Here is a 111759-nt window from a genome sequence, read left to right as displayed (position 1 = left end):
CTCCTCCACACCTGTCGCCGCCAGCGGCAACCTCAATGGTCTGCGTGGGCGTGCGACTCGGCTTCTGCCAGTGAGGGGAGAGGGCGGCAGTATAGTAGATGCGAGGGTGCCACTACAGCGGATCTCGGTGCAACGCTCTTTTTCCGGAGCCCAGGGACTGGTGACAAATAGAGACTGTGGGAGTCTGTGGGCCAGCGTTCCCCCTGGGTGTGTGCATGAAAGCAGCAAACGCTGTTGCATCAGGAGATCTTTCAGGAAACCTGCCACTGCTTTCTCCTTGGCTGCTTATTGAAGCAAGAATCCTGTGCTCCAAGATTCAGATCGCCCTCAGGTATAATACTTTAAATTCCATGAACACTGTAATGGAGCCTTTATCTACCAGTCTTCCTAGAAACAAATCCTTCCCTGTTCCCACCAACATTCGCAAGGCCAGGGCCATCTGTTTGGTTTTAGCTTCTCCAAAGTGAAGGAATAATAGAACTCTAAAAATTCATACACAGCGTTTTCTGGGCAGCGTATTGCACGCCCAAAATGAATGGAAAATTATCATCATGCAAATAATTTTTATATGTGTAACAAAAGAAAGCATTGGAAGACATTAATGCTGTTGCATGATTGACAAGAGTTCCAATCTATGCATTTGTTATTCCATCGAATGTCAGAAAGTATTTCCTGTGTGCTAAAGACTGTTGTGACCTGTGGGGGTACACCCTCCAAGACAAACTGGCAAACACCCCAAACATTGTGGGATTCACATTCCAGTAGGAAGCAATCCCGATTAACATGTACACAGAGCCCTACATATTACTAAAATAAATGCCCTCTTGTGAAATCTTAGTTTTGATTGGACATGCTGTACTTAGTGGGCTGAGAGATTGAGATGTAAGCTAGATATATTGCTTTGAACATTCAAAAAAGAGGCAGAGATAAGTACTGCTGTGTTCCCTGTTATTGGTCTCTACATGAGTGTAATTACTGTTGTGTGTCACACATTGAAGAATCTGTGCCCCAAGGAGAGTCAAAAGCCCTCCCAAGGCAGCAAGCTGACAACAGGCCTAATACTTGTAGGAAACCTGAACTCAGTTCTCCTACTTTGAACTTTACATTATTTGTCTTTTTGTTACCTCAACCTACTTGTGACAGGTGGATTATTACACAGACATTCTCAAAGATCAAAACTAACACCTAGCCCAGTGTGTTGGCACACAGCCTTATTCCTAGGACTTGGGATACAAAGACAGGCAGGTGTCTTGTGAGTTCAAGGGCAGCATGGTCTACACAGTCAGTTCTGGGACAGCTAGAACTACATAGAAAGAGTCTGTCTCAAAAACAAGCAAAATCCTCGTGCTTTTCTGATATGAGGTTTAGAAAATTAAGAAGCTGGGAATGCTCAGATTCTGGGGGAATCTGGATGCTATGTAACCATCCCCCAAGCCCAAATGAATTGGATTTAAAGTGGATTATATTAGGAAAAATCCTAAGAGGGGCAGCTCCGCCGGCCCAAAGAAATCCAATTAGGTCAGATCACCAAATTAAAATGCCCATCGTATTATACTCTCAGGTGGCCAAGCACATGGCGGCGGGACATGAAAGTGGGGAGCACATGCAAACCCAGAACCACGTCTTTCTCCTCTGGAAGCCCACTTAAATACCCTGTGGAAGTGGTCCTGATCCCTCCTTAGGGGAGGGTCAGGACCTGGTATGCTGGGATATAGAGTCCAGACTAATGCAACTCCCAGGCCAGGGGGCTGGGGTGGATTCCAGGGGCTGGGGCTATACTGCAGACTTAACAGATATCAGTATACATAGAGATCATACATATTTTCTGTGGTTTGGGAAGTAATTTACCTACCCAGAAAAGTTGGATTTGATGAGATTTGGTTGCCTACAGCAATGACTAGGTTCTAAGTTCCAATGAACAAATTCAAAGTATCATACTCCAATCAGAGCAGTAGTGCACATTTAGAGTTAAACTAAGGGATCTCTATTCTCACAGTGCTAGCAGTGGATGTTTGTTCAAAGATTAGCAAGAGCATTGTTTCTTCATCTTGAATACACATTGATGTTTCTAAAAGTATTACCAACATCATCTTCCTGTTACATTATATTCTTGTGTGGCAATGGTAGAAGGAAGGAGACTGAAATGGAGCTACAAAGATAAAAATGCTTTCTTTTATAAGTTGTTTTGATCATGGCATGTCCTCATAGTAAAAGAACAGTGACTAAGGCAATATATGAGTGTTTGCCTGTATGTATGTATGTATATATGTGTAATACATGTACTCCTAATACCCCACAGATGGTGTGAGAGTTACTGGAACTGCAGCTAAGGACAGTTATGAGCTAATATGTGAATATTGAGAACCAAACCCAGGTTCTCTGCAAGAGCAGCAAGTGGTCTTACTGTAGAATCCTGTTTGTGTGTCCCCATGTCTATGTGTCTAGCATCAAGAACTTAACTCAAGATTTTGTTAATTCTAGTCTAGCATCTTAAAATTTTTATATCATACAGCATCTCTCTACATTTTCCAGGTTGACTTTGAATTTGGGATCATTCTGCCTTGGTCTTCAGAATTTCTGGGGTTAAGGAGTCCTGTGTTACTCTTCTAGTCCCATGGAATCTTACACTAACTAAATAAAACCAAAGAAACAACATAAGTGCTCACAGTATTCTTCATTTATCTCTTCCATTTAAATTTCCCATACAATGTATAACTGTAAACAAAGAATTGGAAAAAAAGATTTGTGTTTATCTACATTATTTTAATACTGTAATTGTACAGAGATATGTTTATATTAAAAGAATTACAATTAGAATTTTTAAAATGCTTTCTTGTTTTCAGGGCTAAACATCTAGTGTTTTCTTCTCTGTGTTAGATTATTTCTCTGCTCTCAGCATTCCTTAGTTGCCTATAGTTCTTTGTGTAGACTTGAGACCTTGTGGGTGTTCCCCATTCACTTTGGCATGTCTATTGTTGTCCTGGTTCAGCTCATGTTTAGACAATATTTGTTGGCAAGACTTTATTATAGGCCTAGCTTGTGACATTACTAGCAGACACAGTTTTGTAGAAGCTAATTCGATTCAGAAAATAACCAGGCTAGCTAAAAGATAAACAATTATATTTTTATTTATTAGAAGGGAAAAACTCATGAAACCGGAACGAGAAGTCCAAGCTCAGCTGTGCAGTGAGAGAACCACAGAGAGAGAGAGAGAGAGAGAGAGAGAGAGAGAGAGAGAGAGAGAGAGAGAGAGAGAGAGAGAAAGCCAGGGCCATGCGTCCATTTTCTTTTCTGGTTCCCAGAAAAACACTCTCTGACTTGGTCTCACCTCTGAAAGATAATTGGTTAACAAGGCTTCACAATCATCTCCCCCTTTTGTCTAAACAAGAGCGATCCAAACCCAATACCAAACTATATACAATAGGAACAAATATCAGGTATAAAATTACAAACAACATAAACTATATTAAGCAAGGAACACATGACAAATGTTTTAATAAACATTGTATTCCAAAGAGTCTAAGTCTTGCATTGGAAATAAGATTGGCAACATCATAAGAGGAAGGTAACTATGACTATCTAATCTTTAACCCCATCAAAGCCCTGAGAAGGGAGATAATATTACCTGAGTAGGCAGGATGTGCAATCAAGCAGTGTCCAACGTGAGCAGAAATGACAAAAATAATTAGCTACCTGAGCAGTCACCCAAAGTCTCATTTGCAACCTTGAAGCAAACAACTTTGGCTAAGGCCTAGCATAACTGACAGACCATTTTTTTTTATTAATTAATTAATTTAATTATTAAAGATTTCTGCCTCTTCCCCGCCACCACCTCCCATTCCCTCCCCCTCCCCCAATCAAGTCTTCCTTCCTCCTCAGCCCAAAGAGCAAGCAGGTTTCTCTGCCCTGTGGGAGGTCCAAGGACCACCCACCTCCATCCAGGTCTATTAAGGTGAGCATCCAAACTACCTGGGCTCCCACAAAGCCATTACATGCAATAGGATCAAGAACCCATTGCCATTGTTCTTCAGTTCTCAGTAGTCCTCATTGTCCATTATGTTCAGCGAGACCGGTTTTGTCCCATGCTTTTTCAGTCCCCGGCCAGCTGGCCTTGGTGAGTTCCCGATAGCTCATCCCCATTGCCTCAGTGTGTGGGTGCACCCCTCGCCGTCCTGAGTTCCTTGCTCGTGCTCACTCTCCTTCTGCTCCTCCTTTGGATCGTGAGACTTCAGTCCAGTGCTCCAATGTTGGTCTCTGTCTCTGTCTTCTTTCATCGCCTGATGAAGGTTAATATTCAGGGGGATGCTTATATGTTTTTCTTTGGGTTCACCTTCTTATTTAGCTTCTCTAGAGTCACGAATTATAGTCTCAATGTCCTTTATTTATGGCTAGAACCCCGCAACTGACAAAGGTCTGATATCCAAAATATACAAAGAATTCAAGAAATTAGACCGTAAAAGGTTAATCAATCCAATTATAAAATGGGGCACTGAGCTGAACAGAGACTTTTCAACAGAAGAAGTTCAAATGGCCAAAAGACACTTAAGATCATGCTCAACTTCCTTAGCAATCAGGGAAATGCAAATCAAGACAACATTAAGATACCATCTTACACCGGTCAGAATGGCTAAAATCAAAAACACCAATGATAGCCTCTGCTGGAGAGGTTGTGGAGAAAGGGGCACTCTCATCCATTGCTGGTGGGAATGCAAACTTGTGCAACCACTTTGGAAAGCAGTGTGGCGGTTTCTCAGGAAAGTCGGGTTCAACCTACCTCTTGACCCAGCAATACCACTATTGGGAATATACCCAAGAGATGCCCAAACATACAACAAAAGTATATGCTCAACTATGTTCATAGCAGCATTGTTTGTAATTGCCAGAACCTGGAAACAACCTAGATGTCCTTCAATGGAAGAATGGATGAAGAAAGTATGGAATATATACATATTAGAGTACTACTCAGCAGTAAAAAACAATGACTTCTTGAATTTTGCATACAAATGGACGGAAATTGAAAACACTATCCTGAGTGAGGTAAGCCAGACCCAAAAAGAGGAACATGGGATGTACTCACTCATATTTGGTTTCTAGCCATAAATAAAGGACACTGACAGACCATTTTTAAAGGCAGGAAATTTTTCAGAACCGTCTTACTCTGTCTTGGCAAGGTTTGGCAGTCATTTTCCTTGTGCCCTGCTTATCCAATCCAGATACTATGTACTTTGTCAGTGGTTGAGGCATGGGCACTTCCTTGCCCAAAGGTCAATTGTGCCAAGAAGAAAACAAATTCCAAGTAAAGTGTCTTCAGTGCTCAACATTCTCTAGGAAATAGATTGGTGCTGTCAGGAGCAATCATGTCTCATGTCAACAGAACCCTTAATTATTTAAATGTCATGTTCTACAGACACTTGAAGTGGTTAAAGATTGCCTATCTAGGTAGAATACAATTTCTATGTATCTAAAGAACCTAATTAATATGACTATTTGTATAACAAAAATAAACAGCTATTTACCTATAATAGTTAATAACTGTATAACTTAAAGACTAAGACTTTATGTCAGAATATTAAACAATCTGTGAACAAATGTATTGCTGGTTTTGCTTTAAAAAGCAGTGATACCCATGCACATTCTCTCTCTCTCTTGCTTTGGGCTTTGTTTCCAGCTACTAGATTCCTTTCCTGGTTGCAAAGAGGGCTGTTGTCTAGGATGGTGATATGTAAGTTTTCCCTTTAAATAAATAACCCTTTTATTAATCATAATTTCAAACTGGTATGGGATTGTTTTTTGACTTACACCTTCATACTGCAAATGAGGACAATAACTTCAAAATTTAAACAATGTATAAGTATCTTGATCAGAGGTAAGAATAATATATCCAATACAAAAATATATCCTAAAAGTTGTATCAATATACAAGATTTCTTAAACAGAGGTAGAAAAATGCATGTATACAATCTGACAGAATGTCTTTGCATAGGTATACAAATATTGTAAACAGAAATAACAAATATAATTTTAACTTGTATCAATATACAAAAACTATACCAATGTAAATTATCCATAAATAATAGCTCACAAGTATTCACTCTATTACCCACTATTAATTTTCCCTGTTTTTTAACAATTATATTTCTATTTATTATAAGGGGAAAACACATGAAACTGGAATGAAAAGTCCAAGCTCACCTGTGTAGTAAGGAAACCACAGAGAAAAAGAGAGAGAGAGAGAGAGAGAGAGAGAGAGAGAGAGAGAGAGAGGAGAGAGAGAGAGTACTGGGACTGTGCATCCATTTTTGTCCGGGTCCTAGAGAGACACACCCTAACTTGGTCCCACTTCTTAAAGATTAATAAGGCTTCCCCATCACAGTTTCACTGCAAACTCCCCGATCCTGTGATTCTTACAACCTGTTCAACTCCTTTCCTATAATGTTCTCTGAGCTTTAGATTCAGGGCTTGTTTTGTAGATTTAATACTGTAATTGGAGAGAGATATATTTATATTAAGGAGAAATATAACTTAATTTTTAAAATGTTTTCTTGTTGATATGTGTGTGTGTGTATGTATGTGTATGTGTATGTAAACAAGTGAAGAAAAAGAGGTCATGATTTGAAGGGCAGCAAAAAGGGTCAGGTCACATTAGAAAGTTTGGAGGGATGAAAGGGAAAGAGAAAATAATATAAATATATTATAATCTCCAAAATAAATAATTAAAATATTTTCTTTAGTTTTGAAATTTTTATATACATCAGAATGGAATATGATTATTGTGGGAGGCTGCTTTTTGTTCCTGGCTGCTCAGCCCCAAAATAACTACAGAGAACTGTATTAATTAAATCACTGCTTGTCCCATTAGCTTTAGCTTCTTATTGTCTAATTCTTTTTTTTTTTTTTTTTTTGGCTAATTCTTACATTCTAATTTTACCCATTTCTATTAATCTATGTATTGCCACGGGGCTTTGGCTTACTGGCAAGGTTCTGGCATGTCTGTTCCTGGTGGTAGCTACATGGTATCTCACTGATTCTGCCTTCTTTCTCCCAGCATTCAACTTAGTTTTTCCTTCCTAGCTCTATTCTGCTATGCCACTGACCAAAACATCTTCATTCATTAACCAATAAAAGAAACACCTATTAAGTTATATTTCAGGCCGTGTTGGTCCATCAAACCTCATTAATCTGGAATTAATCCACAGGTTTTAATCTTCTGTGGAAACAAAAGAAGAACCTCTTTTCCAAAGGAACAAGTCATTAGACCCAAATTTTAAATTCAATATACCTTTAAAATATATAGATTGGTTTAGCTTATCAGACCATGCAATGAAATGTCTCTCTGTGCTTAGCTTCTTCACAAACAAATAATTTAAAGAAAATACAATAATAGACATAATCCAGACTCTCTATGAATAATCCATCTTTACATGGCTTATTTTTCTTACTCTATTACTTTTTCTACAAGTTTAATATTTATTTTATTATCTTTACTCCTTTAATCTATGACGGTATGTACTCTTTTATATTACACTTGCTGTCTCTTTACACTTTTTTTCTCTCTTCCAAGCCTACATACTTTTTTTAAAAACACACTGCAACCTATTTAGAGGTGTTTTTCATCTGAATTTGTCTTTATTGTGCATCTGTAATTCTCTTTTGACCAGGACCATTTCTGAAAACGTTAACTGGCTTGGTTACTACTAAAGCTGCTTTGCCTTTTTGGCTCTGCCCAGTCCAATGTGGTGGAATGGAGGTCTGTTTAGTGTGAGCCATGCTCACAGCCCCATTTAAGACACACAGTGGGTCTATGTTACATTAAGCAAGTTGTAGCTCTCTACTCAAAAACCCCATTTAAATGCTCTGTAGCTGCACCTCCCAAAAGAGTCAGAGATGTTTGTGCTGGTGAACCAGGAAGCTGTTGTTTTATAAAAAAAAGCCTCACAGTTTTTATTGCACCTCTCTTAAAGCAGCCTCAGTACTCCTTCTTGTTGTGAGCCCATCTAGAAAAAAATTGTGGCTACGAAAAGCCATGTTTAACTTTGTTCTTTTGTGTCTAGAATTACTTTTTAAGCTTTCTCAGATTTTACATGGATATAGTCGACCATGTTGGTAGGCCAGTTTGTTGGGGGAAGCTGCTTGTTTATTCCTAGGTGCTCAGCCTTAAAATAACCACACAGAAACTGTATTAATTAAATCACTGCTTGGCCCATTAGCTCTAGCTTCTTATTAGCTAATTTTTACATCTGTATTTAACCCATTTCTATTAATTTGTGTATTATCACATGGTTTTGGCTTACCGGCAAGGTTCTGGCATGTCTGTTTCCAGCGCAGCTATATGGTGTCTCACTGATTCTGCCTTCTTTCTCTCAGCATTAGCTTAGTTTTCCCTGCCTACCTCTATTCTGCTATGCCACTGACCAAAACGGCTTCTTTACTCATTAACCAATAAAAGCAACACATATACAGAAGGACTTCCCATATCATATGATTATATTTATTCCATCTTCCTTATCTAACTTGACATGCACCCTCCAATACTAACCCTGTCCCAAGTCTGTCTTTTACTTTTTCTTCTACCCATCATGGGACAACTACCTGTGACTACATACTCAAAAAAGAATGATCTCTCACTCCCAGCAGTCATCAACTGCCAATTGCTACTCAGAAATTACACTGGGATCTTGGCTGGCTTAATCTTGTGGAGCTCTTGTAGGTCAGCTTGTGTTAGTTCATGAGGGTGATAAGCACATCCTACCCAAAGAACATTTCACAACACTCCTCCCCATTCTTTCTGCCTCTTGGTCTGTGATATTTCTTGATCCATAATGCAGGGTTGCATGGAGTAATTAACATTGTTGTCCCGTAGAGGGTTAAACATTTAGTGTCTTGTTCTTAGTACTTTGATCAATTACATATCTCTCCATTGACTGCTGCCCACTATGGAAGTTCTGACCAAGGTTGAGAACATAGGAGATCTGTGGGTATGTATGAACATAATTATTTAAGAGGTCATTTGGCAGCAGGTCTGTTTAACAGTGCAACAGACTTTTAGAATATCAGTCTCTATCCCAGGGGTCTATGAACTCCCAGTCATGGGCTTCTGACTAGGGTTATACTAAGGTTCATCTCTACTCTATACTATTTAAAACAATTAAAAATATTAAAAATGACTCCATTGACTAAAGAGAGAGTGACAATGTAACTAAACTAAAACAAAAAAAAATGCTACAAATCATTACATGAATCTGGCTGAACAAACTAATCCATTTTATACTAAAAGAAATATAATGGCAACATTATATGGTACTATTAAGTCATCAGAGTGGATGTTTTTGTTTTTAAAAAAATCTTTTATTCAATGTAGAAGCCTCAATGTCCATTTTTCTATATTTCTATACATCATAGTTTTAGTGTATATTTTATTTAAATTTCTATATTTTTAAAACTATTAAATATATTTCTATATATCAAACACAAATAGTCTATGCTTTAGATAAATTGTACATAGTCAAAGACTGAGTTTGGAGAGGCAATGGTTCTGTGACTAGCAGTTTAAGAAAAAAGAAATTTGGAGTTTGTTTAGTGTCTGAGGGACTGAGACAAATAAACACACAAAGAGAGAGACAAGATACAGAAATAAGATAGACAATAGACAAGTGATGGCATGTAGGTAGGTAGGTAGAGATAGACAGATGATAGATAGATAGATAGATAGATAGATAGATAGATAGATAGATAGATAGATGATAGATAGATAGATAGATAGATAGATAGATAGATAGATAGATGTGTGGATAGATAGGTACATGGATGAATGGATAGATAAATGAAATGGATGAATAAAGATTATAGATAAAATGCAGATGCCACAAACTTTAACAACAGATTTAAAATGTTGCCTGCTTATATTGTGGAAATAGGTTTAATCATAAAGGAGAAATGGAATGGGATGCATCATAGGAAGGATGGGAGAAAAGTATCAGAGAATTGTAAAATACAAATGTTAATAAAATGATCTTGCGGAAAGACAGAGATTAAAGGACTTGTTTTTCAGAGTCCCAATCCAAACCCAGACAGTTTGGTGATAAGAGTTAAGTGATTTATGGTTCAAGAGTTTTCTGTAATATACATACACAGTCTCTGTTGGTCTTTTCTGAGACAGCACAACAGAAATCAGAACGACAACAGAAATGAAGGAGGTAGGCCTTTGTCTCCAAGAGCTAAGATTTCACAGGAATAGACAGAATATGTCCAGGACTTTCTGCTTTGAATAGAAAGATGCAAGTGAGAAAGAGCACACTGAGATTCAATCTTCTATGAGTCTTGTAGTAGAAGATGTGGGCTCAATGTGAAAGAAAATTTCAACAACATCCCAATGTTTTTAAATTTATTGTCTGGGTATTGAAAGAGAAATATACCTAGTAATAGGTTTTATGATACCGCCCCCATGATAGGTTTCTCTGCCGTTACAGTAAGCTGGATCCAGCCCAGTTGAAAAAGTATAACAGGTTTATTTGAACAAAGCAACTTTGGGTAGGTTCTGTAGTCTCAGAGATGGAGGCTGGAGAAATTGGGCCCACAAACAAAGGCAGGTTGACTTTATAGGTTGTAGATGAGGAGTGATGACATGTCTGCCACAAGCTGGGTTTGTGCCCAAGTTTAGTCAAAAGCTGAGACTTTAGAAAAGGACTTAGGCAGTTGGCAACTTCAGGGGAGGAAGCTGCAGTAGTGGCCAAGAATGTGGAACTGGACTTTCTGATGTCTTTTCTTTCTTCTGAGATTCTCTGAGTGGGTGGGGTTTGGCAAGAGAGACAAGAATGGGGTTTTCCAGATCATTTAGTGGTGAGTTGGAAGTTCCGACTGAGCACTTCTTTGTTACAATTCTTATTCCTTTCACTGTAGATTTAGAAACATATTTTTTAGTCCATAAAAATAAGATCAGAATATCCTTTTAGATACTTTTGAAGAGAAAATATTGAACAATATAAAACTTGTGTTTTTCTATTACTTGATCCTCTTAAACATGTAATGAGTTTCAAATATATATTTTCATAAACATAAAACATAAATACAAGCTCAGCAAACAAGGTGTCCAGCGACTCCTCAGGTTCATCTTCAGAGGACTGACAGGCAGTTTAAGTTTAAGTAGGGGCATAATTAGATAATCTTGGCCAAGGTGTGGTTCCACCCAACAACATTGTCTGGGATCCAGAAGCTCCAGGATCTGGAAAGGCAGGTAGTAAAGATGGTTCACAATCTCCTCCCCTAGGCTTTGACTCTCTTGGCTGATAATACTTTTCTGTTTTCTAGCATGAGATTAACATGGAAATTTCACTTACTCTGAGATCATTGCTTCAACAGCCTGATAGCTAAAGGAAGAAACACAGTATTCATTCCTGTATAATTGCAGTCTTTCAGAAAAAAATTAGATATAAGAACAAACAAAAAGTAAACTTTCTGTGTAAAATCAAAATCATCCTTACTTTTTTCCAAATCTGAATGAAGTTAGGGAACAGGTAAGCATAATTATCATGCATTTCAAAAGTTTTAAAGTAATGGATACCACAGCTAAGATTATTTGTTCGCCACATTTTGTCATCTTGGCCACGCTAAATTCTATTTCTTTTCATTTCTCTTTTGTACAATGGAACCAATAACAGCTATGTCATATATGCCATTAAACTATGATGCTAGAGTTAAATCATTTAATTCACTAATTGACCTAACAGAATGTCAGACAGATCCAAGTTATTGTTATTCAAACGTTCACAAAATACAGACTAAGCATCCTCTATAAGACGATTTTACCAATGGTTTATACAACAGAAAATGGATAAGTCATTGAACTTCAAGAGTTGGCATTTCAGTTAGCAAAAGTAATTGAAGATTATTTATATATATATATGATAATATATGTAGATTATATGTATAGGAGATAATTTGATAGATGATTAAACTAGATAAGCCTGATAGTTGTTTGAGTCAGCGATGATAAAAGACAGCCTCCTGGTAGAATAATATTTAAATAGAAATGGAATGAAGAAAACTCAAAAGAGCCAGAGATGCTCAATCTTGAAAAAGTTTGTAAACTAAGCCAAATTGAAAGTTTTTATACAGATAAGAAACTTTATATCTGGCTCTAAATAATAACTTAAAAAAGATAAACACTGGATCTAGGAAAGCAATAGTAGGTCCTCTTACGAGATTCCAATAAGTTTAGTTACAGAAACAGAAATAAAAGGTAATAATAGCTGAAGCAAGTTGTCTTACTTAGGGTTTCTATTGCTGTGAAGAAACACTATGACCATGACAACTTTTATCAAGGAAAACATTTAATTGGGTGCCTTACAATTTCAGAGCTTTAGTTTATTATCATCATGGTGGGACACAACGGCACGCAGTCAGACATGGTGCTGGAGAAAAAGCTACACCTTGATCAGCAGACATGTTAGTTAGTCATGTAAACAAATGCCTAAAGAACCAAGAAGGTATTGTTAGAACTCACTCGGGTTTTATTTTTTCTCAAATGATATCTTTTCTCATTAACTGTTAAAAGGAAAAGAGCTTCTGCCCTCTTGAGTGGCACTCACCTCAGTATTCAGTCTCACCATCTCTTCTCTCTCACAGGTGATAGTTGATTTCGTGAGTCAATTTGACTGCACTGTAGGGATAGCTCTATTTGGGTGAGATTCTGCTGTGTCTGGGTTTCTGCACAGTGTTCACATTTAAATCAGTGGACTGAGTGAAGTAGATTGTTCTTTCCGACGTAGGTGCCCATTAATCAGTCTGTAGGAGGCTTGAATGAAACTAAAACATGACCTCCTCTGAGCTAGAAGATTCTAATGGAGATTGCCTTTGGAGTTAAACGGAACTGCAGTTTTCCTGGCTCTCTGCCTGCCACACAATGATAGTTTGGGACTTGACAACCTCTCTAGTGAGGGAGGTCATTGTTAGAGGATATTCGACATACATAGTCTGCCTCGTCACACCCATTTTGTTCCCTCTTTCGGTAAACTAACACACATATTAATTCATCAACAAGTGTGTTTTATTCTGGTTCCAAAACATATCCAACATCCGTCTATTTTGTTCTGTTTCCAGGGCAGAGCAAAAAGTCACAAATCTCTTTCTTAATGACTATAATGATTTCTGGTTCGGCTTAGGAATAAGACGTTTGACAAAGGTATAGTTGTTAAAGATTTTGTCCTCTCCATTTCCTCCTACGGAGTTGCCTCTCCCAGCCTTCATATGATGGGGTGTGCCTGGTCATATTGTATCTTGTTACGTGTGTTTGGTGGATATTCCTGGGAGGCCTGATCTTTTCTGAATGGAAATTGAGGAGGAGTGGATTTGACCAAAAGAGGAGATTGGATGTGGGAAAGTGGGAGGAGTGTGCCCCGTCTCAGCACAAGTTCAAAAGCAATGAGACCATCCAACCACAGACCTAAATCTCTGAAACTAGGAAACAAATATTTCTTACAGTTAACTAATTATTTCTGTTCTGTCTTAGTGGCAGACAATGACTAACACAGCTGTCTATGATGTTTTATGCTTCCACTAAATATCTACAATTTAATTTTTGGCACAGAAATCAAACATTGCTTCTTAAAAATTTATTTTGTTGCAGTTAGAATGTGTGTGTATGTGCATGTACATATGTGTTTGTTTGTGTGTATGTGTGTGTGTGCAATATGCCACAGTGTGCATATAAAATCAAGGACAATATTGAGGAGTCAACTTTCGCCTTCCACCATAAATGCCAATAATGAACTGAAATCATAGGGGTTGTTTGGCAGGCACGTTTACCCACTAAGCCATCTTGCTGTTCCAAAATTATTTTTTTAAAGCACAAAACGGTTTAAGCAACAATATAAACATTATGACTTATAATTTATTTAATGAAACAAGACCCCTTAATTTATACACACCTAAACAAACAATAGAAGCAAGGAAAGGCAAAGGTCTTATGGTAAAATGACAGTCAATAAGACAGAAATAATTAAGGTACTGAAGTTAATGGGTAAATGTTAATGAGGAAAAGTATGTTACACACTTGGATACTATTTACTGGCAAAACGTATTCACTACAAAATAAAAATAATCGGAGTAGTGGAGAAACAGTAGAAATCATCTACGTTTCTCTGATGATCTGATACTGATGATCTGATACACTGAGAAGGGTTCAGTGTAAGGTATATGGGATTCTGGTCCTACCTACATAGTCTAACTCACCTTACGGAATTATTAAATACATCTATGTTGTGACAGTTTCATTTTGATATTTTAAAGAGTGTAAGTGACAGAAATAGCTTGAAGGAGTTAAGATTTACTTTGCCCCAGGATTTTAGCCCATGAGAGCTAGAAAGACAGGACAGGGCAGTTCTTCAGTGTCAGAAGGTGCATCTACTGCTATGACACTGATCTGGAAGCAGAATACACAGTTTGGAACCAGGTTGGACATGAACTCTGAAGATCAGCCTTTTGGCCATCTTCCTCTATACAGTCTTCTCCTTCCCCTAATGATTCCAAAGCCTTCAAAGTAATACTACAGTGTTGTACAGAATTATTTCTGCTTTAAAAGAAAATAAGAGTTATCTAAATAACTAAAGAAAAGAAAACAGGAAAAATTACTTTAACATGTTAAAAAATTTGTCCAATGTTATATGATTAAATGAAACAGCTGAAATTTAAATCCTGGTGGTAGAGGCAAAGTCTTGGTCATTACATGATAGTGTGTTTTCAGTGGGCATTTTATGTCTGCTAATGGAACTGTTTGAGCCATTACAATGTTTTACAAAACATTGAAACGAACTGACAAGGAAAACATAATTTTTAAATCTAACCCAATAAAAATAAATACATTTTAATTTGTTTTATTTGGGGGGGGGTATAGCTGCATAATCATAAGTTCACATGCACTGGGGTGGCGGCAAAGACCAGAAGAATAGACTGGATCAGCTTTTGAAGCTGTAGGCCCAGGTGACTCTAAGTTGATCAGTGTGGATGCTGTGAACTGATCTCTGCTCCTCTGCAAGAACAACAAACTCTCTTAATACCGAGTCATCTCTCCAGCTCCTAAAATGATGTTTAGTAGGTAGAGCATGAGACTCTTAATCTCAGGGTCATGGGTTCAAGCCCCACGTTGGGCACCAGATGAAGGCGTAAATCACAAACAATCCCACACCAGTTTGGAATTATGATTAATAGAATGGTTATTTATTTAAAGGGGAAAAAACTTACAGATCACCGTCCCAGACAACAGCCCTCTGGGAGTCAGGAAGGGAGTCTAGTCGCCGCTGGAAGTGGTGCAGGAAGCAAGAGAGAGAGGAGAGGGAAGTGGCCCTTTTTAAAGGGAGAGAGAACACACCCTAATGGGCTGGTATCTCAGCGGCTATTGGCTGAAGGAGCGGAAGGAGCTCTCGCAACATTGAGGGGAATACTTTTTACTTGAGTAGTGATGGGTAATGAAGTCATTTCATTTAACTAGAATGTTTTTTACATGGGGTACTTTTATGAATGGATATTAAGCTAAACTAGTAACACAGAAAATTCTGTAGTAAGTTTGAGATCCATGAAAAAGATAAAAGATGCAGAGCAGGTTTTGTTTGGACAACATCTTAACAAGTTTGTTGTAGTAGAAATCTTTTATACATGGCATTATCAAGTTCTACATCTTAATGCCATGAGTAGGGCAGAAAGGCGTCACCCAAGAAAAGAGGAAGGCACCACATACACAGTGGAAAGGGTTATAGAAGGATGTTACATATGATTTGATGTCCCTCAGAAGCACAGCCAGAAGTCTAAATGAGATAGCTACAAAGGTAGCAGCAGTTTAGGGGTCCTTATCACTGTAGCATCCACTTCATCTATGGCTAGCATCTACTGGATATGGTTTTCCCTGGTAGGCAAATTACAGAGACTGTAAATGGCCAAAATTATGCTTATTGAAGCAATGTTGCAAACAACTGAGTACATAACCTTTTATACCAATACCAGCAAGCTCCTGAGCTCACAAGTTCCAAACTCTTGGAGAGAAATGTCTTAAGGCTTGGGATACAGACAAAATGGTAATGATTGCTTGTCTAATTTGCCAAAAGCCTGAGATCTGGTGCCTAATACCACATGAAATCTGGCATGGTGACTCCCTACTGGAGAGATTCTTAACTTTCTTAATGTTGCAACCTTTTAATACAGTTCCTCATGTTGTGGTGATCCCCCAACCATAAAATTATTTTTGTTATTACTTCATAACTGTAATCTTGCTATTGTTATTATTACAATGTAAATATCTGATGTGTGGGATTCTGATATGTGACTTCTGTGAAAGTTAGAGAACCATTGTTGTATGATAATGACAGCTTGGGCTATATGACACACTGTCTCAGGAAAACAAAACAAATGACCAAAGAAAGGAAAGACGGAGAAATAGAGGGAAAGAAAATATAGGAGAAGAGGACAAAAACTAACTTGGGGTGGGATCATCTTTGGTTCATTTATATAACAAGCCACATGATAGTATTACAGTTCAGTGGCTAGGGGCCAGCAGGATATCTTAACAGGAAGTCATTGTTAGACAAGTCTGACCACATGACGTCAATCTCTGGAACCTACACAAAGATAAAAGAGGAGAACCCACTCCTCAAAGTTATCCTCTGACTTAACATATGCCTCCTCAGACCCTACACATTAATGATAAATGAAAACTAGAAAAAGAATTCACTGGTCAAAGAGCAACAATTTGCCTCTAAGAACCTCTAGACCCTGATAAAATCACAACTGTATGTTCTTTGGCAGGTAAATACAAAATGTCAAAGAAGTATTTGTTTAAGCTGATGAGAATATCAAAACTCTTTGAGATGACTGACCAACTGCCAAGGATTGGAGTGTTTGCTACCCTGGGACTTCCAGGAAGAAGTGAGGTTATCTCTTGGTTAAAAATAACCCAGTCTTTTTATTGGTGTATTTGCATTATTAATCTAGTGATGACTAAAAATGACTGGTCTGGTGAAAAACATGAGTCCAAAATGAAAATACAGTTCCATTTTATGTGTCAATTAGGAAACCCAAGTTAGAGTTGTGAATCTGTATTCCAAAGGTGTTCGAAGGAGAACATCAACAAGGAAGGCTTGTAACAAGTTTACTGGAACTTTGGACTTGCAATAAATATCTATGCTAAGCTATGTTTTGGCATCTTTAGATGTCACACAGCAATAACTTTCTCTTTCTAAACTCTGACATGCTAATATAATTTAGAGGGGCTGGAGAGATGGCTCAGAATTGTCACTTCAGGCTGAGTTAGAAGTAAAAGTCAGTGACTGGCTGTTTTGATTTTCTGACCTTCAGGTTGAACCTCAATTTCTGTCTCTCAGATTTTATTAATCGTACCACACTAACCAATATTCCAAATTACTGTATGTTTGGCTATGATGCTCACCACTGCTATGGGCAGTGCCTCTGAGCATAGTTTTTACCCTTACTGAAGAAGAGACAATAGCTCTCATGGTATTCTCAGTCTGCCTAGCCAGAGCGCTGCACAGTATCTGGGAGGCAGCTGAGGATCAAGCCTTGGAAAGATTCCCATGATTTCCACCATCCTTGTAATGATTCAGATTTTCTTTCATGTATTCAGTTTGTGTGCCTTTGGTCAGTTCCTCATTATAAATGGCCATTGTGAATGCTCTTAATGATATATCTCAGTTACCCATTTCATAAATCTCACAGTTTTGATATTTATGCATATCAAAATTATTTATTCCCATAATTACTAAAACTTGTGATTTAATATTACTACTTATCATCTTCAGATTATTTTTATATTAATATACTCTTCAATTATACACATTATGAGGAAATGTATTTGTATGTCATAAGTTATCATAAAGTATTTTGGGAAAGAAATTGAAAATAATTCAAATAAAACATAAAATGATGCATTGATCTGGACATTGATAACATAGGTTATAAAATAATCTAATATTTTATACTTATAAACATCCATTTTCTGATTCTTTTAATTATTTTACTTGATAAATATCATGTATATAGGATAGAATGCTAATTTTTTAAAATATTTATTTATTACGTATACAATATTCTGTTTACGTGTATGCCTGCAGGCCAGAAGAGGGCACCAGACCTCATTATAGATGGTTGTGAGCCTCCATGCAGTTTCTGGGAATTGAACTCAGGACCTTTGGAAGAGCAGGTAATGCTCTTAACCACTGAGCCATCTCTCCAGCCTTACAATGCTAATTTTTATATAAGTATAAACTTCTGAATGTTTTATTGGTAGTTGCTATTATTTTTACATCATTAAATGACTCATCACAATGCATAAAACTCTTAGCATTGAAGTCTGAAAAATATTGTTGTCATCAATCTAGTTAGGTCTGTGGGATGAGCTTATTTTTATATTATCATGTTAAAGGAACCATCAGAAATGAATTAGTTTAGTTTAATTTAATTAGTTTAATAAAAGAAAACCCAACAGAAGATATTGTTTTAAGATTTACAGATAAATTCCAGCAAGGAGCAACAACAAATTGTAAGAAAAGTTGTGTGCTCCAGAATAATGTTGAAAAATTTCTACTTCTCACAGCATGACAATTAGAAGAATTAGGGGAAAAAAGAGAAAGGAACTAACATTCATCTCACCAACATTTGACTGAGGTATTTCCTATTTATCACATTGATGTTGCCAAATATTTAAAAAGAAGCAACTTGAGGGAGGAAAGTTTTTTTGGACTTGTAGTTCACATGATGTGGTTAATATAAGCTAGGGGAGCGCTGTGGCCTAGTGGCTGGAGCTGGTCACATTGTACCCACAGTTAGTAGGCAGAACAAACAAGAAGGAACAGAATTTAAAGCCTACAGCATCCCCTACCCCTGGACCATTTTCTCAAGAAAGGATACTTCACCAAGATTTCACACCCTTCCAGAACATCAAAACCAGGTGGGAGTCAAGTTTTTAAGGACAGGAGCCTGTAGAGAGCTGTTCACAGTGAGAAGACAGTGGTGGGTCCGTTGCCACTGTTTTCTAAGTGGATCTGAAATCAATTTACTTTAAAAATTTCCTTAAGACAAACAGATAATTCTTCATCTTGATTTTAAGTAAGTTTTCTAAAATGATATGTGCCTGACTGTATCAAATCCATTTTTTTTTTGCACAGGGTTTCTCTGTATAACAGTCCTGGCTGTCTTAGAACTTGCTCTGTAGACCAGTCTGGCCTCAAACTCACTGAGACCCACCTGCCTCTGTCTCTCAAGTGCTAGAATTAAAGATGTGAGCCATCCCACCCTAACTTTTCTTGATAAGGTTTATTTATTTATTATGCATACAGTGTTCTGCCTGCATGCATTTTTGCAGGGCAGAAGAGGGCACCAGATCTCACTATAGATGGTAGTGAGCTACCATGTAGTTGTTGGGAATTGAACTCAGGACCTCTGAAAGAGCAGCCAGTGTCCTTAACTTCTGAGCCATCTCTCCAGTCCTATCAAATTAAGTAAATAGCTGATCTCGGGGTAGAGAGATGGGTCAGTGTATAAACTGTACCAAACAGGCATGAGAACCTGAGTATGGGTTCTCAGTTGCCATGTAAGAAGCCAGACACAACTACACACCCCTACAAAGTCAACACTAGCAGTGGGTAGGAAGATGGAGGGACTGAGACATGGAGCTCCAAAATTTGCTGTCTATCTTGTGTTGCCAAGTCAGTGGGATCCAAAAAATAATGTGGAAAGCAATAGAAGAAGACACTTGACATTAATATCTGTCCTGTGCACCTGCACACACAGACAGCTTCACCAACCCATCCCCCCACATTCATACACATATATACAGCATATACACAAATAATGATTAGCAAGTAAACATTAAAATTTAAAGATAAAGGATTGATACATGTATATGATTCCAATGCTTATTAAGTATGAAAACAACACTGTAGCATAGATGCATTCATTTCTCAAGGAGATCATTTCGGAAGTAACAACTGATGTGGGATTCTCCTCTGTATACTGTGAATATCATTGGTGAATTAAGAAACTGCCTTGGCCTATTGATAGGGCAGAACTTAGATAATTGGGGAAAACTAAACTGAATGCTGGAAGAAAGGAGGCAGAGTCAGAGAGAACCCATGGTGCCTCTGCTGGAGACAGACAGACATGTTGAAACTTTTCTAGAAGGCCATGACTTCGTAGTGATGCATAGATTAATGGAAATGGATTAAATTAAGATGTAAGAGTTAGCAAATAAGAAGCTAGAGCTAATGGGCCAAGTAGTGATTTAAATAATAACATTTCTGTGTTATTATTTCAGGAGTCTGGGCAGCTGGGAAACAAACAAGCTTACTATAAATCCTACTGCAAACTGCAGAGAAACAAAGATGCTCAAAAGGTAGCTAAAGAAGAATTTCAAAGCAAAGGGTCAAACTAGAGGATCTGGAGCAAGGAGGGGAGAAGTTCTGTAGTCATATATTCAAAAGCTCATCTTGAGAATACTTTTTAGAAGCAAACTATGACAGTGTTTGTAATTGTAAGCTGTGTCAAATAAATATTGCTTGTGAAGAATAACAATACGTCTATGATTGAAGTTATAACTATCTTCAGGGATTAAAGAACTCAATGGAGGATTGTATACCTTCTTCCTTCTAGTCATATTTATTTGGTCAAGTGATTTGTAGTCTTCAGACTATAATCAAGTGATTTTCAATAATCATATTGAGATTTTTGTATTACAAAATACCATCAAGTAGACTGGAATGACTCTATTTTAAGATTAATTTTCTGGTAACACTAAATTCACCCAGTGCCCTTCTGAAAAGTTTGAGTTATGAGGTATCCAACAGTAAAAAAGGTACAAAACAGCGCTATAGATTTCTAATGCAATGATATAGAGAGCACCTCAATAGCTCATCTATGGTCCAGGAAGAGATGAGGAAGAGGAAGAAGAGTGTTGTTGAGCTGCAGCAATGAACAACCACAGAAGAGATGATCCACATTGTAGGGTTTTGAATGAGAAATGTGACACATAGGGTCATGTATTTTAGACATTTTCCCCCAGTCGATGGTACTATTGCAGAAGCTATAGAACCTTTAGAAGGTGAGGACTTGCTGGAGAAAGTATGTCACTTTAAGGATTTATAGCTTTACTCTATTTTCCTTTATCTTTCTACTTCCTTTGTGTTGAGGAAATGTGATTGGTCAGCTTTTAGCTCTTGTTAGCATAACACGCAATTGTTCTCACCCTTATGGACTTTGGTCCCTGGAACTTTAAGCCAAATTAGGTCTTTGATAAGTTGCTCTTAGTCATATTTACCACAACAGCACAAAGGTAACTAATATACATGTAATAACATATTCTGACAGCAGTACAAAGTCAGAATGTACCCCCAAATCCCATGTCAAAAAAACAGAAGGATGGCAATGACTGGGTTCCTATACTACAATTAAGAGTTGTCATGACTCCCTGGATAGTCTGAGTGTATAGTGGCTAACACTACATTAATTTTTTGTTTTACAAAAGAACGGAGAGAAGGAAATATTTAGACTAGGAAATATACAATTGTAAGTTACTAAGAAAGAGTGGCTCACTTGTAACAATGATGTCAAGCTTTAAAGTTCTCATTTTTGTTTGTTTGTTTGTACTTTTCTTATCTGGTTGACTTTTCTTTTTTGAAACAGGGTCCTGGAGCTGTACTGGAGAAGTTCATTATGGAGGAGAGGCTAGCCTGATACTCAATATGTAGAAGAGACTGGCTTCAAGCTCACAAGAGATCTGCTTGTCTCAGTTTCCTAAATGTTGGAATTAAAGGCATGTACCCACAAACCTGCAATAAAAATTCAGATTTTAAAATAAGGATGGATTATAAATTTCTGGTGTTATAGTTCGATGGAGGAAATAATTTCTATACACAGGTGGCTTTCTAATTATCAGGTTTCTGAAAGCTCAGGGAAAATAATGGTGCCGCTTCAGACCTCTCCTAATGAGGGAGGAACAGGAGATGTCTTAATTATGTTTGAGGATAACCACACACGTTTAAGACTTGTATCAACAAATATGACAGAAAGAGATCAGATGGAATACTACACATATTGCTATAGTCATGTTACCTGTGTGTTTAGAAATTTCTTCCATTTTCAAGTTATTTCTGCCAGAAAATACAACTAATCTGCTTAATAATCAGTAGTACAGGTTTGAATCACCAGCTGTTGGTAAGGTCTTACTATTTCAAAGTCGTTAACTACCTTTACGGTAGGTCACACTACTGAGGTAGGACAAATTACCATTCTGAGGAAAAGCAAGCATAGCTAGTCATCTCACGACCTCTCAACAGAGAAGGCTTGCTCTACATGTCTCCTGATATATTTCTTTCATTAATAGATACAAAACTACTTGAAGACATTTTAAAAATATCACCCAGCTTGTCTATGAGTTTAAATATTAAACACATTTTATTTTTGCAGTAAGCTAAACACTGGCTTCTGAGTTTGTAGGCCTGGAGAAAAAAATAACCCTCTTAAAACTCTTCTAGAAAATGCATTTGGCAGCATATCGGGCATCCAAGTTAAAGAACAGGGAGCTGAGTTTGTTACTTTGGGTGATCTCTTCAAATTTTAATGCTTATTTGTTTCCTTCTGCATGACTCCAGTCTCCATTTCTGAACAGATAGGCAGAGATACAAGCTTCCTGGTGGCTACTTTCTTGTTTCTCAAGCCAGGTTTGAGTAGATGCACATATATGAAAACTTCCCAAACATCCTGATAGTCAATCTCAACATATATAGCTCATATTTTCCACTATTTTTAGAAAGGAAGTCTTCTAGAGCTGGATGTCATCCTTGTTTCTGAGCCATCTTCTGACAGGTCTCTGTAAAACAGATATTGATGTAGGAAGGCACTTAAGGTGATACACTAAGCATCAGAATTGAGATATTAAATACTAAACTAAAACTTTCCAGAGTTCCAGCATCATCTGACACCTGTGTACTGCCCTTGCATTTAATCAACTGATCCCAGTTCATTTTTTAGTGTTTTTTCCAATACTCCCAACCATGCTTGTTTTCAGAAGCCACACATGAGGATCACAAATAACTTCTGAAGGAGGGTTGTGCAACCCAAAGGACCTTGGGAAGTCCTATCCCCGATGTTTTCTCCCAATGAACTCAGAGCCAAAGAATTCCATACTCTAAACACAGTAGCTCTCTATACTCTGTACTTGTGAAAACTAAGCATCTTTTATTCTGGAGAATACCACCCTTCCAAGAACAGATAAGGAACATATCATGATGTTCCCATTGCTTGCTTTACGCCTGGCCAAACCCATCCCAGTGCTCTATCCTTCTCTGCCTCTTCTAGAAAACTTGTCTTCTACAGTTCTATAGTCATTATCATAGACTTAAAAGGTTTAGTGTCTGGTTTCTGGAATAACATTACTTACCATATTTCTAGGAGCATAATCTTGGCCAAATTATCTGTGTTTCTTGTTAGTAGTGAGCGTTAAAAAAAAATGGTCCATAGATGAGTTTCCAGATTAATTTGAAAACTGAAATAGCATGCAACCTACTATGAGTTATCTAATCCATGAACATGATTATATTCTTCTCTATGTTAGTTAGAAAAATGGCATCTTAAAATGTCTACTTTGTACCTGTTGTACAGCAATAAGAGTTCCTTAAACTGAGAATAGAGCAGAATAGAGCAAATATGTTTTCTCACAACTATTTTCTAACATTGTAGAAGTTCAAGCCAATGCTAATTATAAAATTAAAATTATTTTAAAGCATTAAGCTAAAATACATAAAACCCACCATTGCCTATTTACAGATGACACAATTATATATAGTATATATATAAATATATGTGAATTAAACATCAATTTTTAATAATAAACACAAACTTCTAAAACTAGTGTATGACTAAAAAATATAAAGTCAGCATGAAGAAAAATGCAAGTTCATTGTAATGAATTGTCTAATGAAATCAGGGATACTTAATTTAAAATCATGAAAGCATTTCATGGTCTCCTGATGTGGAAGAAAAACTTGGGTGTCAATCTGATTGCCACCACAGTATCTGAGCCCTGAAGGTCAATTGTTGACACGTCACAATGTTGACTCCTTGAAGGATGTGCTTTTGACTAGTTGATTTCTCTTAACACCTCATCTCGGAAATGGACCCATTTCTTTCAGGAACTCGTTTATTCAGACCATGAATCAGATATCTAATTGCTTTGTAATTATGTAATTGTTGATTCATCCCTTTTCTCCCCACCATTGTAAAATCCCTCTAGAGTTTAATTTCAACATTATCGTTTGCTCCATATTAGTCTCTGTTTCACTGTTGTGCTTTCTGATTGGGCCATGTGCCACCCGGGAACACACCAGTGCAGAGCACAGGTGTCTAAGCATAGACAACACACATCCTAGACTGGAGCATGGCAAGCTTACTTAAGATTTATTTACAGGGGAAGAAGGGTGTGTCCTAGGTCTAGTCACATACAATACATTGATCCCCTGTTGCCACCATGTGCATTTCTAGCTGTGGCAAGTATTGTAGCAGCATGTGCACCAGTCTGAGCTATAGTCAAGTGAACCTGAGCAGTGGAGTCAGCCAGGTGCTCTAGCCTGGTTCACATGTACAATGGGGAAACCCACACGCATGAGCAGCTTTTCCAAACTGTTTTCTTTTCTGGTTTCTTGTATTTTCTATACTTCTGAATTCCTCAATTTTCTAGCATTTAGTCTTCAAAATTCCCCCATTTTCTCTGTCCCCACTCATTGCTCTCATGTTTAATCTTTTGGCTTTGTTATTGTTTAGAAACTCATGACTCTCTTGGAAGACTTCCCTGACTTAGAAAAAGAACTCATGTAACAACTGACTATTTACAAACGTTCCTTTGATGTCTAGCAAATTTTTCAAAGGTAAACCTAACGAAAATTACACTTTTTTGGGGAGGTAGTCCCACTCTGCAGACCAAGCTGTATTCTGGTACTAACTATATAAAGCAGGCTAGCCTTGAACTTGTAGCAATGGTCTAGGTTCTCCTTGCCCCAGCAACAAGTGGGGATTACAGACATGTGGCAAAGCCCCCGCACAGCAACATTTTTTATTTTTCTCAGCACTCTATTCATCCCAGAGACATTTCTATTAGTCAGTTTCCAAGGCTAAGATTTATTTTTTTTATTATTTATTTATTTATTTATTTATAGATGTGTGTGTGTGTGTGTTTCCAGACGAGGTTGGTCTGTGTAGCCCTGACTGTCCTGGAACTAGCTTTGTAGAACTAGCCCTGTAACTGTGGGCTTGAACTCAGAGATCTGCATGCCTCGAACTCCAAGTTCTGTGATTAAAGACAGGTATGTACCACCACACCTGGCTCAAGGCTAAAATTCTAGGCTTTTTTATATTGTTTATTTCTGTCATTTCATTTTGCCCATCCTTGATCTTGACATCTCTGCTACCAGAGTCAATTAGCTCAGGATCTGACCAACGTTGTCACTCTACAGCTACCCTTCGGATTCATCTTTTCTGGCACAGCCTGATTTCTAAAACCTGATGTTCAACTCAGCATCCTTACTTTGTTTTGTTCTGTCACAGAGAAGGAGCTAAAAGACGAATCTGAGCAGCAATGGTTGCACACACCAGTACTGAATAGGCTGGGGCAGGACGATCATGACTTCCTCCCATGTTTTTAGTTATTTGAAAGTTTCACGCATTTATTTAATTAAATTTAGCTATTCTCACTTTGTGGGGGCCCACAGGTGTAAGTTCTGTTCCACCTTTCCTCAAGGTCAGAGAGTTTCAGCTTATTTTTGCTCTTTCAAAGTTGTTGGCCACAGGTGTGGCTACAAACAGGATATCCCGATCGAGGGTGTGGGTACTTGGGATTTCGGACATAAAAATGTTCCATAAAGGTGAATCTGCTCCACCTTGACCAAAAGGTAGAGAGCTTAAGCCTATTCCTGTTCCTTTGTTTTAAAAAAGGAGGTTTGACCCAGGGAGTGGCTGCCTACAGGATACTTGGTCTAAGGAGTATTTGCTGCATATCCTTTCCAAAATGTAAGGATGCTTAACTCAGGAAATAGTGGCTTGATGTCTCAAGTACTGAAGCAAGTAATTGTTCTGGATATCCTTTGTGTCACGTTAAAGCATTCTTTAGCCTTCTCCCCCACCCCTTAGAATGGGATATAGAAGCATATGGAAAATATGGGCAGATTCAGTGTTCAGTATCCGCTGAGTTGCCTTTCTGGTACTATCCTATGTCTCTGTATTCCTTTTGTATCTCTACCTATTATTCCTAACATTTCTAATCCACACACCCCTTCCTCAGAGCCTACAAACTCATTGAGGCTGGACCTCGACATCTACCTTCTATTCGCTCTCTCATCCCCAGCCATCCCCCACTGGAGCCTTTCTCCTCAATATGAGGGGGAAGTAAGAGAGTCTTACTTTCATGTCTTTTTGTGTGTGGCCCACTGAGTTTAATTAGAATAACTTGCTTGAGCTTGGGTGGCAAGTTACTTAAGTGGGGGCAAATTACCAGTGGCTATGTCACTGCAGAAAGTGCCACTCCTCCTCCCAACAGCATTAATTGCCAATATACCCTGTGGGAAGGCTCGGGCGTCAGGGGTCCTTCCTATGTGAATGATTGAATGCTAATAGGCCCAATTTCATGCAAGTCTTGTGCAAATGAGCATGGCTGCAGTGTGTTTACTAGTGCAGCTATGTTTCACATCTCCTCACTCTCACGTCCTCCTCCATGCTGTGCCTCGAGCATGGAGGGGGTGTGAGTACTGTCTCAGTTCAGGCTGCACACTCCATTATCACTTTTCCTTGGCACTTGGACCAGTGATTTTGAAACCAACCCAGATTGTATAATTGTATAATGAACTGCAGGCCTGCATTGGTTATTTAGTTAATTACCAGCCAGCCTAAATTCCATAATCAGGCCCGATCTCAAGATTAATGAACTGCTCAATTGTAAAAACTGAAAAATAAAACTCCCACAGCATCATGGTTTATATGTTTAATCCCAGCACTTGAAAGATAGAGGTAGGCAGACCTGCATGACCTTGAGGTCAGTCTGGTCTACAGAACAAGCTCTGCGCAAGTCAAGGTTGCACAGTGAGCCCATCTTGAAATCAAAACAATCAAATCACAGCAGAAAAGAAAAAAACACAGACACAAGTGTAATCATGACCTTTCAATTTTTGAATTTTATTAGGGTGAAAGAGCAAAACCCTGGAAAGCACTTACCATGCTTAAGGGATTTTGTTTCTCACCATCTCTTTGGTTCTCTCATCACACGGCTGAGTTCAAAGGTTAGAGAAGCTGGACTGCTGATGCTCAGGGGCCATGTTGTTCCTCGGGGCTCTCCTGACACTGGGGGCTTACACTTGCTCCTCTTCCTGAACACTGCACTACACTTCCTTAGGAGCCGAGACCCTTCTAGCTACTGCAATAGCACTGATTTCGGCATCGCCTTCTATTGTTTTACTTCAATGTGCCAATAATTATTTGACATGTTAGCTTTATGGGCTTTTAGACATGTGTTGTGAATGACAGAATTATAAATAAGCAAAAGACAAGGTGAACATATATAAACGACTTGGAAGCTAGGAAGTTTGTCTATTTTCATCACTAATGTTTCCGCAATACCTAGAACAGTGCCGTACCTAAAAGACAAGCCTGTTATTAATCACTCACAAACATCTGGGTTAGTGAAAAAATCATAATAAGTGATGAGCAAGCTCTGTTTTTCCTATACTCAAATCAATACTCAAATGGCTAAAATTATTAAGATGTTTTTGTTCTTTTCAAACTCAAATGAAATCATAATTTATTTTTCAGTTTTAGAAATATCTCCTTATTATAATTTGCCTAGAATCTTTTTATGTTCTGCTTGTGTAACTTAGAGCTTTTTAATATATCACTGAGGTATCTTAGTGTTATTATTGTCTACAGCAGAAGTGAGCATTGTCAATGATCTAAAGTTTAACTCTCTTGGCAATGTTTTCATGTTCTACTAAGTGGAATTCACACTGTCTAAATTGCTTTTCAGGTACTGTGTTCCTTTTTTTTTTTTTTCTATGCTATGGAGATCTACGCTTTCTGGTTCTTCAGAACCAGAGATGGCAATGTCATGAGACATCTAAATCTCTAATTTTATGAGAAATTTTCTTAATCTATTTCATGCTGTTAATCTAGTCTAACTGGTTTCAATAGAAATCTAAATATACTTGAGAACTCACCTTATTTCTATGTATTGAAGTATTTCAGCAGACAAGATAATCCTAAATGAAAAAATTCTATTATTTATAATAAACCAAGATACAAAAGTATACTTATATTTTAAAGTGTAATATATCAAGCAGTATATTTCTTTTTAGAGTTTTTTACACTTATTTTTTTTAAATATTTATTTATTTGTTATGCATACAATATTCTGTCTGTGTGTATTCCTGAAGGCCAGAAGAGGGCACCAGACCTCATTATAGATGGTTGTGAGCCACCATGTGGTTGCTGGGAATTGAACTCAGGACCTTTGGAAGAGCAGGCAATGCTCTTAACCACCGAGCCATCTCTACAGCCCCTACACTTATTTTTTTAATGTGTAAGCATGTAAGTGTGTGGATGTGTGCTTGTCATGGAATTCATGAAGACATAGAGAATCCCTGGTCGGAGTTTGTTATCATCTTCTACCATGTAGGTTTTGAGGACCAAAGTTAGCTCATCAGGCTTGGTGGCAAATGCTCTTATTCACTGAGCCATCTCACTGGCCCCAAATACTTTCTTCTTTTCTATGAAAATTTTTCTCAACTTAGTAAGAAAGTATTTGTGAGTTATACAATTTGTATATGAATTTGTAAGTAATTAGTTTGATATATGAGTACATAAAAATTTAAATATCACTCCTATGGATGGCTAGAACATGTTATCATCAAAACAAAGGCCATTGTTTCCAAATTATATACCCCAAGGCACAACAGTTATCTTTTATGAAGTTAAAAATAACTATCCCTAACATATTTTGAGTCATGATACTAAGAACACAAACACAGGGAGAGGGTTTGCGTTTGTGACTCATGGAAAGCGACTATTAATCTGAATGGATGAACAATGATGTCTGACATCAAGAGTTATTAAGCAATGGAAACTTTGCGTATCCAAAAAACATGTCCATTTCAAACTGACAAATTAACACTGAGTCTCATCTAGGAGAGTAGATATTTGACAGCATAGTGTTATTTCAGACATCACAGGCTACATTCTGATGTAAATGTAATTTTATATGAACCAGCATATCAAAAAATACATCTTTTTATTATAGTATTCTCTGTCCTAGTGTTCTACAAACGAACCCCTAACATCTTTAGGTGTAATCTAATAGAATTCGAATCACATCTAATTGCTAGGTAAAAGTTGTTTCTGAGGGAAAATTAATACATATAAATTAACATTCCAGAAACATATGTCTCCCAGTTTACTCACTGCCATGGATTTTAGAGAAACTCTTCCCACAGTTGCTGCCTCAGTGTCAGTTTCTTGTTAGCTAAACATAAACATTTTAGGTATATGAGGAAATATAAACATTTTAGGTATATGAGGAAATATGTTTACAAAGTGGTGAGAAAAGTATTGCTTTTTGGGAGTAGGAATCCATGTAGGATTTTCAGTTGTAGCAGTGAGATTATCAAAGTTGCCTGTAGCATGATAATACATCATATTTATCCCAGTATAACGACATGATATTTTCTTTAATAAATGTCAGCAAAAAAAAAATTATCAAATGAAGAGAAGTAAAGAAAGTTTTTAAATGGCCTTGTTAATGAGATTGGAAGAATTATAATCAATTAGTACACAGTGTTAGCATTTGGAGAGGGCATTGAAAACTTGATCATATAAGAAAGTGTAATCACAGTCTGCTAGTATATATATTATAGGCTATAATGATCATTTAGATGTGCCCAAAATGTATTTTCATTACAATGGGAAAACATTATGCATTTCTTCTAAGAATGAAACATTTTATATAAATTTTATAAACTTCTTCATACATACTTACAATTTATAACCTTAGTTATAAATCTATAACATGCTTATAATTTATAAGCTTAGTCTTATTTGGAGTGGTTTTTTTGTATGCTCGAGTAATGTAAGTGAATTAAAAATAACAACAGTCAAAAAGGAACCATGTTCAATAAGCCAGTATGTATCTGGGCCTAGGAAATACACTGTAGATGCAGGCCTGCAAGCAAAGAACAATGCCTTCGTGATGGGTAGAACATTCCTAACAGTCCTCTTTCCTGATGGCTAATGGCCAGCAATCTCACCTGCATAAGGGTAAGATATAGACAACCCCTTTCCCTTTCTGCCCTCCCCACCATCTCTCAATAAATGAAATGTCTCATATGTTATATGAGGGACAACATACAGGAGGAAGGGGCTGAAAATCTCCTGCTGTAGCACACTGAATTTGCCTTTGGGATTATTTTATCTCCTTCATCTCTGAGCTAAAGGAAACAAACTTTCTTTTCCTCAATAAATCTTGGCTTATTTAGACAAGGAACAATTAAAATAGTAGTACAACAATAAGTACTTTGAGTAATTTTTCTCCAAATAGTTACTCTATTACATTTGAAAAGGAAAATAACTCATAATTTTTGATAGTAAGTTAATGACAGATTCTATGTCTCATGTCAAATGTATACCCCCAAGTTCCTTATTTTATATTTAATGACTGATTAAATACTAATACCATTTTTCAGTTCATGACATAAAGTTTCTACCTAAAAATATTGTTGAAAAACAATTTTGCATAAATTTAGTCAAAAATATGCTAGGTGTAAAATATTAAAACCTAATTTTAATTACTTGTACATGTTAATGACTAGGAAAATGACCGATTTTTTGTATCAACTTTGAGGTTTATTGAAATGTTCTATAGGCAGTTAATTTCCTCTTCATGAACTCTATGCTCATCCAATAGTATAAGAGCTGGTCCTCTGTATTTAAAATCAAGCTCATGTACAGCTTTGTTTAAAAGGATTGAAACAAGTTTCAAATGGGAACTTTAAAGCATTCAGACTCCCTGTGAGACTTCTGAAATGCTTATCCAGGAGATTCTGCCCTGTGAAATTTCTCATGTGAAGTCCTGGACTGGTGCCAATCCTTTCCTAATACCTCCAAAGGTATTACTTCCTAGTGTTCTTCATAGTTAATCAGATTAATGTCATTTAGAATCTTTCTTCTTCATTAAACAACAACATTGAGATGAGGAAAAAAAGTTTAGAAAAATACAGAAAATTGAGAATAAAAACCAAACGCATGGAACAAGTGAACTCTTGATTTAAAACTAAGGTTAGGTCAGTGTTGTGTAAGAACGTACATTCCTGTATAAATAAAATTAAAAAGCTTTAAAGAATGGAGCTCCCAAGGTCCAAATGAGGAGCAGAAGGAGGGAGAACATGAGCAAGGAAGTCAGGACCGTGAGGGGTGCACCCACCCACTGTGGCAGTGGAGCTGATCTATTAGGAGCTCACCAAGGCCAGTTGGCCTGGGACTGAATTAGCATGGGATGAAACCGGACTCTCTGAACATGGCAGACAATGAAGGCTGATGAGAAGCCAAGGACAATGGCACTAGGTTTCGATCCTACTGCATGAACTGTCTTTGTGGGAGCCTAGCCTGTTTGGATGCTTACCTTCCTGGACCTGGATAGAAGTGGGAGGACCTTGGACTTCCCGCAGGGCAGGGAATCTGGAGGGCTCTTCAGTCTCCAGACAGAGGGGCAATGGAGTGGGGGACAGGAGAGGAGTGGAGAGAAGGGGAGAGGAGTGGAGGGAGGGGGAGTGGGAGGAGGGGGAGGGAAATGGGAAATGGGGAGGAGGCGGAAATTTTTTTCAACAACAAAATACATACATACATAAAAATAGAAAAAAAAAGAATGAAAGTCTATTTTACTTGTAAATTCCATAAAGTTCTTTAAATCAGCCTAAACAAACAACACACACACACACACACACACACACACACACACACTGTGTTTTTGTTTCCTTGAGTTCCAGGAAGAAAATACCATCAACTAATATAAACTGACTCTCTCTCGAGAGTTTTGGTGGCTGGAGGTAAAATGTAAGGTATTGACATGGTTCTACTGATGTCTTCCAGAGAAAATCCTTCCTTTCCTCGCCCTGGCTTCTGGTAGTTGTTGGTAGATCTAGGTGTTTATTGCTTGGTTTGAAACGACACTCCAATCTCTGTCTCCTTTTTTTAGATGATGTTCTCAGAAAGTTGGGTGTCCAGATTCCCTTTAGGTGGAATACTGTCTATTCTACACCAATGTTTGTTGTCTCTCCTTCAAAACCTGCCAAGGCACTGAATATGAATTCATCCTAACACAGCATCACTTCACTGCATCTTCAAGGATTCTACATAAGGTGACATCCAGAGATACTAGCAGTTAGAAATTAAACTTAGCCTTTAAGGAGATGCTCTGTACCCTAGAGTTGGGCGAACATTGCAGAGTTCTTTACAACAGAATACATTCCAGTTAGCAGAGAACAGACAAGTTGGGAAGTGTTTTCAAAAATAATCTGTTATGACCTGAATCATTGCCTGGCTTGTTGGTTCACACTTGTAATCAATCCTATCACTCAGGAAGCTGAGGCAATAGTTTTGTCAATTTAGAGCTAACACAAGCTTCATAGTGAAAGCTTGTCCAATAAATATCCTCATTGAAAGTCTTCTAAAACCGAATGTCTTGCTCAAATTCCCAACAAGCTAACATCTGAGACTCAATATTTGAGCAAAATATTTGGTTTCAGTGGCATTTAGGACACCCATTCATTCATTTGAGCATTGCATCAAAAACAGTAGTAAAAAAGTGATAAAGAACGCATGACTTCCTCAGAAAATTTATAATGTAGAAAAGAGCCAGGCAGTTATAACCTACTGTGCATTCTAACCAGATTACTTTTAAAAATGTATATGTGTAAAATTTCACCCATATAAATAGACTCTTGATCATATCTTAATGTATTTATTTATTTATTTATTTACTGTTTTCTCTTTGGTGGCCTGTCACCCAGCTCCAAAATAAATATACAGCATTTTATTCTTACTTATGAATGCCCAGCCTTAGCTTGGTTTGTTTCTAGCTAGGCTTTATTTACTTAAATTATCCAACTACCCTTTGCCTTTGGGCTTTTGTTTTTCTCTTTTCTCCATACCTTTATTTACTTCTTACTTCATGGCTTGCTGTATGGCTGGGCTGCTGACCCTTGGTGGTCTCTCTCCTCTTTTTCTTGCTCCTCCTCTTCGTTTTATTCTCCTATTTATTCTCTGCCCACCAGCCCCACCTATTTCTCTCTCCTGCTTAGTTATTGACTTTATTGGTCTTTATAAGATTAATCAGATGTTTTAGACAGGCAAAGTAACACAGCTTCACATAGTTAAACAAATGCAACCAAAAAGAATACAGGACATCTTTGCATCATTAAACAAATGTTACATAGCATAAACAAATGTAACACTTCTTTAATATTGTATAGCAATACCTATCACTCACTTATCCACTCCAGCTTGCCCCAGGATCCCTATGCTGCATCTTCCTCCTAAGAGCACCATGTCTTCCTTATATGTTTCATGGAGTTTTCTTTCACAGGGGGTAGAACAATGAAATGGAAAGAGATAATACCCAGGAAGCTGTTAGCAATTTCACACTATGTGATGGAAACCAAATGAAACCATCCATTCTGCCATACAGAAGAAGTACTTTTCTTAACTACAGCTTGTTTTCTTCTAGTATCATAAATTTTCCTCTCCTTTTTGTGCAATGTGTTGTATTATGGTGTCCTTTTCCTAGATTCCTCTTACTAGTCCTTGGCCTTGCTCACACTCTCAACAATAATACCATCAGTTACCATATTTCCACCCTCTTTCTCCAGATTTCAGTTCTCTGGACAACCTCTATCCTTTGTCTGTGTCTATGCAGTCACAGTTATAGACATAATATCTCCAACGAATGGTTAATCTAGTGATATTTGGCTTCTTCTCAGTTCTTCTGAAATCAATTATTTCATCAGGAAACTCTTTTTAAGTATGCCCATCCCACTTCTAGATTAGTTACTTCCCCTTATATCTCAGTGACAGGACAATTTTCTATTACCATAAAATTTGTATATCATTTTACCTAGGTTTATTATACTTTATTATCTCTGATCCTTACTTTCTCATCTTTTTAATTTTTCTCTCTCTTGGTTTTATATGTTCCTGTAAATCCAGTAGTTAGTAATAGTCCTTTTTCTCTTAATGATCAAATATTTTTTCTTCCAAGGAAAAAGCACTCATTTCTATATTAATATCTGCTCAACTGTGACTCCAGTTGAAGTTTCCCTTCAGAAATCTGTTCAGAAAACAGGTTTGTGTTTTCAAATGGATGGTTATAATATGTACAAAATTGAACTTAACTATTGAACACCTCTGTTCTCATTGTATTTTACATTCTAAGTCCCCAAAGCACTCTATGTATCAAAGCATATAAGCAAGCTCCATAGGAACCTAGCCTAATACTTCTTATCTCTTTCTTTTCATCTCTCATACCAGTATCCTACTACTTTTGTTTGCTTATTCTTGGGTTGTTTTGCAATGCTGGGGATCAGGATCAAGTCCAGAGTTTTTTTAATACAAAGCAAGTGCTCTACCATTAAGCTACACCACTAGGCTCTCTATTCTTACCTTCACACTACTGTTACTGCCATAGTTTTGTCTACTACTTCTGAGCCCTTCCTGAAAGAATTCAACTTTATTCATACTGTGTGTCTCTTACTGTCTGTCTATGTGTCTTAAGACAAGCTGATTCCAACTTTAGATTTAGGGTCAAGACCTTATTGAGCATCTAACTATAGCAACTGTACCTTACTTAGCATTGACTTATTTAAGAGCTCAACTAAGTCAATATGGTTGTTAATATTCCAAATTATTACTTTTCCAGATATGTATGTTTATCAAGATTTATCTCAACACATTGAGACAAATCTTTTCTTTTCACTCTTTTCTGGATTCAGATGCTATTTTTTCCCATTTTATGAAATCAATGATACTATTACTTCTGCAACTACAAACGCTGTTTCATTTCCTTAAGTTTCTGTATAATTTTGTGATCTACATAGTATTTATATACAGTTGTTACAAAATTTCAGATACTATATTTACAAAAGTAATATATCTTTTATTGACCAGCACATCATAAAATATTATATTCTTTATATTTTTAGATACTCCACACCTTGGAATTTTATCAAAATTTTATCTTTTAACTTAAAATCACACCTCAATTTCATTCACTTTGTAATATACAGCTTCCATTGCAAAAAAATACAGCACGTGTATTTATGGTCTATCTTCATTGTTCATCTTAGAATCTAATGTTAAACATGTGTTTATATAGACTTTTTTCACATGTTTACTTTTGGAAATAAATCAGAGTTTTCTATTATGTATGTTCCTCAGACTGAAATGACAGTGTTAACAGAACATACACTTTTGACAAATAATTGGTTTCCAGAACACTTATACCACATGACATACTCACTGGCAACCTAAGAGTTTCTGTCCTACCAATCCTCCACAAGTGACTTGCAAGGATTTTACAGTTTTTCTGTTTTTTTTTTTCCAGCTGATTTTTATATCAGCTTGACACGAGTTATTCTGAGAAGAGGTAACCTCAGCTTTACAAATACCTCCATAGGATGTGGCTGTACACAAACCTGTAGGGGAAGCCCCAGCCAATCACCTTCTTTGAAGGGCAGGTACCCCTTAGGCGAAAGTTTGCCTATAAATCCCGCCTTTCCTTTTTATTTCCTGCTTATTGCTGGAACCCTGGTTTTGTAAGCTCTTCCCTTCTTCCCCTTAATAAAGCTGATATTAAAGCTATCCTGGTTAATCCTATTTGCCGGTCGTTTTCGCCCCTCATTTTGGCTCCCAACGTAGGGCTTTTCGGATACCTGCCCCATCTCAGACAAACCTGTTGGAGCTTTTCTTAATTAGTGATTGAGGCAAAGAGGGCCCACTACATTGTTGATGGTGCCAGATTTGGGCTGTTTGTCTAGGCTTTAGAGTAGTGGTTCTCAACCTTCCTAATGTTGCCATCCCTTAATACAGTTCTTCATGATGTGGTGAAATAAACCAGAAAATTCTTTTCTTTGCTACCTCATAACTGTAATTTTGCTACTGTTATATAACAAAATTTCTGTTATATTATGTTTTCATAATGTAAACATCTGTGTTTTCTGATAGTCTTAGGCAACCCCTGTAGGGGTCATTTTATCCCCCAAAGGGACTGTGACCCACAGGTTGGGAACCTCTGTTCTATAGGAAAGAAAGCTGAGCAAGCCCTAAAGAATGAACTGGTAAGCATCTCCCTTCCATGGCTTCTGCATCAACTCCTGATACCAGATTCGTGCCTACTCAGTTCCTGTCCTGACTTCCTTTCAATGATGTGGAAGAATAAAAAAAAAAGAAAGAAAGAAAAAGAAAATCCTTTCCTCCCCAACTTGCTTTTGGCCCTGGTGTTCTATTACAGAAATAGGGACCCTAACTAAAATACAAGTCTAATTGAATCTTAACAGTATTGCTTAACTTGTGTGACTTTACTACTTTTAATTAAGTGGACATCATTTCATATTCTTACAGGGCACTTGTTTTTTCTTCATGTAGTTTATCTCTTTTTTAGGATTTGACTTTTGCTTAGCAATTTTTGACCGCATTAATGTTTTATATGCATTAATACCCCTCAATATTACTTTATTCTCATGCAGAGTAGCCCTGTCTTCAGGTTTGTTTTTTAGATCCCCTGCCCCCTCTTGTTCTGCCTCAGCTCCAACCTTCCTCAATGAACAAGGAATCTATGAAATAAAGGAGTGTGCCAACAACTCCAGAAATTTGGCATTTCAGCCTTGAGATCCTGTTTACTTAACCCACAATGGCTGTTTTATCTTACCTAAGCCCATCAACTGAAGGAAACCATAGGAGCAACTATGTATGCACCTTTAAACCCTTCAAACCAATGTGGCCGAAGGACAAATATTTTCTGAAAGGCAGTCACTGCACTACAGCTTTGGTCAGGATGCCTGATGTGCCCACAGGGAATAAAAAAAAAAAAAAGAAAGAAAAAAAACCCTAACCAATGAGAAAGAGTCTAGTAAAAATGATGGTCTATAAAACTGAACATAGAAATTTCAAAAGAAATAGCTAAAACTATCTTTGAGATGTTAAGTGCTCTTAACCATCAAGGAAATACAAATACAAACTACTTTGAGATTACATTTTACATCAAGAAGATGGGTGGGTGATGGTGGCTTATGCCTTTAATCCCAGCACTTGGGAGGCAGAGGGAGGCAGCTCTCTGTGAGTTCGCGGCCAGCTTGGTCTACAAGAACTATTTCCAGTACAGACTCCAAAGCTAGAGCAAAACCCTGTCTCAAATACCAAACCAAAACAACAACGAAAAAAGATGAATGACAGCAAATGCTATTGAGGATGTGAGGAAAGGGGAACAAGATGAACACTATTCACTGTTGGTGCAAATATAAACTATTGAAGCCACCATACCACCTTTGGACATATACCAAAGGGTGCAATTACACAGCTACTTGAACAGCCATGTTCGATGCAGTAGTTGTTCAGTACATGAGGCTAGATATCTCAGTTGGCCTTCAATATTCCCTGGAATCCCAAAGAAGTAGACTCTAAAGTCAGTGAAGGAATGAACTTGTCATCAAGAACAGGCAAAGAGCAAGAGCTTCCTTCTCCCATGTTCATTACATAAACTTCCACCAAACAGTATGGCCAGATTAAGGTGAGTCTTCCCACCTCAAATGACCCAGATTTATGATGGGTCTTCATGTGGAAATAGATACAGTCAGGACATATCCATCACAGGTCTACCCAGCGGCTTGGGTTTTAATTAATTTCAGATGTCAAGTTGACATCCCAGAAGAGCCATCACAGGTCTACATGTGATGATTAATATGCAAGTGAAAACAATAACTAGGTTATAATTAATTACCCATAACATTATATGATTACCCCAAGTAAAACTGCAAGCTCTTTATATATTTAACAAGGTCATAATTACACTTAACATGAAATAACTATCCCACAAACAACAGCAAAAACATTAGAATTGGTAGCACTTTCCCTTGAAGGACATTCTTTTAGTATCTCATAACTTAAATATGATAATCACTGACATTATCCCGATTGATGTCACATTACATATTCAAGAAATCAAGGAAAGAGAACAAAATTATGTGCACAAACACATTTTTAACAAAATACAATAGAAACACTCATGCCTATTGTAGTTCTCATTTCTGCAACTATGGCCAGTTGGTATTTAAAAATTACCTTCCTTACTACCCATACCGTATTGCCTCCACCTTCAGCAGGTCTTGACTCTTTTCTTGAAAGAGTGACCCATACCTTCATTCCTGAAAACTATGTGCTTTATTATCCTATCTGTATTGAGTTGTAGGAGTTTCCCTTTGACTTTTATCACAGTATATGTTAACACCAAGAGATGCCTAAAAGGTCCCCCTGCACTCTAGATAGAGTGTTTCATGACTCTGTTGTGGAGAAGCAATCCAATTTCCCCACGTTAACCTAAATCAATCACCCCTTCTAACACTGTAATTCTGTTCTTACTCTGTTGGTTCATTGGCATCAGAAGATCAAAGTAGCCAGGAGACATCTGAGCTTCCAGTTGGTGATGGATAGTTTACAATCAACTTGACACAAACTTTAGTCATCATAGAGGAGGGAACCTAGGCAAGTCTGTAGGGGATTTTCTTAATTAGTGATTTATTGGGGAAGGCCCAGCCTATTCTGGGGATCAAACTCAAGTCCCTACACTTGAGAAGCAAGCTCTTTACCGATTGAACCATCTTCCCAAACTTTCTTTCTCTTTGAAATGGAATAAAATCATAAAACATGGAATAAAAGATCTCCTTAAAACCAAAACCTGGAAATCATAATATATATGCAAAAAGCATAAAGAAAAATAATGACATCTTGAAATTTGAAGGCAAATGGACAGTACTAGAAAAAAACATACTGAGGTAACCCAAAAAGACAAATATAATATGTACTCACTCACAAGTGGATTTTAGACATAAAGCAAAGAAAAACCAGGCTACAGTTCACAACCCCAGAGAAGCTAGACAACAAAGAGGATCCTAAAAGTGTCATACATGGATCTACAGGAAGGAGAAAAAGACTAGAACTCCTGAGTAAATTGGGAGTATGGGGGGGGGGGGGCGGCAAGGGGGAAGATGGAAGGGAAGTGGGAAGAAAGGAAGGGAGCGGGGAAATGTATATAGTTTAATAAAAACAATTTAAAAAGAATCTGCAATGGATCAAAAATATGAACTTCCAAAATATAGAACAAAGAGTTAGAAATTCAAACAGTAGCCATCCTTTGGGCATAATACATGAAGTAACATGAGGAAAGTTTCTAGAAATTTCAGTTTCTTTGGCTGAAGGAGATGAAGCAACATCCACTTTAACAGGAATCATACAGTTGTACCCCATTTGTTTTTTGCACTTTTCTTTGAATGCATTTTATTTCTCAAATGTTTCTTTTAAAAATATCTCTGTGAGTTCGAGACCAGCCTGGTCTACAAGAGCTAGTTCCAGGACAGGCTCCAATACCACAGAGAAACCCTGTCTCGAAAAAGCAAAAAAAAAAAAAAAAAAAAAAAAAAAAATATGTTTTCCCTTCTACTTCAGAAGAAAAGTTCTCTGATGATGGTGCACACGAAGGCACTTATCTATGCATATAGAAGAATATTGTTAGGAGTCATCTTATAGCTAGATTCCTTTAGTAGAATGTTTATGGGAGAGGATACAGGTCAAAAAAGTCCTAGGCTAACACCAAAATATTTTAAATATATTTTCTTTATTATAAGGGGAAAACTCACAAAATAGGAATGTTAAGTCCAACCTCAGCTGTGTTGCCAGAGGCAAAGGTGTGTATTTTGAGATCTTATTTTGTTTACAGCCATCTTAAGTTTACAAGTTAAGTAAAATATTCACCTCTATCACCTCTGCAAGATAACTTCCAGGCCTAGGAAATTAATCTGGTATCTTATCTCCTAATGAGACAACAGGCTCCAGGCTTTAGAAGCAATTAGCACCTTCTTTGTTAGTTAGTATCTCTCTCAGCCAGAGACCTTCCAGACCTGAATTCCAGCAGACTGGACTTTTCTGACACCCTACTCTACTCCCTGCCTGTTTGCGATATAACATCTCATGGAAAAATAAAATAAAATTGGCAGTTTGATCAGAAAGCCTGTCGTGCTGTCATTTCTCGTGTCTCTTGTCCCCTCCATTCCTCTTTCTCCTCCAGGTTTATCAGGGACCCTCCATTTGTGTCCCACTGCCCTGGATACTGTGTAGTGCAAGAATCATCTCCTGCAAGCCCTGGGCCGGCTGGCAGTTTTCCCTGGCTACCTAAAAGGTCATGCCCTAACCTGGTCCAACCTCTTAAAGATTATTGGCTGACAGAGGTTCCCCATCACCTCCCCCTTTTGTTTAAATAAGAGAGTTTTAAATCCAATACAAAACTATATGCACTTAGGAACAGACATCAAGCATAAAATTAGAATTACAGCCAGCAGAAACAATATTTGTTTTCATCTTAAGTAAATTTTATTTCACAAAAGAAATGCTAAGGGGACACACTTACTACATGCAATCAACCAACTTTTGCAGCAACATTAAACTTAAATTTGAGAATAAAAATACACAGATACCATCTATACATCATCAAGCTTAGAACATTAGATGAGACATAACAATCAGAAGCAATATGATGGATTTTTTTTTTTCAAGACAGGGTTTCTCTATGTAGCCCTGACTGTTGTGGAGCTTACTCTGTAGACTGGACTGGTTTTGAACTCACTGAGATTGCTTGCCTCTCTCTGCCTTCCAGTGCTGGAAGTCTAAGTGTTTGTCACCATCCCCACCTTGATGGCAAATTATTATTATTATTATTATTATTATAAAATTTTATTTTTTACCCTGGCTGAAGCTTAGCTCTCCTCTGTACCAAACATTCTCCCCCCCCCCCAAGGAACAGATGCTAAATCTTTTATTAAGCATTTTATCCAAAAAAGTCTAAGTCTTGTATTGAAAATGGCTTGGTTAAATTGTAAGAGAAAGTTAACTATAACTATCTATAATTAGGGCAAAATAGAGCTAGGTGGGGAAGGCTGAACTAAGGGCTGGGAGAAAGAAGGTGGAATCAAGCAGAATCCATGTAGCCCCACCAGAGACAAATGCCTGATGGAACCTTGCTAATAAGTCACAGCCTTGTGGTGATACACCGATTAATAGACATGGATTAAATTAAGGTGTTAGAGCTAGCCAATAAGAAGCTAGAGCTAATAGGCCAAACAGTGATTTAATTAATACAGTTTCTATATGGTTATTTTGGTGCTGAGCAGCCAGGAACAAATAAGTAGCCTCCTACTATATATAACCATTATGGAAATCAGTGTGGCAGTTCCTCAAGAAGATGAGAATTGATCTATCTCATAATCCAGCTATACCACTCTTGGTCATATACTCAAAAAACACTTCATCCTAGCAGAGACACTTGCTTGTAGGCCCATATTTCTACATGGTGTGACAGCCAAGTTCTCGGGCCATAGTTGGTATCCAGAGAAGTCATGTACCCTGCCAGACAGGCTGTTGCTACCCCAACAAAAGCTCAGAATATGTTGCTCCTTTTCTTTTTTAATTATGTACATTACCTGAGAAGAGGTGTGAATTCCAAGCTAGTGACTGAGCAACAGACATGACTGTAGTCCTGCTATCCCCAGAAACAGAATGTTAATAAACTTCCACCTTAGTTTACCTTGGGGCATAAAAGGTGTTTAGATAATAAATCAGGGGATGATCTTAGGATTTGAATATAGCCTGAGACTCCCATCCAATATTGCTGTGTAAACTGTTTCTCAATTATTTCCATGCCTCCATGCCCATCCAGAAAAGGAAAAGTAGTTTATGCTAGAACATAGGACCCCAACACTTGCTCATCCATGTTCATTGTTCATAATAGCCAGAAATTAGAAACAACCTATATGTCCTCAAACAGAAGAATGTGTAAAGAAAATATGGTATATTTATAAAATGGATACATTTTTTAATGGCCGAGTACATTTTTACAGATACAGCTTTCACACCTTTGTGCTACAGTCTTTAGTATAGAAAAGTACTCTGTAGGCTACCAAAGGAGAAAGGTCAACACTAACCCAGCCCCAAACCCTTTGATCTACAATGATATCCTGTCTGCAAGATGTGCTAGGGGGAGATGTAACCCCGCCAGAGATAGATGCTGGACAAAACTTTACCCCATAAGATACAGCCATGTAATACACAGATTAATAGAAGTTATAAGAGTAAACCAGAAATACGCTTAAACTACTGACCAAACAATATTGCAAATAATAAAGTTTTCTGAGTGATTATTTCATCTGGGAACACACAAGCAGCCTCTGTCTACAACTACCCATGCATGAACTATGGCAGAAACACATGTTGTCCACATAATAAAACTAAGAAAAAAATTCATAATTCATAAAACATGATCAGAAACATTTTATAAGAGTATTCTTTATTATGAAAATAAAAATCCATACTGATATTTTCTGCTATATTTTCTCTTCTGAATTATAGCCTGGCCTCAAATCTTAAGAATTCCTCAAAGGATAGACTGCTGTCCTTAGAACTCGGATCCTCACAAGTTCTCCAGCCCTGCAGGTTTAAACCAAAAAGAATCAGTCAATTTTCACATAAAACTAGTTAATAGATTTTCATCCTGCAAGTTCAGTTCAAGAAGTGTGAGTGCAGTGATCATTTCGTGCTTCACACCCTCCTCTGCCTGTTGTGTCCATGGATGGCCACATTCTTTCATGAAGGTCACATGAAGGTTATATAGGGATAAATACTTTGCATTGGTAAAGTTAAAATCTTCCTTTGTGTTTAGACAGAAAAAGGGAGGTGATGTGGAATTCCATTCTGTGTGCTGTGAATATGCTTTATTACTATTGGTTAATAAAAAAATCTGATTTGTCTTATAGTAGGGCACAATATAGCCAGGTGGGAAATCTGATATATGGATGGAGTAGACAGAGTAAGAGAAAGACTGTGTAGCCAATGAAGTAGACAGATGCTTGCTGAAGATTGTTAGAACCTTGCCAGTAGGCCACAACTTTGTGATGATTCACAGCTTAATAGAGATGGGATATGTACTAATAGAGATGAGTTATATATATATAGCTAATAGACCAAGCAGTGTTTTAATTAATACAGTTTCTATGTAATGATTTCGGGTTTGAGAGGCAAGGAAATGAATGAGCAGCCTCTGTCTACATGAAGATTACAATTTCTTTCCACAAAACAGCAGAGAAAACTGGCTTCTGCGTTCTTGTTATGAAAAATCTTTTTTTTTTTAATTCTTTAAGACATGGTTTCTCTGTAGCTTTGAAGCCTGTCCTGGAACTAGATCTTGTAGACCAGGCTGACCTCGAATTCACAGAGACCTAACTATGTCTGCCTCCCAAGTGTTGGACTTTAAGACATGCACCACTGCCCAGCTGAAAAATCATTTTTTTATCTAGTATCTGGAAACTATAACTAAATAATGTATAATAACATATAAAAAATTAAAATCTCTTTCGTTAAATAATTCACATTAACATATGAAAAATTGAAATCTCTTTAGAATCACATTTTAACTTTAGAAGAATTCCAGACATTAACTGATACACTTCTATATTTAAGTGAAAATTTTTCTTCCCAACAAGTAGCTATGTTTAATTATAAATTGAAGAATAAAGGAAGAAACCAGACAATTGATTTACATGATCAGGCCCTGTTCATAAAATTCAGATGTTTGAGAAACACTTAAAAGCAATGTTCACCATGCTTAGCCATCAGGGAAATGCAAATCAAAATGACTCTGAGATTTCATCTTAGACCAGAACAGCTAAGGTCAATAACACAAGTGAAAACACATGCACTTGAGGATGTGGAATAAGGGGAATACTCCTCCATTGCTGGTGGGAGTCTAAACTGGGAATCCGTATGGTGGTTACACAGAAAGATAAAAATCAATTTACCTCAAGATCAAGATATACCACTCTTGGGCATATGCCCAAAAGACACATCATCCTACCACAAGGAAATTTCCTCAACCACATTAACTACTGCTTTAGTAACGATAGCTAGAAATAGAAAGCCTGGATGTCTTCAACCAAAAAAATGGGTAAAGAATGGTTATTAGCCATTAAATAAATGATAATCAACCTACAATCTACAGACCCAGAGAAGCTATATATAAAGGAAGGGAAATGGTTTCCCTGGGAGGAGGAAAGGGAACAGTTTTTATGGTTGAACTGGGGGTGGTGGATAGGGAAAGGAACAGGAAGGTCAAGTGGGGAGTTTCATTTGCATTTTAATTAAATAAAACTTGCCTGAAGTTCAGAGAGGAAATCAGCCACACCAATCAGCCTTACAGACAAGACAGTGGTGACAGATACCTATAATCCCAGGATGTGGAGGCCCGAAATTATGAGCCTATTTTCACATTGACCAAAGGTCAGAGAGTTGGAATTTACACCTAATTCCTTCAAGGTTATTGTGCTTCTACCCCAAACAAAGGCCCCACCTAGAAGTTCAGAGAGTTCTGTTCTCTCAAGGTTATTGTCAACAGGTGTGGCTAATTGCTAGACCTTGTTCTCCAAGAATAGAGAAGTAGATCTCTTCCTGCCTCAAACAAAAGTCTAAGGATCCAACTAAGTTCCAGTTTGGGATTCCATTTTACCTTTTGGGGTCAGGGTATCTATTTCTTCGTCTTATTATTTTCATTTGTGTCTTCATATTCTTTACTATATTTCTAAATCCCTATGCGACAGATATTTTTGTTGAGGCTGGTCCCTGACACCAATAGCCACACTAGATTGCCATATAAACCAGGTGGTAGTGGTGTGCACCTTTAATCCCAGAACTAGAGAGGAATATAAGATGGGAGGAAATAGGTCTCAGACACAGTCTCATTCTGAGATTCCTAGAAGCCGGATCACCGATTCAGACTGAGATAAAGTTAAGAGCCAGTGATTTTCTGACCTTCAGGTTGAATCTTAATTTCTCTCTCTCTCTCTGGGTTTTTATTAATCATGCTACAGGGAGTGGGAGCAGAGATTGGGTTAAAGGAGATAAAGTGGGGGGACAGCTGGCACTGATAGGTACTTGAGAGATGTTATTGAAACCAATATAATCAAAACTCCATAATGTGTATGAAGGTGATCCAAATGAGGTCCCTTAATAATGGGGGAGACGATGTACAAAAGGTCATCTCTTATCTCACATAAGACTTCCAATATCAAGACTGCTGCATTCAATTGACTTGTTGACCAAAGGGGTCCAATGGAAATCCCCAAACAACCCAAGGCTGTTGCTAAGTCAATGGGTCTCTCTTAGCAAAATGACAGTAGGTCCTCATTGATGAGGACAAAACCCACACCACTCACTGAATATAAAGAAGTCCAGCAGGTGCCTACATGGAGTCTTTACTCCTTCAATGTAGTGTCTTTTGTGTGAGAATGTACTCTGTAGTAACCAAAAGAGAAATAAAAACACCAACCAAATCACAAAATATGCTAGGGCAATGGTGGCACCGACTTTGTGGGAGCAAGGTGTCGTCTGACTTAAGGCCCACTCCATGAGACAGAATTCATACCCAATACTGCTTGAGTGACCAAGAACTAGACACTAAAGGGTCAAGAGACCTAGGTTAAAATCAACTACTGATCTAAAAATAATTAAAAAAAAAAACAGTAAAATGACTCTTAACGATATTCTGCTATACTCATAGATCAGAGCCTTATCCAGTCATCATTAGAGAAGCTCCCTCCTGCAGCAGACAGAAACAGATGCTCACACCCACAGCCAGACATTATACAGAGAGAAAAAGTTCTTGGAACATACAGCTTTAAATTTGATGTCTCCATCATATCCCTCTCCTTCGAGCCGAGGAAACCTGGCAGAAGGAGGAAGGAATATAAGACCCAGAGGAGAAGGAAGACTCAAGGAGAAAAAGGCTCTCTAAATCAACTGGGCATGGCTAATATGAACCCACAGAGGCTGAAGCAGCAAGCACATGGGCCTACACAGGTCTGCACCAGGTTCTCTGCTCTGTATTCTAGCTTTCAGTTTAGTGTTTTCAAGAAACTCCTGAATATTTGAAGGAATGGGTCTCTGATTCTTGTGCCTGCTCTGGGTCTCTTTTCCTTCTGTTGGGTTGCCTTGACCAGCTTGATGTGATGGGTGTTGTTTTATCTTCTTATGTATTATTTTGTGGTTATTTCTAACAGCAGACAGAAGAAGAATGCAACTGGCCTGGAGGAGAGGTGGGGACCAACTGGGAGGAGTAGTGGTGGGGAAAACTGTAATCAGAATATATTGCATGAGAAAAGAATCTGTTTTAAATAAACAGAAAAAAGAAAACCTACAATATTTTTAAAGATTTATTCATCTATTTATTTGTGCATATGAGTTTTCTATCTTCTTGTACCCCTGCTATAGATATTTAGATATTTTTATATAATTGAAATTATACAATGTGATTTTCTGTGTGTGTGTGTACCTTTATTTGAGTCATTATGTTTGTTTTTGTTTTTCTTTCTTTCTGTTTTTTCGAAACAGGGTTTCTCTGTGCAGCCCTGGATCTCACTCTGTAGACATGGCTGGCCTCAAACTCAGAGATTTGCATGCCTCTCCCACCCTGTACTGGGATTAAATGCATATACCATCAATGGGAAATTTTTATGAGCAAAAAAGTATTAAGTGTATGTTTCAAAATATCTTCAGCAATATTAGAACAAATTATTTTTATGAACATAATAAAACCTGTGGAAATCATATGAAGAAATTTTAAATATAAGTAAGTATATTACTATTATTATTTTTAAAGTTATCAATATGATATTGACAAATAGAAAATATAAAATTCTTACCAATGAAGAAATCAGTTAGAAATAACTTTTTTCTTTTCTTTTTTTTTGCTTTTTTGCTTTCTTTGCAGAAGGGGCCAGATTCTCAGAATTGTCATGTACCAGAATGTCATATTTTTGAAGTGCATAAAAAACAAGGAAGGTTGTGGCCAATTTGCAAACACTACCTGAATTTAAAAAATTAATACTTATAATGTAACTGTTTTTTTAACAAAAGTTATTGAAAGAATGTCACCTACCTGGAAAAAAATATAGTTTATTTCTGAAAGTATTAATTCCCCAATTATAAAATAAAATCAAATATTATAAAGCTATGTTAAGCATTTTTAAATGCTTACAAAATGTTTCATATTCATCAGATATCCTCCAAAAGTAGCATTTTCTGAATTCATAAACTGTATTAATTTGAAAACACATAAATGAATTGTATTTTTCAGATTTATTTGTCAGTAGAAACTGAAAATACTTAAAGCTTTAATCAACTATAGTGTTTGAAATACTGGTCACTCTCCACAAATAAACAGTAATTTATAGAAAATATAATCATTCTTATAGTTTTTTGTTCTGTTTTATATTTCTGAAAACTGCAACTATCACATAAAAATAATTAAACTCCACAAACAGAAAGCCTTGTTTATTAGAGTGAAAATGTTGTAGCAGGACAATACCAGTTATCTAATACCAGTTGTGTTGCGTGAATCAGAGTTTTCTGTTTATGAAATATTCCACAAATCTTAAGAGATATTGCCTCAAAAATGTAGCTACCTATGATCAAGCTGTAAGTTTACAGTGAAATTTGCAAGCAATGAATGACTGTAATGTTCTTTTGGAAGTACAGAGTTTGAGAAAAGAACGAGAAATTATGAGAATGCATCTGGTTGTGCTTCCAAGAACAGTGTAGGGAGATCAGATAACTCAGCAACAGCAAAAAAATCCGGACAAGGCAATGAAATTTTTTATGTTTAAAGAAATAGAAAAATTAACCTCCAAGGTTGAGGAGAACTTCATGGCAGTGGCATGGAGTCGACATTGAGTACATTTCCATAGCAGATGAGATCAAGAGGTGCAAAACCACACTTTTATCCCAGAAGGACCTGTAACTGGAGTATTCTGTTGCAGTCAGAGACCGAAATGCAATGATTGTGTAGAACAAGGAGTGCAAAGAAATACCAAGACACATGCTTAATGCTGAGAGGGCAGAAGCCCAAACAACAAAACAGTAAGATTAAGCTAAGCGCTGTACTGGTTGTTTTTATTCAGAATCACAGTTGAACAAAAGGAAACTGAATGGAAAGACTTGGTGAGTTCATAGCCTGGTCAGGAATGAGCAAGACAAAATGTTTGGAAGAAGAAAAGAGAAGTGGGGTCCAGCGAGCATTTGCTAATGAGATTAGTGTGACTAAACAGGAGTGGGTCATTGTGCATTAGAACAATGAAAAGGGGGCTTCAGAACATTTCAGAACTCTTTGGAGAGAAGTCTGCTCCTTCCAGGGGAGGATTCTTCAGTGGCTAAGTTTCATAACTCTGAATGGACTTAGGAGTTATGCTGCTTAGGAGAACTTTCTCTCCTTGCTTGCAAGTGAGTACCACTAAGTAGCCATGTCTCAGACTTAACTACTAATGCTCACATTGGAAGCAGATCTTACTAAGCTGTCCTAGTTGTCCAGGGGAGTAAAATGCAAAGAAATGGTTTTGGTATCTTGACAATTTCAATAAATTTTTGAAAAGAAAACCAGGGAGACCAGCCTTAAATTTGCTGCAAAATTGGAGCCCACACAGAACAGGCCTAAAAGGGCAATGCCAAGTTTAGCTTTGGAAGTGGGCAATAGACAGCCAGAGCAGTTAGCAATAGTAAGCAGCATCAGAGAAAGTAGAGAGTACAGAGGCAGACCGAAAGAGAGACTGTGGAGCTGGCAGGAACTTCAAAATCACAGACATAGGTTGCATGTGGGGACACCCTTCAGTTGATGACCCTGCCAGGAAAGGTGGCTTTGCTGGAGGACTTCTTTATTAGGAATAGGCTTTGGGAATTCATAGCCTTATCCTAATTTACCTTATTTCCTCTATTTCATGTTTACAATTGAAGATGCGATCTCTTAGCTCCCTGCACCCGCTGTCATGTCTGCCATTTGCTGGCACGCCTTCCCGCTGTGACTGACTCATCACTCTGGAGGCATACATCAAAATAAACCCTGTAATAAGTTACTTTGAGTCACTACACCTTATTACAGCAGTAGAAAAACAGCTAATAAAGAATTTTGTAACAGTAGGAGGGTTATTGTTATGAAGAACTTGATTATGTTGGTTTTGGGAGAAATGTAGAAAATTTTGGAACTGTGGAATAGAAAAGTAATTGAATTCTGTAAGTAGAACTTCAAGAGTTGTTCAAATAGGATCCTGGAGAACAATAATGCTGAGGGAAATTTGGACAATGGATGCACAATTCAAGAAGATCCAGAGGGAGGGGGAGGGAAATGGGAGGCGGTAGCGGGGAAGAGGCAGAAAAAAAAAAAAAGAAGATCCAGAGGGGAGTAAAGACAACTGGTCTAGCAGTCATTCCTATGATGCTTTGGTACAGCATTTGTCTATCTTCTGCCTGTGTTCCAAGAACTTGACTAAAACCAAATTAAAATATATAGACTAGTTTCATTGGTGGAGGATATTTCAAAACAGCATATCTTTGTACCCAAGGCTTGGTGTTATGTCTTCTCTTATATAGATATTCAGCAAAAAAGAAGTGAGATGGAAGAAATAAAAATGTACAGTTTCGAGAGAAAAGGACTCCTAGGAAGTTTAGTGTTTCTATTAGAGGCTGGAAGGGTGGTTGTAATTATTAAGGAGAGACCTCTGCACTGGAATAAAGGAAAAGATACCCTAAGGGCACCCATGTAACCTTTTGATTTGGAAAATTTTTTTCAATAATAATAATAATAACAATAATAAAAAGTGAGCCTGAGGGTTTTCTGTTCTGAGGAAGTTAACAAAAGTTACTACAGATGTGACTCCAGGCTGTCATGGTCCCTGGAAAACTGGAAACCAAATCTGACACTGTTGTTCACAAGGTATTATAGGAATGTGAAAGATGTAAAAGTGAGCGGCCAGGTTGTAAATTCCTCCTTCCAAGTTTCAGTGTGCTGCTGAGGCCAGCCAACACTTGGCAGGGCAGTCCCTTCAACAGGAATAGTCTAAGAAGACAAGAGGCCATGAGAGACCATTCTATGAAGCTGTGAAAGTGAATCTGAGGTAGCAGGGCAGGCAACAAGATTTTGGAGATATCAAAACAGTGAAATATCTACCAGAGAGAACAGCAAACTGGAAGTAGGAAAGTGCATTGCAAAGCTAGAGTGGTGTAGCCATCTAAATCCCCTGACACTTGGCCCGGGTTATATGCTTTTACTCCTGTGTTTTGATCATACTTTGGGCATCTTCAGTATGTCCCCATTCCCCTGGTTTGGAAAGGTAATGTGTATAATGTGTATAATGCGCCTTTAAATATTGGATGTCTGTAATTGGCCTTTTGACCAATTTAACCCCCTTTATGTGGGGTTACAGTTAAGGGATTTTCTTGAATCTCCAGAGACTTTGGTTCTTTAAGCAGCGCTGAGATTAAATGCATTTTGCATTATGATGCCACCATTAGCTTACAAGGGCCAGTGAGTACAATATGGTAGTTTGAGCCAATAGGCTCAGGGATATAAATACTTGGTTCTTGGTTGTTGGCACGGTTTGTGGAGGCAAAGTAGCCTGAATGAAAAACATATTACTAGGGACAAGGAAGGTTTGAGAGCTCATATCTTTGTCCTGCATCCTGATTAGTTGTCCTGCTTTGTGTTTATTTAACAAACCCCAACTTTTTTCCCAAGGCAATGACATGTGGAAATTTATCTTTGGAAAAAAAAATATTGAGTAATTTTGTGAAAATTTCAGTAACAAAAAAATGACATAATTTATCTAGTATTACCAAAAAAGGAAAATTGGAGGTGGACTTTTCTGTCCTGCCAGCCAGTTTTCAAATAACCATCCATGTTGAATGAGCTGCCGGGCTGCGTTTCTCCCACCTGGCTCCTGGTCGCCCGGCTAGCTTATGCCCCGAAATAATAACACAGAAACTGTATTCTTTTAAACACTGCCTGGCCCATTATATCTAGCCTCTTCTTGGCTAACTCTCACATCTCGACTAACCCATTTCTAATAATCTGTGTAGCACCATGAGGCAGTAGCTTACCGGGAAGGACTCTAGCCTATGGCCATCTTGCCAATAACTCAGGCTTATTACTAACTAGCTCTTACATTTTAAATTAACCTATATATTTTTTATTTATACTGTTCCAGGTGGCAGACACTTTTTCCAATGGAGCAAGTTTATCTTGCTTCTTTCCATGTTTCATTACAACTCGTGAGACTCTTTCCTCCTCCTTCTTCACACTCTCTTTTTGTCTGCAAGTCCCACTTAATTTCTACCTGTCCTTCTATTCGTCAGTCAGCTCTCTAACGTGTAAATATGTAACACGTATTTATAGTGTACAAAGACTGTTCCACAGCAGTAAAATAATCAAGTTTAGTCTTCAGAGAGATAACAATATTTTGAAGATGCTATTTACAACTATATTTCAATTCAGATTTATCTAATATTTAATACTGTAAAGTTGAAAAATCCATGAGGGAAACCAATTTTATTATATACATGCACAGGAAAAATTAGTTAACAAACTGATATTATACAAATTATCATTCCTTTTTAAGGAATAATGCAGAACTGTAGCCCACTTCACAAAACAAGTATTCATATAATTTCTGTAGTATTGGTTTATAAAATACTTCCTACACAATTTATAAGCCTTTAATTATCAAATTATCAAAGTATTTACTCATGGCAACTATTTCCTTGTTATAAGCAGTTGCAAATACTACAATTATTTTTAAATATGTATAATTCACATTACTTACATAGTCCCAACAATATGAAGGCCATTTTTGTCTTACTGTGGATCCAACAACGACCTTTACTTCCACATTTACTAATATCCCAGTAAATACAAGAACTACTTGCTGTTAATTGAAAAAGTAGTGGTCCAGGGATAGATCCTATAAAATAGTCAATGATGAAATAAATGTTTGTAAACACACTATTGACCATGACTAGAATAATTTCTACACTCTCTCTCTCACAAACACCACACACATTCACACACACACACACACACACAACACACAATCCTCTAAACATATTATTTAAAATACTGGAATATTTTTATCAACTGTCTCATTGACCCTGACAATCAATATCCTGATCCCTTCATGTATAGAAATTATACATGACCCAGAAAAGAAAATATTGATGTGTTTCTAAATGATCATATTGGAAAATTGCATTCTAAGTACCCATTATTTCTATAGACTTTTGATGTTTTTGATTTGCAGCAGGGAAGCTTCCTTGTAGTGGTATATTATTTGTATTTTGATAAATAAATCTTGCCTGAAGACCAAAGGCAAAGCTAAAGCCAGTAGAGGTCAGGTAATAGTGACACACGCTTTAATGCTAGGATTTGGGAGACAGAATCAGAATCACATGAATCTTTGTTAAGTCAAGGCCAACTTGGGCTGCACAAAATCAATGCAGAAACAAATCCAGGTCATGATGGCTTAAATATTTAAACCAAGTCTTAGGGAGTCACACACCTTTAATCCCAGCACTAGAGAGAATATAAAATGGGAGGAGAGAGAGTTCTAATCTATTCAATCTGCAGTCACCAGCCTTGGTAAAGGTTAGGCTTCTCTAGCTGCTTGGCTGCTTGGCTTTTCTGGTTTTCAGGTTGAGCCCCAATATCTATCTCTGGGTTTTTATCATTCATGCTACATTTGGCTCCCAATATTTGGGGTATGAATTCAAGAAAAAACAATTTCCCTGAGTCTTTTTAGCCACCAATACAGGCTAGAACTGCACATGGGTATCCCATTGGAGGTAAATGTGGGTCTCCAGCCTTAGCTGACTGTTTCATTGTTCTCTCTCTCTCTCTCTCTCTCTCTCTCTCTCTCTCTCTTCTTCCCTCCCTCCCTCTCCATCATGGATTGAAGACTCTCCCTGAACCCCTTTCTTGGGCTGATGCCAAGGTAGTAGCTGCCTTGAAACCCAATCATGTTTTTAATATTCTATACAGCAGCAATTAGTCTTACATCTTAATCAACATCATTGATAGATTTGTTAAGACGATTGAAAATTATTAAAGGAAAAAAATTAGTTAAAATATAGAGTGTTCTCTAACATTAAAAATGGCAAAAAAGAGTCAAGCGGCGGGGATCGGCGCAGCGCAGACGCCAAGCAGCGGGAACCGGCGCGCAACTCCGAGAGCAGATCGCCCTACTACAATTAAATCAAAGAGGTAGGCCTTTTGTTGGTGAGGTCCCTGGCAAATGGCGAGCCGGGTCCTGTTCCTAAAGACCCTTCTGAGTGGTGAGAGGGATCTTGGCCCATGACAGGAGCCAGGAAACGGAGCGAGGGCATTTTGTAAGCTCCTGGCCAGCAGGGAAACCTGAACCGGTTTTAAAAGACCCATTAGATAGCATCGATAGGAGGAGATGGGCAGGTGCCAAGGCAAGAATTCACCCAACAATCTGAAAAACAACATGAAAACATCAGAACCCAATGATCTTACAACAGAAGAACTTGAACACGCTAACACAGAAGAAGTGGAAAAAATTGACTTTATGAAAGCAATAGAGTCCCTTAAACAACATGTAAAAAATGCCCTTATAGAAATGGATGAGAAGTATAACAAAAAGTTTGAAGAAATGAGTAAATACGTACATGATACCCTGGGAAACCAAGAGAAAACGATCAAACAGGTAATGGAAGCAGTTCAAGAATTAAACTGAAATGGAAGCAAGGAAGAAAACACAAACTGAGGACCAGCTGGATATGGAAAGTCTAGGTCAACTAGCAGAGTCTACAGAAACAAGCATAATCAATAGAATACAAGAGATAGAAGAAAGACTCTCAGATTCTGAGGACACCATAGAGAAAATAAACGCACTGATCAAAGAAAACAGCAAAGTCAACAAATTCTCATCACAAACATTCAGGAAATATGGGACACAATAAAAAGACCAAACCTAAGAATAATAGGAATAGAAGAAGGAGAAGAGTCACAGCTCAAAGGCCCAGAAAATATTTTTAACAAAATTATGGAAGAAAACTTTCCCAACATAAAGAAAGATATTCCTTTGAATATTCAAGAAGCATACAGAACACCAAACAGACTGGATCAAAGAAAAACATCCTCTCACCATATAATAATCAAAACACAAAATATACAGGTTAAAGAACGAATATTAAGAGCTGCAAAGGAAAAAGGGCAAATAACTTATAAAGGTAAACCAATCAGACTTACACCTGACTTCTCTATGGAAACCATGAAAACCAGAAGGTCCTGGATAGAGGTACTGCAGACCATGGATGTAAATCCAAACTACTATACCCAGCCAAGCTATTGTTCACTATCAATGGAGAAAACAAGACATTCCAGGATAAGAACAAATTTAAACAATACGTAGCCACAAATCCAGCCCTACAGAAAGTAATAGAAGGAAAATCACAACCCAGGGAATCCAACATTGCCAACACTGCCTACAATAACTCAGGCATCTAGCGACCCTTCACCAGCACAACTCAAAGAAAGGAGACACACAAACTCTACTACCAAAAACAATAAGAATAACCGGAGTAAACAACCACTGGTCATTATTATCACTTAATATTAATGGTCTCAATTCACCTATAAAAAGGCACAGGCTAAGAGATTGGATACGAAAACAGGATCCAACATTCTGCTGTTTACAAGAAACACATCTCAACCACAAAGACAGGCGTCTACTCAGAGTAAAGGGTTGGGAAAAGGTGTTTCAAGCAAATGGTCCTAAGAAGAAAGCAGGTGTGGCCATACTAATTTCTAACAAAACTGACTTCAAACTAAAATCAATCAGAAGAGATTGAGATGGACACTTTATACTCATAACAGGAACAATCCATCAGGATGAAGTCTCAATCCTGAATATCTATGCCCCTAATATCAAAATACCCACTTATATAAAAGAAATATTACTAGAACTCAAGGCAGACATCAAACCACACACACTAGTAGTAGGAGACTTCAACACACCTCTCTCTCCAATGGACAGGTCAATCAGACAGAAAAATGGCAAAAAAAACCATTATAATGGAGAGATTGGGATCTCTATATGATGATATCCTAGACAGTTTGAAAATGGAACACTTAAATGAGAGGATATCTAATTTCAATGGGATTTATGTAATGTCAGTTGTAAACTTTATCAAAATTATGATTTTTGTCTTATCACCAAAAATGTTGATTAATCTGAGTTCTAAGATGCAGGCCTTAAAAAAACTAATAAAATAGATCACAGATCCAAATCCAGTCAGAAGAATGTATTGGAGAGCCAATTTCAACTTTGCATTATAAGAACAGAGAGGAACAGTCTAAGATTTTCAGACAATCAACCTTACTATATCCAGTAACCTTACTGGAATTGCCAAATGGCAGAGGCTTTGTTGTAGCTAACTGGATTCCTGTGCCATTGTTAGATTTAAAGAGATTCAAGGAAGCAATAGTCCCCTATGGCATGCATTCAACTTTTCTGAAGTAAATGTTAAACTCATAGTCAGTTTGATACACAATTTTTCTAATGACTGGAAAGATTTGGTTAATGGAGTTTTAGAGTTACAATGGAGTACTTGCTTCAGAGTAGAGGCCAAGATTGTTGAACAATGGATTAAACTTAGAGGTATGGAAATATCCCAAGGTCAATTTCTTGAAGAGACTTTGTTACTATAGAAAGGCAGACTGTATATGATGACCACACACTGGATTTATGCCAAGCATCAGCTTTGACTGTTTGGCACAGAATTGGAGAAATAGGAAAGAAAATTGATTAATTTTTTTTTTAGAACACATCAGGATTTATTAAATAACAATAAATCTGCATACTACATCAATTTTGTTGTCTATAATTCACTAAGTACTATGATCTCACATGATAATCAGTCACTAACAATCCAAAAACTGTTCCAAGCTTAATCACAAATTACACTTCAGACAATGAAATGCAGGCTACCGTGTAGCTAAGGGTGAAAGAAGTGGAGATGCCAGGCTTGGTGGGGCAGGATCCTACCAGTACTGAGAGGCAGAGGCAGGCCATGGTATTCTGTGAGCTGAGACTAGCCTGGTTGCATACCAGGTTACAGGACTACCAAAAGAGAAAATCTCAAACACCAATAACTACAAAATTAAAGAGGAGGCTGTAGATGTAGCTTAGTGGGTAGAATGTAGATTGCTTGCTTGCCTGGTAAACAAGAAGCTATATGTTCAGGCCAGGGAGTTGGTTCTCTAGGTAGTCACTGATAACCAAGATCAATTCTAGGTCCCTATACAACTAACTCCTAAAAATTGGTTCAGGACCCCCCAAAACATAAGCACTAATTGTTGTACACGTTAACACACACTATGGAAATGAAAGCTATGGTCATCTTTTTCCCAGAAAAAAACCTGCTAGGTTAACATCTACTTGCCCTGCTTCCATTCATAAACTCATAAGTGACAGGATTTAGAAGTGTAAATACATGATTTACCATGTATGTCACAGTAATGCTGGGTGGCGGTTGACTCACAGACAAGACAGTCATCCAGCCTCAGCAGGACAAGTCAATTGTTAAATGATTTTAGGTCTATGTGTTGTAAGGATTTTGCCTAGAAGAAGGTAAAGGCAGGACAACCAAAAGTCATAGGGCTGTATTAGATTAAAGGTGGAAACCAGGTTAATCCTCCAGGGAGAACTAACTGATGGTTCCAGTCTAAAACCATGTGTGATGTATTTTCTCAGACACCTGTGTATTGCCTTTTCCTCCCGGGTGTCCACAGGAGAGCTTGATGTGTGCTTGATATGCCAACAAGTCCCAACACATCATGCACACATCACAACACACAGCCCTCAAACCAGGAAGACAATGTTCTAGTTATTCAACAGTTCTCCCCTTATCTCTACACACTACAAACAAGGCTGGGCAACCACCTCAAAGTTCTGGTGACAGATCATCACACCCAGGGATGATGACTACTTTAACCCTTCTAATCTCAAGGTTATCTCATGATCTCTCAACTCCCTCCAGAAATTCCCCGAAATATGGTTTCCACAGATGTTAAACCACCTAAGCTGGGTACAGCACCTCAGGGAGGACAGGATGGCACTGAGGTGGCAGTCTAACAAACGACAGTGCTTCAAGTCCAGAGAGAGCAAAGTAGACGCAGATTTTCGCAGCACAGTCTGCAGGGGCTCTGGGCTAAAATGAGTCAGTTGGATCCTTTTCAAACTCAGATGTTTCAGCTGGCTTGTGCACGGGAATTCAGCCATGTTGGCCCAGTCTGAGTTTGAGATCAAACAGTTAGTCACCGACAGGGTCTCTAAGGGCGTCTTTAGGCACCAGAAGAGCTCCTCTAGGTGATCCTCTAGGAAGAAGACATTTTCCAGATGCAAGGCCTGGAGGTGCTTCAGTTTGACAAACTGCAAGGTGAACTGCGTAACAAGCTGTTTCTCCGCTGGTGTGCGACAGGCCCATGGCCAAAGGCTGGAGAGCAGGAGACTGCGCAGGTACCTCATACGACCCAGGTAAGTAGAAAAGTTAAGCAGGCAGGTAAGATCGTTCATGTTATACAAATGCAGTTCCTGAACAGAGTTCAGGTCCAATGTCCTTAAGACATCTTTGTGGTAGAAAGTAGCCAGAGACCAGATCTCTAGCTTCTTACAGCACAGACACAGACCTTCTCTCTGAGCCACCCACTCAACGACAAAGGACTCCAAGGACTTTAATAGGCGTTCCTGCAGGACCAGGTCTATAGCCACCTTCACCTGCGGCTTCACCTCCGTTTCTGAAAGACCCACCGCTGCTTGGTTCTCACTGCAGTCAGGAGCCTTGAACACAGACCACTTGTCCCACATCTTCAAAGGCATAATCCGTAGATCCAGAACTTTCAGTTTGCACCTCCTGTGAGGAACCTTCTGGCAAAGCACGCTATCAAGCCCAAACAGGATAATCTCTAAGATTCTCCTGTAGGAATCACCTCTCTTGATCATGGCTCCCAGTGGGAGGCAGGGGAAGGGCCAGGCCTGCACCATTGCCTTCACAATGCTAAACTTTTCCTTTCTGCAGGCCTTTTTGAACAGTGATGGGAAAAAAACTGAGGGTATATTGTCCAGATTAGAGATTGCCACAGTCTTGCTTCTCAGGAGACTGTTCTCTGCCAGCTCCTGGAGTGTGAGTGGGGACTTGAAGCTCATCCTGATGAATCTTCAGTAAGAAGGTTCCAGAGTTTGACAGAAGAGAGAGGTCCGCAGTAGGGCCAAGAAGTGGCTCCGGTCTCCAGGACTGTCTTCTTCCGTTCCTCTGTTGACCTGGCTGCCTGGAAACTCAGTATATAGTCGAGGCTAATTTCAAACTAGGAATGACCAGCCCCCCCGAAAATTGATTAATTTTTAAAGTTCTGCAAGGGCCAAAGAAATACTTTATGGATTTCTTACAAAGATTGACTTTAGCAGTAAATAGAATGATACCAAATTCAGAAGCTAACAAATAATAATTGAATCTCTGGCTTTTGAGAATGCCAATTTTCTATGAAAAAGAGTAATTAGGTCATTAAAGGCAAGGTCAGCGTCTTGGATGAATGAATCTGAAATACAGTTAATATAGAATCTTAAGAGCATGATGATACATGGATAGGAAAAGTGATTTCCAGAGTTTTGAGGAAACATCAAATAAAATTGTGGCAAATAATGTCACTTTAAAAGGGATTATAGGCAAGTTACTCCTAGAAACAGTGTTTTTATTTTGCTAAGAATAATCTATTCAGAATGCTCCTCCTTCCTGGATTATGTGGCAGTCATTGTACTAATGAATGAAGGTCAAGGAGGAATATTCTTAGTAATAGTTTGCCATCAGAAAATTCTGCAAGGAGTCTCTCAAAGGCTCCTATGCCAAATTCGACCCTTATGCCAAATCTGTTTCATTCATTTCCTGCCATCATAGAGAAAACTCCTTCTCAGAGCAATTAAAGAAGTTAATACCTGTTGTAAGAAACCATACTGCTCTGGCTAACAGAACATCTATAGAAGAGAGAGCAAAAATTCAACAGAAACCATAAAGCAAATATTTTGGCAAACTTCTATAAATGAATAAAGACCCAAATTAAAAATATGAACAAATGGCATTGTCATTGAAGGTCGGACAGACACAGGTGTGGATGTAACTATAATTTCATTAGAATCTTGCCATATGAATTGGCTTCTTTATTACATAATGTTACATTTTTAGGGATTGGAACTTTATCTCAGGTAAAACAGAGCACAAGATTAGGTGAATGTACAGGGTCAGAAGAACAGAGAGGAATATTAAAACCATATGGAACTAAGATAGCAATGAGTTTGTGTTGATGTGATTTGTTACAACAAAGGACTACTCAGATTAACATTTCCCCAATCTTAGAAACAAACCATAGATTAGCTTATATTTCAGGGAAAAATATTAGAAGATTTTATATAGAGCATTTACCAACAATTGAGGTTGTACAGGAAGAGGGGACCACAGTTCCTGATATTTCAAAGGTACCAACAGCCCTACCTTTAAATATGGTTGACAGACCAACCTGCATGAGCTAAACAGTGACCTTTAACAATAGAGAGACTGCATGTCTTAGAATAGCTGGTACAGGAGCATCTATATGCTCCACATAATGAAGAATAAATCAGCCTCTCAAATACTTCTGTATTTGTTGTTAAAAAGCAATCTGGAAAATGAAGAATGGTAACAGATTTGAGAGTTGTTAGTAAAGTGACTCAGCCAATGGACTCTCTACAGTCTGGCACTCCTTTGACTTCTCTATTACCTAAAGAATGGCCTCTTATAGTTATTGACTTAAAAGATTATTTCTTCACTATATCTTTACAAGAAAAAGACAGAGAAAAATTTGCTTTCATGGTGTCTACTTATAATAGTTCTTAGCCTGCTAAAAGATAGCAATAGAAGATTCTACACAGGGGCTGTTAAATAGCCCCACCCTGTGCCAGTATTTTGTAAGTCAGCCATTGGATATGATACAAAAGCAATTTCCTGAATCTATAGTTTGCCATTACTCAGATGACATTTTTCTATCTTATTCAAATGTAGTTGCTTTAGAAAGAATTATATTGAGCCTATAATTCGTGATCCTAGAGAAGCTAAATAAGAAGGGGAACCCAAAGAAAAACATATAAGCATCCTCCTGAATATTAACCTTCATCAGGCGATGAAAGGAGACAGAGACAGAGACCCACATTGGAGCACCGGACTGAAATCTCAAGGTCCAAATCAGGAGCAGAAGGAGAGAGAGCACGAGCAAGGAACTCAGGACCGCGAGGGGTGCACCCACACACTGAGACAATGGGGATGTTCTATCGGGAACTCACCAAGGCCAGCTGGCCTGGGTCTGAAAGAGCATGGGATAAAACTGGACTCACTGAACATAGCGGATAATGAGGACTACTGAGAACTCAAGCACAATGGCAATGGGTTTTTGATCCTACTGCACGTACTGGCTTTGTGGGAGCCTAGCCAGTTTGGATGCTCACCTTACTAGACCTGGATGGAGGTGGGTGGTCCTTGGACTCCCCACAGGACAGGGAACCCTGATTGCTCTTTGGGCTGGTGAGGGAGGGAGACTTGATTGGGGGAGGGGGAGGGAAATGGGAGGCGGTGGTGGGGAAGAGGCAGAAATCTTCAAGAAATCAATCAATCAATCAATAAATCAATAAATAAATAAACAAATAAAAGAAAGAATGTTTGAAGAAGAAAATTTTGCCTTGTTGCTGATTACAAATTATTCCGGGAAAAATACAAAGAGGAGATTCTATTAATTATTTAAGTTATAATATAGAGTTACAAAAATTAGACCCCAAGAGGTTCAAATTAGAAGAGATCAATTGCAAACTGTTAATGATTTTCAAAGATTTGCTAGGAGACAATTCCCACCAATGGCCCACAATTGTGATAAAACCCAATGAACTGATTCATTTAAACAAAACCTTAGATGGTGGTAAGAACTTAAGTAGCTCCAGGAAATTATCAGCTAAAGTTGAGAAAGAATTTATTTTGATTGAAAAAAATATTACAGAAGATATATGTGGATCATTTGGAACTTAACTGCATTCTGGACATATTATACTCCAAACATTCCCCTACAGTAATGTTAATGCAGAGGGAAGATATGACCTTAGAATGGATCATTTTACCACATTAACTTGGTAAAAAAAATAAAAACTTATGTGGAAAAGGTCTCTGAGTTAACTTTAAAAGGAAAATTGAGACTTAACTCTCAATTGTAATCTTTTTGTCATCTTAGTCTAGTTAATGATTAAAGTTGGCTTTGGAGTTGGAGTGTGGCTCTCTCCTTCTCTAAACCCAAGCAGGCTTATTAAAGTGAAATTCAAAATCTCTGTCTTTGTCAGAAGATCCAACTTATATGGGACGTAAGAAAAACAAGTATATAAAAAAACTATTTTATTGTTACTAAACTCATAATCTTTTGGCTTTATTTTGAACTTTTGACAGCTTTTCTTAAGGTATAAGATTTTTAGGATTGGCAAGAGACTTGGCTCTAGAGGGGTTCCCAGGTGTTCACAGGAATGTCACCAGCTAGGTCCTTGGGCAGTAGAGAAGAGGGTACTTGAACTGGTCTTGTCCTATAGCCACACTGATGAATATCTTGAATATCACCATAAAACCTTTGTCTGGTGATGAATGGAGATAGAGACAGAGACCCACATCGGAGCACTGGACTGAGCTCCCAAGGTCCAGTTGAAGAAGGAGAGAGAAGATGAGTTGGGAAGTCAGGACCACAAGAGGTTGGTCCACCCACTAAGACAGTGTGACTGATCTAATGGGAGCACACCAAGGCCAGCTGGACTGGGACTGAACAAGCATGTGATCAAACTGGACTCTGAATGTGGCTGACAATGGGGGCTGACTGAGAAGCCAATGATAATGGCACTGGGATTTGATTCTACTGCATGTAGTTGCTTTTTGGGATCCTAGTCTGCTTGGATGCACACCTTCTTAGGCCTGGATGGGGGGAGGGCCTTGGACTTCCCACAGGTCAGGGTACCCTATGCTCTCTTAGGACTGGAAGGGGAGGGGAAAGGGTGAGTGGGGGAGCAGGAGGGAAATGGGAGGAGGGGATGAGGTGAAATTTTGAATGGTATTATTTATAAAGCAATAAAAATAGTAATAATAAAAAGATTTATGAGATTAGTATATATGCATATATTATATTATATATAAATATATATATATTTAAACTCTGTTTCATGATATTAACAGTGATATAGAGTACTAGCGAATTCTGGAAAAAAATTTCATCTACCTTTCTGTATATGATTTCAGGTTTGAGTTTGCGTGTCTAACAATTTTCTGCAGTGCACCATGAGCATGCCTATAAGACTTCAAAGGATGGGAGGCCACAATGATGATGCTTCCAGGACTATGCTAACACAACTAAGATAGAAAAATATCATCTGAGGATCAGTTTTGGACTGCTCAGAACTATTTTGTGGTGGCTAGCTGAAGTAATCCAACCTGACAGACTACTCTAGTTGGGAATTGAAACAAGAAGCCCTGCACTTTCCCATTATGGACTGGACAAAACACGATACAGCTACCTCTCCCAGGATTGGAAAATTAACCACAATTTTTCTTTTCAGGATTCCCTAAAGATACTGTCAACCCCAGACAGCAGAAAGTAAATTTAGAAATCTGATGCCCACATTCCCAAGAGGTGGGGTGGGTGGGTTTTGGCTGTTCAATGGATTATGGATATTTGTCATTGTTTAGGGGATTAGGTGCAAGTTATTATTGGTAATGGTCTGGAACAAAGCTAAACAAAGGAAATTAGATTCAAGGATCTTACTTTGAAAAGAAAAAGGGGAGTATGGTAGGATAAAAAATAGATTATTGAATCTTCTCTGAAATAAAAAAGGGAGGATGTAAATACAATAAGATAAAAATGTAGATTATTAAATATACTTTTAAGAAGCAACTACTAGCTTTAAATGTTTTATGTTGGATTGGAAGTTTTATACTGTGTATAATTTTGTATATTGAGATTAATTTTTAGAACAAACTGTATATACATTTCTACTTCTCCTAATGGTATTTTACCAGTATAACTCATTTAACAATGTAATGCAAATTTGATGGAGGTGGGTCTTGTATTTATCTGTTGCTTTCATTGGTTAATTAATAAAGAAAACTGCTAGGCCCATTTGATAGGCCAACCCTTAGGTGGGTGGAGTAAACAGAACAGAATGCTAGGAGAAAGAAGCCGAGTCAGTGAGTCGCCATGATTCTCCTACTCCAGACAGATGCAGGTTAAGATCTTTCCTGGTAAGCCAGCTCGTGGTGCTACATAGAATATTAGAAATGGGTTAGATCAGTTGTGTAAGAGCTAGCCAATAAGAGGCTGGAACTAATGGGCCAGACAGTATTTAAAAGAATACAATTTCCGTGTAATTATTCCGGGTAAAGCTAACCAGGTGGCAGGATGCAGCCCCGCTGCTCCTATTACAACACAAATTGCTATTCCTTAAAAAATTATCATTACCAACTGTTTAGGATAATAAGGTAATTCAGGTTAATAGTTAATTACCTAGTATAATTGAACTTGTAGCCACACTGGTATGTTTTCAAGGTCAAACAAAGATACATTTTAGATAGAAGGTCATCTTCAAACATTTCAGAGATCAAACAAATATGACATTTAAAATGATTGAATAACCTAGGTTCCTTTTTATGACAGTGAGGCATGTCTGCTCCTGGTAGTACCAATCTACTTCAGAGGTGATAATGGGTATCAAAGAAACTCCATGTGGAGTTTATTTTCTCTGTGGCAAAAAAAATAAGTTGTTGAGCAAGATGTATCTGTTACCTTGCCTTGACTGCTGACGGTATGCAGTATTAATTGGACAAATAAAGACACAAAAAAGTGATTGACAAACATTGTCAAGACAAAGAGAGACATCTCTTCAGTATGTCTTGCTTCAAAGAAAAGTCTGTCAGACATGCTAGACCTGTAGGCCAAAGATAGATGCCTCAACACTGCAGAGGAACTTTGGTAACTATTTAGGCAGACAGCTGTTTCTGTCACTTCTCCCACTTTTTGGAAGTCACTTGCTTGCATTTCTTGCTTACTCAGTTAATATTATTTCCTTCTTGGGTCTCTGAGGTAGTTGAAGACAAGATAGTTATAGTTATAGTCTCCCTCATTTATGAGACCCAGAAAAGAAATTCACTAAAGAAATGTAAAGTATATAAGATTGAGAGATATCAAAAGTTAGTTTTGGATAATAATGCAAGTTGTTGTAGAAAGTAAATTAGGTACAAAAATTTGGATTCACCAAGATGAGATACATGTGGAATATTTTCTCTGAGTTTGTCAAATACAAATTGACTAGATATTCTTGATGTATCTGTTACCTGTATATATTATATTTAGTTATTATACTTCTTGTATATAGTTTTTTTTAATAAATGGTGACTTCTCTTTTGTTTTCAGCCACTCAGACACAATAATCACACAGAAATATTAATTATATCACTGCTTGGCTATTAGCTTAGGCATATTCTTAGCTGAGTCTTATATCTAAAATTAACCCATTTCTACTAATCTGTGTATTGTCATGAGGCTGTAGCTTACCAGAAAGATTCCGGACACCCATCTACTTCAGCAGCTACATAACATCTCCCTGACTCTGCTTACTTTCTCTTTGTATCCTGCCTAGCTTTACTCTGCTAAACCATTGGTCAAAAAAGCTTTATTCTTCAACCAATAAAAGCAACAGAAAGCAACATATAAACAGAATGACATCCTACATCAGTTTTTCTTATATCATTTATAGACTTCTTTATTTTAGGCACAAAGGAGAAATGTAGTGGTATATTATTTGTATTTTGATAAATCTTCTCTGAAGACCAGAGGCAAAGCTAAAGCCATTAAAGGTCAGGTAATGGTGACATATACCTTTAATCCAGGATTTGAGAGACAGAGTTAGATGATCTCTGTGAGTTCAAGGCCACCTTGGGTTACACACGGTGGTGGAGGCTCAAATATTTAATCCCAGTCTTAGGGAGTCACACATCTTGAACACCAGCATGAGAAGAAATATAAAATATGAAGAGAAAGAGCCTTAGTCTGTTTAGTTCGTGGCTGCCCCACCTTGGTAGAGGTAAGACTTCTCTAGTTGCTTGGCTGCTTTGCTTTTCTGGTTTTCAGACTGAACCCCAATATCTATCTCTGGGTTTTTATTTTTTTGTCTACACTTTCTATTGCAGCAGGTATTAATGCAGACTTATTACTATTCAAAGTGCTAAGAATACTTGGCTATGAGTGTTTAGCCACAGATGTTACATCTCTATGACCCTCCTCTCTTCAGAGGCTCTGGGGACAATAGAAGAAGGGGGTGAAGGAATATAAGAACCAGGGGATGGAGAAGAGAGTTGTAAAATACTTTCCTCTGGGCATAACATAGTTATTGCATATGTGAACTCATAATAGCTGTTCATACTTCACAGGTCCGTGAAAGATCAAGCCAGTTAAAAAAATGCCACCATGGATTTGGAAGGACATTGGAAGCCCCAGAAAATTCGATTTGTTCTTATAGAAATTAAATTCATAAGTGGTTGCACAAGTTTGCATTCCCACCAGCAATGGATGAGTGTTCCCCTTACTCCACATCCTCTCCAGCAAAGGCTATCATTGGTGAAATTCAGGATCAACCTACACCAGGATCCAGCAATACCACTCTTGGGAATATACCCAAGAGATGCCCTATTATATTACAAAAACATTTGTTCAACTATGTTCATACCAGCATTATTTGTAATAGCCAGTTGTTTGGAAACAACCTAGATGTCCCTCAATGGAAGAATGGATAAAGAAAGTGTGGAATATATGTGCATTAGAGTACTACTCAGCAGTAAAAAACAATGACATCTTGAATTTTGCATGCAAATGGATGGAAATAGAAAACACTATCCTGAGTGAGGTAACCCAGACCCAAAAAGATGAATATGGTATGGACTCACTCATTAGTGGATTCTAGCCATTAATAAAGGATATTGAGCCTATAATTCATGATCATAGAGAAGCTAAATAAGAAGGTGAACCCAAAGAAAAACATATAGTCATCCTCCTGGTTATTGGAAGTAGACAAGATTGCCAGGCAAAAATTGGGAACTTGGCCGTGGGGGTTGGGGTGGGGGTAAGGGGAGATGGGAGAGAGAAAAGTGAGAAGGGGAGAATGGGGAGAGCTTGGGAGAATGGGAGGTTTGGGATGGAGGAAGGGTGGATATGGGAGCAGGGAAGTATATATCTTAACTAAGGGAGCCATTTTAAGATTGGCAAGAGACTTGAATCTAGATGGGTTCCCAGGTGCCCAAGGAGATGGCCCCAGCTAGTTCCTTGGGAAGCTGAGGAGAGGGAGCCTGAAATGGCCCTGTCCTTTAGCCATACTGATGAATATCTTGCATATCACCATAGAACCTTCATATGGCAATGGATGGAGATAGAGACAGAGACCCACATTGGAGCAATGGACTGAGCTCCCAGGTCCAAATGAGAAGCAGAAGGAGGGAGAACATGAACAACGAAGTCAGGACCCCGAGGAGTGCACCCACCCACTGAGACAGTGGGGCTGATCTAATGGGAGCTCACCAAGGCCAGCTGAACTGGGACTGATGAAGCATGTGATCAAACCGGACTCTCTGAACATGGCGGACAATGAGGGTTGACTGAGAAGCCAAGGACAATGGCACTGGGTTTTGTTCCGACTGCATGTACTGGCTTTGTGGGAGCCTAGTCTGTTTGCATTCTCACCTTCCTAGACCTGGATGGAGGGGGGAGGACCTTGGACTTCCCACAAGGCAGGGAACCCTGACTGCTCTCTGGGCTGGAGAAGAAGGGGGAGGGGGATTGGGGGGAGGAGGAGGGAAAAGGGAGGAGGGGAGGAGGTGGAAAATTTTAATAATAATAAGAAAAAAATTAAATTCATAGACGCATCAAATTGAGAATCATTGGTGATGAAGACATTTAATTTGGGGACTTCACAAGCTTACAGGAAGTAGAAGATTACGGTGAGTATGTGAATGTTTTGTAAAATCTCTCAAAGTCACTTTTGTGAGATGATAAAAGAAACTTCAGGTTCAAATTCATGGCTCCAGCCTGACACAACACAAGTAATGTATATTTTACTTAACAGGATGGCTTTTATTTCACACATTTTCTTTCTAAATTTAATCAACTCCCAACTTTTTCCAAGCAATCTCCTATTTACTTGTTTTGTGTTATTTTACATTATTATTTATTTGTAATTTTAAATATACATATAAACAAATTTATATATAAATATGAACAATTTGATACATTAGGCATATCTGAAAATACATACCTAATAATCTCAAAGCTGTATAGGTCACACCCATGCCCAGGGACTTTAAATTGTTAGGTAAAGTTCTGAAAGCAAATAACAATATTACCTATGTGTTAGGTTAATGTTTGATATATACATATATATTATATATTATGTTATATTGTGACTATATATTATAAACATGAATTTATTAATTATATATTTATCCATTATAAAATATTATAATTATGTATGTTGCATAATTTAGTATACAAATCTTTAGCTAGTTGACAAAAGTTCAATTTTCCATACAGATAGAGTATAAATTTTTCCATTTCTCCATTATTTAAACAAGCTGTCTACAAAGCTCATCATCCTTCCCAAGAGAAGGAACTTCATGAATCAGATTTGCTTAAGCCTTCTCTTCCTGAAGTGACTTAACTCTCTTCCTCTTAATTCATCTTTCCTCATGCTGGCAGGTTCAATTTTGTTTAGAATCCGTTACACCTTTGTGAAGTCCACTTCACATTTTTCTAGTTTGTTGGAGATTTTGGATTCTACACTCCAAAAATTATTTTGGTAAGCATCATTTAACTTCCAGGCTTTTGACTGGGTTATACCTAAATGGTACTTTGGATGAAGGAGAAAGGTGAAGTCAAGTCCCTTTCTTCAGGATTCTTTCCCATAGTTACTCATGGTGACTGAGTGCTACAGAAAGGTGTCTTCCTTACAGGTATTTTTCACTCTCACTCCCTTAGAGTGAAGATGCGAATACCATGCCTTGCCAACTGACATTTGGTTGCCATTTTATTCTACTTTTCTTTAACAGTCCTAATTTCTGAGTTATCCTCTTTCATGTTGTACCCTTATTATTTTCACTCCTTAAAGTAAATGAAAACCTACTTTGCATCAGTTTAAGCAGGAGAAGTTCAATTACATTCATGCAAAAAACTCTAATTAATTTAGCAAGCCACACACAGAGAGAAGTCATTAAAGGTACTAGGGGTTTGTTGAGAAGAAGAAAAGATAAAAACAAGTGTCAAAACCAACTAAAATCCACTGTATATATTTATAGTTATGAATGAGAATGTTGAAAAATTAGAAGAATCTCTGTGTTTCTTGTTGATTAAATCAAATATTTGTTGAAGAAGAAAAGCAGTGCAGAGTTATGTTTTAAATCAGTACTTTTTAAAGCTAGTTTGTTATTTATTTTTTTGTATTAAAACTAAACACTTTAGAAAATGTTTCATTTATAAAAGTATGGCACCAAATTTCATGGCATTTCAAAAAAATCACCTTAATTCTACCCATATTGACCTGGTCAAGCATACATTGTATCAAATTCTTATAATAGAAAAGTAATGATTACCAATTACCCACCAGCAATTCAATTATTCTATAAATATAAGATATATTTCACAACTAGATTGACTAGAGATAAAAACAATTGCTGTATTTTAGGGGCAAAATTTTTGTTCAAAGCTTTTCATACAAAGTAGAACTGTTGGGAATAGGTTTAATTACAACAGAGTGTTCTGCATCATTTAGCATGGGAGTTTTCTTATATGTAGCATGACAGAACTTTTCTCTGAAACAAAATGTACTGACATGAAAAATTAGTAAGAAATATTATTTAAACCATCTCTGTGAGACAAAAATAAGTTGAAAGCTTAGTGATTTCTCTGAGTTTCCAACCTAACTGCATGTAAATTTAGACATATAGGCTAGAGGGAGAACTCAACAGGTAAAAGCACCTCTGGTGACACCCAAGAACCTGACTGTGCTTCCTCAGAATCCAGTAAGGGTCCTGTATTCTCTTCCATTACTATACCTATTGACCTTTATGCTAATATCACAGTGTTTTGTCACTACAGCTTGGCTGCATAATTTAAAGGCATATATAGCTCCAGCATATGCTTTTGTGTTCATCAATATTTTGGCTATTTGTAATCTTTCATATCTACATGTGAATTTTAGAATTTTCCCTTGTCTTACGAAGAATGACAATAGAATACATTGATGGAGATTGTATGAAATTGTAGATTGTATTTGGTAGGATGATCATGTTCCTAATATCAACTCTACTGATCTGTAAACAGGAAATATTTTCTAATAAGAGGGAGGGGTGCTACAGAGGTCAGAGGAAAACTTTCAAGATGTGTGTTTTCTTTCTACCATGTGAGTTCAAGGGGTTGAACTCCGGTCTTCAGACATGGTAGAAAGTGTCTATTCTCAGTGAGGCATTTTGCCAGCTCGAGTATGGGTTCCTTTATATTTACTCTTCCTTGAATTTTATTTTCATTAACAAAATTATCATTAGTGACCTAAATGAAAAGTCCGAATATGTTCCAAGATTTCTCCATATTCCAACAAAGTGACAATTTTCACCCTTTTAACAAAGCTAAATATTTCCCCATTATGGGCTATAATATCTCTAAATATCACTATTACACACTTACATTCTTTTTTCTCTAGTTTCCCCATTTAACTCTGTTTTTCTTCCTATCTTCAAACTACCCTATCAAGATGACCATTTGACTGTAATCCCAGTACCAGAAAGGCAGAGACAAAGAAAAGCATTGAGAAAAACTGGGGTTATACAGGAAGACCCTATCCACCAAAACACTTAAACTACAACATAAAACAAAAACAAAATATATATCTCATCAATTATGATTATCCATTTTAGAGAATTTCATTATATATATGATATATTTTGATCATACCCTCCTCTATTTTCTCTCCTTCTAGTTCCTTCTTATTCTTCATTCTGCTTTTTTTTTCTATCATAACCATATGCTTAGTAGAATATTCCACACATTTCTGTCTCTACTTCTACTCCACAACTATTTGTGATGATGCCAGAAATGAGCTACTGTTTTCCCCTTTTGTTGGTCATCTTTCACAGGATTTTTAGAACACAAATATACTTGTTAACTTGAAAAGATAAATTTAATGTCCTTTTATTTTGTTCCTAGAATAAAAATGAATGTTAGGTGGACTTTACATATTCTAGAAGAACACATGAATGATAAGTGTAGAACTAGGGCCAAATACCCATTCCAAAGAATCAATTCTATACTCACATTTATTCAACAATTAAAAAAATCCGATTTATGGATTCTTCACTTGTGTTATAAAAAGTGAATGTAATCTATGATTTGTATTAACTGTATTTTGTTACTAGTGCATAGATACAGTTTCTACATAATTCTAAATAATATTAGAGAGTAATCTTTGCAATTCCAAAAATATGTAACTTAAATTAAAGTGAACCTAAATGTAACATCTATATAAGTTAGGCAAATAAACAAGTATAAGGAAAAATTATACATAAAATTTAACAACATAAATATTTTTTCCTCTTTATTTACTACTTTAAAACACAGAAAATCTTTTGCTGTAGCAATATGAACTATTTCTAAATGTATAATTCTTTAGTGCTAAATGTATAATAATTATGAGTATTACATACTTACCGGAGTATAATCAAGGTTATTGGTGTACTAGCCGAACTAGAAAAAGCAATTGAAGAAAAGAAAAAAGCAAAAAACAAAGGTAATGTGTTACACTTGGTATCACATTTTCCAGGAATGGCATCAATAAGATCTCCGTCAGAATCTGCATTTGTCAATCCTTTTTTAATGCAAGAACAATTGTAGTATGTCTATGAATATTAAATATAAAAAAGAGTATTTCAGAAACAATCAGGAGACAATAAATTTATTATTATAAAAATAAAAGGAATTAAATCAATATCCAAAGGGAAACTACCCAGTGTTCAGACTGCTTTTGGTTTTATGGATTTTTATTTATTAAGATGAAAATATAATCATACTATTACCTTCTCTAAACCATTCCATGTACCCCTTTCAAGTGCAGCAAGGGCAAGGATAGGAAGAATGGGAAAGAGTAAGAAAACAAAAATCCAGGATAGGATGAGAAATGTAAGTTGAACAAAAATTGGCAATTGCATAATTTGGTTAAGGAACTTTGATCTATACTCTTAGAAGCCACTCAGGTTGCTGAGATTATTGAATGACCAAGGCAAGGATAAAAGTTGGCATACAGCATACAGGCTAATGAAATACAGTACAACAAAATGCAGTGCTGAAGAAATGGGAGATAACAGAGAAAATACTGAAAATAATCCTACAGGCCATTATGTAGTAAGTAGATGGGAAAGAGTTTTCTGGAAGCTCTGTATAATTAATTGGAACCAAAATAAGAAAGTCACATGAGAAAGTTTTACTAGGGAAATGAAGATCTTCAGCCCAGAGGGGCAGCAGAGGAAAACTAGAAAATAGCATCCTGATTTGGGTTTTCTTTCTCTATCTTTCTAATGTTCTTCAAGGACTCTTTTACATTTTAATCCACTAAAATGGCAGAGGAGAAAGATCCCTTATATTATGTTGGACTCCTGGGACAGAGTGCAAGTGAATAAGTGTGCTGAGCAGATCTGAAGGACCAAGGTGCAGTACAAAACACAGAGTGAATAAAGTGACTAATTACAAGACTGAAAACAAAGCTTAGTAGTCAATTGGTGAGATTTCAGGATATTAGGTTCCAAAAGTATTGAAGAATTTGAGAAGTTCATATTTTATAATGAACTGAAAGTAATGGCCTTGCTCTTTCACAAGATAATTGATATTTAAGTCATGAACTGAATATAAACTCTAACTAGAAATTAGCTAAGGTTTGTTCAATGGAAGTACAGAAGTACACATATGAATATTATATATGTTTTTGTATATATGTACAATATTATTGGGAAGAAAATAGTGGAGGAATTATAGAACTATCAAATTAGATCCTCATTAGTAATTTAAAAATTATCATGAATATTAGAGAGTGTGTCAGTGACCCAAGCTCTAAGTCCTCTGCAAAGAATGACAGTAAATGTCTCAAGGCTGGACCTGGAGGAAATAGGGGGTGCAAAGGAATTACATTCTGCTGAGAAAAATCGATGAGAGATACTTGGGGGAAGGAGGACAGAGCATGCCCTAAATCATCAGAGAAACAAAAAGGATGTTTACTTGTTAGTGTGAACCTTTTGGGAAGGGAAATAGTTACTGACTCAAACTACCAAAAACAAAGCACTTTCCAGAGTAAAGTAGACATTAGAGGATGAAATAAAGGAAGTAGTGTTTGGATGAAGAACACTTTCTGATTTTAGAGGACAGAATAGAAAGTTTCAAGGTGGGAGCAACGGGTAAGAAAGGGAAACAAATGATGTAATAGAAAAGTCAGAAATGTGTGGGGATAAATTACCTCAAAGGCCATACCACTTTTTTTTCTCTTTGTTTGGACCTAATTTGCTTTTTATTTCATCTTCTCATTCTTGTTCTTATTAGATGCCTGCTTGTTTTCTAACAATAGAGAGAATGAAAGGCTGTGGATTTTAATGGGCATGAAAGTGGAGAGGATCTAGTAGGGAGTGAAGGAGGAGAAACTATACTCAGAATATATTATATGGAAAAAAATGTATTTTCAATTGAAACGTCATTCAAAAGTAAGTGAAGGATTGCCTACAAAAAGTAAAATATATGAGCAAATATTAGGAGATGTCTCACTTAATAGAATGTTTGTTGTGCACCAAGAGGAACTGAATTTGAATACCCAACACCCATGAGAAAAGTCAATCTGTAACCCTAGTTCTGGACTGGAAAGGGGAGAAGAGTGGATCCTGGAGATTACTGGCCATCCAGCCTAAACAAACTGATCAACTCTAGATCAAATGAGAAATTCTCTCTCAGAAGTTAAAGCAAAGATCAACTAAAGAAGACATTCACTACCAGGTTCTAGATTACACACACACACACACACACACAGAGCACACTAAATTAAATGAATAATAATATGTATGCTTGCTGAAAATTATACAACATCAGGACAAATAGTTCATTATACTTTTCTATTACATTTAAATTTCTCCCATATTTTAAAGACTACTTTTAACATGTAACATTTAATAAGAATAATTATAAATACCATAAATATTTTTATACTAATTCTTGTTAATATTGTTATGCTACTAAATCATAGGTATAACTGTAGATGTTGTTGTGTCGATGAATCAGTATGTCTATTTACTGCTCACTTCCTTTACAAGAAACAGGAGGTAGAGGAAAATAAACACAGAATTAGAACATAGATCTGTAAGTTTGTGCCAGTTAAAAGGTAGAAATTGAAAAAATGTAATTAGTAACTTTATACTTATATGTTCACCCAGGGGCTGGGGAGATAATCCCATAAGTAAGGTGTTAACAATGGGGACCTTTGTTTGATCCCCAGCATCCACATAAAAATCCCAGCTTGGTAGTGTGCTTGTAGCCCCACTGTGGCAAAGACAGAGATGTATGGGCCCATTTGGCTCTTGGGGCCAGGTACCATAGCCTATTTGTGGAGCTCCAAAGCTGTGAAAGACTGACTCAAAAATCAAGGTGGGTTACTCCTGAGGAATGACGTCAGAGACTGCCCCCAATCACTGCTTCATTTACATATTTCTAGACTGAGTAGAACAGAGAAAAGTCTCCAGCTTTTGAACCCCACAAACTTAGACAAGTGATAGCTTAATCAATTGCTCTCTACAACAGAACATGGACTAGGAAAAAACACATTCTGGGTTGTTGTAGCAGTCCAGAAAATAAGAAATTTCATGCTAGTACTATGCCATGTGTAACTAGAGTTTTTAAGCAGATTCAGTTAAGTTATATCATATTCTCTCATTCATATGAGTTATCTATAACTTTCAGTTTTTTAGAAAGATATGTTTTGTGAAAGCCTTATACATGTGGTAAGATTTGGGACACAAAGTACTGGTGACTAGGGATGTAGCTTAGTAGTAGAGCCCTTGATTCAACATCCTACTTAAAGATAAGTCCTACCTATATCTGGTGCAAATATGAAACAGCAGGAAGCTAGAGAGCAGGCATTTTGAATATCAGCAGAAGGCACATTTGAAGGAAATATGACTCACAGGACAGCACTGGGAAAGCCTGGTGTGAAACATTGTGAGTTAAAGATTGTGTTCAAAGTCCAGAAAGTTGGGAAACATAAATTAGGTTTTATCTGCGTGTTGCTAAAAGTTTGTGAGAGAACTGGAAGTAATACCAAATCACTATAAAATGAGCATGTTACTAGAAAGGAAGAGGCATAATAAATACAAGTTACCTTTTCATTGTTTAATTCTTTAAGAGATATGCAGCCTGCAAAGCAGGGAGAGAAATACTCAACATCATCTCTTCCACACACAGAAGCATAGTAAGAGCTTGTGCAGCCACAGTGCTTATTGCATGGAGCTGTGAGGTTTCCCAATTTACCTGACCTGTGATGTTGAGATGAAATACAGTTATAATGCCATCATTTAAATTATTAACGCTGTCATTAAGATCTCAATCATATCCACAAACATCCTTATTGAAATAATTTCTTTTCACAGATTTGCTAGGTTATAAAAACATTATAAAATGCACATTTAGGAGGGTACCCCCTGATAGTCCTGGAGAGATGGCTTAGCTCTTAGGAGCACTTCCTGCTCTTCCAGAGGACCAATATTTCATTTCCAACATCCACAATGAAGCTCACAGTCATCTATAACTCCACCTCCAGGGAATCTGAAGCCCTTTTAGGGTCTCTGCAGGCACCAGCCATGCAAGTCTTACATATACATACCTGCAAGTGAATACTCATTCACACAAATAAAAGCAGCTAAATCTTAAAAATATCCCACTTGAATTTTTATTATGCTATAGCAAAATTGTCACCACAGTCATGTTGACAAAGAAAGTCATCATTGCCTGCAATGGGTTGCCCCCTTTCCACACATATACTTCAAAGAGCTCTACTGCACATATATAATTCCTCTACTTATTAGTAATATCTCATTGTCCATTTGTTTGGATTTTATAAAAAGCAATCACAAGAAACATTTTCCTTGCTTCTTTTGCACAAATAATCTTTATTTGCTCTTCTATGGACTTATGTCTTCATGATTCTTGTATAAGTATTAAAAGCAGAATATTTAAATAGTATATAAGTTTTTATAGTAATTATTTTAGATTTTACATATCTGGTATTTTGCTTGAAGGTATTTATTTGCACCTTATTAGTTAGTATAGTGTGGCTCTACTTCTTCCTTGGGATCATTGGCTGCATTGGTCCTCAAGGGTGGCAGGATCAGAAGCAAGGTACAGGGTTGGGACAGCTATGGGTACCACAAAGACAGCAGAATTCCAGGAGACAGACTTTGGTGAATCAGCTCAACTTTATTCCAGAATACAAGGAATGTGTTCAGGAGTACAGGACTGAGGAGCTTGGGCATGAACACAAATCTTAGTTATCACCTGTGCACCAGGGAAGACTTCTAGAAGGAATCTGTGCCAAGGGTCAAGCTAACGATAAATCAGGTGTATGATTTAGAGACAGCTTTCAGATGAATTCAGTCCACAGGGCCTAGGGACATTCTCCAAGTAAGGGCAGATAGAGAGCAGGAAGTTTCGCTGGGGAGGGAAGGAGTCTCTAATATTGTCTAGTTTTTTTTTTTTTTTTTTTTTTTTTTTTTTTTTTTTTGGTTTTTCGAGACAGGGTTTCTCTGTGGCTTTGGAGCCTGTCCTGGAACTAGCTCTGTAGACCAGGCTGGTCTCGAACTCACAGAGATCCACCTGCCTCTGCCTCTGCTGGGATTAAAGGCATGCGCCACCATCGCCCGGCCTGTCATCTAGTTTTTGGAAAAAGCTGCCATGTCAGGATAGACCACAACCTACCACAGTACCACGGTCTTCCAACATGAAAGCAAAAAAAAAAAAAAAAAAAAAAGTCATTAAATCTCTTGGGAATGAAGTTACTGACAGTTCTGAGCTTCTGTGTGCATAATGGGATCCAAACCTGGGTCCTCTGGAGGGAGAGCAAGTGTTCTTAAACACTGATCCATTTCTCTAGCACAATACATTTTTTTCTAACTTTTCAAGAAATAGTTTTCAAAGAGGTTTATTGGTATGCTTCTGCAAGAAGTATACAGAATTTTCAGCTGTTCTCCACATTTCTCTGTAACAGTATTTTCATTGACTAGCCATTATGATTGGGGAATAATGGTTAAGATTGTGTTTTTTGATTCACATTTCCTAATGATTAATGATAGTGAATTTATTTCTAGCTGCATATTTTCCATCTGAATATGCATATATTCATATTATTAGATGAAAGTTGGTTCCAAACTATTTTTCTATTTTTCTTATTTTCTTATTAGTAACAAAAACATAAAGTATTTTTATTTAATCAGAAACAAATCTTTCTATATATTATTTTCTTTTTGTTTTTACACTTTGTGGCTTTTTGTTTGTTTGTTTGTTGTAGTGGCATTTGAATAGTATTTTAATAAATAAAGCTTGCCTGAAGATCAGCCTACAGATCAGGTAGCTATGGCACGCAACTTTAATCCCAGTAGCCACACTAGTTTGCCATAGAAACTGGGCCATGCATTCCCTTAATCCCAGTGGTGCATATCTTTAATCCCAACCCTAGAGAGGATTATAAAAGAGGAGGAAACAGCTCTCAGACACAGTCTCATTCTGAGATTGCCAGAGGTAGGATCACTATTTTCAAACTGAGATCAAGGTTAAGTGCCATTAGCTGGCTGTTTTACTTTTTGGATCTTCGGGTTAAAGTCCAATTTCTCTGTCTGAGTTTTTATTAATTGTACTTCAGTTTGCTGTTTAGTTTTTAATGTCCTTGAAAGCCAGTCATGATGGTACACACCTGTAATTCCAGGAGTTTGGAGGCAGAGGCAGGTGGATCTCTATAAATTTGAGATCTGCTTAATCTACATAGTGAGTTCAAAACAGCCAGTTATACATAGTGAAATGCTTCTCAATAAACCAACAACCACAACAAACAGAAAAAGTTTTTTAAAAGGCAGATTTAAGTTTTTATGAAATCCATTTGGCAAATTTCTTCCTAGATTATGAGTTTTATGTTATGTAAAAGAAATTCTTGCCAAATTCAAGATCAAAAAGATTTTCCTTAAAGTCTTAGAATATTGCATTTCACATTTGTACTTACGGTTCATTTTGAATTCCTCTGCATAATACAAAGTGGGGATTCAAATTTGTTTTTATCTAATGGTCCCATCCCAATAGAATTTTTAAGTCTTCACATTTAAATATTTTATCTCTGAATATGCATGTCTGTGAAAGAATATGCATACTCTGATCAATCTGTAGAAAGCTACCTGTATGTAGTTTTTTTTATTGTCAAACTGCTAGTCAATAGTATTTTTGCAAATAACTCTAAAGTCTCTATTACATCTATACCCCGCCAAAGATCAACCATCTATATGTACATGAATTTCTATTCATAGTCTCTTTAATGTATTTTAATACTCTCTCAGTTAACATAGTTCTACAATGTTTATTGGCAGCAAATAGGGTTAGTCTTCTAATTTTGTTATTTTCTAAAAACTTTTGTTTTTCTAGATCATTGTATATCGATGGCTATCTGAGGTTTTATTGTTAATATCTACAATGGAAATCCTGATGGAATTTTTTCACCCTTACACTTAATACACAGTAGAAATTTGGGAAGGAGTCAAATCTTCATAATAATGAGTCTTCTTGTCAAGCATGTGGGTTAACTCTCCTTTGAAAAGATGTTTTTAATTATTTTCATTAATGCATTGTAACAGTCAGTATATATTTCTCATATACTTTATATCATTGACAATATTTTAAATACTACTTCCAATCATTTTCATGTAGTATGTAAAAACCTATATTCAGAAATCTACCTGCTTTTGCCTCTCTAGCGCAGCCATTAAAGGCATGCGGCACCATGGCAGGCTCCATAAGGGTTTCTCTTGCTGAGACAAAACCTATTAAGAATTTAGGGAACTTAGGGAGGAAAGGGTCTATTATTTCAGCTTACATCCGCCATAAGCAAGTCATCCTGTCAGGGAAGGAGTCTGAAGGGCAGAGCCCATGAAGGAGTTCTGCTTCTGGGCTTGCTGGCTTTGCTTTCTTATATAATCCAGGGCCATGTCCCACGGCTAGCATGATGTACAACGGCCCGGGTCCTACCATTTCAATCATTAATCAAGAAAACGTTCTCCAGGCTTCCTACAAGCTGATCTTATGGAAGCATTGTCTTTATTGAGGTTCCCTCCTCTCAGATGATGCTCCCTTATGTCAAATTGACAGAACACTAGCCAGAAATGCCAGAGGAACAGATTCCATATTTAGTGATAACCCTCTTGCTATATCACATAGTGCTACTTTTAAAATATGTCCTTACAAGCAGTATTGAGCATTGGACACTTCTTATGAGAAAACGAATGTGATTCATGGACACTTCATCTTCCTGCTCTCAACTAAACCTATTGATATCTCCAAAGGTCCAATTGCCATAAGTTGAAGCCATCAACATGTAAGTAATGGGGCAGATTAAAAACATTCACATCGCACAATTCTTTTTCTTACTTTATTTTTATTCATTTTACATTCCAACCTCAGTTCTCCCTCCTACCCCTCCTTCTGCTCTCCCTGACCTCCCCTGCCCCACCAGCCCACCCTCCATCCACTCCTCCCGAAAGATATGGCTGCCCATGGAGAGTCAACAAAGCCTGGCACATTAAGTTGAGGAAAGACCAAGCCCCTTCCCTGCATCAAGGTTGAGAATGGCATCCCATCATAGGGAACGGACTCCAGAAAGCTAACTCATGGACCGTGGATAGATCCTGGCTCCATGCCAGGGGCCCTTCGGATAGTGCGAGCTACACAACTATCTCCCACATGCAGAGGGTCAGGCCAGCCTCAGGTTCTGGGAATTCAGACAAAGAGGGAGGAGGAATTATATGAGCAAGGGAGGTCAAGATCATAAAGGGGAAGTTTCCAGAGACTCCTCAACCAAGCTGTCGGGAACTCAGGAACTCTAAACCGGCAGCTGTGGAGCCTTCATGACACGTCACAAAGTTTAATTATAGAATTAGCGGTAGTAACTCAAGACTCCATGGAGAAGTACTAATCTTCAAATTTGAATTTCTTTTAAGAACCTTTACTTAAAAGTGTACATTCTGTGTTTGAAATAAAAGCCTTATTGATTAACATCTAATATACTCAATTAAAATATACAACCCTGGTTTTAGTATATTTATGTATGTGAAGTTACCTTAGTAGTCAATTATTTGAGCCTTTTCTCATCTTCCTTTCTCCCTCATTTTCTTTCCATTTCATTCTCATTCCTTTCTTCTTGTTTTTTCTCCTTCCTTCCTTCCTTCCTTCCTTCCTTCCTTCCTTCCTTCCTCTCTTTTTCTTTCTTCTTCTCTTCCTTTCATCCTTCTTTCTTCTCTCTTTTCTTCTGTGAGACAGATTTTTCCCCTACAGCCCACCTAACCTAAATTCACTATATAGCCAAGGCTGACCTCCAACTCATGGCAATCCCCACTCAGACTCCTATGGGCTGTAGAACATTTTTATCACCTCAAAAAATAACAGATGCTGAATTTCATCAGGTAATTACTTTTTGGCTACCTTAAGAGTTTTTCCGTTTCATTTTTAGCTTGTTTAATATGACGTATCAATTATTTTTTCTCTGTAAACCTATTTTCTTGATGATTCATGGTTGAATAAAATTTACCTAATCTTATAAATTCATGGATATACAACAATGAAAATAAAATAATTGCCATATATACCATTTTACACATTTCTCATTTCTTTGTATTTGGGAATACTCAAAGTTCTTTTTGCCAGTTGCTTAAAAAGTATATAAGAAATTATTAACCATTATCTTTTTGTCCTATACATTAGAAGTTATTCCTCATTTACAAATGCCTCCTTGAAGATATTTACCATCCTTTCTTCATCCACTTCTGACTCCCAAAACTACCTCAGCCTTTGGGAGACACTATTTTATGTACTTTTAACAGTGTTTTATAATTTTATTTTTATTTTCCTTTTTTAAAAAATTAATTTAGGCTGACCTGGAACTTATTATGTAATTACAATTTTTATTATAGTAATTTACTTCCTTGATTAAATTTACTCTTGGGAATATTATTTTATTTGGTTGTTTTTTTTTTGTAACTAGCTAAAAAGATTGCTTTTCTCATAATTTTCAAAGGATGTTTTCAAGTATTGATATAACATGACTGCGTTTAGTTCTTTCCTCCTGGCCCTTTGTGACATATGCTGTCTGCTGTACTGGATCTTTGACTCTAAAATTAATTTGAATTTCTGTGCTCCTAGTTTAGTTGAAGGATGGGCAATTATTTTTTTTTCAAAGATATAATGTTGTATTAAGGCAATCTTTTGGGGTCTGGAGAAATAACTCGGAACTTTTTTTTTTTTTTTTTTTTTGGTTTCTTCGAGACAGGGTTTCTCTCTCTATGGTTTTGGAGCCTGTCCTGGAACTAGCTCTTGTAGACCAGGCTGGTCTCGAACTCACAGAGATCTGCCTGCCTCTGCCTCCCAAGTGCTGGTATTAAAGGTGTGCACCACCACCGCCAGGCCCAATAACTCGGAACTTAAGAAGGCTTGTTGTTCTTCCTTCTAGAGAACCCAGGTTCAGTTCCCAGGACCTAGGTCAGTATTTCGCAAATGCCTATAATTCCAGCTCAGATGAATCTGATTTGGTCATCTGGCTTCCAAAGGCACATGAGTTAAACAGAGACAAGCATGCATAAACATGAATAAAAAATATTTTGTTTTTATTGAGTTATAATTTTTTTTCTCCACTCCTCTTCCTTCCTCCCCTCTCTACGTCTACCCTCTTCCATGACCCCCATATTCCCAATTTGCTCAGATCTTGTCTTTTTCTACTTCCCATGTAGATTAGATCCATGTATGTTCTCTTAGGTTCATCTTTGTTGTCTAGGTTCTCTGGGATTGTGAATTGTAGGCTGTTTTTTGTTTTTTTTTTTTTCTTTTTTTGCTTTATGTCTAAAAGTCACTTATGAGTCAGTACATATGATATTTGTCTTTCTGGGTTTGGGTTACCTCGTTCAATTTAATGTTTTCTAGATCTATCCATTTGCCTGCAAATTTCAAGTTTTTTTTCACTTGTTTAACAGACATTTATTACTTTAGTTGAACAACCTCTATACAATTGTTTTACTGAATAGAAAAGAATTCTAGGTCAAGATTTTTATCTAGTATTTTCTGGAAATCAGTAAAATCCTTTAGAAATCTGAAGAGAAAAAAAAAAACAGTTTAAGAAAAGCTTCAATTAGATTGTTAAGCCCGCTAGCCCAGATCCCTGATAAGGGCTGTACTGTCTATTCATTCCATACTCAAATGCATCCTGGGACCTAGTACAAGGCATGGCAAAAACAAAACATGGTGGTATGTGTGGCCTTTGTGAAATGTCAACCTCTGAGAAATATACCAGGGACAAATACCACCGGCCACTACCTAAGGAAAGACTAATGAAGTCATATAGCCAACTGCTTTCCTTACCCCCAAGATGAATTGACTGGCCCAGGATTGACCTTTAAATACCCAACCATCCTTGTTATGTGGCTAGAAGCTTCCTAATGGTTGGATACAATCTTGACCACAACTTTTTAGAGTTCACTTGGCTGGCATTAATTGAGCCCCACATTGCACCCATCACTGGAATACAAACACTAAGGGAAATCTGTCCCGAGGGCAACTTCACCATACCATTCCCACATAGGCCACACCCCACCCAAAATTCAATCACCACCACCTTCAAAACACCAAGGTGTCAACACCGATTACTGGACATCAAACTCATCCTCCTGAGATCCAACAGAATACGGAAGCCTCTTCCAATTTTACCTGGTTCTTCTGAAAATGGGACACTGGATTCAGTCTCAAATTGTGGGTTGTAGCTGACCTCCCTTTTTTAAGCATGTTCACAAAACAAGCTGGAAGCTTCTCTTCCTACATTTCTAAGCAAAATTCCAACTCTAAAGCAAGCAGCCACTTCAGTGACTAGAAGATTTTATCATCCCAAGAAAGCTGCAGGTTCTATCACATGCACCAAACACTTCTACAGGGCAAGTCCTATGACTCCTTACACACAGGATACCACATGGTGCAAACCATACTCCGAACTTCCTAAGCAGGTAACGCAAAGACAGAAAGGTCACCAGAAACAAAACAACCATCACTATAGTCTTCAAACATTATTGCACTTTAACCGCTATAATCCACAAAGCATTCATGACAATCTATGACAGTTTTAAGAGACAAATAACACCTTTAAGCAGACAGCAGTGTACTATACCTATTATTTCTTTGGTTTTGCTGTCTGGGTTATTTGTGCTCTAGAAGCATAGGACGTTTAAAGTGTTACAATTATGGCATTATATTTTATCATTCCTTGTAAATTAATGGCATTTAGTTTATGTAGTTGGGTAACATGCAGGTGTGTTGTGAGTGGACAGATAATGTCTTCCTTGACGAGCAGCATCTCTCTGCCTATGAGATTACAAATTCTCAGACATGACATACTAAAAATTTTGATGATGGATGACAGCAAAACTTGTTTTGACATGTCTTCTATGAAATTGATATTAAGGTTGAGCAACAACAGTGTTTATGACAAACATAAGTATTTTAAGTATTCACAAAAGCGACTATACTTAATGCTCATAATCCACTAGTCCAGTTTCTTATATTGTGAACAGAAAGCTCTTACCTCCCCTCATTTTTCCGATGCTCTTTCAGCTAGTAGAAAATATTTTTATAAATTTTTGCTTCGAATTATATAAATTGATCATGTTTTCACATATATAACATATCACTCACTCAAAAATAAACATAATTATAAATTTAAAGCATTTTATCTTCTGTAGTAAATTGTATTTTACTATAAGACAAAAATATAACTTCTATTTTTTCCTAGCACTACAGTAAATCTTTTAGTAAATATGTAGGTTTATTAAATACTGGAGAAACAGGTCAAATTGGAAGTGGTGCCTTAAATTCTATTTCCAGTTTGGTAATAAATTTCCTAGGAATATATTTTTAAAACATGCATTATCTTTAGGGTTGAAATATCTACTTTACATATATTAAGTTTCTATGTATTCATAATATATCACTGAGCTATCTATTCTAAATCTTATAAAGATTTTTAATTAAGACAATACCACCATGTTTGTTTTGGTTTCACAATTATTTTTTATCTCTAGTAGCTGAGTCCTCCATCTTGGTTTTATTGATTTTATTTTAAAATTATAGTATCTTTTAATAATGAAGAAATTGACAAATTATGGGCAGAAATTAAACCCTGGCAAAGAGCTTGTAGTAATTTTTAAAATGTTTTTATTGAGCTATTCATTTTTTCTGCTTCCTCCCTTCTTCCCTTCTCCTTTCTACCCTCTCCTGTGACTTCCATGCTCCCAATGTACTCAGAAGATCTTGTGTTTTTCTCCTTCCTATGTAGATCCATGCATGTCTCTCTTAGGGTCAGTTTGTTGTCTAGGTTTTCTGGGATTGTAGATTCTAAATTTTTTTTTGTGTGTTTGTGCTTTATGTCTAGAAGATACTTGTGAGTGAGTACATACTATATTTGTCTTTCAGGGTCTGTGTTCCCTCACTCAGTATGTTTTATTTTTTTTTTAATAGATTGATCCATTTGCCTGGAAATTTCAAGGATGCCATTATTTTTACTACTGTGTAGTACTCCATTGTGTAAATGTACCACATTTTTTCTCCATTCTTTGGTGGAAGGGCATCTAAGTTGTTTCCAGGATCTGGCATTTACAAACAATGCTTCTATGAACATAGTTGAGCACATGTCCTTGTGGTATGATTGAGCATCCTATGGATATATGGCCAAAAGCAGTATTATTGGGTCTTGAGGTAAATTGTTTCCTAATTTTCTGAGAAATCTCATACTGATTTCCAAAGCGACTGTAAAAGCTTGCATTCCCATCAACAATGAAAGAGCATCCCCTTACCCCACATGCTCTCCAGTATAAGCTGTCATCAGTGTTTTTGATCTTTTTATTCTGATAGGTATAAGATTGGAATCTCAGAGCTGTTTTGATTTGCATTTCTCTGGTGGCTAAGAATTTTGTGCATTTCCTTAAGTGTCTTTCAGTCATTTGAGATATGTCTCTTGAGAGTTCTCTGTTTAGGTCTTTACCCCATTTTTATTGGATTATTTGTTCTTTTGATGTTGTTTTTTTTTAATTCATTGTATATTTTGGAGATCAGTGCCCTGTCCGATGTGCAGTTGTTAAAGATCTTTTACCAATCTGTAGACTGTCATCTTGTCTTGTTTACCATGTCCTTTGCTTTACAGAAGTGTCTCAGTTTCAGTAGGTACCATTTATAAATTATTGCTCTCAGTATCTGTACTTTTGGGGTTATGTTTAGGAAGTGGTCTCCTGTGTCAGTGCATTCAAGTGTACTTCCCACTTTCTCTTCTATGAGGTTCAGTGTGGTTGGTTTTATGTTGAGGTATTTGATTAATTTGAACTTGAGTTTTGTGCTTGACAATAGATATGCATCTATTATCATTCTCCTACATGTTGATATGCCAGCGATGAAAGAACACTTAAAAGTAAATGAAAGCAAAGATTAAACCTTGTACCTTTTGCATAATGAGTTAACTAGAAAACATCTAAGAGACCTTTAGCTAGATACCCCGAAACCATTTGTTGAATATGTTTTCTTTGTTCCATTTTATATTGTTAGCTTCTTTGTCAAAAATCAGATGTTCGTGTGGGTGTGGATTGATATCCAGGTCTTCTATTTGGTTCCATTGGTTCTCCTGTTTGTTTTATGCCAATACCAGGCTGTTTTAATTATTGTAGCACTAAAGTAGAGTTTGAAGTCAGGGATTGTGATGCCTCCAAAAGTTCTTTAGTTGAACAGGATTGTTTCGGCTATACTGGACTTTTTGTTTCTGCATATGAAGTTGAGTATTGTTCTTTTGAGGTATTTGAAGAATTTTGCTGGAATTTTGATGAGCATTGCATTGAATCTGTATATTGTTTTTGGCAAAATTACCACTTTTACTATGCTAATTCTACCTACCCAAGAGCATGGAAATTTTTTCATTTTCTAGTGTCATCTTCAATTTCTTTCTTCAAAGATTCAAGGTTCTAGTCATACAGGTATTTCACATATTTGGTTAGATTTACCCCCAAGATATTTTATGTTATTTTTGGCTATTTTAAAGGGTGATGTTTCTCTGATTTTTTTCTTAGTCTGTTTATCATCTGTAAAAAGGAGGGTTATTGATTTTTTTTTTGAGTTAATCTTCTATCCTGCTACATTAATGACAGGGTTTATGAGTTATAAAAGTTTGCTAGGAGAAATTTTGGGGTCACTTATGTATACTATCATATTGTCAACAAATAATGAGAGTTTGACTTCTTTTCTGCTTTGTATCCTCTTGATCTCTTTGAGTTATCTTATTGCCACTAGTTTTTGGTGGTGCAGTATTGCTCTTTGTGTTGTTGTGTTCTTTCCTTGTTGTCTACCCATGTTTTCTTCTGATTGGGGCACTTGGTGCTGTGTCTCTTGTGGTCACTCTTCCTAGTGTGAATGGACCCATGGCTTAGATGGTTGCTCCTCATTGTGGAGTCAGAGCCATGGTTCTGGTCATGATGGAGGTCACTTGACAATTCAGGAGGTTAGATCTGCTCATGCTGGCACCAGCAGGGTTCAGGCAGTTGGGCAGGGGGCAGGAGGAAAGGTGGGACATTGTTTTTTACTTTTTAAATTTGATTTTATTGAGGTAGACCTTTTTTTTCTGCTCCTCTCTCTTCCTCATCCCTCCCATTCAACCTTCTCCCATGGTCCCATGCTCCCTATTTACTCAGGAGATCTTGTCTTTTTCTACTTCCCATGTAGATTAGATCCATGTATGTCTCTCTTAGGGTCGTCTTTGTTCTCTGGGATTATTAGTGGAAGGCTGGTTTTCATTGTTTTATGTGTAAAAAACACTTAGAAGTGAATACATATTTGTCTTTCTGGGTCTCGGTTACCTTACTCAATATGATGCTTCTACATTCATCCATTTGCCTGCAAATTTCAAGATGTCATTATTTTTTCTGCTGTGTCGTACTCCATTGAGCAAATGTACAACATTTTCCTTATCCATTCTTCAGTCAAGGGGCATTTAGGTTGTTTCCAGGTTTGTGGCTATGACAATTAAAGCTGCTATAAACATAGCTAAGCACATGTCCTAGAGAGTGTATTCTCTACTCATGACATTTTGTTTTTTGCTTTGCTTATGTATATAGCCTCTTCAAGATTTGTATAATTCTCTATTAGGGGGGAATAACATAATTCTGTTTTAACTAAAATGTATTTTAAAAATATTTCCTATAAATTTTAAATAATTTTCAAATGAATTTCTAGAGGAGTGATTTGTTTATAACATTCAATATTTAAATAAATTACTTATGCAATTCTTAGTTTATGCATTAATTTAAATTAGTAACATTTAATTTTACTCATAAATGTTTTTGTACAACTTAAATATCTGAACATTTTATTTGGGCCTCTTATTTGTTAATTCTCAAACAAATTATTCAAAATGATATATTTTTCCATTTGTTTCTTGCTAGAGTAATGAAACAGTTCAGTCTCAGTATTTTTTGTTCTCAGGGATTTTTCAGTTGGTATGCCATTAATTCTCCAGCTGCAGATACTCTGGAATTTTTCATTATTTAAATATTTCTCCATTCTGAATATAACGATTCTATCAGATTAACAAAAGATTTTGCATAGAAAAGACTTTTAATTTTTATGTTTTTATATATTATCATTTATTGTCAGTTACAGATATATCTTTTCTTGCTATGTCTACTAATTCAAGACCTGCTTCTAAGTCCTTTGGATCCATTTGTAAGAGAAGTGAAGCTGAGGTCATGTTTTCTAACCCTGTGGACAGCTACAGTAACATGTACTGGATGTTGGTTTGGTGTAAGCTATGGTTCTATCTTATCACGTCACTTGATTATCCTTGCTTTTCATTTACAAATGCAATACTTAATGTTAACCCATGCCAAGACTGTTGATTTCTTTCATATTTGATTTAAAATGTCCAGGCCAAATCACATTATACATATTCTAGTACTATGGTGTACTGGCTACATACCCTAACAGAAAGGTCTAGTTTTGATTATAAATCACTTATGAATTAAATAAGTGTATCTCTATGAAATATGAACTATTAATATAAAAAGTAAAATTATGTTTTATACATCATTTGCATGTTTAAAATTTTTAAGAATTATATAAATATATAAAGTTACTGGATTATTAGTCTGGAAAATATACCTTCAGTTATGATTTAGAAAACTGAGTATACAAACATATTTACCCCTCATAATTTTCACTGATTCCGGCAAAGTGCACTGTATCACATTCTACAAAAATTACTAATATGAAAAGCAGAAGCGATATAATAGATGTCACCATTACAAATTTCATTTGGCCTTTACAAGACATTCTCAACTTCGAAACAATTAAACCTCCCAGAAGACTGCCAATTGCACCTCCTGGAATTAAAATAATTCCTAAGAAAGGGAAAAAAAAATACTGTTAAAACATATCCCATTGAAAGTACCAAATGCAGCACATTGATGTCATTCCCTCTACTCAAATACAGATTTTTAAAGTAAAAAAGTAGAACTTGAAGATGTAGTGTTTGAATAAATCTGGACTTCATAATAGTTACAATCCTGTGAATGAATATTGGTAGTGGTGGTATGCTCTTATACACTGGGTATCTAATACCAGTATCTAATAGCAGGTATCTAATATGTAAGTAAACCATGAACTTAGTTCATATCATATAGAAGTTATGAGCTGTCTTATTGAGAAATACTTTTAGCTGATTGAATATATGACTTATTACAAGAGACTTAACTGAAATAACATGCTTTCTCAAACTAATGTACAAGAATTGGACCAATCAACTTACTGAAATCTCTCATAGATGATCAACGTGAACAATCTTACATGTCTGTGAGACTCCAGAATACCCAATACAAGCAGTATAAGCTCTGGTTTTTCTCTTTTTTTAAAAAAAAAATAAAAGATTTATTTATTCATTATATATACAATATCCTGCCTGCATGTATCCATGTGGGCCGGAAGAGGGCACCAGATCTCATTACAGACGGTTGTGAGCCACCATGTGGTTGCTGGGAATTGAACTCAGGACCTCTGGAAGAGCAGCCAGTGCTTTTATTCTTTGAGTTATCTTGCCAACCACAAGCTATGGTTTTTCTAATTAAGATAAATATTTAGAAAAAGGAAACAACAGGAAGAGTATGAGCTGAAAAACCAAAGAAAAGAGAATGAAGAGGAAAAATAGAAAACACCCAGTATAATGGAATACACTCATAAATAAAATCTAATCAGGTCAATATGTAGACAATTGTGTGTATATAATGTGATATAATAGAGAACTAAATACCAATAACAACACAAATGCAAGATTAAATCTGGTGACGATTTGAATACATGCAAATGAAATGCCCATAAAGATGGTAAAAGTGAAAGCAAAGAGGGAAGAAATAAAGGTGACAGGCGAAAAAGAAGAACAAACAACAAAAGTGAACAATAAAAATACATAATTGATAAAATTCAAGTTCAGGTCCCAAATGGTGAAATAAGGACACGCCACACTAGTTTTCTTTTCCATGGGATGGAAACAAAATAATAGCCTTGGAACTTGTTATAGAAGGAACAGTGGATGAGCACAGTTAGTTGCGTGGACAGAAAACGAAACCTGGCACATTATACAGACTAGAGAGAATGGCAAAGCAAGGTGATCAGACACCATGGCTCCTAGAGTACAAAATTTAATTCAGAAGTGGACACTCTGCTCCTGGGTACTCAAGTGACAATGACCTGGCACAGAAGGTTGCATCTTGCAGACAAGTAGCCTAAATCAATACCTGGCCTAGCATTTGAAAACAAGCTTGCTTCACAAAGGAAATTAACAAGAAGCTCAGTGAAATCTTAGTGCTAGAGCTTCTGGTGTCAGGACCCAGTGACTCCCAGGCTGGAAGTTCTGACAGTACCACATCTCAGACTTCTCATGGACAGCTCTATGCATAGTTAGCTAAGCCACCATCACAGGCAAAGTTGAGACTGTTATACCTGGGCGAATTTCTTTGATTTAAGGTACAGGCAAATTTATACACACCCACACTGTGAGAGGCATTCCAGGCATGCCCCCTGTCTTGGATGCTTCTTGTACACCAGGTTCCAAAAACTAAGCCTTCAGAGCAAATGGTTCAGCATTGTCCATAGTCTATACAAATTTAGTGTTCACTAAAGAGAACTTGTTGTAGACCCAACACTGTCTACATATCAATTGTACAGAAAAAAAAAAAAAAGGCTTCCTAAGTGAAGATAAACCTAAAGCAGTCTAAAGTCACCCTTAATGGTGTTGCAAGACAGGGTCACTCTTCTGCCACTAATATCCACGTTCAGAGCATTGCAATTTAAGACTTTAGAGAGTACACACTCCTGGTCTGTCAGAATGCCCTGACTTTGGCAAATATTGAGCACAGAGTGTTTCTGTTCCCACTACTTTGGTTGGAGCAGAGAAGAATTACATCAATCTGAAAATACAACCTACCATTCTCACCCTATTCATAAAGAATTTCGACTAGAGAAGACCCAGAGGGATCTTACTCAGGAAGATGATTTCATTTTTTTCCTCCATCTATTTTCATTTTCGCATTGCAATTTCATTTCTTGTTATGTTTCTTACTTTTATCTTCATTTTAGTTGAGTTTCCCTCTCTTCTGTTTATTTTTTTCATGTTTTCATCCTTCCTTCTTTTAATATGTATTTTTATGATTCAATTCATTCTTCCTTCCCTTTTAATTTTTTAAATGCTGGTGGTTTTCATGTATCCTAGGCAAGTGCTTCACCACTGAGTGACAGCTCCAGCCTTTCAATTTCCTTCTTTACTAATATAGTTTTATTGTGTTCAAAAGTACTTCTCCCTTTCTTCTCCATCCCACAAGAACTGAGGATCAATCCAATAAACCAGTGTACAATGGACTGGCACTATGCCCCTGACCTATATTTTCTGAAGAATTAATTTTATTGAAGTCACAAGCCAGTCTCGCTTGAACTCTAATGGGGCATATCTACTTAATAAAATAGGGGAAGAATACAACCCCACCTGTTCACCCAGACAGATAGGAAAGGCTGACATTAGTTCCAGGGCAAATATCCACATTGTAGCAATAGAGAGGAAAACAATATTAGGAGAGACCACATTTACATCTATATTCTATAGCAGTCAATGCTGCAGCAGGGTGACTGAATGTGGCTGCATGAGACAGGTATCTCTGGCAATGGAGTATTACATAGTACAAGCTATGATTCTAATTGTTAACCTTCACTATAACACACCTACAGTCAGTCCATAGACCCTGCAAAACAAATGCAGCAAGGAAGACAAGAATCACTTTCCAATAGAAGAGTTACTATCAACAGTGTGTCTACAATTTATACCAGTGCCATCAATCCAGGAGGAGTCACCATTGCATTGGTGTGCCACAATTTATGGTGCCTACACTTCTGCTTGAGGTGCCTGAGTTTTTCCACTCTTTCAAGGATTACAGAAACACTACTCTTTTCTTAGGTGGTAATCTCTGTCTCTAAACTCTATTCAGAAACGAAGAAGCTTTAAGATATTTTGTTATAGAGTTTTATTTTAGAGTACTTCTGTGAACAATTCAACATTACATGAGCAATCAATTATTACAAGCCACACTAGCAGAAGAAATCAACATATCATGAAGGCCAGCATATAAAAGTAAAGAGGGAGTCATTATGGGGTTAGGGACAAACCTGGTGCTAGGGAAATTCCCAGGAATCCACAAGGTAAGAGTTTGAGCAATAGTGGAGAGGGTGCCTGAACTGGCCTTCCCCTATAATCAGATTGATGACTACCATAATTGTCATCATAAACCCTCGATCCAGTAACTAATGGAAGAAGATATGGAGATCCAATTAAGACAAATCTAATATTGTATCTCTTAATATAATAATGGATATACAATTGCATGTATATAAAGAGTGGCATCGTTTGGCAGTGAAGTAAAAAAGAGTACCACAGAATAATTACAATGCATTAAGTTCAAATCAATGTTAATCTGAAATACACAATTTCTGGTAAAAGAAATAGAATAATTAGTGGGAAATCACATTAACTTTTTTTTTAAAAAAAAAACTTTGAGTACAGATACACAAGCAAAAACAGATAGAAGCACAGAAAGGAAGAACACACTGTGACGTGAGAAGACTGGTTTCCTAAAGGGGAGGGGAGAGAACATCATCAGGTATGTGGATGGGAGGCAGGAAAATAGTGAGCAATATAAACAGAACAGTGAAGTTTTATGTATTAAAAATATGGAGGTAGCATTGGAATGTTCTTTAGCAAATCACATTCAAGTACACTACACACCGTGTCTTTTGCTTACATGACACATTCCTTATGTATGTACAACACACAAATTTACACATCATGAAAAATTTGAAATCTTCTCAGTAAGAAGAAATATCTACCTGTGAGCAGAGTGGCAAGTGAGGGCATTAACAAAAACTGATTTTCTAAATATTTGGGCAAGAATTCTGCAGCTCCAATATAAGCCAGGGACTCCGTGGCTTTGCACATTGCATGACACATAAGCAGAGGGCTCTTCACCAGACACTGAAACAGAACAGATCATACTAACAATGATTCCATAACATCACATGGTAGTCATTCATCTGCAGGACTGGTTCTCTATAGTCTCAACTAAATGCAAGTAATTATCCAAGCAAAACTATATAGTTCTCTAGGCAGACACATCAGGATCAAATACATATGTCATCTTCAACTACCCAGTATCACACACACACATACACGCACACACACACACACACACACACACACACACACACACACACTGAGTGAACTCTAAATTATATGAAGAAACACAGGTTTTGTGTATTTGCATGTATGCAGATGTTAATTCATGTTCAGATTCATGTTCAGATGCAAATGTGTGCCCATACATGTGTAGTGCAAATGACTTCAGGTGTCATTCTTCAGGTACTATCCATATTTCTTTTCTTTGTTTTTTCACAAAAAAAGGAAAGAAAAGAAAAAAAGAAAAGAAATTGTGAAATACACTAGTCTATACATATACTGTTCTTGCTACTCTGGTCTTTTAGTATGTCTTACTGTTACTAGATCAATTTTGTTTGTTTTACCTATATTTGTACCTATATTTTGCCATATAAAGTTTAGAAAAAATTGTTATTATTTAAAATAAAAACCCATGCCCTATGATTATCACTGTATTGAATTTATAGATTAGTTGACTAAGTTATTCCCTACATGGCCATAGCTACTTTATGAATGAGCATTACACATCTGTCAATTTACTCAAGTGTTTATCAATACAGATATGTTAAGTACAATTTTCTTCATGAAATTTTTATGTATAGATGTTGAATGAGTTTCTGAGTTATTTATAATTTTGTGATTATGTTTTAGTCTATAATCCAATTTTAGATTTAGATAAAATGTATGCAAGTAGCAAGGCACAGGGTCAAATCTGTTTAAACAGTATATGTTTTCATGTACAGAAAAACCTGAAGTCAATACTAAAACAATACTAAAACTGATACTTTGGTACAGGAATTTGCAGCAAAACAAAACCAAACTATAAAGTCAAATAGCATTTAAATACTCAAATCAGCTTTCTGAGAAAGAAATGGAAGCATTCACAATCAAAATAACTGTCAAAAATGTCCATAAATGAACCTTGTAAATGAAGCCCTTCTATAATGGAAATTGTAAATCAGTGATGAAAGAAATTGAAGTAGATTTGACAAATGAAAAGATCATACTTGATCATAATAGAAAGAAGATTGGCAAATGGATAAGTAAGCTATATATTCCATGCAACCTCAACCACAACACTAGTGATGCTATTTCAGAACAGTTGAAAACAATGTTGGAATTCATAAGGTAGAAAAAAAAAGGCTCAGTATGTTGAATTAATCTAACACAGCAAAGCTGGAGCTGTCAGTATACCTGATGTCAATACATCCTACAGATCCACAGTAGACAAATCAGCATGACAAAGACAGAAAGGAAGACACAGAGCCCAGTGAGCCCAGGGTAAAACTATGAAGCCTATCCAAAATGATCAGTCATCTATAGCCTGCTGATTTTTGATAAAGAATCAAAAAGTATATTCTGAAGAGACAGGTTCTTCTATATATGGATGTTCACATGCTCATTTTTAAAGTTCGCAAAGTATTGTTAACAGTTTTAGCTTAACCTTTAACAATGTTGTGTTGCAGTTCAGCTCCTGATATTGTTAAAATATGTGCACACAGTATTTACATAGAACTAAGTAGGCTAGGTATGGTTCTGCCTACCAGAAACTCCAGAACTTGAAACGGCTGGAGAAGTCTTAAATGTTTGAGAGTAGACTGAGCAGTACAATGCAACTTTATAATAAAGTGAAAGTCTTGTTGAAATATAATGAATTACTACAAAGAATTCATGATTTAATAACAAGTAGAACTTTGAGAATAAGAGCTAAGTGAAAATGAATCTTACCTTATATAGCATATCCACTTATCTTTGAAAAAATTTAACCAATGCATATCTACCTCTACAAAGTCAATCTAATCTAAAAATAAAAAAATTATTTCTCACTTCTTTAGTAAAACTAAAATACTTATATTTCAAGTGAATACAAAACAAGACCAAGGAGAGTCAAAACCATCATGAACAATAAGAATACTGGTAGAGGTATCACAGTCCATAATTTCAAGTTAGACTAAAGAACCATAATAATAAAGGAACATGGTACTGACACAAAAATAGACTACTTAATAAATAGATTATAAGATCCAGACATAACTCCATGCAACTACAGCCATCTGAGTTTTGATAAAGAAGCCTCTTCCAGATAAACGATGCTTCAAAACTAGACATACATCAGGACTAGAATCAGACTTGATCCCTGTCTCTCACCCTGCACAGAAAATCAGTTCTAAATGGATAAGAGAACCCAGTATTAGACTTTAAACTCTGAAACAAGTAGAGGATAAAGTTGGGTGGTGTAGGAGGTTCTTTTGTATTTGTATTGGTTTCATTAGTTATTAAAGAAACTGCCGCTGGGCGGTGGTGGTGCACACCTTTAATCCCAGCACTCTGGAGGCAGAGGCAGACGAATCTCTGTGAGTTCGAGGCCAGCCTGGTCTACAAGAGCTAGTTCCAGGACAGGAACCAAAAAGCTACAGAGAAACCCTGTCTCGAAAAATCCAAAAATAAATAAATAAATAAATAAAGAAAGAAAAAAAAAAGAAAAACTGCCTTGGCCTAGTTGATAGGGCGGAACTCAGGTAGGTGGGGAAGACAGAACAGAATGCTGGGAAGAAGGGAAGTGAGGTAGACGCCATGAATCTCTGGCCTGAGAGAGACATAGATTAGAATCTTGTCGGTAAGGCACAGTCACGTGGTGATACACAGATTTAACAGAAATGGGTTCATCAAGATGTGGGAATTAGCCAATAAGAGGCTAGAATAATGAGCCAGGCAGAAATTTAATTAATACTATTTCTGTGTGGTTGTTTGGGGGGTTAAGCTAGCTGGGCAGCGAGATGCGGCCCTCTCCTCCTATTACAGTTCGGAATACAGTTAATGATAAGTAAAGGAATTTCTAAATATGATCTTAGTGACTGGGGAAATAATGTAAACAATGGACATGTGGGATTTCATGAGGTCAAAACATTTCTTTTCTGTAAAGGAGACCAGTCAGAGAATCAGTAGTTAGCCTGCTAAATGGAAAAAAAGCCTTTTCCTTATCTGTGTGTAATAGAAGACTAGAATAAACAAAGAAAAAACTAAATTTAAAGAAAGCAAACAACACAAATAACAAACTGCCTAGGGAGCTGTACTGAGATTCCTTTAAAAAGGAAGCACATATTTGTTTTCTAGCCATAAATAAAGGACATTGAGACTATAATTCGTGATTCTAGAGAAGCTAAATAAGAAGGTGATCCCAAAGAAAAACATATAAGCATCCTCCTGAATATTAACCTTCATCAGGCGATGAAAGAAGACAGAGACAGAGACCAACATTGGAGCACTGGACTGACGTCTTATGATCCAAAGGAGGAGCAGAAGGAGAGAGAGCACGAGCAAGGAACTCAGGACCGCGAGGGGTGCACCCACACACTGAGGCAATGGGGATGTTCTATCGGGAACTCACCAAGGCCAGCTGGCCTGGGTCTCAAAAAGCATGGGACAAAACCGGTCTCGCTGAACATAACGGACAATGAGGACTACTGAGAACTGAAGAACAATGGCAATGGGTTCTTGATCCTATTGCACGTAATGGCTTTGTGGGAGCCCAGGTAGTTTGGATGCTCACCTTACTAGACCTGGATGGAGGTGCGTGGTCCTTGGACCTCCCACAGGGCAGAGAAACCTGCTTGCTCTTTGGGCTGAGGAGGGAGGAAGACTTGATTGGGGGAGGGGGGGAATGGGAGGTGGTGGTGGGGAAGAGGCAGAAATCTTTAATAATTAAATAAATTAATTAATTTAAAATAAATAAATAAATAAAAATTAAAAAAAAAGGAAGCACAAACAGCTAACAAATGCTTTCAAGGGAATTGGGGTCTCTTCCCTGGTGAAAGCTATTTCTCTTGCTCTCAATGTTTCTTAATTGCCTGTAGTTCTTTCTTTATAGTTAAGAGAGAGCATGGACAGGGGAGTACATGAGAATGGAAGAAGGAAGGAAGGAGAAAGAGGAAGTCTTATTATATTTTAATTTCAAAGTAAAAATATTTTTAAAAAGGAATAGGTTGTTTTGAGTAGGTCAATGAGTAATGAAATACTATACCCTCTAAAGAAAAAATAGCTGAAAATTGGGAAGATACTGATACAACTGTAAAGTAAGATAGGAAAAATTAGATGATGGCATTTTGAAGACTTTTGCAGTTATATCCAGAGTGAAAAATTCACTAAAAATGAATAAGAACTATATGTGACAATTACAACCGTGCAATTTATATGCCATAAAGTAAGTTTTAAGTAGAAGAATAAACATTCAAAGTAGGACTAGATTATTGGAAAGGGCTTTCTCTTTGCCCTGGTATCTGCTACTATGGTATCAATAAAAAGAAAAGATTTTGTACTCAATATTGTGATTTTGTGTGTTGGGAAGGAATATGTATAGACACAACTTCTTCAAATTTATGTTATCTTGTTAAATATCATATCTACCTCTCCAGAAAATATAAACACAAAAAATATTTTAAAAATAATGAAAAATAAATCAAAATCACAGTTGGGCACCAGCAGTCTCTGGCAAATGGCAAATTTCTAGGAATGCTAAATAATAAAGGGTTATTTCTTTCCATCACAATGGAAATGAGCAATTTAATTAAGAGACTCCAAAACTTTCATACAAATTTATTAAACACTTTGCCATTTTCTTAACTCTATATGAAAATTAAACAGCCCAACTTAACTGGCTTATTAACAGAAGTATTATACTTTACCTGAAGAGCATGAAGCAAATCCTTCAAACGAGGTCCAAATTTCTTGTATTTAAGGTTCTTGTCAACAGTGGAAGGTTCTTTTTCTTTTCGAAGTTTTATCTTCTTTGCACCTATAGGTCACAAGTGAAGCAATCTTATGTTGAAGCAAGTAAGAAGACATATAATAACCCCAGTTTGTCATGGAAAGGCAAGTGCGTTATTTTAAAACAGATTAAAACCAATGTATAATTTAGAATGCAAATTAATCTACAGTAGTTCTTTGCAAAGACAATTATTTGATAATGAAAATTTCTCACATCTGCACTGTCCAACTGTGCAGTTGATCATTATGTATTTCTCTTAACTGCTGAAAGGGTGCTTCCTATAGATGAATTAACTGATTCTTAATTTCATGTAGAATTTGATAGTCACATTCAATAAATTATTAAGATTTGATGATCCAGCCCTAAAACACCTCCTCAAAAAAAAAAAAACACCTTTGTATATATCACAGCATATTTTGTGGTAATAAAGGACACTAGCAAGTAAGAAATTTTTGTACTAATACATAGTAATAATTTAATAGTAGTAATAAACATAACTATAACATTTTCATTCCCATACACATATCATTACACTTTTTCTGTCTTGAAATGTCCTTACTCACTATCTTTTCTTCTTATACAGCCCCTTTTCTCCCTTCATGTCTTACATATAAAGGTCATTTAGACTATTTAGGTATCTCAAGCTCTGATTGTAAGAGTTTGAGAGATTGCCTGACTATACAGGTAATGTAAGGGTCATTTAGATTACTATCCATTCTGGTAAAGTGGCCTGGCCAAACAGATAACACGGATCACTAGGATGTTAATAGCCTCCAATCCCCAGCTTTCTGGATGCAAGAATGGATTATATGTCCTTTACTTTGACGGGGCAATCCTATGTGCTTAACATTCCTAGTTTCTCTGGAGATCTGTGGATGTAAGGACCTTTGTGCTCCCAACATATAGGTACTACATTTTTTTCGCCCATTATACTGTTTATGAACACCTAGATTGGTTTGATTTTCTAGCTATTGTAAAATAGTGAGGCAATGAGTAAAGATACAGAGCTATTTCTTTGATAGAGTCCTTCACGTAAACATAACAAAGAGTGGTATGACTAGGTCATATGGTAGATTTATTTAAATTTTTGAAAAAGATTTTTAGTTATGTGTAGATGTATGTGGGGAGGCATGTGTCTGTGTGTACGTGTGTGTATGCACAAAAGCAATTGCTTTTAAAGCCCAGAGGTACAGACAGTTGAGACCAAATTCAGGTCCTCTACAGGAGTGGTATGCATTCCTAACTGCAAAGACATCTCACCAGCCCCTTATTTCAGAATATTTATTTTTCTTTCGAGGAACCTTCAGAGTACCTGTACAACTTCATATTCCCACCAGTAGGGAGTAATGGTTTTTCTGGCCCCCAATCCTCACTAGCCTTTATTCTCCTGATGACAGTTATTCTAACCGAGTCAAGGCAGAATTTCAATGCAGGCTTAATTTGCATTTCCCCAATGGAAAAGGATGTTGAACATTTTTCAAATGTTTATTGTTATTTGCATCTTTTAAAGAAGTGACTCTAAGTTTGGGGCATGTGTTCTGAGAGTGATGAGCTTTCCTTTTCAGAGTTGTTCCAGCTGCATCCCAAATGTCTAGGAATATTGTAATTTCCATTCCTATTTTTTTTTTAACTAAAAGCTCAGACTTCCCTTAAGTCACTTTTGCTCTTTGCCTGCATGTTCTTGCCATCACTAAGAAGTTCATTCCTTCACTGCATTCGAATGCGCTTCTTCAGGATTTGAATATATAGTAAAGACCTGCTAAGACTTCACATCCTTCTGGGCGGAAAAACTAAAGGATTCTTGGACCTTCCGTTTACAGACAGTCCTTGTTGGATTAATTGGCCCACAGACTGTAAGTCATTCTAATAAACCCCCTTTCTGTATGTAGAGAGAGATTCATTCCATAAACTCTGTTACTTTAGAGAATCCTGACTAAAACACTAGGTAAATAGAGTCGGTCGGTGTAGTTCATTTTTAAAAGGCATTTATGGGGGCTGGCGAGATGGCTCAGTGGTTAAGAGCATTGCCTGCTCTTCCAAAGGTCCTGAGTTCAATTCCCAGCAACCACGTGGTGGCTCACAACCATCTGTAATGAGATCTGGTGCCCTCTTCTGGCCTGCAGGGATATATGCCGACAGAATATTGTATAAATATTTTTAAAAAAGTAAATAAAAGGCATTTATGCACTTTAAACAAAAAGACTATTATTAAAAGAAAATAATGAGTGACACAAGTATACACTAGTGAATTTGTAGTGTATGAATGTAATATTTAGATGCCATATTGCTTGACTGGGTTAAAAAAAAAGACCAGAACTACAACACTATGATACTGTTTATCACAGAGTGATACCTGCAGGAGAGTCATATTTATAAGGAAATGTAATTTATCTATGCTTTGAGAATGGGAGCTGAGGGCATGAATTACTCTAAGAGAGTAATTATGTTTTTATACTCACCAGGTAAATTCGATGGAAAACATAGTAATGGGAAGAAGGCGACCCACGCAAGCAGAGTAGCACTAATGAAACCAGCCCACCAATTGATCTGCTGCAATAGAGACGCGAGACTCATCCTTGAATAAAGACAAATTGGAAAGCTTAAATTAGGGACATTTAAAATTCAAATCATAATTAGTGGTAAGGGAGAGAACTTTCTGTTAATTTGCATTCATTTCTAATTTCCCACTATTAGTTTTTGGCTTTTGTTTGCAAGTGTCAGTGGCTAATGTTCAGTTGTGTGGTTTGCTTTTTGATCTTCTCAGAGACTAACTTTCCCACCTTCCTTTTCAGTGACACTCCTCGGGTGGCAGAAGTTTCCGTTTGTACCGATTCAAAATTATCTCCATCAACAGCTGTGCCCCTGGAAAACCAAATCTTCCTTCTTTATCCTGCCCCTTTAAACCTTATACCTGGACCTCTGGGGCAGCTTCTTTTGTACATGGCACCTGACCCTTAGAGTCACATATCATCTGAAATCCCTTCCTTCAGGTCCCTGTGTTAAGTGTATTTGATACTTCTGTGATCTTTTGCTAATCTCAGAGTTTAGCATCCGGCAAGGCAGAGACAGAATATGAAAGACCCTGTGCTGGGATTTGCTAAATTTCTCTTTCACAGAGTAAGCATGAGGTATAGACATCCCTAGTCTTTAATCAATGCTGAGACCACCTAGAATAATTTTCAAAGTTTATTCAAGGTTTTTGTTTGTATGGTTTTTCAAATATTTAGGGATAAGATCTACAGAAATTAGTGAATCCACTATTACTAATCTTTTCATTTTTTTTGTCTTACTGGTGTTTTGCTTGTTTTCTTTTTTGATTTTTATTTTTGTGGGTGTTGTTTCTTTTTCATATTTTGTTTTTGTTTTGTTGAATGTACGAGAGAGAGAGAGAGAGAGAGAGAGAGAGAGAGAGAGAGAGAGAGAGAGAGAGAGAGAGAGTTCACAATATTAGGTGACTAAGGAGGTAGAGAGGATCTGAGAGAAGTATGACATGGAGGAAGAATATCATTATAATATTATGTTTAAAAAGTCTAAGCAAGGTGGAAACTTCTATAAATCATGCAAATAATTATAACTATGGTACTATATCGAATGAATATTGTATGCTTTTATCAACAAAATAAAAAGTTATCGATCTTTTAAATAATGATTTTAGTTATATTTCAAAAAATAAAAATATAAATGCACACTATAAATGTATTTATGTTTACATATATGTACACACCACATTCAACTTATGCATTGTTATAACAATATTACTAAATAAATATATATTATTTATGAGCCATGGTATCTATTCAAGTATTCTATTGGATATACACAAAATAGAAAAGTAAATAGTATGACTTACAATCTGTTCAAACCTTGATTCTTTGGAGGTTTAATATTTGGTGATCCCACTATGAAACCCAGACCGTATCCCAGTATTTGCACAGCTTCACCAATACCTTAAAAATGAACACAACACCAAACAGCTTCAGTTTCACATCTTAACTTGGTGACAAAAAAAAAAAAAACTGAACTATGTGTGGCATCTGAAAGTTTTTCATTCTATTCTCTCCTACTTGAGAGAGGGGAAAGAGGAAAAGAGGGGAAGAAAAAGTTGGAGGAGATGAAAGAGGGAGAGAGAAAATTGTAAATAATTTCTGGAATTGATTCTAAAAATCCCACATTAATAGGGTAGGAAGCTGGTTAGAAATTTTTGTAAGAGTTGATACTAGTCTTAAAGAAGATGCTAGTCCTGTGCCACAATCACTGCTTATTTGAGAACAGTCACTTTGCACTCTTGGAACTTAACTTTGCTTGCATGACACCTATTCTTATCAAAACAGTCATCTGCTTTACTCAGTGGTTGATTGTGAATGTTTATCACTCCTAGGACAATGTCAGAGAGTCATATAGAGTACAGTCTGAAAGTACAACTGGATGGCACAACTTCTTATCTAATCAAGTATTAGATACTCAATAATTTAATTATGAACTTAGCTCTATCTTATTTATATAAATATTTATATTTGATATGAATGTAATAAAGTATATTTCCTTTAATATGTTACTAAAGTAAGATAATGCATTTTCCTAATTACCTTTGCAATATTCACCTAAGATTCCAGGGTAGCAGGAGGTGGTAATATACTAAGCCTCTCTATATATTGTACTGATATGTATCTTAATTTTTGCTTATCAGAACTAAAATGGGTATTTTCAGTCTTAACCAATGCTAATAAGGTACAAGAATTTCTTGCAAAGGTGTATACAGATAGGTATATTATTTGTTATAGTCTACTGAAGAAATTTTCTTAGCCTTTGTGTAAGTTCTATTTTTTCAGTGCAAGTTATTGCTTGTTTCTTGCTGCTACTGTTGTTAGTATAACATAGTCTTGTTATACAAATGTGACTGGCCTGGTGCTTGCTCTACAGTCTAGATGGGCTTTGAACTCATAATTCTCAAGCCTCAGTCCCCCTGGAGCTGGAGGGGACAGGCATACTCCATAATATTTACTCTTCATATGCCTTCAAAGTAAGTGCAAAAATAATTTTAGATTTTTGGAAATGATTTTTAGATATCTCTGTGAAAGTACATCTTCATTGTGTCTACCAGGACCAGACTTTATTACAGTAAAAGAGGATAGATTATTTTGGGATATCCAATGTTTGCTTAATGTAAGACTTAGTTTAACATGTATGTAAAAGAGATGACACTGCATTCAGCCAACTTTTTCTTTCCCTTTCTCACTCTCTCTCTCATAGGGAAAGAGATTCATTCACATCTATGTTCTACTCCTCTAAATATATCCAGTGACATTAGATTATTTGTTCAATGTTGCAAATTTCAGAATTAGATAGATCAATGTGATTATGAAGTTAAGCCAACAAGTATTCAGTAGTTATTACGATGTCATCACAGTAGCAACAGTGCCTTGGCGTCAGTTAAAACATACAGAAACCAAATGAATAGTCAAAATGGTTAACACATATTAGAGAAATCCACACTTACCTAAATAGATACCAGCTGAGTGTGTGGCAGAGTGGTCAAAAAGGAAGATCACACCAAGGATGTAAATAGGCATCCCTGCAATTCCCTGGAGACACTGCCCGAGGATGAAGAAATAGAGGGTTTCTGATCTCTGCGGTGCCAAGTTTTCCAGACAATTTGGAATTGCCCTGTGTTCTTCATCTATGCACAACTCTTTTGAAAGGTAAGAATTATATTTTACCGAGCTGAATTCAAAATCAAATGTACAAGTAATTATCAATTGTTAACGTCGCCACACTTTTTTCAGTTTGTTCAATATCCTTACAATGAGTATAGTCATGCACTCATTTAATAATCATATTTTAAATAGAAATTGCACAATAAAAGAAAATGTGCAGAAATACTGGAAAAGACACACATCTTATGGAGGAAGCTGCAATTACTTAAACGCACAGGATTGTATGTACACAGATATGCTTATATACATACACATTTACACATACAGATGTATCCACAGGAGTGCATGTACACAGATAGGCTTATAAACATACACATTTACACAGACAGAGGTAGTTGGCCACCAATAAGCTCCTAGATAAAGACACAGAGACTACCAGTTATGAATGCTCAGCCTTAGCTTAGGTTTATTTCACTAGCTCCCTTCACTTAACCCGTTTCTAGACATCTACTTCTGCCTCGGGGCAAAACCACTCATTTTTGTATGTCCTACTTTCCCACTACCTCCATGTCTGGCCGACCCCTCATGTTTCCCTGTCTTCTTCTTCTTTTTCCTTTCCCTGAGCTAAAATTTCTTCTCTTTTTGTTAGACCTAGCAGGTGCCTTAGACAGTCAAGGTAAAAATAGCAATACAGCAATATATCTTTACATAATTAAATAAATACAGCACATCTTTACATAGTTAAGCAAATGCAATGCATCTGTGCGACGCATCTTTGCAAAATTAAACATTCCTCAACGTGTACTCAATTTTCTGTACTTTGCATTCTGTTCTTTTTGGCTCCAGAATAAAAGAACTTGCAATGCTCTAGTTGATCTGAACTGTCAAAGTGCACCATCTGACTTTAGTTCTCTGGTCCTTTCTTTAGCAACCTTTAAATTAAAATATGATCATGACTTTTATTAAATAATTTCCTACTTCAGACCTATGAGCTTCTAAAATACATACTCTTATGGTTTGTATATGAATTACCTCCTTAAAATCTCCTGTACCACATTCTTAATTACCTGTGGATATTATTTGGAGAGGTTTCAAGAACTGTAAGAGGAAGACACCACCTAGTTACTGAGAGGAATGTCTTGTCCTAGCTCATTCTTTTTGTCTCCTACCATGTAGTAAATTGATTTCCTTTGCAGAGAAAACTGGGAAGTTTTCTTCCTGGCCATGGCCTCAGAATCAATGGAGCTTGCAACAATGGAGGGAGAACTTTGAAACCATTAACTAAAAACACATTTCTCCTACTTTTAAGTCATTTGTGGCAGCATTTGTTTATAGAAATAAGACAACTAAGTATATAGAGAATCATAAAAACAAGGTATTATGCTTTAAAGTTAGATTGCCAGGTGTGGGGTATGTGCCTTTCTCTAATCCAAGCATACAGGAGGCAGAGGCAGGAGGATCTCTTAGTTTAAGGCCAACCTCGTCTACAGAGTGAGTTCCAAAGCAGCCAGGGATACACAGAGAGTCCTTGTCTCAAAGAACAAAAACAAACAATCAAAAACTTAAGATATTTTGTCATTTACTAAGTGGCCATCCATCCATTTTATTTAGAAAACTTTGGACCTTTTTTCTTGCTTTTCTTATTCACATACTTATAGGGTTTGTGTGTTTATTCTTAAAGTAGATTGGTAAAGCTAAGAAAGTGATACTAAACTATATCTATTATGACCATCTAGGGTGAAATTTAAAACATGCACTTGAATTATCATAGAAAATCTAGTAAAGATTACAACCTATCACACTATTGAAAAACTAATTGTCTTAGTTTCCATGGAATAAGACATAACTCAAGGGCAATTAGGAAGATATCTCTTAAATTGTGATTTAACTTAGCATGTTCATCCTGTCGTGTCATTTCTAATATAATAACACATAATGTATGCAATGGGATTATTTATGACTTTTAAATACATGTATGTGATGTATTCTGATCAATTTCATCTCTTTTCTCTTTTTGTTTGTCTCTCATTCCCACTAGTTGGCTTCCTCTTCCCAATTAGACCCCCATCTCCATTCTTTCTTCTTTTTTCTTTCTTCCTTGCCTTCCTTGCCTTCCTTCCTTTCTTCCTTCCTTCCTTCCTTCCTTCCTTCCTTCCTTCCTTCCTTCCTCCCTTCTCCTCCTTCTTCTGTTTCTCTTTTTTCTTAATGCTCTAAGGGGTTGCATTAGAATTGCTTACTTTATAGTTGGTGCAGGGTTGTTTGTGGAAGCACGGGCACCTTGACAGGAACTCTGCTGCTGAACTGACTCTCCCTCTCTCAACAGCATCTAACTACATACAAATCTCCAGGATGTATAGGAACTTGTACTCTCCTTTCCCTTCCATGATGGGATATTTGCGGACACTATCTTGGATAATTTTTGTGCATAAAGCACCTTCAGAGCCCATTTACCTTTGACTTATTCTAGAAAGTTGAACTTACTAGTCCACATACCCTGAGGAGACATTTCTGATCTTACTATTGAATAGTATCTGAATAGAGAACTCACAGGCATGTCTGCTATTGTTATTTTTAAAGAGTGAGAAACAATATGGAACTAGGGAGGTGGCTCAGTGACTCAGAGCTTTGGGGGTTCTTCTAGAGAATCTGGATTCTGTTTCCAGCACCTAACTGGTAGCTCACAACCATTAGTTGCAGGTTCTGAAAGTCTCTCTAGCCTCAGCAGGTACCAGGCACACACACACATGTGCATCCAGACATAATACATGCAAAGCACTGTAACAAAAAAAAATCCCACAAAATTAATATATAAAAAATTTAAATGCATTAAAAAGAATGCCCCTCTCCTTCCCGAATTACAGTGTGACAATAATAAAGAAAAAGAAGCCCTGTATTTGAGAGTGACTAAGCATAAAAATGTCAAGGATTGGAGAGAACCAACATGGGAGGGTTTAGGAGGACAAGATGTATGAAGAGTAAAAAGACAGAAAAAGGAAAGGAGGAAATAATAGAATTTTATTTTAATTTTAACACTAAAAAACTAGAAAAGCATTCAAAATTTGAAGTGGACTGAAAGAGCTTGCTCGTATTCAGGCGTTAGTAAGAACTGACAGAGAAGAGTGCCTTGCAGAGGGCAGGAGGAGGGGATCAGGAATGCAGCAGAGGGTGAGACAGGAGCACACAGAATGATCACTAGAGGACTCCTCCTGCATTTCAACAGGGGGAAGATGGGAAGAATACTAACATGTAACTGTGGGTTCAATTAACATTTCAGTGTAAAGAAATAAAGGCAATTTTCCTCCATGATACCGTTTCCTACCCAACACAGGGCATCTTGGGCCTGTAAGAAAACCTAAAGTCTTTTCAAACTGGGCTCAAGACTACTTGGTGAATAGATCCATTTGTGAAGAAAGTAGCACTTCCTTTTGGCAGCAGCAGGTTCATCGTGGGACTCAGCAGCAGCCAGGCATAGGGAAAGGGCAGGTGCATGACTCACTCCCAAGGTGTACAAGCAGGAGATAAGGGACTATGAGAGAAGGCTGGGGGCACTCACTGGAGGAGGTCTGAATGATTTTACCATGCTGTTGACAGAGAGAAAATAAGGTACAAATGAAGGCAAATAGCAACTGTGAGAATCAGACAAAGAAGGTATCACTATCCTCTAGTCTCTGTGAAAGAATTTCACCTTCATTCTGAGTAAGCTGAAAACACTCGTGGCTGTCACCGTAAAGCCCAGCTCAGTATATCGGCTGAGAAAGATGTGTGGATGGTCACTTCATAGAAAATTCTATAACGCAAAGCTGACTGTGTGGTATTTTCATGAATTTGTGGAGATTTTTTTTTTGTTGACTATTTCAAGATGTGGTAAAGTATGATGTCTACATGTGTTTTGTGGCACACGGTTGAAAATGAACACTGTAGTCATCTTTGTAGTTACAGATGGAACCATGGACCAGATAACAGAATATAAATGGAAAGTTATGGACAATACCAGAGAGGTTCAGGTAGCTCATAATGGATACCCAAAAAGGTAAATGCATAAAAGGAAATCAGGAAGCATAGCAATAAGGGAAGAGGAATAAATAAAACAAATAAATGTGGACTTTGTTCTCCTCTCTCTGTCTCTCTCTCTCTCTCCCTCTCTCCCCTCTCTCTTTATCTCTCTCTATGTGTATGTTAAATATTAGAGTAACTCAAATATCCACACAAAATAAATCACTGAGCACTTCTGCAAGGGCAGATTATGTCTACTTCCCTCCTATCAATCACCCAGTAAATATTCGGAATGAATGTTGGTAGATGAACAGTGTGCACCTAATCCCAAGTAAAACAAAATGTGTGAAATGTAGATGGCATGAATAACATTCGCTAGGAAGAAAAACAATTTTGCTGATATAGTTTCTTCTCAACACTGATAACAACCTTTAACCTTTAAAAATTTATTTTTATTTTTTTTAAAATTGTGTGTGTGTGTGTGTGTGTGTGTAAGTCAATGCCAGCAGAGGCCAGAAAAGGGTACCAGATGCCCTAGAGCTATAGTTATGGATGGTCCCTAGATATGGGACAAGGTTATATTTGAAAATTCAAGCTGGATTCCAACTGTCTTTGCAATTTCGATTTTAAAAAATAGATAAACATTCATTGCATCATTTATTAGTTCTTTATAATTGGTACAAAGTATGTTTTACAAGTGGCATGAGGTGATATAATCATAACTGGCCTTTAAGAAACTATTAATAGTGGTAGTTACAAATCGCTTCTAAAATTCACTTGTAAATATTCATGGGGTTAATTAAAATTTTGTTTTGTTTATAAATATTTTACTCATTCATGGTATTATAAAATAAACTTCAAACATTTTATAAAAATGATAAATATGCCATGCATTATAAACTTGAAAAACATTTATATACACATACACAAGGATATATCTCTCTTATTAATCATGCCTTGTTAAAACCCAGATTATCATGTACTTAAAAAGCCTATATCTGTTGAGAAAGGATCTGGGACAATAATGCTAGAAATATATTATATTCCAAAGGCATTTCAAGTAGGTCTTACTAGAATAGCAAAGTGATTGCAGTATAAACAATATTAAACAACATGACAAAGCCACTATCATTACAGATTTAAAGAGTAGTCAAAGAATAGCATCCAACTTTTGCAATGGAAAGAATAACTAGAAAAGTTACCCCTTCTGTATGTGTAGGTTTATTCCTATATTTGAACTTATGTGAGCCTGTGCTACCAAGAAGATGAAATGAACCACTAGACTTCTCAAGAGATGTTTAACACACATAACATTGTAAAAAATAAATAATTTTACAAATTTTCCCCCAATATTCTTTTCTAGGGTCATCTCTTCTGTGAGGTAAATCAGAAAGCTAATTAATAAGACTGATGTAATTAGTCAGTAAGCATGGTTACATAAACAAGGAAGGATACACAGACATATGTCATGACCTATGCTAAATTCCTCGAAGCAATGATTTAAATAAACATTGATTGAGAAGATGAAGAGCATATTTGAAAAATCTTACCTTCGCTTTCTTCTATTTGTGGTATGATTTCATATTTCATGAATGGAACAGCACATAAAACGGATCCAAGCCCCACTAAAAAGGCAGCAGCTGCCACCCATTTTGACCTGTTATATCTGCTTCCATAGTATGCTACAAGTATTGCTGACAATAAAGATGTAAAATCATAAGCGAAGGACAATGCAAATTTCTCTGGACTTGACATATAATATTCCTTCTCAAAATAATCAGTACTCAGATCAACAAGACCAAACACAAAACCTAAAATCAAAAGAAAGGCAATATAACACATTTCAATATACAAAACAGGTTACCCTTATCATCATTCAAATAGAACTTTAATTTACACAAATTAAAGTTTAACCTTTTAGGAATCCTTTTGGACAAAAACAATGTATACGTTCAATGGATGTCACTATTTTATGTTCTTGACCATTAGATAAATAAGAGCATGTGTATACATATATTCAAAGCTAGAATTGTTCAATCGTTTGAATTTTGTGATTGAAGTTTAAAATTTTTGAGCTTTCTCAAGCTTTTTGAAAAAACGTATATATTAATGTAAATTGTTTCATGTTCCTGAACATTAAATAACTGAGAGCACAATGTGGATTCCACCATCATCCAGTATGTGAAGAAGAAAAAAAAAACTGGGTGGTGGTGGCACATCTTTAATCCCAACACTTGGGAGGCAAGAGGCAGGCAGATCTCTGTGAGTTTGAGGCCAGCCTGATCTACAGAAGGAGTTCCAGGACAGGTTCCATAGGTATTGAGAAATCCTGATTTGAAACACACACACACACACACACACACACACACACATACTAAATGAAACAAAAATAACTTGATACAAGGAATAGCTATAAAAAGTATTACATTTCTTGGAGGGAAACAGAAATAGTTATAAATTAGAACTCATGACCACATCTGCACAAAGGTTGGATCCCAGCTCATTGCTGCAGTATCCATAACTGCTGTTGTCCAACTATCTCAAACACTGCTTGGTTTGCAGGGATCCAGGAGTCCAGACTCTTCCTAAAACTTCTAAAGCTCTGACAAGCTGCTCATCTCCTGCTGGTCTGCTGCCCCAGCAGTAGTCAAGGTTAGACCCAAAAAACACAGGGCTGCTGAAACATTCATGCTGTGGATAGAATGTCTATTCTCTACTTTATCTCCAAAAACTTCAATCACCCTGTAAATTGGTCCTTCCAAAAACACCAACAAACCAGAAAACTATAGAGGATTCTGGCTACCCTTTTGATATCTACCGCCCCAGCACCTCACTGGCAACAGATAGTTATGAGAGCTAGGTCAAAGACAGTGGGCAAGTGTAGTTTCTATGTTAACCAGACCCCTTGTGAAGAAAAGTAAGTTCCAAAGTGGACTGACAGAGCTTAGTAAGATACTTATTAACAAAAATTATTAACGATAACATATAATAAAATAATAGAAGAAGAGAAGAAGGAGGAAGAGGTAAGAGGAAGAAGACAGAATGTGGGTAAAAACGCCTTTGGATTTCTTCCTGGGATGTGGACCCAGTAAAATCTCACTATCCCTCAATTTACAGATGAGAAAATAAAATCCAGAAAGAAACCTGCTTTGCCAGAGTATTTCAAAATTGTGAACTGAAACCACCTCATGATAGCAATGCTGTTTTCAACTATTTTAATCCCGCAAAGATTCAACCCAGAGCTTAAGTTGAGCATCAAATAACATGAACTAACTCAATATCCATCATCTTCTCATCAGCTCTGTATATGAATGCCAGAATGATATTGACAGCATGAAGTACACCCTGCTCAGCAGGCAACCAAAGACCTGAGGCAACAACACAGCATCGGCTTAGCTGATACTGACTACATTTGTGTCTGATCATAGACCGTCTCCTTCCTGCCATTTGTCAGCCTTGTCCACCTCACGACTTTACTCACCGGAGCAACCCTGCTCCACTAACTTACCTTGAGCTAGGACCACTACACAGTAAAAAGCGAGGAAGGCGTCAATGTTGTTGAAGCGCTGTAAAGCAGGGAAAACTAGAGGGCCCACGCCGAATGACCCTTTCAAGTGAGCTTTTTTTGCTTCTGATAACTCCATGCCCTGTGAAGGGAGTGAAGGGAAGGGCATGTTAGTTTTTCTGAAACTTCCAAACTTCGTCACGGCAGTTGGAACTGTTGTCAGAAACAGGGATGTTTTCTTGGGATACTCAGATTCCTCCTGGTTATCCTCCTCTTGTTTCCTTTGAACCGGAGCCTCCTCTATGCTGCCTTGTTCTTCTTCTTGTTTTTGCTCTTGTTCTTGTTTTTGTTCTTGTTCTTGTTCCGGTTTCTGGTCCATGGTTTATCTGATACACTTATCTGGCTACTGCAGGTTTGTTTTGAGGCACCTGTGCGTTTGGTGGGCTCAGGTAACTAAAGCTCTCGCTAAGATAGCTGACACTATAACCTCTGTCTCGAACGTTACTTCCCACGTAGGAAGTCAACGTCTGTACAGAGGGGTTGGCGGATGCGTCAGAAGTTCCAAGGATATATTCCATCTTCTCTGTGTCACAGAGATGTAAAAAGCGGGGGGAGGAGGAAGAGGAAGGAAAGGAGGTGAACATAATCAAACCATGCTGAACAAAATGTTCAAATAACTAATAAAAAATTTTTTAAAATTAAATACAAGGAAAAAAACGTTTAAGCATAGGACACGAGAACCAACCTCCAGTATCTTCAGGCTTGCTTCAGTGTGCTGTCTCTACAAATAGATGATCTCACTTGACACAGATTTATTGAAGTACTAAAATAATAAACAAGTAAAATCAGGAAACGTGGGAAGACATATCCACTGTAACAGAAGAATCTTTGTGATTTATGTCCTCAGCCGGGCATGGTGGTGCATGTCTTTAGTTCCAGTAGTCGGGAGGCAGAGGCAGATGTATCTCTGTGAGTTCGGGGTCAGCCTGGTCTATACTAACAAGTTCCAGGACAGCCAGAGCTGCAACACAGAGAAACCCTGTCTCGAAAAACAAAAACCAAACTAAACCAAACAACAACAAAAAACAAATGAACAAACAAAAAGAAAAAGGAAAGAGATTCATAACCTCTTTCCTTTTATTCCTTTATTTATATATGTGTGGGGTGTGATCGTAGCACTCTGTGATTTAGATGCTAGAGGGATTTCATTTTACCGATGCTGTAAAAGATGGTTTACTGCCAAGTATGGGACATATTGTTTCATATTTTGACTAAATCTAAAGAAAGTGGATTTAGAGATTTCAAAAAAAATCACCTGCTGCCATTTTTATTATTTGTATTATCTCTTTGAAAAATAATTTCATTTATTTTTCAATAGTTCTAGCTAGTATTCTATTTATGATTCCTACCGGGCTGACTTTT

General features: G+C 37.0%; 1 protein-coding gene across 1 annotated transcript; it reads right to left on the bottom strand.

Moving 5' to 3' along the window:
- Positions 1-50694: 50694 nt before the first annotated feature.
- Positions 50695-110915, bottom strand: LOC130869263 (solute carrier organic anion transporter family member 6A1-like). Its single transcript, XM_057761268.1, has 14 exons — positions 110766-110915; positions 110341-110479; positions 108383-108643; positions 102683-102874; positions 101036-101132; positions 99645-99760; positions 97103-97212; positions 92096-92240; positions 87876-88071; positions 74742-74895; positions 71048-71235; positions 67608-67672; positions 52020-52157; positions 50695-50816 (listed from the first exon to the last, which is right to left on the bottom strand). Exons 1-14 carry the CDS (start codon positions 110913-110915, stop codon positions 50695-50697), a joined length of 2073 nt encoding a protein of 690 aa, XP_057617251.1.
- Positions 110916-111759: the final 844 nt, after the last annotated feature.

The sequence above is a fragment of the Chionomys nivalis genome, chromosome 2 (assembly GCF_950005125.1).
Source record: "Chionomys nivalis chromosome 2, mChiNiv1.1, whole genome shotgun sequence".
Taxonomy (NCBI): domain Eukaryota; kingdom Metazoa; phylum Chordata; class Mammalia; order Rodentia; family Cricetidae; genus Chionomys; species Chionomys nivalis.
The sequence above is the reverse complement of the archived record's forward strand: the minus strand, read 5'-3'. Positions and strand labels throughout refer to the sequence as shown.

Excerpts from the sequence above, each read along its gene's own strand:
- LOC130869263 (XM_057761268.1), bottom strand. The coding sequence starts at position 110,915 with ATGGAATATATCCTTGGAACTTCTGACGCATCCGCCAACCCCTCTGTA. Across the intron at positions 108,644-110,340 it reads TGTAGTGGTCCTAGCTCAAG|GTTTTGTGTTTGGTCTTGTT; the intron begins GTAAGTTAGTGG and ends TTTTGATTTTAG. Across the intron at positions 88,072-92,095 it reads ACTTGCCACTCTGCTCACAG|GAATTATTTTAATTCCAGGA; the intron begins GTAGATATTTCT and ends TCCCTTTCTTAG.